Raw genomic sequence first — 144,179 nt, 5'->3', positions numbered from 1 at the left:
ACAGTAGGGAAAATGTTGGATAGCGCAAGGGTAAAAATTACTATTCCCACTTCAGCGAGTACAACAGTAGGGAAAGCGTTAGATAGCGGGAGTGTAAACATTACTATTCCCACTCCAGTGAGTGCAACAGTAGGGAAAGCGTTGGATAGCGAAGGGTTAAAAATTACTATTCCCACTTCAATGAGTGCAACAGTACGAAAAGTAATGATTTAATAATAAAAAAATTAATGATCAATACCAATAAAAAATTAATTACAATTAATTACCAATTAGAAACAATGTAACAATCAATGACTTATAAATACCAATAAATATTATTTATTAAAAGTCAAACATTATACTTATGCATAAAGTTTGTTTGATGCTTTGCAGCTTCTGAAAAAGTCAGCTATAGTCAAATGTGCTATTGTTAGAAGACAAAGTGTCTTGCAGAAACCCTCTTGCTGGCGAAGCAGGTAAGAATGCAGTCCACTGGTTCCAGTGTCCCTACATAAATGTATAACATCTTAAAAGGTTGTTAAAATATTTTATAGATAAATAATTATTATGTTGAATTGTGTGATATTTTTAACATTTAATTATGAATATTTATTTATATTTGAAATAATTTAATTTAACATTATTTCGTATGGGGTTATACTTTAGGTCACTACTACCATCATTTGCTATGGGAGGCTTTTGCAGGACCAATGTGTTGTACTGTGCACTGTGTGGCCATGTGTGCTGCTGATCTTACTCAAACTTTGAGCCAGAGTAATTTACTAATGTTTTGGGCTACTTTTTGGCTGTAGTAACTTTAGAAGCACAGTTTATGAATAGCAATGGGCTTACTCTTTTGTAAGTGGGTGCGCTTCCCTCCTTAAACTCTTCCATAACACTTGCTAAACTCCTCCTTACTCATCCCTAAAAACCTCCTATTTAGTAGTAAGCATACCCCTTTTTCAAGCAACCTCTCGCCCCACCCACATTTACTACTAGGGGGCCGATTACAAAGTCGTTCGGAAACTGTTTTGACTGAATCGGTTCCAGAATCAGGAGAAATAAAATGCAATTCAGTGGAATCCCGTCCAGTTAGATGTTTCTTTTAAAATGGGCAGGCAAACAGAATTGACTATTGGAATGTAGACGAATGGAAAAGAAGGTAGAAGAAAAATCGACCACTGTGAAATAGGTTGCAGTGGGTGGTATTCAGGACAGAACAGTCACTGGACTTGGGACAACAGGGAACCAGGAAAGCACTACAGAATTTACAGCTCTCAAATTCTTCAGAAAATGATGTATGTTCATGCTGGCTGCTTGATACATAGTATCAGGATACTGTGATTACAATAGGGGGCGAGAAGGGTACCTTTCTCTGGTAATGCAGATACAATGGGGCAAATTCCTTCTTCAGCTTCAGATAGTCGGAGAAATAGAGGTGCACCTGAAGCTTTGTCATGAGATTCAAATGATTCTTAAGAGTATCAGCAGTCAGACGGCAAGCTACTTTTAGTAGTCTGTTGGGATGACAAAGACGGTGAAACCTGTTCTAAAATAGCAGACCAACCATTTAAGGGGTAGCTAATTCACTTGCGGCAGAGCGCGAGAAATCTTTGTGTAATTCTAGAAAGGCATTTTCCTTTTCAACTTGAACACCATAAGGAGTACAATACACAATGCAATTCAGTTTGCAAAAAGGATCTCACCCTAAGAGTTAGGGGAGCAGGGACTGAGAATGTAGTACCTGAGTACCTGAGGCAACAGGGCCTTTAGGATTGTACAATGCCCTCTGATTAGAAATTCCAACTGCATCTATCCCTATGCTGGGGAGAGGATGGGGAAGGAAATCCGAAACCATACCAATAAGATAGATGGTGGGTCTAGAGTTGATGATTATACACTGGTTAGGTGGCCCTATTTAATCTACTGTGATTAAGGTATGCAGGGAGCAACCCGCTTCTGTCGTACTGTCCAAGCTGGGAGGGAACTGCTGCAGAGAATGGGGTGGAAAACTGGGATTTTGGGGTTCCTGGGGATTTGTTTTAACACCCCTCCAGCTAATGACACGGGTGTACTGTGGTGCCCAGTACAGGAGCATGGGAGCATTTAGACCAGGGATCATGTGTGTGCAGCAGTGGTGAAAGGAGGTGCAAATACTGAAGATGCTCCTCCTTTTGACTGTCTGGCTCCTTTTTCCCTCTTGTTCTTCCTCTGTTGGGTCGGCTCCCTGGTTTCTTTGGACTTGGCCCTCGTAACTTTTGGACTGGAACTCATGTACGCCCCGCCATTTTGGGACCCATTTCTGTTGTCGCTCTTGCCCTGGGTGTATCTTGCCATGTTGAGATGGTTTCCATCGATACCCACGACCCGGATGCTCCATTTTGTTGATTCTTGTCCTTTCCTTTGGTCCCTTGGATTCCATCCTGCTGACCTTCGGACATTTCACTTACGCTGGACTGCCTTATCTCTTTCTCCCCCTCAGGTCCCCCTCTCTCCTCTCACCAATCTCAGCCTCCAACTCTTCTCCCCCACATACCGCTCTCTACCCCTTTATTTTAATTTTTTATTCTTTTATTATTTCTCTTTTCACTCTGTAAATATGTGATATATACGTGTCCAAGCCGAATCGCTGGTAAAATGGAATCCTGAGAAAATCTACTATTTGTACATATATGTATATAGAGATAACTCTAAAAACTAGTATATGTAGTAGACCTTTGTACTCACTACCATTCCTATGTGATTCTTAGAGTTTATCCATTTGTATCTCTTCATTGAGTGACTTTACAACTTGAACATTTGCAATTTTTTCTATTTGATCTCTTCCCTGTGTAACTTTACAACTTGTACATTTGCAATTTTTTTTCCTGTTTGTATCTTTTATGTAACTCATGTAATCCTAAGTCCTTATGTATCGCAACTGGTTCTTTTGTAAAACGCTCTGACACCTTCGGGTAATGTCCGCGCTATAGAAAATCGCATTAAATAAAATAAATAAATAAAAATAAAATAAACACAAGTAGCAGTTCGACCAGTTCCATCTCAAGTGATATAATTGACCACAGATGAAACTTTGTAAAGTGCATGCATGGGGGCCTTCAAATGCAACACAGACAAATTAAATACATAAACATTAAACAATTTTTAAGAAAGGTAAATAAAATAGTTAAAAATCCTAAATATATTATAAAAGTATATATTAAAATATATCTTGAAAAATAGAAAATATCACATCAATTATTTTGTATTTTAAAATGGAAATAAACAATAGCCCTCAACCACCCCCACATACAAACAAGCATAAAAGCAGTAATAGAATAATTTATGAAAAACAAACAATGAATGTTGATTTAATAGTATTTTTATTTTAATAAAACACTACCCCCTCATTCCCTTATTATACCCAACATCATAAAATGAAAACTATACAATAATAAAAGCATTCAAACATGAAACATAACTCGTAACAATATTTAATTTACACTTTAATAATAACAACAAAGCCCAAATTTCCAGTTCACAATGCTATCCATAAACAAACATACAATAATAATTTGCAAAGACAACCATAAAACTATATATATATATATATATATATATATATATATATATATATTCACTGAAAAAACCATAGGTTATATACCATATATAGTTAGGAATTCGCATTTACAAAACCTTATTTTACTCACACAAAACCATTGAAATTCCATATATAGTTAGTTGCACTAACTATATATCGCGCACCCGCAATCCACTGCTGATGATGTCACATATTACATCATTCATGACATGGTCAGTGATATCACTGATGACATCACTGATGACATCTCAAATGACATCACTGATGACATCTCAAATGACATCACTGATGACATCTCATTTGACATTACTGATCACATCACTGATGATATCATTCATGTGATAATACGATGAACCTCTTCAGACTCTAATATAACCTTAGATACAATCAGTGTAAACAGACACTCACAGACTGTCACTCATCCATGGAGTTACTCACACACCTAGTCAGTCATGCAAAGAATCAATCACACCTCCATTTCCTCAACTATACAGTTATACAAACTTTACTTATTCAAACATATACTAACACATATTTACTCTCTTATACAATCCCTGATACAAGTTCACAATGATCCATACAGCCACTCACACATTCACTGGCTCTTATGCACAGTTATTTATATATGTCAACTCTCACATGTACTGTGTTTTACATATGTACTTACTTTGACATGTAGCACTGAGATATCCATTCACTAACCAATACACTCATGCACACAGTCAACCGCCCATACAGCTGTTTCCACATGCACTTTTGAAACCATACATCTAGTGAATCAACTGCTCACACATCTATGCACAGAGTCATTCACCTCCCAGCCACCCACACACACACTCAGTCTCCCATACAAATACTTGGGCAACCAATCAATAACCCATATAGTTATTCATATAGCTACTTATCAACACATGCAACAGTTTACAGAACAACAGACATAATGATGCACAAATTAAGACAGTTTAGTCACTAACCCATGCACTCAGTGAGACACATTTAATCACTCACTCATACAGTCAGTCATGCACCTACTAAATCCTTCATCCAGACACTTATACATCCACTCATTCTTCAATATGTAAGACATATTTTAACTTTACAGAAACATACAGTCACTGGATGTTGTCATCAGTGATGTCATCAGTGATGTCATTTGAGATGTCATCAGTGATGTCATCAGTGATGTTACTGACCATGTCATGAATGATGTAATATGTGACATCATCAGCAGTGGATTGCGGGTGCGCGATATATAGTTAGTGCAACTAACTATATATGGAATTTCAATGGTTTTGTGTGAGTAAAATAAGGTTTTGTAAATGTGAATTCCTAACTATATATGGTCTATAACCTATGGTTTTTTCAGTGAATTTTCAAGGTTTTGTAAATGCTAATTCCTAACTATATATGGTCTATAACCTATGGTTTTTTCAGTGAATTTTCAAGGTTTTGTAAATGCTAATTCCTAACTATATATGGTCTATAGCCTATGGTTTTTTCAGTGAATATATATATATACATACATATATAAACATATATCATCTGTATATCTATATAAATACAAACATAAATGCATGCATACATATACTTATATGCATACAGATGTATGTTATTTACATGAAAGTTGAAAAAACACTAATAAAAGCAAAGCTAAAAAGCCACCTCATTACAAACAGAATGGCTTTACCTTAAACGAGGGAGAGATCTATTGAATTTTCAATGCTTGTTTACTTTGGTTCCATCAAGAAGGCATTCAGATGTGTCACACATTTGCCATAAATTCTGAATGTTAGCACTCTAGTTGCACATTAGATCACTGTAGTAAAGCTACTGCTCACCAGGGACGTCTGCTGCTGGTATTCAAAGTGCATGTTTCAGTCTGCATGTCAGAATTTTTTTAATGAAATAGAAGAGGATTTGAGAAGTCACTCAAAATGATCCCTAATTTTTCTTTCTGAAGCACTAATCATACTTTCTATGGCAAAATTAACCCCTTCATGTTGTTCCTTTTTAAATTGAGTGTTTTCAGACTTACCACTTCATTCCAATCAAGATGGCTTCTGGTGTGCCATACTTTTGTCATAAGTAAGACTGTTAGCGCTCTAGTAGTTCTTTAGAACACTCTGGGACATTCTGTCATTGGGCTATACTTGGGGTACATCTGGGTGATATTTGGGCTACATTTAGGCTCTTTTGTCTCTGGTGGCCATCTTGGGAGACTGTATGTCAGAATTTTTTAATGAAATTGAAGAGGGTTTGAGAAGTCACTGAAAATGTGCCCTAATTTTTCTTTCTGCAGCACTAATCATAATTCATATGACAAAATATACCCCCTCATTTTGTTCCTTTTTAAATAAATGTTTTAAGAGTTACCACTTTATTCCAATCAAGATGGCTTCAGGTGTGCCATACCTTTGTAATAAGTAGGACTGTTAGCGCTCTAGTTGTTCTTTAGAACACTCTGGGACATTCTGTCATTGGGCTATACTTGGGCTACATCTGGGTGATATTTGGGCTACATTTGGGCTCTTTTGTCTCTGGTGGCCATTTTGGGAGACTGCATGTCAGAATTTTTTAATGAAATAGAAGAGGATTTGAAAAGTCACTCAAAATGTGCCCTAATTTTTCTTTCTGCAGCACTAATAATACCTTCTATTGCATAATATACCCCCTCATTTTGTTCCTTTTTAAATTAAATGTTTTAAGAGTTACCACTTTATTCCCATCACGATGGCTCCAGGTGTGCTATACCTTTGTAATAAGTAGGACTGTTAGCGCTCTAGTTGTTCTTTAGAACACTCTGGGACATTCTGTCATTGGGCTATACTTGGGCTACATCTGGGTGATATTTGGGCTACATTTGGGCTCTTTTGTCTCTGGTGGCCATTTTGGGAGACTGCATGTCAGAATGTTTTAATGAAATAGAAAAGGATTTGAGAAGTCACTCAAAATGTGCCCTAATTTTTCATTCTGCAGCACTAATCATACTTTCTATGGCAAAATATACCCCCTCATGTTGTTTCTTTTTAAATTAAATGTTTTAAGAGTTACCACTTTATTCCAATCAAGATGGCTTCAGGTGTGCCATACCTTTGTAATAAGTAGGACTGTTAGCGCTCTAGTTGTTCTTTAGAACACTCTGGGACATTCTGTCATTGGGCTATACTTGGGCTACATCTGGGTGATATTTGGGCTACATTTGGGCTCTTTTGTCTCTGGTGGCCATTTTGGGAGACTGCATGTCAGAATGTTTTAATGAAATAGAAAAGGATTTGAGAAGTCACTCAAAATGTGCCCTAATTTTTCATTCTGCAGCACTAATCATACTTTCTATGGCAAAATATACCCCCTCATGTTGTTTCTTTTTAAATTAAATGTTTTAAGAGTTACCACTTAATTCCAATCAAGATGGCTTCAGGTGTGCCATACCTTTGTTATAAGTAGGACTGTTAGCGCTCTAGTTGTTCTTTAGAACACTCTAGGAGGCTGCAGTAGAACACAAAGGAATCAACTGACAGTCTCTGTCCTTGTTGGATGTACATGTTTTACTGAGAATGTCAGACTTCATTTTCACATGACTGAGAAAGATAATGTGAATTTACAGAAAATATGCTTTCAGTTTAGCTTATAGATCCCCTTCCAAACCACTGTGGGAAAATCATGAGATATTAGTTTTCTTTCAAACAATATTCATGATATCACAGCAGAAGGTTTTTTCACAGGTAAAATCACCTTAGAACCCACCACAATTCCTAAAACGAGTATGGTACCATCAACAAATGATTTATAATGTAACTAAAGTCCTAAAACCCTCTATTAACTACAATGCTTTTTAATGAGGTGCTATCATGTATATTGGTCCCAAGATGGCTGCCAACACTTCTTGGATGAAGTGCTGACAGCCAATCAGATCAGATGTGTGGTTAGGCTCCGCCCAGATATATATCTTTTTTTGAACCTAAATTACTCAAAATCCACTGGAGCACATATATTGAGACCTAGCAAAGGCACATCGGGCTAACAGTCCCTACAATTTTGCCAAGTTTCGTGCAAATCCATTCAGCCGTTCGAGCTAAAAGTGAGGCCAACCGCCCTATGGAAATTAACATGGGAAAAACACGTTTTGGGACCCCCCTTTTTTCTCGCCCCCCCTTGATGAAACCCCCCCCAAATTGTCAGGGGCTGCTCAGAAACAAAATGTTCCATTTTCCTGAAAATTTCAGCCAATTCCGTCCACAAACGCCAAAGTTATTAGACATAGAATTTTCAAAAATCCTAACTATATATACCTACTGGCGACCGCCAGTAGGTAATATATATATATATATATATACATGCATATATATGTATATATACCTAAAAATAATTAAACATATGAATGAGTAAATAAATAAAAACTAGCATAATTAATACATCAATCAATTATCAATGTTCCTATATTTTATTTGAAAACACCCCACCAATGAACTTCACAGCCAGAATTAAAATCTACTAAATAATGTAAACGTTTGTCAGTCATGTAAACAAATAAATAGCAATAGAACAATACTCAATTAGCATTCATTATTTAATCATTTAAAACAAAACACTATCCACCCAAAGCCCCAAAATACCCACAATCTTAAATTAAAATGTAATACACAATTTAAAAATGTATTCAACTTGTGAACACATAAATAACAAATAAAAAATCAAATCATTCAATGAATACAAAATGACTTAAATGATACTTAAAAGAACACTACCCACCCATGCGACAATAAACCCAAAAACCTCAATTAAAAACTATATACATTTCTATAAAATTATGTAAAAATAATTATAATTCAATTTCACAAAACACAAATAATGAAATAAACACACAGTACAATACAATAAAACAACATGATAATTTATATTTGAGAACACTATATATTAAAAAACAATATACTTACCTTTGATATTTTTGTCCATACTTTTGTGGTCATGAAATTTTGATCACAATAATATAGTCAAATAATACTTTTGAGTCGACATTAGGGGGAACATTATTCTAAGTGTGCAGTAAAAAATAAGTATGGTGCTCGAGTTGTTGTTGGTCCGGTGAGGAAAAGAAAATTAAAGAGACCACAGTATAACACATACAAAAGTTTGGTCATACAATTGTCAAATTATTTGCCTTAAGCTACGATTTACAGTGTATGGTTCTCGATGTATACTACAAAGATTCTAGGCTTAATTTGTAAGATCATTATTATTTTTTGTGCCATTTTTTTATTGTTTTTACCTTTGTCTTCTTGTTTTTGTTGGTGGTGCATTTATTTGTAATTGGTTGTCTACGTTTCATAATAAGTAGAGGAGGTGTGTTATGTCCTGCCTCAGGTGTCTTGGGTCTTGTTTCTGTGTTTTCATGTTCCATTTTCCATATTGTATGCTCCATTTTTAGAGATCCATCGTTTTCTAATGGCTTATGACACTCTTATAATGTTGGGGCACAAAGGAGATGGTTGGTTTCAAACTAAACCTCTTTTGGGGCTGTAGAGAGTGTACTTCTTTATGGAAGGTTTGTATCTGTTAATTCTATATTCTGGAATTGTTAAGGTGCATTTTTCAGTGCACTGCCTCGACTATTCAGTTACTGCCCTAGATACCAAGTTGCGATATGCTTCAATCCGCAAGATAAAAATTAAAGTTGGTGCGCAAAAGGCAGACAAGTTCTAGTTCGCGAGAAATGAATCAAACGCTAACGTTAGCTTGATCAATATTTAATCTCCCACACAAGTTTAGCAGTACAGTACCTTAGTGGTGTGGAGAAAAATTGTCAGGAAAGATTTCTTCATGTAATCCACGAAATTACGAAATATTTCTTTCCCAAAGTCGGTGGGTCTTGAAAACGTCGCCAATAAATGTAGGAAGTGTAATCCAATGTTGTCTTCAAAGTAAGAATCCAAGAACAGTGGTTGTTTGAAAATTGGATTTATTCCATAAGTAGGACCCACGACATGACACATCAAGAGTAGGGCAGTAACTGAATAGTAAAGGCAGTGGACTGAAAGATGCACCTTAACAATTCCAGAATATAGAATTAACAGATACAAACCTTCCATAAAGAAGTACACTCTCTAAAGGGGCTGGCACTGATCATGTATGGTCCAACCTGATTAACCCAGGTTCTATTGCAAATATTCGTCTCATTTAAACACTGATGTTGCCTGCCACCTAATGACACCTCATAACCTCTATAGAGAACGGAGAGCACACAATTGAACCTTTAAGTCATAGAGTTGTGATGGTCCCCTTCAATCTAGTATCCAGCCATGATGCCAATGGGTCCTCAGATCCCTTCGAGCAGCTGAGCCAGCTTAAGTCCCAGACTTGTCAAGAGCTCTGATCCAATAGGGGTTTTCAGGACACAGAACAATGTTCTGGCCAGTCTGCCTGTTCTCCGTTGGATGCCACTCACACTTACTTCCTGGTTCCCTGCTTCTCGCCCCTCACCGCCCCCTTTCGTAAATCTCCAGGTCATTATCCTGTCTATCCCATAGCCAGGCCTTCCAGACAAACAAATATGTATTTTTACCTCAATAAATGTGAATTAAGGCTCTGATGTGAAAGTTTGAAGAAGCACTCTGGTTAACAAGCTAAGTTCTGAGCTTTCATGCAGCCAGATCTCCAGAGAGAAAGCTCTGCCTTACTTTTGGCGTGCCTTGGGTCGCAGACTTGAGATCTGGTCCAAACTCAGACCACTCTTGATCAAGTCATTCTGAGTCTGGGTCATGGTACGGAGGCTGTTAAAAGAAAATGTCAGTACTTTGCATTTGAAATGAGTCTTCAAAATGTATTGATTAAATACGCTGTGATCACAAAACAATTGAGCAGAGGTTTTTCCCGCCTGCTGCCAGGGTGAAGAGTTATATGAAGCAAAGCAGGAAACACATTTAAATAAATCATTGGAAACTTCTAGCATAGGTTAAGTTAAGATATTGTTAAGTTTCGATTGTGTCTAAACATGAATTTTGAAAATTCACACCTCAGGTGCCAAATACAACCCTCATCTCATTGTATGATGAGGGTCTACGCTTATTATATTAGTTTGAGGCCTAGTAAAACCATAGCTGCTCAAGTTCAGATGATTAGAATTAACACATTTTAGTTTTCACGTATCCTTCACCACCTCTTTGAGCAACCCTAGGACTTGTGTGAGCTCTTACCTCGAGGTCAAGTGCTAAAAGGGGTGCTTGGCTCTCAGTTTTTAACCAAATAATAGCCATGACACCATAGATAAAAGACTCTCATCACACAACTAACCCCTGATTGCTCAGGAACGAGGAATGTGCGAAGCTTGCGTAGTTTCCTTTTGAGTAATTATATGAAAGTTCATGAAAAGTATGCAAAATTAAGTATAATGGCGCGAAATGCAAACCCATAATTTAACACTGTGTCTTAGCATGAATGCGTCCTAGTGTCAATTTTAGATACTCTGGCGGAATTAACACCAAAAAATAGTGCAAAAAGTTGCACATGTTCTATAGTTCCCACCATTTGCAGGAAAAAATTACAAGCATCAAGGGTGGTGCAAATTTCCCAAAATTAAATGAATCGCACTGGCGTAATTTAACTTCCTCCCTCCGGGGCCTACCTGGAACTCCCCAAACCAGTCCCAATAAATGCTAGGCAGCACATTTTCAAATTTAGGATATTCAACACCTCCTTCCCATGGACATCAGTTCACCAAAATGGAAGGGGTTTCAGAAGTGCCGTCAGACACCCTGTCACTCTCATTCACATCCCAGGATAACCTCATTTCCACCCTCAAAGAGCTTACCTTTTTGTTGGTGGAAGTCTATGAAAAGGAGAGAGAGCAGACAGAATACCAAACAAACAGAGCTTTTGAGACCGTGTTGCCTTACTTTTTATGCCACTGTCCTGATCTCCAAGATCAGATTTAGCAATGCAAGTGGCAAGCCAGATGTAGCAGCAGCTACCCCACCTACCCCTAGTGTATGTACACCTTTTGTTACTAGCATCATTAGTTAATGAATAAGAATTTCATCTTTCTTGCTTAGGTCACCACTGGTGCTGCTTTTAGTGTAGGCCTTGCTTTGAAGGTAAAAAGACAAGCAGTCCCATCTTAACATTTTACGACAGTAACCTTAACTTAAATGCTGAGATTTAACACAGCCCCTGTTTTAATCCCCACTTTTCTGTTTGCAATAAAAGGTCCTATCTGTTCCCCTGAGATGCTAATGCCTAGGCACCCGAAACATGCTGGTCACAAGTACGGTGAATATAGTATATATGCCGATTATTTGAGTAACCTGGTGTGGAAAAGTGGTTCTGGGTGTAATGTAGCAGGTGTTGCACTCTACCTCACAGCTCTGATATAAAATGAGGGTGTCTTTTCTCAAGCAAGTTGTGAACTTTCTCCTATCTTGATACCACACATACCATGGTCATTTTTTGGTATCAGTACCTTTGCGTTGTCTGTAAGACTGAACAATAAGGGCCGAATTCACAAAGAAGGTCATACATCAGAGCTTGCAGATTTACACCTGCATACGAGTGTAAATGTACAACTTTCTGGGATTTACAAACATTCCCAGTACAAACATGAAAAGCTCCACCAGACTCAGGTTTCCACGCACATTTCGGGAAAGGTTGTGTGACATTCCCAGCAGGGTCCTACTCCTGCTATGCAGAGTTCTCCATGGCGAGGAACTCCACACACGAGGACTAGGACCCCCTGCACAAACACACATTTCTTGTATTTTCTTAAGGGAAAAATATTTTTCTCTCGGAGAAACCCCAATCCCAACACATCCAGCAAATCTAGGGCTGATCCTTTCTGCATCCCACTAGGGAAAGGGAGTTATGCCAGCCCTTGTCCCACGTAACTCTCAGACTCTTTCCGAGATAGAAAGGGGTAGGGAAGAAGTTTGTGAATTCACCAACTTTTAAGACTACCTACACCTTGAAATGACCTCTTTCTACCCCTTGAAGGGGATTTACAGATGGAGAGAACGGCGCACTCATGGCTGAGACCTCCATACACGTAAATGGACTGACTCCAGCCAGGAATCCCTCTGTGACTTCTTTACGGGCATGATTGCGGTCAATTGGATTGTAAATATTGATTTACAAAAGAATTTACCTTATTCTTAGAGTGAGAGGGGACACCCGTTTTAATCCATCTCACTAAATGGAATACATTTTGGAATGTACCATTGAAGCAACACTCTAGCATTGCAGCATGCATGCATGTCTTTCTCCCTGAACTTCTCCTCAGTACCTACCACATTATTCCATGTTTCAAGCACATTGCCATGGTCCATGTGGTTCATCACTTCTTAGGCATCCAGTGTCAGGACTGTGGGGCCAATTTATGAGACCGTTTGCATCGCTCTTGCACCACACAACATGGCGCGACACAACCTCAAGACAGATTTGTGTAGCCACGCAAACCACTGTGCATGGCTCTAAGTGGCTTAAAAAATCTGGAGTAACAAAACACAGTACACATCGCTGCATTACGTTACCCTGCCCTAGGAAGGCGTTCCATGGGCATTGCATGGGTATTCCGTCGCAACCCCCATGATTTCTGGTGCATTCTTAGGTGTACAAAAACTTGGAAACCTGAGAATGTGCTCAAATCTTACACCGTCCCAGTGGAGGCGTAACGAGGAGAGATATCTCTGTTTCTCCTGGTTTCTTCCTCTTTCTATGTGCGCTGCATTTTGCACCACACATAGAAAGAGGAATATGCCGCCCAGGATTGTTTTTGTGCAGGAAGGTGCCTCTTATCTGCATGCAACGCAGGCACCCTTGCACGTGGTACAAGGCTGGCAGCTTTGGCGCTAGGCAGCCAAAAGGGAGTTTGTGCTGGGGAAGGGACAGAAATGCACCGTAGTGTCTTAAATACGGCACATTCCTGCCCTTTCCCTGTCACACAGTGCAGCGCAGCAAGACTTTCTGGGCTGCACTGTGTAACTTCCCCATAAATAGGCCCCTGAATCTCTTCATCTTGACTTGTCTTATGTTTAATGTTGATTAGCTGTCCGGCGTTTTCATTTCAAATGTACATTGTCTGCACAAAAGCTGTGCATTTGTTTTCCGAGTCTCCAAGACTACATGTATGTTTCAGAGCTGTATGGAGCAGTCTATTCGTCTTGCTAGTCATTTACTTCAGGCACCTGGGGACTCCCTCGCAGTTTTCATGTGAATTGTTAATTATCTCCAATAAGATGTTTTTGAGCATTCAAAACGTTTGTCGATTTGCTTTTGCCCTTACTCTTGGGAGGGAGGGAGGGGGGTTCTCATACCCCCCTCCAACTGTCGAGAATGCAGTGCGTGCCATGATTGCCTTCTTAAAGCATAAAATATCCCCAAATATCGGTTTGTACAGTCACTTCTGTCTTGCTTGAGTGAATTGAGACCAGTTGTATTCTGTTGATGTGTGTTGCTGCTTGTCATGAGAGTCTTGTTTCGAATGAAAACAGGACGTGTAGGTTGATGGTGGTTTCTTTGACTGATTTGGATGCTGTGTTCTATGTCTGTCCGTCATGCTTCATGAGTTCTGTTGGTATGCTCTGGCAGAGGTGGTTTACTTATATCTTCAGATCCTGCAGCACTTTCTCTTTCATTCGGTTTGATATACTCCATCTACGTGCATAATAATACCAAGTTACTTTGCTCTGTGAACCCCTCAGTTAGAACCGCTGCTGTGGGTGAATCGCTTCAGTGCCTGCTCAGTTTGTTGGCGTTCTTGGATAGAGAATATTGTACATTACCATGTAGAGCACATTCTACTAGACTGGGTGTGATAAACTTCATCTGCACGTGCAATAACCTCCATTTTTTTGTTTCCCCCATTGGTGTGGCCTGCTGCCATGGATTGACACTGGTGGAGCCCTTTGTTGTACGGAATGGTGGCACCCAGTTTAGATTTAATGAACCCGGAACTATGGTGGCGCTTTGTGTTTCATGCTGAAAGTGGATTGGCTGCACCCAGACACACACGCACTCACGTGCTCCCAGAGGGGTGATTGGGCACCCATGAGTTGAATGAACACAGAGCTGCTCCTTTTGAAGTGACTGTTTAGCAGTTTCTGATCCATAATCCCAAATGCTGCAGAAACGACCAGTAGTTTCAGGATGGGAGTGACTCCTTCAGTCACTACTAGTGTAGTGTACTCAAGAAATATCTGCACTAAGATAATCCTAAAGAAACATCAATACAGCCAACCCCACCAGATATCCAAACTGAGTGGCACGAGGCAGTGAAGTATGAATACTTCATCGCCACTGCGGAGGCGCAGCAGAAGATGGCTAGCCTCTGAGAATGATGGAGGACCACCAGACACACACTTAATAGGGCACATTCTTTCCTGCAGACTGTGGGGGTGCAGGCAAACACTCCAGGTTTACAACGGCGTGGACATCAGCTCAAACAGACCATAACACACAAGGCTACAGGGTGTATTCTTGTCTTCTTGCGTTGCGTTTTTCCATGCTATGAGTTGCTACAAATATTTTATTTTTAGGCTCATGCGTTAATTACGCTCACCATAAAAATATAAATACTAATAACTGTGCTAATAGTATCATTTGGGCTGTTATTATCATCATTGTAATGATTATTATTGTTGTTATTATTGTTATTAACATTATAAATATTAGTACCGTTATTGTTACGGCTAATTCTACCATTAATACGAATAGCACACTATGTCTACACACACACACACACATATTTTATATCATCTGAGTCAGATTTTGTTCAGAATACGTTTCTGGTGATTCTGGAGTTTTTGTTGTGACGCGTGCATTCTGAGGCACAGTTCGGGTTTGCCTTTTGTGGTTCCCGAGAGTTTCCGTAGCTTGACATTCTGTAGTGTGCACGAGGACGCGGGTGCACACCTGCCCTCCCGGAAATGAGGAAGACGGTGTCTTCATCCGGATACCGGCAGTTAAGAAGGCAGCCTGGCACGAATATTAGCTCATTTATTAATGAAATATTGAGAAGAGCACCCAGACACCATATACTCTAAAATCAGCGCCCTGGAAGGAAGACCGTGGACACCGTTACTACTTTGACCCCAATGTTATGAGACCGGTGTAAGGCACAGTAAATGATCTGTGGGTAGTGTATATCAACCTCTTCGGTGTACCTCAGTAAACTTTTTTTTTTTTTGGAGGGGGGGTGGGGGGGGGGTTGAAGTTGGATAGTATAGCAACGCCTAAAAAACTGGAAACTGCTACATTAAGAAAATCACTGTAGCTTCATGTGTTGCATTTTTAGAGTAAACTACTTTCACGGAAAACATTAACGACAGTAGTTGTTAGAGGGGCCAGAAAGAAGTCCTCTATTTTTTCAGTACCTTGGCTAATAAAAGCAGTTCGGGAACGTGCGCGCCTGCACAGACCAATTAAATGATTACATCCTGGACCCACCGTCCGTCGGCAATAAATGAAATAAAATAGGTACAAAATTGGGTATAACAACAAAACCCCCTTTAAAAGATGTTCGAGGGGAACAAATTGGTGGCCAGGCAGTCCAAGATCTTGATGAATGGCACGCAACAGCCAATAGTGATGATGTGCGCACTCGACCGTGTATTACAATCTTTCTCTGCTTGTTTCTAGTTTTAAAAATTGGTTTCACTTTTTCAAGTGTTAAAAATTATTGTGTCTTGATTGAGACACAGCCTAAACGTAGTGGAATCGGGATGCGTTGTTTCATCGATTAATCAATCCTCGTCTTGAAATGAAGTTATCCGTCATCTTCTGTGTTATGGGACGCTGTGTATATTGCGCTTTTACTGCGTAAACTCTGCAGCCTGCTCTGCGTGTTCGATTCCAGCCCGTTCGAAATACTGAGGCCGGCCCTTCGTGTTCGCCTGCCAGTATTCTTGCACAAAAACAATGAAACGTCACAAATTCGATATTTCAAACACAGTCGAAAATATCCAAATTTCTTATAGTTTATAAAAAATTAAACACGCCACAAAGAGGGAAAAAAAACACTCTGTGCTATGAAAATATTGCATGAAACTTGCAGGGATTTTTTTTTTTACAAAACATTCATTGCATAAGCACGTTTTTTCTAATTAAAATCCTGAGGCACAATTGGGTGAGTCTGATGGAGGAAAGTATTAGTTGTGAGGCTACGCCAAGTACACCCCCACACGCTGTTCCGCAGCATTCTTCTAATTCTGATTGGGAGATATAAAAATAACGTTGTTTCGCCGGGTATTTGTCTGGAAAGGGAAACACGAATGATGTTCTAACCCATTCCAAACGAAAAAACAGAGAAAGCAATGAAGGTTTACGGAGGCCGCTGCACATATTAAGCAAACTACGATTTTCCGCCCAGGAACCAAAAGTGGTTCGCGCAGATTGTGTCAGAGGGAACGTAATTGCCCTTACCTACATCACAAGAAAGAACACGCAGGAGAGCGAATTGAAAGTGTAGGAAGGAAAAATCACACACTCTTTCCAAAACAAACAAAAAAGCAAACAAAACTGAAAACATAAACAACAAAAAAGGACAAAATACTTGTATAGTTATCATCACACATGTAGGTAGGTTTTGCGCTTGTTTATATTTTCAAAATCAAAAATGCTTAGTGCCAGTAAAGTTCCTCAATGAAGGGACTGAGGCAATAAACGCGGGCTCTGGTTTGTTCGAAATCCGTCTCTCGTTTTCACGTGCTGCACGTGCAACAATAACGTGACCTAATTGAACGCCGTGTAGAAATTGTTTGTACAATCTTGATAAGAGGACGGATAAAGAAGAACAAGGTGAAAGGGAGTACCGCCGGAGACATACATATACATACATAGCAAACAAAGCACACCTGCAAAAATATAGGGTACATGAAGGAAAACACCTTGCTTCAGTAGTTATTGTCCATCTGCGACACACGTATAATTTTAAAGCATACGCATCACTGTCTTTTCCAGCTTCAAGAAAACTTTTCTCAGCTCGCACATATAAATGTTCATATTTTATCGTGTATGTAATATAGCTCCTATCAAGAGGCTTCAGTGCGCATCGTGAACTGCGAGAGAGGACACAGCATAGAAAACACAAGGAACGCTAGCATGCGGGTTAAATCCATATAGTAACAGTACAATATAGGGACGTACAAATGCGTAAATAGTTTAGTAGGAGGCCAGCAGGTCCCAGGTTAGAGAAATAAGATATATAAATGAATGCACCCACTCCTTGTCTCGCTGCTGCGCGTGCTCCATGTGCTGCACTGGTACACACCTCAATTGGTTTGCTGACATAGTTTCTGTTCGATGCATTGACAGTCTGTGCCTTTGGGATACCGGACTATCGGCCACATGCATCATTGCTGCCGTTTGTGAGTTCTTAATTGCGAAAAGTAAGGAATCACAATTAAGAAATCGCAAATGGTTATGCACCAAGAAATCGCAATTTTTTTGCGATTTCTTTAAATTCCTTAATTGCGAATCACAATTTGCGAGTCGCAATTAAGGAATCCCTTCCCATTCATTCCTATGGGCCTAGAGGGCCATAGGAATGAATGGGAAGTCATTGTCAATTTGCGATTAGCAATTTACGAATCGCAAATTGAGAATGCAATTTCCTTGCTCCTTTTAGGACCCACGGAACCCTTGTGCAGACCCCTGTTCTTGCTTGCGTTAGGGCTCACAGTACTCTTGCTGCAGACCCCTTTCCTTGCTTGTGTTAGGGCCCACGTTCCCTTGCTGCAGACCCATTTCCTTACTTGCGTTAGGGCCCACGGTTCCCTTGCTGCAGACCTCTGTTCTTGCTTGCGTTAGGGCCCATGGTTCCCTTGCTGCAGACCTCTTTCCTTGCTTGCGTTAGGGCCCACAGTTCCCTTGCTGCAGATCCATTTCCTTACTTGCGTTAGGACCCACTGATCCCTTGCTGCAGACCCCTTTCCTTGCTTACGTTAGGGCCCTCGGTTCCCTTGCTGCAGACCCCTTTCCTTGATTGCGTTAGGGCCCATGGTTCCCTTGCTGCAGACCCCTGTCTTTGCTTACGTTAGGGCTCATGGGTCCCTTTCTGCAGACCCCTGTCCTTGCTTGCGTTAGGGCTCACAGTACCCTTTCTGCTGACCCCGTTCCTTGCTTGCGTTAGGGCTCACAGTTCCCTTTCTGCTGACCCCGTTCCTTGCTTGCGTTAGGGCTCACAGTACCCTTTCTGCTGACCCCGTTCCTTGCTTGCGTTAGGGCTCACAGTTCCCTTTCTGCTGACCCCGTTCCTTGCTTGCGTTAGGGCTCACAGTACACTTGCTGCAGACCCCTTTCCTTGCTTGCGTTAGGGCCCATGGTTCACTTGCTGCAGACCCATTCCCTTGCATGCGTTAGGGCTCACAGTACCGTTGCTGCAGACCCCTTTCCTTGCTTTTGTTAGGGCCCACGGTTCCCTTGCTGCAGACCCCTTTCCTTGCGTGCATTAGGGCTCACAGTACCCTTTCTGCAGACCCCTGTCCTTGCTTGCGTTAGGGCCCACGGTACCCTTTCTGCAGACTCATTCCCTTGCTTGCGTTAGGGCTCACGGTTCCCTTGCTGCAGACCCCTGTCCTTGCTTGCCTTAGGGCCCACTGTACCCTTGCTGCGGACCCCTGTCCTTGTTCGTGTTAGGGCCCACAGTACCCTTGCTGCGGACCCCTGTCCTTGCTTGTGTTAGGGCTCAAACTACCCTTGCTGCAGACCCCTGTCCTTGCTTGTGTTAGGGCCCACAGTACCCTTGCTGCAGACCCCTTTCCTTGCTTGCGTTAGGGCTCAAGGTACCCTTCCTGCAGACCCCTGCCCTTGTTTGCGTCGGTACCCAAAGTACCCTTGCTGCAGTCCCCTGTCCTTGCTTGCGTTAGGGCCCGCTGTACCCTTGCTGCAGACCCCTTTGCTTACTTGCGAAGGGCTCACAGTACTCTTGCTGCCGACCCTGGTCCTCGCTCGTGTTAGGGCCCATGGTACCCTTGCTGCAGACACCTGTCCTTGCTTGCTTTAAGGCCCACAGTACCCGTGCTGCAGACCCCTGTCCTTGCTCACGTTAGGGTCCACGGTACCCTTGCTGCAGACCCATTTGCTTGCTTGTGTTAGGGCCACCAGTACCCTTGATGCAGACCCCTGTCCTTGCTTGCTTCAGGGCCCATGGTTCCCTTGCTGCAGACCCCTTTCCTTGCTTGCGTTAGGGCCCATGGTACTCTTGCTTCAGACCCCTTTCCTTGCTTGCGTTAGGGCCCATGGTACTCTTGCTTCAGGCCCCTTTGCTTGCTTGCGTTAGGGCCCAGGGTGCCTTTGCTGCAGACCCCTTTGCTTGCTTGCTTTTGGGCCCATGGTACCCTTGCTGCAGACCCCTTTGCTTGCTTGAGTTAGGGCCCATGGTGCCTTTGCTGCAGACCCCTGTCCTTGCTTGCGTTAGGGCCCAGGGTGCCTTTGCTGCAGACCCCTTTGCTTGCTTGCTTTTGGGCCCATGGTGCCTTTGCTGCAGACCCCTGTCCTTGCTTGCGTTAGGGCCCATGGTACCCTTGCTGCAGACCCCTTTCCTTGCTTGCGTTAGGGCCCATGGTACTCTTGCTTCAGACCCCTTTCCTTGCTTGCGTTAGGGCCCATGGTACTCTTGCTTCAGGCCCCTTTGCTTGCTTGCGTTAGGGCCCAGGGTGCCTTTGCTGCAGACCCCTTTGCTTGCTTGCTTTTGGGCCCATGGTACCCTTGCTGCAGACCCCTTTGCTTGCTTGCGTTAGGGCCCATGGTGCCTTTGCTGCAGACCCCTGTCCTTGCTTGCGTTAGGGCCCAGGGTGCCTTTGCTGCAGACCCCTTTGCTTGCTTGCTTTTGGGCCCATGGTGCCTTTGCTGCAGACCCCTGTCCTTGCTTGCGTTAGGGCCCATGGTACCCTTGCTGCAGACCCTTTTGCTTGCTTGCGTTAGGGCCCATGGCGCCTTTGCTGCAGACCCCTGTCCTTGCTTGCGTTAGGGCCCATGGTGCCCTTGCTGCAGACCCCTTTCCTTGCTTGCGATAGGGCCCATGGTTCCCTTGCTGCAGACCCCTTTGCTTGCTTGCGTTAGGACCCACCGTACTCTTGCTGAAGACCCCTGTCCTTGCTTGCGTTAGGACCCACAGTACCCTTGCTGCAGACCCCTTTCCTTGCTTGCAATAATGCCCATAGTACCCTTGCTGAAGACCCCTTTCCTTGCTCACGTTAGGGTTCACCGTAGCCTTGCTGCAGACCCTGTTCGTTGCGTGCATTAAGGCCCACAGTACCCTTGCTGCAGACCACTTTCCTTGCTTGCCTTAGGGTCCATAGTAGCCTTGCTGCAGACCCTTTTCCTTGCTTGCGTTAAGTTCCACGGTACCCTTGGTGCAGACCCCTGTTTTTGCTTGCATTAGGGCCCACGGTACCCTTTCTAAAGACCCCTTTCCTTGCTCACGTAAGGGCCCACGGTAGCCTTGCTGCAGACCCTGTCCTTACCTGCATTAGGGCCCATGGTACCCTTTCTGAAGACCCCTTTCCTTGCTTGCGCTAAGGCCCACGGTACCCGGGGTGCAGACCCTGTCCTTGCTTTCGTTAGGGCCCACGGTACCCTTTCTAAAGACCCCTTTCCTTGCTCACGTTAGGGCCCACGGTAGCCTTGCTGCAGACCCTGTCCTTGCGTGCATTAGGGCCTATGGTACCCTTTCTGAAGACCCCTTTCCTTGCTTGCGCTAAGGCCCACGGTACCCGGGGTGCAGACCCTGTCCTTGCTTTCGTTAGGGCCCACGGTACCCTTTCTGAAGACCCCGTTCCTTGCTCACGTTAGGGCCCACGGTTCCCTTGCTGCAGACCCCTGTCCTTGCTTGCTTTAGGGCTCACCGTACCCTTGCTGCAGACCCCTTTCCTTGCTCACTTTAGGGCCCATGGTACCCGTGGTGCAGACCCCTGTCCTTGCTTGCGTTAGGGCTTCACAGTACCCTTGCTGCAGACCCCTGTCCTTGCTTGCGTTAGGGCTCACGGTTCCCTTGCTGCAGTCCCTTTTCCTTGCGTGCATTAGGGTCCATGGTACGCCTACCGACAACAGGCTTGATGTTTGGCAGATCTCACAACTTTGTCTTGTGACTGAAATCCCAGCTAGTGGCTGAATGGTCTATGCAGGCACAAATTCTGTTGTGTCAGAAGAGGTGATAGTTCTTCAAATAGTCTTATGGGACCCTTCAAAGATGTCATTCAAGGGATGGTGATAAGTTGAGATGCCTCCTCTGGGGGTAATTTTGTCTTGCTCCAGTTGGGACACAATAATTCTCCTTTATCCCGAAAACACCTGCAGCGTTTATGAATTGCAGCTGCAGCTTCGGAACCAGGGAGGAGATTGAGAAAACCGGAACATCACTTCTGCACGCCAAGTCCCAGAGATCCCCAAACTCCAGCACCTCGGCAATAATCGTGTCTGTGTGTCTATCTGCTTCGGGTTGTACCTCGTGTTTAAAACATTTTTGTTACAGAGTCTGGCTTTGTGTACGTGTCTGTCTTTGGTTTTTACGCTAGAGAGCTGGAGACCTCGGCTAACGATGCACACAGTTCGGTACTGGGTGTGTTGGATCGGCACACCGTTGTTGTGCCTTTAGGGCCTCCGCACTGCTGTAGGCTAAGAAGGGCCTATGGGGATGAAGGAAGCTGCGTGTTTTGTGCAGGCGGCATTCCATAAGCAAGGCTCTGCTATGCAGATATAGGACTAAGAGACTGGAGTTGTCTGTCTGGGGGGCGGGGCGAGTATGCAAAATGTAAACCCAAAACTGAATTATTATAGATTTCCGGTCATTTTTTGTTGTGTGCATTTGCCCATAGGCAGGAGCCAAGGAGTACAATCTTGTTACAATCCCAAGTGACATTTGTAGTTGTGTACGTTTTCCTATCTTCAATTTGCTGATGATTATGTTCTTTTTTTCATTGTGCTGAATATTCAGCGCCGTCATTTGTAAGGATGCTTTGCCCTTGCGTGTGTGCGTTCTTGGAGTGCGCTTAATGAAGACGGTTCTGATTGGCTGCTGACGCACCGACCGCATTCATGCCTGGGCGCGTCCTCCCACCAGCACGGCAGCATTCAGTCAGCTCCCCTCTGACAGGGTGGTCTGTTCTGTGCTGCCCTGGGCAAGAGAGAGTCTGCATTCCCCCTCTCCCCAAACCCCCCACACCCCAGCCGCCTCCAAGGCAGGCTCCATTGAAAAAGCGCAGGCACTGCGTGCATCTCTGTGACGCAGACCCCTCTTTTCCGAGGCAGCGTCAGTGTCTGCAGTGCATTCTTCTGTAACCCACCCAGTCCATCGCTGTCTGTCAACAATATGTGGCGTAGGAATCGGAGCCTCGTTTTTAAAATGTCCGTGCACACGCCGTTTCCGAATGTATCTTGGTTTTGAGTCTAGTTTCCTCGATAAAGGACAGACGGGAGGTGGGCTGCAGTGCCGAGCATCACAGACAAATAGCTGTCCTGTGAACATGTCTTGATTTCTTGTGATGCCTGGCACAGCAGTTCTTTAATAGTATCGTTGGCATAGTGTGAAAAGATGTGCCCAATACTCAATACAGGAACTTTTTTGTAGTACCATGGCAGATGAGAGTTACTGGGCCTCAGTCATAGCAATCTGGGGGCATATTTACAAGCCCTTATCACCACAACAACATCACTTTTCAGGACTTTGTAGTGGCGATATGGGGTTCGCCTTATTCACAAGGTAGCGTTAATTTACTTAATATCGCTTAACGCGGCCTTGTCAATAAGGCCCCTTTTCACGCTATACATAGGGGCCGATTCCGATGTCGGACGGACTCAGATCCGTCCGATATCGGTCAGGAGCCATGACCGACCCACCTGCTGTCGCCGGTTATGGCCTTGCAAGTACGATACGACTGAACCCTGTTCGGTCGCATTCATATGCTTCACAATACAGCGGAATCCATGCCTGCATTGTGTAAAGCAGGGGTGCAGTTCGTCCCTGTACCCCAAGGTGCCTGCCACTGGGTGCATGGATCAACAGAGGGGCACCATAGGTGCCCCAGGCCGCCATTTGGTGGCCTCGCACCCATGGGGGCATTGCTGGGGGCCCCCAGAGACAGTTTCCGACTGCCTTTTTGTGCCGGAAACACCGGCACGAAAAGGCAGTGAAAAACTGCCATCGTACTCCCTCGGTCTTAAAGAGGCGACCAGGGGAGTACTGAAGGATATCCGGATGGCAGACGGGTTCTCCGAGCCCGTCGTAAGCCATCCGGAAATCCGAGTTGGATTCCATTCCGACCGAGCCCATCAGAATGGCTCGGTCAGAAAGGAATCCGGCCAGCACATTCCATGGTTTCGGAGCCCTTCCAACCGGAATCGGCCCCTTAGTGTGAAAGGGGTGGGTAATGGGTGTTGCAGTGGGTGTTCCACCGCAACACCCATTGATTTTGACACTGCATAAACAGACGCTACGAGGAAGCATGTTTAATTTCCCCTCATTTTTGCTGTTTCTGTGTGTGTACCACACATAAACAGCAAAAGGCCATTAACACCTTCAGCGTGGTGCGAATTTTCGCGCTGTGCTGAAGGTTCTAAATAATGGGCGTGGTCGTGACGGAACAGTTCTGTCATGAGCACAGCCCAACCGACGCTCATGACGGAACCGCTCCGTCATGAGCGTCAAAGGGGTTAATTGTTTATATGCAGGAAGGTGAGCCTTCCTGCACATAAACAATCGATTAAAAAAATGACGTTTTGGAACTTCTGTTTGTGCTGCATAAACAGCAAGGATAGAAATTACAAAACGCCATTTAAAGATTTTTTATGTGCAGGGAGGAACACCTTCCTGCACATAAACAATATGCCCGTCAATGCAAACACCATTGCATTATGGTGCAAGCGTGCCTGCGTTGGCGCTAGACTGCTAAATTCTGCACCATTGCAGGGGGAAATGCAGAGCTGAATCATATTGTCGTAAATATGGTTCAGCCCTGCATTTCAGAAGTGGCGAAGCATGGCGTTAAGCCAAGGAGGCTAACCCAGCACTCCGCCACTTCGTAGTAAATTTGCCCCGGAGTGTTTTACCACTGACGCCCATGGGCCACATTGAAAGAAGCAAAGGCAAGCAGTCCTAGGCTTACTAAAGAAAGTGCTTGTCAGAACCCCGGGGCATGCAGCAGTTACTCGACTGAGCCAAGGTGATTGAGGCATTTTAGCCCTGGTGTCCCGGGGCTCACCCTACTATTAATCCCACTCAACTGGGTCAAGCACCCCCTTCTGCACCTGACTCTCATCTGGGTAGTGTACCTTGAGCAGTTAAGGCTCTCTTAGGATAAGTTCAGATACAGATCAGTGAAAACAACTCATAACTCAACAAGCAGGCAGCTCAGCAATAAATCAATATTGAGTCAAATACTTATTTTGTATTATAAGAAGTATTTTTATCGAACTTTACTCGTGCAAATGTAAAAAACATTCAAAAAAGCAATAACACGATCCTCTTGAGCTTGGGGTTCTAGTAGTTGTCAGACCACTCTCTGTCCTCAGCTCTAGTATAACAGGTTTGGTGTTATTCCCCATTCACTGATGGCCGCATCCAGGGAATGTAAACTAACAGGCCGTAATCAAGAGTTTCTCCCTCAAACTCTGCAATTAAGTTTAGTTTTTAGAGTCTTGGGTTTAACAGCACCAATTGTGATATGCCTCCCAGGGCCCAAAGGCCCAGTTCTTGGCTAACCCACTCTGGCAAAAAATACCCTGCAGCAGTGCAGCGCGATCCTGTTCTGGATGGACTAAATTGGGCCGCCTGCAGTCACACTTGGTAGCACCTGGCAGGTGTGGGCTCTCTTTCCCGAGCCACGCTACCTGCGGAGGTCAGATGAGTGAGGTGCTTCTTCTCCAGTCATCACGCGGTAAGTCTTTTCTCCCTTGGTGGTGGGTGGTGGGCGGGTGGTCTCCTTGCTCTAACGGGGTTCTGTGAGGGCAGTCCACAAGATGCGTTTGAGTCCCACCTTGGTCACAACAGTTTCCTGGTGCCGACTGATGACCTGTCCTGAACTGTGTGTCAGGACAGGGCGGGCCTGCTGAGTGGCAACAGGGAGGAGTGGTGGGCAGAGGGCTGCCTGGGCACTGTTTAAAATGTGCATGTTTCTTTGACCGGCTGTCTTGCGATGGCCAGCCAGACATGTGCACTTTAAATCTCACAAACCCAGTTGTCTGGAAAGCTGCTACTCTCCCTGGGACATTTTCAGCCTGGGAACCCCATCCCTTGGGGCCTGGCCTCATTGTAAAAAGGGGGGCCCCCATGCAGGATAAGCATACTATCTAATAGTGGAAATGGAACACATGACCCTTCATCATTTCATAGTAATGCCAGCTGCCGGGACCAGTGTCTGTTTTTTTGGTCTAGTTTCGAAGAGTGCTTGTTTGATGCTCACCCTTGGGAGTCATGTCAGGCCGAGTCCACAGTCCAAGGTGCGAGTTTCTTGGCCTCTCTTGCTACTCCCGGAGTGGGCACTACCCGTGTCTAAAGATTTAGATGGACTGTGGTTGCCTCGCCTTTTCCTCCGTGATCTCATTCTCCTATGGGGCGTGGCCGTTGATCCTGGCAACCAGAGGGATGGTGGTTCAAAGGCGGTACACCCCATAGGGCCGGTCTTTTCGTTGCCCATTCCCAAACCTCCTCAGGGATCCCGAAAAAAAATGTTTTGGAGTCATGTATCACCTTGAGTTCGGCAGGGAATATGAGCTTGTATTGTATATATTTCACAATGGCCAGGTGCTTTTGCTTGACCTCATCTTATGATTTTCTTTGCTATTGGACGGCACTGGTGTAATCATGAAAGATCATAATGGGATTGGAAGCATGAGTGATAGCTCCTATTTGACGAACTTCACAGAGGATCATGTCTTTGTCTCTATAGTTTAGGACATGAGCTATCAGAGGGCTACAGCTTCCCCTCCATCATCCAGGATGTGAGCCACGCTTCAAGGAATTTCTCAAAGTGCAGGAATTCAACTTCTTCGGGGAAGCCGATGAATCGTAGGCTATTCCATCTGGATTGGTTCCCAGCATTTTCCGCACAAGGCTTCAGGTTGGTGGTAGAGACAAAGAGGTTAGATACACAAAACATTTGAGCGTGGCCACCTCATCTTTCTGCGTTGAGACAAGGATTTCCACCTCAGAGACCCTGTCAAGCACATTGCGTAGGTCCTGGCACAGAAGCGCCACATAACCCCCTTTCCTGTTTTGGTCTCCACAGCTTCACCTCAGGATGGAATGACTTGTAGTATAGTACTTAGATCAGTGGAGATGGGTTGCTGCTGTTCCAGGGTGGGTCTGATTGAAGACCAAGTCCTTGTTGAGGCTGCACCCTAAAGTTATTCATCTTTGTTTGGACAGGGGCACTGGGGCCAATGTCTTTGCCCATCGTGCAGAGCACCAGAGAAGATGTGCATTTGAAGAGCTGGGGGACAGGATATTGAGGCCATCCTGTTAGCTTCAACATGGGCATTCTACTTCACGACCGGGTCTCCCCCAGAAGTTATCCTCTCAGTCTCACCTTTGCTCTAATGGTCGCATCATGGTCTCAATATGACATAGGCTGTGTGGCCTTCAATGCAGCCTCCAGCGTTTCACCTCGAGGTGCTGAGTATGTGTTCAAGTCCATTGTGGCGGTGAGGCCTCAGGCCGGGCACTGGGGTGAATGGGCGCAGAATTCAGTCTGTAGGCCTCTCAGTGGAACAGATGGGGGCGACACCCTCCAGGCTCGAGCTGGGCTCAGTGGGGCCACAGTGGGGCCATTCACTGGGTCCTCCACAGCGGCCAGCACCTCCCGCAATGTGAGCTGAAGGAGAATCAGGGAGGTTGCAGCGCTGTGGTCACCTCCCCTGGCCCACCTCCTTAGATGTAGCAACAGGTGGGAAAGGGATGACTTTCAGGCAATGCAAAGCCAGCAGCAGCTGATCCCAGAGGAGTCGAATACCCCTCAGGAACTCAGTGTCCTCTCCCTGGGCTGTGCTAGCTGAGGCAACTCACGCATGTCGCCGTGTCTCTGGCCTAACATCATTTTCATATTATTGATACCATAAAATATGGCATTATCTAAGGATGAATCATCTACAAGGGACTATGTACTCGTTTTTTGACATATTGAAATGCAATGATTCTGTTTAAAAATAATGGGTTTTCATGCGGACGAGATCTGTAATAGAAATTGAGCATTCTGGGAGTAGTAGCACGGGTAACTGACTCTAATACACGAACGATGCCAGGTGCGAGTCATGTTGGGTTAATGGGAGGTACAGCTCAGTTACAGGGGGAGGGGCTTGTGTTTTTTAAGTAGCATGTGGGAGTGTTGTGAACAAAGATTTTTCTGTCGAAAGGAAGTGAGAAGGCTGGAACTGGTTTAGCAGGTACGTGAGGGTTTTAGGCAGGAAGCTAAACAAAGTGTGAACGGGTTTCTGGAACTGCATTGTATATGTTATAAGCAGCGGGGAAGAGAAAGCTTAACAAAGCGGGTGCGGAGTTTAAGAGAAACACAGCCTTTTCTCACACAAATCTGGTGCATGATATACTAATGTAACGGAAGGAAGCTTGTTGTTTTTTAGAGTGGGGACTGACAGAGGATGGATAGAGGTTTGATGTCGAAGTAGAAGGAAGCAGGGGAACCGAGTTTGGGAGGAAGTTTGAGTACATGGAAAGGGTACACCGATGGGGTAAAGGTAATGAGGTTAACGTGCAGGTATTGGGAAGAGACTTAAATAATAATTTGCTCAAAAAGGCATTTTTTAAACGGATTTGAAACATGATGATACCATCATTACGCTCTCAGTTAAATGAGGTTGAGGTCTGTCATTGCGGTACTAATGTCAAAGATGAGAGGCAATTGTTAAAGAGTATGTTAAATTTACAGAGAAAGTGATACACTGTACATATATTAATTGCCGTTTCATTGATTTTTCTAGTTACCCCTGACGAAAGGCCCATGGAGGCCTGAAATGCATTGGGTTGTTCAATGAAACAGCTTTTTATGAAAATTGCATCTATACGTATTCTTGATTGAAGAGGCACGGAGGGCCCATTGAGAGTATGAGAAACACAGAAAATAAGCATTTCCTTACAAGTGGATGAAATGTGTCAGAAAATGAAAAAATGAACGTTGGAGACAAAGTGACGAAAATATATGTACTTGGGATTAAAAATAGTTAAAGAAAAAAGTGGAATAATAGATTTTTGCAACAGCAGCAGTTACAGTGCCGTGGTTTGGGGCACTACCCAGTGCCCTAGCGTTTGGATGGATTATCGAGGGATGGTCAGACAGTCTGCATCAAAGTCCGAGATGTACTAAATTTTAACACAACATAGCCCAGAAACCAAATGTACGGAGCCATGATGCACAAATGGGAAAGCACAGCACCAAGCCATATTTGCTCAGATTGACCTTCTGCTGCTGTCACCCCCCCCCGCACTGGTGCTCAAATTACACACAGTTTGGCACCATGGTGCAGAGGTGAGTGTTCCTTGCCTAGCACAGGAAGCATACCGTTCCAGTATAAATTCTTATGCCTTTACCAACGCAGAAGGATTCCATACATTGATGTGTGCTCTGCACTTATGCACACAGGAAATATGTGTGTGTTGTTTTAGTTTTTTATAGAAATTAAATAATTTCCCCATGTTAATACCTGCTTTAAGGAAGTGTTACTTTTTTATGCAAATCCTGCCCCGGCTTAGTGTCAAAACTTCTATATGTTTGCACAAGTCTGCCCAAGTAACTCTCCTTGTAACCCTCCTTAATACTGAGCTGTGCAAAGCAGTGCAAATTGCTTTTGTATGGAAAATGTAGGCACTTTTCCAGGACAAAATATATTTTGCGCTGGATAATGAATATCAGTGGGTCACTTTGAGTGGGACACAGAGCCTCGGTACATCTGAGCCCCAAGTCGACAAGTGATGCTCGTATTTTCTATACATGTGTGGTCGTCCAACGGATCTAGGGGCATATTATCAAGGGGGTTTATCTCCGCTTTTTTGGCTTTAAAGCCAAGAAAGCGGAGATAAAATTATCTTCCTATTACCTAGCTGCCGCTAACACCAGTTAGCGACAGCTAGTAGGAGATAGCGACCATCTTGGGCCCCACTTTGCATGTCAGTGATATTTATCACTAATGAGATGCAAAGTGGGCGTGCCAAGATGTTAGAGACTGAAAACAGTCGCTAACATCGCTATCTCCTATTACCAACTTTTGGAGATATTCGCGCTAAGCGGGAATATCTCCAAAAGCTAACACCTGCCCTGAGCAGTTCTTAGCCATGTTATCCAATGGGAGATGGATAACATGGCTAAGAGCATTAGCTCGCTAATGCATGAATTTCGCTGACTTTTCAGCGATATTCATGCTTTGCGGCGATTTTTACTGCATTTGCGTTAAACCTTGGTAATACCAAGGTTTATTTGCGGTAAAAATCGCCGCAGCGCTGCGGTAAATTTTTGTCTCTAACCAAGCAATAGCGATAATTATCGCTATTGCTTGGTAATATGCCCCCAAGAGTCTTGTTTTATTTCTCATTTAATGGGAATCAACATATATTTAGATTCTGTTTCCAATCCACTATAATTTTTAATCAAGTATACCAAATTCGAAAAGCATAAACTTGAAACTGTATTATTCACAAACTGAGCCCAATACATGGGTTGAACTGGTGTGTACAGCGAGTCTTTACATTGTTACATCCCCTTGGCCATTGATGCGGGGTTTGAGAGGTCTTCGGAGTGCTTGCATTTTTTGTGAACTTCTTTTCTTCATGGTTGATCTTTAAATGCATGGGAGTAAGTCAGAAATGTTATCTCAACCTGGAATATCCAGAATAATACTTCCACAATTGTGCTTCCAGTAATGGGGAAGTTGTGGTTAAAATATAATAATAGCACGAAGTGAGGACAGGGACGTCAAAAGCCATTGGAAGCCCTGATGGCCAGGCACCGTGCCGCTCTTCAGATGTGCAGTGATCAAGTCTAATTAAGTGATGTTGTTGGTTAATTCAACATAATGCTCCAGGTTGGTGTACTCCGGCTGCTGAAATATGCAACACCCACGTAGCTCTCGCTTTGGAATAGAATGACTCGGTCCACTGCCACACTGCACATGCATTTAGGTTATTCCTCACTCACTTGGCTGTTGTACAATCGGTTTACTCTATATGATGCTAGTCAGGCGGCTGCATCAAGAGCGGAGGCTTAACTCTGTCATAGTCTCAAAGTGTAATTGTACCTGTGTTTCACGTTTACAAACGAGAACATGTGCAAGTAAGTAATCATCTTATCAAAATGTGGCAATGGGCTAAATAAACCATGTCTATAAATCACTGTAAAGGCAGAAGCTCAGAGCAAAATAGTTAGTGCCCATAACCTACACAAAAATATGCTCTTTTATAATCAACACTTTTTTACATCCTCAAATAGACATGTCGCAGAAAGATACATTAGGGTGCATTTTTGGATCCTATCACATGATGCTCATTATGTGTTTGCTTCTATTACATGAAAAACTTTGTCTTTCTTTATCGCTGGTTGTATTCTTGAAATCCAAAATCTACTGATATTAGGTATACCCCTTGAACTTTGGAACATCTATCTATCTGTCTATGTGTCTGTCTGTCCGTCGGGTTAGGGTATCATGCCCCACCGGGTCTCTGACTACAACAAAGCAATCAATCGTTCTGAAGTAGCAATGAAGTTACTCTTTCCATTTTGCGCGGAAACGAATTGTAGTTTTAACCACGATTTACGATTTCACCTGCAGAATGTTGCCAAGATCAGGGCAGTTTTCTTTGCCAAAAGTCTATGATTTGCAATATATCATACAGGCACGGGACACTATTCTGCCTGTATTGGCTACTTTGGTGTCACTCAGATGTATTATTAATCTGCTAGCCATGCAGTATTCATGGTGGCCATATAATTGCAACCGCGAGCCCTCTGTAGTTTTAGAAATTACCACCATCCAACCAGCAAACAGTAAAACATTAGCATATGAAAGATCAACTTTCTGGCCATATAAATCTGCTAAAAAAGATGGCCTCCATTGGGCCATCACTAAATAACCCCAAGAGGGCTACATCTAAAACCTGAACACAACCCTTTCTGATGCTCCTCGTTCTGTGAATCTTTCTAGTAGATAAAAGTGAACCGTATGTACATAAGAACTGTTAAAATGTTGATTAGGGTATTTAACTTCTCAAAATAACTCTGTCAAATCAAATGAGCTCTTTTGTTTGAGGAATGCACCAAAATAATTTCCTGTGTTTTTATTCAAACATCATACTAAAGCAGGGATCGAAGTGTACATTTCTCATCCAATCCAGGGTACACGAGTGTTCTAGAATATTGACAAATCTAATATTTTACAGGTTTTTCAAATACATGATGCGCCATTTTTTCATTTTTTATTGGTTAAGTTATTGTGAATTTTTAAACATGGGAATAAATGAGCTGCCTGCAGAATGGCTGGTATTGTGTCAAGTTTGTTGCAGTCTAATTAAGTCTCCACTAAAAAACAGAGAGCAATAACAGAATTCCAAAGGAATTGTGTCTGGTTCAGAAGTCTCGTTTTTTTGCTCATTCTCAACAAAGCGATGGTTAGGTTACCTGTAACCTCTAGAAGTTGATTTTTCATCGATTCTAATACTGGAGTTTTTCTTCTCACAACTCAATCAACAACTATGTTTTCGTAATATAAGTTTTAATTTCAAAGGAACTTAATTGATTATTGATGAGCAGTTATGTGCATCCATACTACCCCAGAGAAATCTCCCGCTGAAAGACTTCTTCCAACTCATTGCGATTAACCCTTCTCACATATCATCGTTTCCGAGGCTGAAAAATAGCAGCCTTATAGATTTCATTCGTAAACAGGGAAACAGCAACCCACTCTTTAGGGGAATCAGTTGAGGGAATGTGTTAGATAGTTATTTGTCAGTCTTAGATTCCCTTGTAAACATAAATAGTCTTTTATAGAGTGCAAAATCACTTTCTGGATTCCCAGAAGTTGCCTTTCCACTTGTAAAAGGGCATCACTCTCAAGGGCAGGGGGTGGGTGTTCCCGGGCTGGATTACCGGAGACTCAGTGCACACCCACAAATGGATATGTTTATTAGTATTTGCTCTCCAAAGGCTGGACATGTATTACTGACAAGCGCAGAAGTAAATTCCTTTCCAGCTTGGGAAAAGAAAGGGAATAGTCCCAAAACTGGGGTGTGCAGAGTAAGGGATTTCTTGATGGGAAAAAATATTCCAGTTGGGGGGGGGGGGGGAAGCACGGTTTTCACATGCATAAATATACACATGCATATTTGCTCATGAAAAAAGAGTACTTCAGAAATATTTTTCCAGGAGTTATTCGAAGTCTGATGGAAATGCCGGTATATAGTTCCCATGGCTCACACATTCTGACTAATTGATTGTCACCAATACAACAGGATCCACCACTGGTAATGACCAGCAATCTCAGGGAGCTGTGATAAAATGATTCTCATTGGAATTGAATGTATAGAATTGCAAGTACATGCCACATTGATGTCTAAAAGGTTTTTGGTACCAAAAGACAGATATTTATTAAGTCTGGGCAGTGTACTCTGCTTGCAGAGTTTGCAGAGTTTTCCACACTCTGCTTTGCGCAGAGCTCGAGTTTCTTCCTTTGCTCTTGTTCATCAAGGTCAAGTTGGCGAGTGTGAGCGAGGAAAATCCAACTCCTGGCGACATTTTTCCTCATTCGCAAACGTCAACATCAAGTTGATGGGCATGAGCGTGAAAAATGAACCTCCCGGAGAGATTTCGCAACAAGGGTGGTCAGATTTATTATTGCGAGTGGTCGCGTATGCTCTTGACCGCTCACGTTGAGAAACTGTCCATTGGCGTTGAGAAAGCTGCTGCTCAAGTAAAAATCTACTCGAGTGGCAGAAAGGAAGTTTGCACAGTGCGGACCCGCACCTGGCACTGAAAATCACAGAGAACAGCATTTCTCTAATGCACTCCGCTACTTGCAGAACTCCACGTAGCGCGCCAGAGTTTTTTTTACACTTCGCAAACTCCACCCAGGCTTAATATTTATGATGTGAGAATGTGGACAAAAAAATGGCTTTTCATACCAAAGAACATATAGGGCATGATTAATAAACAACATTTTGTGGTATGGTTTGGACTACTACAATACTAATACAAAACGTACTACAAGATGCTATTTAGAAACTGCACATCCAAGGCTGATTCACAATGGTAGATGACACTTGAGTAATTTACACTTTTGAGTAAGTTTACTACATTTTGCTTATTCACAAAAACCGAGAGTAAGTTACTACTAAAAATAAAACATAGTAAGTCCAACACCACACATGGCCAACTACTGGTACTGCATCACCCATAGAAAAAAATGGATGTAGGGAATTAAAATTCAAAACCCATACGAAATAATGTTAAAATTAAATTAAAATATGTAAAACAGTAATATATGTATATATATATTCATTGAAAAAACCATAGGTTTCACACACGTTATAGTTAGGAATTAGCATTTAAAAAACCTTAGAAATTCATTAGTTCAGCTAACTTGCCCGCAATGCACTGCTGATGACGTCACATATAACATCACTCATGACATGGTCAGTGACATCACTCATGACATCACTGATGACATCATCCAGTTAATGTTTTTTTCTGAAATTGAAATATGTTTTCTATATGTGTATCGCAAGGTCGATGGAAGAATACATGGATAAATAAATGTCTCAATGGATGTTTTTTTGTAAAAATGATTGCATAACGGACTTATTTAGTGTATCTTAGTGAATACATGTATTAGCGAGTAATGTTTAAATATGTAAATCTCTGTGTCAGTGTCTCACTTTGTCTATAATTGGCTCCATGGGTTCATGAGTAGCTACATGAGTGTCTATATGGGTTATTAGTTGGCTTTTTGAGTATCAGTATGAGTGTCTGTATGTTTTGTTGGGGAGTATTACTTAGCGCATAGATGCATGAATGAGTGACTCACTGTTTGTATGTGTTTTGAAGACAGCATATATGCAGGACTGTATGGGTGCATGAGTGTGTGTATGGGTGTGTTAATGAGAGATTGACTGTCTCAATAGTATCTTTATGAGTAACTACATATGTTTTAATCTCCTATATATGAGTATTGATGTATATAAGTGATTATATGTGAGAGTGAGATATTGGAAGAGTTCCTGTATAAATAAATATGTGTTTCTGTAAGTCATTGTTTAAGAGAGTAAGTATATGTATGTTTCTGTAAAAGTAAGTGTAGTGCTGTGTATATATCCTGTATATGCAAATAAATGGATGTTTGATAGTTTTTTGCATGTGTGAATATGTGTGTGAGTAAGTCTATGGATGAGTGTCGGTGTGTAACAGGATGTATAAGTGTATGAGTACATATGATGAGTGAGTACATGTATAAGTGACTATATAGAACTGTTGGTGAATGAGTGGATGTGCATGTAGATGGCGGAATTACTCAATAGCTTGTTGGTAAGTGGTATTGGTATCTCCATTTTTAAAAAATGTTTTACTTTCTATTTTCGAAGGTGTGTATCAAAGGTTATATTACGATGTGAGGAGGTCTGCCACTCTTTCACAAGGATGATATCATCAGTGATGTCATCAGTGATGTCATTTGAGATGTCATCAGTGATGTTATGAGTGATGTCACTGCCATGTCATGAGTGATGTTATATGTGATATCATCAGCAGTGCATTGCGGGCACGCGAGTTATAGTTAGCTGAACTAACTATAACTCGGGGAATTTCAATGGGTTTGTATGAGTGTAATGTCCAGCTAACTATAACATGTGTGAAACCTGTGTTTTTTCAGTGAATTTCTAAGGTTTTTAAATGCTAATTCCTAAGTATAACGTGTGTGAAACCTTTGGTTTTTTCAGTGAATTTCTAAGGTTTTCTAAATGCTAATTCCTAACTATAACATGTGTGAAACCTATTGTTTTTACAGTGAATTTCTAAGGTTTTTAAAATGCTAATTCCTAACTATAACGTATGTGAAACCTATGGTTTCTTCAGTGAATATATATATATTGACAAGGTAGCGTTTGGCTGCAGTTGGGCGGCGCGCTTTAGCGCTGATACTTGCTTTTAAAATAACTTCCTAGTATTCTATTTGTTTTCATTTCTGTTGGTATCCCCTGTTTTTAAAACCCTCTTACCTGCACCTTAATTCGTGACCAGCACCGCTACTTCAGCGGGTCCGGTTCCTGGGGTGGGAGCCCATTTCCGGTGCCATCTTGGAGTGGTGTGGGGTCAGTTACAGGCGCCAGTACTCACGTGCGCTCTACTGCGCAGGAGCCAGCTAGGTTCTCCTACTTAAAGCTCCTCCCCCAGCGCAGCGGGGTCGCCTTTCGCTTAGCCTGAGTCATGCCAGAGTCCTGCCCGTCTGCGCCCGTCCGCGCTAAGGACGTGCGGGGCGCTGCGGGTAGGAGGACCGTGTCAGGCAAGGCATTTCTACGTGAGTCGCGATGCTCACTTACTCCAGAGGGAGTCTATGGTCTATTGGTCAGGCCATTCATAGATGTGTGTTACCACCTGTCTATCCTCTCTGTGGTCCTTATCATTGCCCCTGCAATAGGTGGATGCTTGACCCCCGGGTGTCTATTCACCGGAAGGGCACTCCATCCGCCCCCCGGGCTTATGGCTCTGTGCCTACTCTGCGGGTGCTGAATTTGAATGTCAGATCGGTGGCAAAACATCATCAGGCCATTTATGACCTAATTGAGGATGAGTCCCCCGATGTCTTCGTTATTACAGAAACCTGGCTTCAGGACGCGGACGCGGCCATCATCAACTTAGCCTGTCCCCCTGAGTACTCTATGTACACTTTGAATCGACCTACGAGAGGTGGTGGCATAGCCCTTATAGTCAGGTCCTGTTTTACCTGTAAGTGGAGTGGCCTTAACATCGCTGGCTGCGAAAGCGCCTCTTTTAAGATCTTAGTCAGCCCTCAGTTTACGCTCTCTGGGATGGTTGTCTACCGTCCTCCTGGTAGCGATGTAGTGTTCAGAAACACATTTCCTGATGCTGTCAGTACACTAGCTATGGGATGTGCTAACTTTTCCATCTTGGGCGATCTGAACCTGCATTTTGATATTCAGACCAACCCGACGGTGAGCAGTATTCTTGCTGACTTAGAGGCTCTTCAGCTCACCCTACATGGGTATCTCAGCCCACCCATGTAGGGGGACACATTTTGGACCCCTTCTTCACCAATTTGGACGAGGCTAGGGTTATGCCCATCTCCCCTCTAGGGTGGACGGATCATTTTCTGGTGACCATTTGGTACCCTTTGCCTGAGACCCCTCCCAGTCCATCGGTTAGAAGGGTCTCCAGGCGGCACTGGAATAAACTTAGGCTGGACGACCTACACCATCTCCTAGCGGAAGAGCCGCTAGGCCCACTGAATAATGTGGAAACGGGCCATGACCAGTTTTGCACTTGGATTTCCAAGGCATTGGACTCTCTGATTCCCATTGTTTCAAGTAAAGTAAGCGCTAGAGAGTCGAGTCCCTGGTATGATAGTGCGCTACGTGCCTTGAAGGGTATTTGTAGACGGGCGGAAAGAGCGTGGCGGAAGTCTTATGGGGCTGATTTAAAAGCCGCATATGTTGCTTCCGTCAAGACTTACCATTGTGCTATTTGTAGAGCTCGTGCGGCATTCTATGCCTCAGAATTCCGCAACAGCTCGAACCCGTCCAAGACCATATTCAAGGCCGTTAAAGATCTCTTGGCGAAAAGGACTTCCTCTGTGGCTGTGGGGTCCATCTCCCACTGTGAGTCCTTGGCTTCCTTTTTCTTGGAGAAGGTCCAGGCTATCTACCGGGCCTTCCCCAGTACGGGGACTGTCTTGGGAGTCCTAGATGGGGTTCAAGGCCACTCTACCCTTCACTCTTTTCCCCCACTACTCTTGGAGGGGTTTAATAAATTTGCTTCGCAGATTAAATCTGGCTCTCCGTCGGATCCAGTAAGACCCGCTCTTTTTAGAGAACAGTCCTTTTTGGGCCGCCCGGCAGTGTGTTCCCTAGTTAATCTCTCACTGGACTCAGGTGTGGTTCCAACTAAATGGAAGCAGGCGGTGGTTTCTCCAATCATTAAGAAGCCTTCGTTGGACCCCTCGAAACCCGAAAGCTATCGCCCCATTTCATTGCTACCCTGGCCCGCGAAGATTGCGGAGGCTCATGTCAACCTGGCCTTGTCAGAACATCTTGCCCGGACCGATGCCTTAGACCCTACGCAGAATGGTTTTCGGGCTGGGCACAGCATGGAAACGGCCCTTCTTGCCATGGCAGAGCACCTACGAGCGGTGCTGGATGCTGGTCAGACGGCGGCGCTGGTATTATTAGACCTCAGCGCCGCCTTTGACACTGTTTCCCACAGCATTTTGTTGCGCCGGCTAGAGGAGATTGGCGTTGGGGGACAGGCTTAACAGTGGTTCCGCTCCTTCCTCGACAATCGTTCCTTCTGTGTGGCTATCCCTCCCTTCAAGTCCAAATTCCAGCCTCTGGCCATGGGGGTTCCGCAGGGATCCTCGCTGATCCCCACGTTATTCAATCTGTACGTGAGACCGCTGGCTGAGGTCGCTAGGCAGTGGGGCCTGACTTTGGTCTCATATGCCGATGACACTCAGCTGGCGGTTACTCTCAGCGGGGATGCGGAACAAGACGCCCCCAGGTTTCAGAATGGACTGAAGGCGGTGGCCAGCTGGTTGACGGCGAACTGTCTCCAGCTTAATGCCACCAAGACAGAGATTATGATTGTCGGTAAGAGAGTGGAGCTCTGGGGTGACAGATGGTGGCCTTCAGAACTGGGACCGACTCTGACTCCGGTTTCGGAACTAAAAAACCTGGGAGTCTGGCTGGATGCTGGCCTCACCTTCGTCGACCATACCAAGAAAACAGCAGCCTGCTGTTTTGGCGTTCTTCGGGGTTTAAGACCCGTTCTTAAATTTTTCGATGCCCCAACTAGGCAGCTGGTGATTCAGGCTACAGTTATTTCTCGCCTGGATTACGCCAGCTCCCTCCTGGTGGGGGCCAATCAGGCAGAAATTACCCGCCTACAGCGGGTACAAAATGCCGCAGCCAGAGCGATAGTCGGCCTGCCAAAATTCTGTCCTGTTTCCAATGTCCTTCGCTCCTTGCATTGGCTACCAGTGAGAAAGAGAATCCATTTTAAGGTTCTTTGTTTGACTTTTAAAATTTTGAAGGGCATAGGTCCCCAGATTTTGTCTAACCTTTTGTCCTTTTATGTTCCAACACGCGCTCTGCATTCCTTGGGCCAGGCTCTCGCCGTGGTCCCTCGATTCAGGCTTTGTCATGCCGGTGGACGCTCTTTCTGTGTTAAAGCTGCAACCATCTGGAATTCCCTCCCGGTGGAAATTTGTCTGCTGGAGGATCTTATGCTTTTTTGGAAAGCCATTAAACATTTTTGTTTTAGTCTCTCCTTTTAGCTGTCCCTATTCTGTTTTGGCTTCAGTTGTGCTATGTTCTACCTTGTTAGGGCGCCAGGACGCTCCTTTGCTGGAGCAGCTGTGCGCACAATAAATACCTATAACATAACATAACATATAACCCACGCACACAAAGCACTTTACGAACTTGGACCTGAATGCCTCAACACACGACTTTCCTTCTACACCCCCTCCCGCCAGCTACGATCCTCCAACCAAGCCCTTGCTACCATACCTCGCATCAACAAAACCACCATGGGAGGTAGATCCTTCTCGTATCTGGCAGCTAAAACCTGGAACTCACTCCCCTCTCACCTTCGTCTTACTCAGAACCACCTAGCATTCAGAAAGCAATTTAAAACTTGGATATTCGACAAGTAATTCCCCACCCTTCTTCAAGCGCCTTGAGACCCTCTGGGTATGTAGCGCGCTATATAAATCTATTGACTTGACTATAAGTACAGAAGATCTCATACGACTACATAGGCAGACCCATACGTCTGTTACTCAGCAGTAGTGGATCACATTGAGTTCTACACAAACTGCCAAGATACAAATGTTCTCCAACTGTCTGTAATCATGCCTGCACAGTGCATTACTAAACGCACCAGTATCAGAGATGCCACAGCTGCATATGTCTTATGGCTTGAATGTGCTAAGATCATTCCAAATAACACACACAGTATCCAAGATAACCTTGATGTTTCATGCTCTCACTATACACACTAAAGTAGCGAGGCAGTCTACAAATGTAGTATATCAAATTAGTCTCATATGAAGCAAAATACTCACCCCTCTCTAAACAATATTGCAAGTGCGTCTTGTGTGCAAAGCAGAGCAGGAAAACAAAAATGGCATTTAAGCTTCTATTAAACCCATGCTAACTTAACACGGTGTAAGTGCAAGGCTCAGCCCACGACACCTTTCCTTGACCAAAGCACATAATATAAATGTGGGCAAATTACAAACGCAGAGTCCAAGCCTAAAAAGCAGAGTCAAGTTCAATTTTGCGAAAACAATTATTCGATCTTTGATAAAAAGCAGTAACTAAATAATAAAGAATAGGTAGAAAAATGAAAGAGTCTTAATCCAACAGCGTATAAGCACAGTATGTAGCAACAGCTTCAAAGAGGAAGTCATTGTTCTCCTCTGAAAACATTTCAGCCATCCAATTCAATAGAGGGAATGAACATACATGTTCCTGAATGACCGGAGCCTCTGTCACCATCGGAGGAAAACTCGGGTCATCTTCAAAGTAACTGCGTGCCAAGAAGTCATGCGCCGCTGCAAAAACATTTCAACATCCCATTATTCCATGTATCGCTGCTAAGGCCATAATCCCGCCGCCAGAACCGAGCAAATCATGAACCACTAAAGGGCTCATCAGCTGGTCATAATCCGCGTTGGGAGACACCGTACTGCAGGGACACAAATCGAGGGCCCAGTCGAAATCGCAGCTCAGGCAATGAAAGACAGGTTGAACGCATGTGAAAAAGGAGAATCGAAGCGATAATCCATAAGCTGCGCTCAATGTAGCCAGAGGCAGCGCTCTGTAATATCTAAGCATTCATTTGCAGAGCAGCAGCAGCCGGGCCAGAGTGTCGGGTGCTGCAAGATGCGCATCCATATTTAAGTAAACAAATTAATACCAGCACACCGGCAACTAATCTGAGCATTAAGGACAATCCACCAAAGATGCTGGAAAAAATCAAATGAAAAAACACCCACAAGACACCAAATATAGTTTCTACAGAAGTCACAAGGCTATTGCTTATAAATTTAAAAAAGTAAGTTAACCACCTACTCAAGGACACATTAAAAATAGTCTAAATGAACTCCCTAAAATTCAGGGACACGTCTGTATTTAATAAAGCATGCACTTCTGTGTGGGTGTTTGCTACATGAAGGACAAATGTTTCTCTAGCAGATGTAAGAGCGACCTCTTTTTGAGACAATAGCGCTCTTATACTGCTCATTTGGTTGACTCTGCTTTCAAGGTCGGAAACGACAGCCAGATAGAAACATCCTGCTTCCCATGCAGAGGAGTGAACACAACTTTTTTATAGCAACCACACGCTCAGTTACAGTAATCATGTAAGCGATGCCTGCTAACATCGCACAACAATCTGCATTATTTCAAAGAAAATAACTTCCGTTTGCCAGTAAACTGAACGTTGTTATGATAGCAGGTGTCGGAGTGCCTTTCAAAACTCAGGCCAAATTAGCCGCATCTTGATTACAAGAGCCATGCAATTGTAGGTGTCAACAAAGTAAAAAGTGATCTGGTGCTATTGAGCAATCCTCGCCATTTTGACAAACTTCTTTTCCCTTCCTCAAGCACCTATATATAAATGGTAATAACCAACCTTCATGTAGATAACCACTCCCTAAAGATCCATATCTGTCTATAGCATAGTATTTCATACAAACCTCAAACTTAAACAGGCTTAAAAGTAACGTTATGATACCGTGGATAAGCCACACAGCTGAATCGGATTTCCAATGAGTGACCACTTCTTACCATTCTCATAGCATGCCTTGTGCTCCCTTGTGCTCTGATTTGACAGTGAGAGAGTGATCGCACCATAGTTTGTCTGCTAATTATTCTCAGCATACGCTACGAATACGCTTCGAGGTTAGGCGTCGCATCAAAGCTTACGTATGACGTCACGTACTGCGCCTTGTAAGCGAAAGACGCAAATGTTTTTTAATTGTTTAAAACATATATTTATGTATTTAATGAACATACTAATAGAATACATTATGTAGGATACTTATGAAAATAGTTTTTTTAAACTTTCAACAATCGTATATTACTTTTCAAAGCAATTACACAAATCGCGCTGGAACGTCATACCAACCCACATCGTAAGCGTACGCAAAGCCATGAGACTTTAAAAGAAGAGATTTCATTGGTTCATAACACTTCCTATTCCAATTGTTGAAATTCCGTCCCATTTTAATCATTCTACTTTCACTTTCTAAGAAGAAGCATCTCTTCTGAGAATATTGTCAAATAGAAGGAAAATTACCATAATAACCACACGGACACAGAGATAAGAATATGAGCATATAATGTCCCATTGCTAGACTTGCGGCAACTCCTGTGCCCGCCTACGTTCCTAGAATGCAGTGACTGCACGCTCTGGTAAACTAGAGCACGTCGCCACATGAATGTTTAAGGAGCTACAAAGGGACCCCATCCCCCAGGACTCAAACAATAACATTTGGGACCGTGTGGAGAACCCCAATACCCCCCACGGTCCCAGCCATCTCCCTGCGTCGTTCAAAGCCGGCATTGCTTTGTCAGAGAGACCAGTTTATATGCTCCTCTCTCTAACAAAAAGCAATCTTCTTTCCTACTTAAAAAAGACAGCATATTAACTTGCTCTCTCTTTCAAATACAAATGCGGTTTGCTGTACTAAAGTGGGAGCCGCAACGCTCCCGCCCTACCATAGCAAACAGCAGTGTCCCGGGGGTAGGTAACCCGGGACACTGCAGAAGCCGGCCCTGGGAGGTGTCGGACCCCAGGGCCATCAAGAGCTCCAGGAGGGAGGCTGCGCGACCCCCTCCCAACATTAAAAAGCCCCAAAAGATGGTGGTCCCCGTGGCTGGGGGGTCAGTGCCATCACAGACCCCCCAATTTTAAATATTACTGCCCCAGGAAGGTGGCGGTCCCCGGAGCATGTGGGGGGGGGCAGTGAACCCATACTTCAAAATAAAACCTAGAGGGTCAACATTTTTCTACCCTGCCCCCTTTCCTTATTTTTCAACTTTCTTTTACTGTTTTCTTGTGACTCGCTGCAACCGAGGCACAAGATGGCCACCAACGCTTCCAGGTTTTGAGTGTTGACAGACAGTTGACAGCCAATCAGCATACAGCTTGCGCTCGTAATTCAATGGATCTCCGTCTGCGTGTAGAACTCTGTCTCTAGAAATCGCTATGAATTTACTTGTAATTTTCTCAGAAACTACTGAACGGATTTACACCATTTAACAAAACGCGCAATCTGTGAATCAAACTCTACCTCTGTGCCAAATTTGGTGTAATTCCGTTCAGCCGTTCGGGCTGTGGCCTTGGCTAAAGGTCCCTATAGAAAATTGCATGGGGAAAACACGTTTTGGGACCCCCCTTTTTTCTCGGCCCCCACTTGATGAATCACCTTCAAACTTTCAAAGAAGGAGCGGAACCGAGCAGGCCATTTTCTTGGAGAAATTCCCGAAGATTCATCCACTGGCGCCAAAGTTATTCCAAATAGAATGTTGTGGATTTTCTATGGAAAGTAGGTCCTAACTATTACTACCTACTGGCGACCGCCAGTAGGTAATATATCCATATATATATATATATATATATATATATATATACTTTAATATTAAATGTTAATAAAACATAAAAAGAGTACATATTTACTTTTTTAATTATAAAATATTTGAATACCCTAATTTGAATTCAAAAAGTATTATAAAATAATATAAATTAAAATATTGCTGAAGTAATTTTAATTTATTCAATCCTTGCAGATAGTATGAGCTATAGTTACCTTAGGACACATGTTATAGTTACTTGAGACAACTATAACTTATGAATTTCAGTGATTTTGTAAGTTTAAAATGTTACGTTGTCAGTGGAAATTTCACCAAATTGTAACATAACTTTAACCTTTGGTGTTTTATTGCCATATGTGAAGCCAACCCCCTGCTGTGCAGGGCATTTGGCCTGCGGCCTGTCATGCAAGGTCTTCCTGCTGGTCCTGGATCTTCAATGGTTTTTCTAATATCTTATTTTTTTTTATTAACAAAATGACAGAGACAGAGAATTAACAACAGCTGTAGGAGGCATGTTTGGCTGTTGAAATTGTATGAACACAGTTGTTGAATTATTTGCAAGCTATGAGTGTAATAGGATGCCACATCTTCAAAAAAGGCTACTCCATAAATGCGCCATCCGTGTGTTGCATTGTTCTGGGATACACAGCATCTGTGTGTAGGCTTCGCCTGTTGCAGTATTGAGCTTGCAGCTGTTTAAACAATAGATCTGTTTACATGAGCACCTGAGCATGATTTGTGGGCTACACATTTGAGCTTGAACCTTATATTGGTGAGGTTTAGGCAATTGCCATGTTATAATCTCCTGTGGATACTTTTGGCCAGTATGCTCATCAAAACAGTATTTCTAGATGCGAAAACTGTACTTTGCGGTAAACAACATTGATAGGAATTGGTAATGGCTTGGTATGCACATGATTGCTTTGTGTTTGAGACAGTTTGAGACTACAAGCTTATCCAAGAGTTAACTATCAAAATATACAATATGAAATCGTGATTTGCAGTAGAAAACCTTGCAACAAGAGTGGCTTTAAGAGATGGAAGAAGCCGGGGAAGCTGAGGGCTGACTAAGCGTTTTCAGAGGTGGACTTTTTATGAACTCTTATGCTGCTCTTCTCTACACTGCTCTTTACCTTTATCTTTCTTCTTTACCTATACCCTTACTTCACTGTTGCTTGTGATGCTTTCCTTGGATCTTGGTCCACTCTCATACTTTCTCAACTTTGTGATTTACCTGTTCTGCTGTCAGCTCTACTGTTACATAACTTGCCGCTCAGTAGGTCCATCTCAAACCTCAATTAACTAAACTCTTCATAAAGTGACCCAGCGCCTACTGGTATGGTAAAGATACAGAACCTAGGACTTTCATGACCTGGCCTGCCATGGGTTATAAGAGACATTCAGCTGCTGGCCCTGAACTGACGTTTAGCTGAGCAGGTGCCAAAAGCTTTGCCACTGAGGCATGCTAACTTCAAGGTATGGCATTACAGAAATTAGGAGTGAAACTGTTCTATTCTGGTAGACATTATGGCCCACTTTTTAATTTGTTATTACCATATTGACGATCCCAGTATGTAGAAGACGTCAGATCATTGCGGTCAGGTAGTGACTTTTTTTGTGTGTTTGTAGTTCAACGTTTGTTTTGTTGCAAGGATTTTATAATGAGATTCCCAGAAGTGAGTGATATGGAGCCTGTACGTTCATAAAAAAAGAGCAACGAGTACAAATTGTTTGGTTACAGTGTAAATTAAATTGTGTGTCTTGTAAAGCGCACTGCTACCCGCACCGCAGGCCTCGTAGCGCTATAGACCACTGGGGAACCCGTCCTGGCTTTCCCTGTGAGATAGTCCCTCCTGGGAGTCTCCAAGGTGAAACCAGGCATCCCCGGCGTTTGTGAGGGGCCGTTGTGGAGATGAGGCAAGCTTAATGCCCAGGGTTGCCGAGTATGATCCCTGATTAGAGTAGGCACCGAGGCGAGAATTATCAAGTCCGCTGATACTGGTCCAAGACCCTGCCATGTCGGGAATCGAACCCTGGTCCCAGGCCGTTCTCTGCTCTCAGGTCTGCCGCCTCTAACCAGTGAGCCACACCACTCCACTCCAGTGTAGTAACTGACCAAGATAATATGTGAGCTTGAAGGGGTGTTGGCACAGAGACAGCTTCTCACTGGGGTCCTCAGAGCAAGAAGAAGGTGGGTTGGGTGGGTGGCTTGAGTCCATCCCTCCCCCTCCTACCAGTGCGATTCTGAATGCAGCACAGAGCAGTGACTACAATTGAAGGGAACTGCAACAGAGGGAAACGCAAAGCTTCGGTTATATCACATTCTTGCAACTAATTTCATGTTTGGAGCCCGATAAACCTGCCAAACTTTTTTATAAGTGTGCAACAGCCAGGAGCCTTTCCAGAAAGCTTATAGAGAACTCCAGGCTACATGTCATGATTTTGGGATGAGAGATATGAAGGCAGAGCCATGCTTGGCTGGTGGGTAAACGTGCAGAGGAGAGAGAAGGTGGCCACCAAAAAAGGGGTTGGCTCTCAATCAGTAAGGCCGGGCCATATACTAATAAACACCACAAGAAATGCCAAATACTGATCACCATTCCCTCATACTTCTTACAGAGATCACACAAACAAAGTGCAATGATCCACAAAATTGTGCTTTAATTTCTTAATTTAAATTTTTTGTTTTGTTTAGATGCAAATACTTCGAAATTTTAGTTTTGATACATAGAAAGCTTTTTGGGATATTTAAACATACACTTGAATAACAAAAAATTAGTAAATGACGTACAAATCACATTACAAAATACATTACCAACAATAGGAAAAAATGACATACAAAACAATATTCGCTCAGGTTCTGTACAATTTTCAACCTCAGTAATAATCTAATACCCCTGACTACTATCTTGCTAGATAAAGTTTTTAATTAATCTCAGAGGCAGCGGCCAAATATTGACCCTACTGAGCTCACTGTAATCATTTGACAAGGAAAAAACTTGTTTGTGAGCCAAAGTGGTGGCACATAATCTTGAACACTTATTTGGCCAACCAAAAAAACTGTAGCCGCGTTTCGAACCCCAATACGTTTCTTGAAGATTCTCTTCAGGACATAGAACATTTAGAGAGATGCGTCCTTAACAGACACTTAAATGTGATTTCATTCACCATCAACCGTTTCTAGACCAATGGAGACTTCCACCAATGGCAACAATTTTGGGAGAAGGCCCAATCACTGGACTCGCACCTCTTCTTATTTTGAAATCTTTTCCTTTGGTATTATTTAACCGTTTTGCTGAGGTCCAAGTATCAAGCCATGGCATCCATGCTTGCTGGGTTGCGAGAGTGAAGGTGGCATGCCATATGATCCAGAGAGCAGTAGTAACTGAGGTGGAGTGCAGCTCTTGCCCAAAGCTGGAGCATCTTACAATAGACGGCGACCCTCACTGGCTGATCGTCTTCCAACTCCCACCTGATAAGATTCCTCCATTGACTCACCCAATGCCATTGCTTCTGCTGGCAATATTTCTCCATGACAAATTACTGCAAAAGGCAAAATGGCAAAGTTATATTCACTCCCCCTTCAGATGGTCTATGCAGCGCCAATGTGCATAGTTTGTTTTATAGCCCAATTTTTCAAACCCCCTGAAGGTGGCGCTTGGGCATAGGCACATGTCAGTATGGGCACACGCTGTGTCTCCTAGCCACAGGAGTGAGTTATGCAGAAGGCAAATTCTTCATGTAGAACAAGTCAATCGACTCTGAAAAACAGAGGCGGAGAAGGATGAAGGCAGACAGACACAAAGATTGAAGTCTTCATAGTACACAGGTTTGTTTTAGTTATCACCGAGAGACCAGATTCCAGAATCCTGATGCCAATAATATCCAAACCTGTATTCAGGAGGGGGAGAAGTGACCTCTATTTTTTTGACAAAAAGTCTCAATTTGACCAGCAACTGACTAACTACTGACCGGTATTTGAGGTCACTTACACTTGCCTGCCATACATGAGAAAATATGGAGCTCATCCCAATGGCAATGAAAGAAAAACCCAGGAGTGGCTTGAAGTGCCGGCAGCCAGACTCCCTCAGACATGCCACGATCTCTGAAACCCCTCACTGCTTTGTAACATTAATGATTTAATATTTAGGCCACTCACCATTGTCTCAAATCCCTACAATCCTTTTTTTCAGCCCAAAAGGCCCTTTGACTCTACATTACTCTGTGGCTGTATTGTTTTTATTACAAGAATGCATATGCTACAGGCATGCCTGCTAAGCCTATTCCCTGTTTTATGATTGGATCCCTGTTTTCAAGTGGCCATTTCCTGGTGTGCAGAGTACTTACATGTTTTTTTAAAAAAATATTTTTATTCAGTTTTGCTCCCCCCCACAATTTTTCTGTTAAGTCCAGTACATTTTTTACCATTACAAATTTTTTTACCCTCGTACAGATTTGTTTTTACAGAGTTATACAAATGACAAAGTAAAAGTAGAATAAGCATAAAGAGGATAGAACAAATCAAGCACTAATGTAGCCCATACAAATTTCACAAATAAGAGAAAGCAAAGTAGCATACTTTTAGTTCTTTCTGCTCTTCCATTGATCAATGGGAAGCCAGATCCTACCCCCCAAGGCCCTTGCCCTCCTACCTTTTCTATCATATATGGCTCTCTCTAAATTGTATGTGGAAAGTAGTCTTGCTATCCAAATCTGAAACGTCGGTGCTGATTTCTCCTTCCAGGCTTTTGCAACAATTATCCTAAATACTGCTGTAAGCATAAACAGAAATTCTGGATGCATAATATTGTCTCCTATACTTGTACCTAATATTATCAGTTCATCAGTTAATTTAGTTTTTAATCCCAACGATTTTTCCAAAAACTCCTCTATTGCCAATTTTAAAGTATACAGTTGCGGGCATTGTGAAAACATGTGTGTAATGTTAGCACCTGTTGAATTGCAGTGTGGGCAAGTTATTCCTGTGCTTCCCCCCCATTGGGCAATTCTAGCAGGTGTATGATATAATGAATAGACTGTTTTGTAATGTTGGGTTTGTAGTGTGGCTGAACACAGGATGGTTCGGCCAAAGTCTAATGAGGCTTGCAGGGCTTCAGGATGAGCTCTCACTTGTTCCACCCATTTGTTGCTATATCTCTCTCTGTCGTCTGTTTTGTATACCTGTAGCTCTGCATACAACTGCCTAATTGAGCACAATAGACTACTTCCCAGATAATCCATTATCCTACAGCTTGTCATTCCTCCTACTCCCCCCTGTTTTGTATGAAAGTAACTCCTCACTTGTAAGTATTTAAAGAAACTATTCCCAGCTATTTTAAATCTATATTGTATATCTTGGAACAGTAAGAACCCTCCTTTTATATCCAATAAGTCTCCCAGTTTCTTAATCCCGCTTCCGTCCCACTCTTTCATGACTGCATCCCTAAAAATCTCTGCTGGGAGATCATCATTCATGTAGAGCCTCAGATATCTGTTATATCTTCCCAGTCCCAATTTTTTCTTAATTGCCCTCCAAACTTTGTATATTGCGCTCAGAGTCTTAAACCTTGTGTGTTTAAAGTAGGCATAGTCCACAGTTGTTACTAAGGCATTCTCTGCCGCCTTTCCCAAGAGTGCTTCATAGACGTTCGCTGGGCATGCTCTCTCATCCTGCTGATCGCTTCCTCCTAATATCCCTTTAGAGTATTGTAGAGCTGTCGCCCAATAGTAAGTTTTAAAAACAGGTGCCCCCCAGCCTCCCCTTTCTCTTTATAATGTAAAAACACGGTATGCCCTACGTGTCTTCCCCTGTGCCCAAATTAATTTATTCACTGTTGATTCTATTCTGTTGAACCATATGCCTTCAAAGTATAGGGGAATTGCTCTGAACAAATATAAAAATGTTGGAAAAGTAACCATTTTAATAAAATTGATGTGACCCTTAAGTGTCAAGTGTAAGTTATTAACCCTCTCCATGTTTCTTTTGACCTTTTCTAACAATGGTTCCATATTAATCTCCACTAGTTTCTCTAGATCCGCAGTCACCCTGACTCCCAAATACCTTGTTTCTGGAACTACTCTTGTGTCTGCAAATGTTGTGTATCTATTCTGTACTACTTGTGTCTTTCCTCTGTTTATTAGGTACCCTGACACCACGCCGAATTTCCTTGCCTCCTGTTCTATTTCAATCAGTGATCCCTCTGGTGTCGATGTTATAACAGCCACATCGTCTGCATAAGCGAATAATGTGTATTCTTTCTCATGCAGTGTGACTGGAGGGATCTTAATATTTTGTGTAAGTCTTCTTAAAAACGGATCCAAGTATATTGCAAACAATAGAGGTGAAGCTGGGCATCCCTGCCTAGTCCCTCGTCTAATCTGTACCGCATTTGAATAGGATTTATTAATTCTTATCCTAGCAGTGGGATGTTTATAAAGTGCCTGAATTGCAGTTATGTATCCTCTACCTATACCTGCCCACTCCATGGCCTTCCATAAGTATGCCCAGGAGACCCTGTCAAAAGCCTTCTCGGCATCCAGGAAAATAGCCGCGACAGGATCTCCTGAAACCTCCGCTGCGTCTAAGATGGTGATCAGCTGTCTAGTATGTTGGGTAGTCCCTTTGCCGGGTATGAAGCCATGTTGTGTTGGAGAGACCACTCTTTCTATTACCTTACTCAGTCTATTAGCCAGTGATTTGGAGAATATCTTTGCGTCGGCATTTAGCAATGTAATCAGCCTATAGGAGCCTGGTTCTGTTGAAGGTTTGTCTTTTTTCAAGATCACTATTATATCCGCACCTGCCCGGGATTGAGGGACTATTCTGCCCCCCTGTGCCAAACAACAAATTGCCCAGATATCCTTAGCTAACACATCCCAAAAGGTTTTATAGAATTCTACGGGTATCTGGTCTTGTCCAGTTGCTTTGCCGGATGGTAGACTAAATGCCGCATCTCTTATCTCCTGGAGTGTTAATTGCGCATCTAGCTTGTCCCTCTCTTCTGTACTCAACCCATCCTGTGGCCCTTGTAGGAGATATTCCATACTTTCTGCCTCTATATTTCCGTTGTTTATATCTTGTTCATATAGAACCTCGTAGAACCTTCTAAATACCTCCTGTACCTCCTCCACTTTGTTGACAATTGCCCCGGTACTCTCCTTGATTTCTTTTATCTCTCCTGCTGCTAGCGTTTGTCTAGTCCTAACTGCGAGTAAGTGACCGACCCTCTCATTAAATTCGTAGCATTTCTCTTTTTTTGCTAAATAATTCCTTGCTGTTTTCTGTGCCAGTGTAACACCAGTTTCTGCCTTCTGTACTTCCAAAGCCACCAGGATCTGTTCGATGGATTCTTGACTGCCTATTGCATCCACTAGCATCTTTTCTAATCCCACCAGAGTTCTGATCTCCTCTTCCACCTTCTCCTTTTCCTTTTTGCTTCTTACCAGAGTGTAACTTAGTGTCTCTCCCCTCACTCCTGCTTTAAAACTAATCCACACCATGTCTGCTGAAGCTGAATACCTATTCATGTCCCAAAATTGGGTTATCCATTCTTGCATTCTTGTAATATACTCCTATTGGTACTCGCAAATTGCGCATGCAATCTCCCATTCATTCCTAGCTGCTTGTAGGCCCATAGAAATGAATCGGAAGGCATTCCTTAATTGTGACTCGCAATTTGCGAGTCGCAATTAAGGAATGTTTGGGAATCGCTAATTTTATAGCGATTCCTACATGCAAAGGCTTTTGCAATTCGTTAATTGAGATTCCTTGATAATAGCAATTAAGGAATCGCAAAAGCCTACTTTGATGCATGTGCCTGTTAGTTCCTCTCCTATTTCTCATACTTTACTTAATCTTACATTCCCCAACAGTTAGCTATTTTATAAGGTTGTTGTTTATCTGTATATTACTGGAGTTTATGAGGAGCTGTGATTGAGCGTGCAGGCGCTAAGGCTGAATCCAAGCAAAGTGAGTGCCAGTGGGTTGACCTCTCTTTAGAGCACATAGAACAATGTTTATGTATTCCATTTAAAACTGAAATTCTGTGGATGTGTGTGTGAAGGGGATACACAGATGTCAAAATATTTGCGAGGCAAAAGTAATGTATGCTTGGGGGCAGTGAAGTGATAGAGCTGCAAAGAAGTGCATTCAGGGAAGAGTGAAAAGAGGATGTTGAAGAGGAAGAGAGGTTGTTGAAGATGTGCCGATGGGCAAGATATGCAGAGAAAAAGAGAAAAAGAGGACACATCTAACATAAAGGACACATAACTGAAGGCTAAAACTCCTTCCACAGGAATCAATGCTATTTAATTCACAGACTCACTATTTCAGAATTTAAAAATGTTCAATGTTAAATATTTATAACAAATCATTGTTGTTCCTAATTTATTTTAAACAGCTAACACCAGTTGACAAAGCCAATCGTAGTGAAAGGTTTTAGGTGTAGATCAATTGTTATGTCATTTATCTGGAAACAATTACATCTCAGAGAAAAACCAGTAAACCAAAATACTGGTCGGCTGGAAAACCACGAGAATCACAAAAATGTATTTGACATGTTTCTTTAGAAAGAGCCCCTACTTTTTGCATCCCACTCAAAGACCGGTCTGCACATATTTATATATCAATCAATCAATCAAAGCATTTATATAGCGCACTACTCACCCGGAGGGTCTCAAGGCGCTGGGGGGGGGGGGGGGGGGGTCCGCTACTGCTCGAACAGCCAGGTCTTGAGCTGCTTCCTGAAGGCGAGGGGGTCCTGGGTCAGGCGGAGGTGGGTCGGGAGGGAGTTCCAAGTCTTGGCGGCGAGGTAGGAGAAGGACCTACCCCCTGTGGTGGCTCTTCGGATGCGGGGGACGGCGGCGAGGGCGTGGCCGGTCGATCGAAGCTGGCGTTTGGTAGCGTAGAAGTTGAGGCGGCTGTTGAGATATCCTGGACCTTAGTTGTGTAGGGCTTTGTGTGCGTGGGTGAGGAGACGGAAGGGGATTCTCTTGTTGACCGGGAGCCAGCCAGCAGCTGTGGGTGCTTCTCAAACCTGGTGATTATAGCATTTATTTCCAAAGTTAATGCTGCATGCAGTGCAAGACAGTGGGCAAGCATACGTTTTAATGTACAAAAGTTGTAACGCTGTCCAATTTACATATTACATTAACTGCTCAACATATTAATGCAGTAAGATAGGTGGCAGTTTTTAATGTGTTTAATATTTCAAGACTATACTTTCCTACTGCTTCATAAGCCTTGCTTTATTGATACATTCATTTGCTTTGAAATGTACCATGTGGCAATCTTTTTTTCATTTCTTTCTTGGGAGAGGGATTCCCCCTGGACCCCAGGTTTTTCCATTAAACCAGTTCACGTTGCTAGTTATATAAAAGTCATGCCCGACGTTTATGCCCTACCACTTTCAAATTTCACCAGCCACCACTGCCTTTCCTCCAGTCCAAATAAGATGGCATTGAATGAATCAATGATCTCGGGTACAAAGAAGTCTACTTCACAAAAATCACTGCTGTATTGTAATCCACTTTGTAGGCTTTGCTGGGACCTCCTTTGTAGTCCTCTGGAGGACAAAACAATCATTTAAGAAAGCTCTGGATCGCTCACCTGCACCTCCAAGCGAATTACTCAAAACCTTACTTTAGTTCTAAAGGCAGGAGTGAGTTGATTTTCTCTTCAACCAAGCTCTGTGCGGTCAAAACAGGAAGTTCCACCCCCTCTAAGTCCTAGGTTCCACCCCTCTAAGTCATAGGTTCCACCATCAAACATTGAAAGCAGCATGGTAAAGAAGCCTCGCATCCTGCCTGTGACCTAAGATATGAAAATGTCCGGAAGTGGCAGCAATGCACCCTCACCCTAAAGAAAGAGAACTGACTGATCCCGCTTTAATAAGCCGCCTTTTTTAAGCACAGTATTTGCTCATACAATAGAGAAAAATCAAACACCAGGAATCGGCTTTATGTCACTGTCTTTTAAATTAAACACGTTGCACGGAGGGTCGTCTTCTGCATCACAATGTAGACGAAATCCTGTCTTCCATCCACTTAATCCGCTGGCGGCCAATAACTGCCCCTGTTTTGTTTGCGCAGGGTGGCAACTCCTTGCAGATCCCGAAGACATTTACATTTTTCCTATTTGTCTTATGAATGACTGATTGAGGTGGCAACTGTTTCTCTCCCTCCTGTCCCCCATTAAGGAAGTAGCAGCGCATTAAATTCTTCTCTCGGAGCCAAGGCAGCCCAGCAATTGGGGGCAGAGCACACCTTCCATAATGCTCCCCTCTCCATATTTACAAATTAAACAGATGAACAAACGAGAGGAGGGGCATGCAGGCACAAATGGAAGGCTGGTTGTCATGGCAGCAGTCAAAAGGTTCTCAGCATTTTGAAGGCTGATGGAATAGTGGAAGGTATTTTTGGTCATGTGACCCTCTGAGCCTTCATGGACAAAAGGCTTAGGATACAGAGGTTGCTAAATATATACATTTACATATGCCAAATGCGCCATCTTTTCATCAACATTCGTTCTCCTGCGACGTGCCTTTGCCAAAAATACATTTTCACGACTGACAGGTTTTCTTTTCATGAAAGCACGCAAGATCCTTTGCACTGCTATTTATTTATTGAATGCGATCATGAAATTCCTCTCCAAATTATGTAAAAAAATGAAGCAAAACAATAGCCATGAAGTACGTCTTTTAGTGTTGTTGTATCAGTGTGGTTTATTGCACAAGCCATTTTCTGATTTCGTTTGAAAATGATGTTTGGAGCAAAGTTGCATTGAAAGCATGTCAAATCAGAAACATTATTCATTCTGAACAACAAAAATAAAACCATGCGCATCCCGAATGTGAAATCATATGATATACCCGAGTTATCTAGCAGTAAACAAAGCAAACGCTGGTGTGCCATGAAACAACAGTGTGATGCTGACCAACAGAACCATGTCAAGTAAGGTCTGTGAATGTGGCTAGCTGATACCTGGCAAGCTAGAAGCAAACTATGGACCCTGCTGGGGACAGAAAGATAGAAGGCCCAGCCTACAGTTTGTATCTTCACATGCCTTTAATTAAATTTGCTTTAAAGCACTGAGTGCGTATAGTAGGGGCAAACATTCTGGTCATATGATAGCTCTTTTCCAATTAAACACTGATCATTTTTCACCAGAATCAGAAATACACATTGAGGACTGTATGTCATAGATGTGAAGCTTAAGTGCGCTCATGAGGTGCACTTACGGCCCAAAGGCATAATAATTAATTTATAAAAACATTTTTCTGCATTGTACTTAATAGCATAAGACCGAGCTACTTTGGCCTAGCAAGTAATGTCGATTTGATGTTCTTTTACTTTAAACAAATATTTGCCCTCTGTGCCCTATCAAGAGAAATAGGGCGAGAGAAACAGACGCACAGGGGCCTATAGATAGATTGAGGGATACAGAGTCATATGGATAGCTACGTGGACAGATAAAAACATGGGTCACACGGTATAGATACAGATGACTAGTAGCAGGTGACTAGCCCTAAGCGTGGGCGGAAAATCCGTTCCGCTCGCGGATTTTGCGGATTTTCGGGAAATCCGCAATCCGCGAGATTTGCGGATTTCCCGCAAAATCCGCAAATTCGCACGCAGCGGATTTTTTTGGCGGCGCGCGGCGTTGGTGATACAATTTTTGCGGCGCGCGGCGTTTATCATCGTTTGCCGAGTTGTTTTTTTCGATAGTTTGCGAGTGCTGCGCCATTTTGGATCTTGCTGTGTGATCCCGCGGGAATTGGCGAGCGCGATTACGTCATCGCGGCTTGCCAGCGATAGTTTGTCAACGCGAGTACGACGAGATCACGTCTCGCGGTACTTCGCAATTGCGAGATTTGAGATGCGGCGCGCGAAAATATAAATTTGCAATTCTGCACAAGAAATCCACCAGCAAGCAGCATAAACCTTCTAGAAATGATGATTTTTATGTGAATAACTCCTTAGTTTGACATTTGCCTGCACTTTTTTAGCGAGGAGTCCATTTTGGGGAGGGGGGCAGGGGGGTGGGAGGAAGGAAGTGCCCCATAGTCTTCAACTTCCTGTTCCTGTTCAGCAGGCTCCTCCCAGTGCTTTGTCCATCTCCTGGTCACTTTTCATTCGGATGTGGACCTGGAAGGATTACCTTTTGTGGATGCTGCTGGATCTTTGGATTTGAGGCCTTTTTGACTTTCTTTGGATCACTGTTGGATTAGAAATTTTACAAGTAAGTTTGTTTGGGGCATTACAGTTGCTGCAACTAAAATTTTGGGATTTTCGATTTTTGGGCTGTTTTGGGGCCTTTTCCCAGGGGTACTCAGTGGTGGGTGGACTGATTCTTTCTGTGGGTTGTCTTGAATTTAAACATCATGGAGGCCATAGATGAATTGGGATTGTGCTGATTTTTCTGTGTTTTTCGATTTTTTTTTTTTTTTAAATTTTGTGTTTTTCGATTTTTGACCTGTTGTTGGGGCCTTGACCAGGGGTAGTGAGTGGTGCATGGGCCTAGTCTTTCTGTGGGCTGTCTTGAATTTAAACATCATGGAGGCCATGGATGGAATGGGATTGTGCTGATTTTGCAGTGTTTTTCGATTTTTGGGGGTGTTCATGGGGAGGGACATGCCATGTGGCTGGTGGCCATTTTGAGTGCAGCTACAGGCACTGGCCATGTGCTGGCAGGCAAGTGGCCATTTTGAATGCAGGCTTTGTTGTTAGGCCTCCAACCATTTTGCCTACTTTTCAACCTTTATTTATGCCAGGGGTAGTGAGTCTTGCATGGGCCTAGTATTTCTGTGGGTTGTCTTGAATTTAAACATCATGGAGGCCATGGATGGAATGGGATTGTGCTGATTTTGCAGTGTTTTTCGATTTTTGGGGGTGTTCATGGGGAGGGACATGCCATGTGGCTGGTGGCCATTTTGAGTGCAGCTACAGGCACTGGCCATGTGCTGGCAGGCAAGTGGCCATTTTGAATGCAGGCTTTGTTGTTAGGCCTCCAACCATTTTGCCTACTTTTCAACCTTTATTTATGCCAGGGGTAGTGAGTCTTGCATGGGCCTAGTATTTCTGTGGGTTGTCTTGAATTTAAACATCATGGAGGCCATAGATGAATTGGGATTGTGCTGATTTTTCTGTGTTTTTCGATTTTTTTTTTTTGTAAAATTTTGTGTTTTTCGATTTTTGACCTGTTGTTGGGGCCTTTTCACCAGGGGTATTTGAGTCTAGCATGGGCCTAGTCTTTCTGTGGGCTGTCTTGAATTTAAACATCATGGAGGCCATGGATGGAATAGGATTGTGCTGATTTTGCAGTGTTTTTCGATTTTTGGGCCTGTACTTGTGGCCTTTTCACCAGGGGTATTTGAGTCTAGCATGGGCCTAGTCTTTCTGTGGGCTGTCTTGAATTTAAACATCATGGAGGCCATGGATGGAATAGGATTGTGCAGATTTTGCAGTGTTTTTCGATTTTTGGGCCTGTACTTGTGGCCTTTTCACCAGGGGTATTTGAGTCTAGCATGGGCCTAGTCTTTCTGTGGGCTGTCTTGAATTTAAACATCATGGAGGCCATGGATGGAATAGGATTGTGCTGATTTTGCAGTGTTTTTCGATTTTTGGGCCTGTACTTGTGGCCTTTTCACCAGGGGTATTTGAGTCTAGCATGGGCCTAGTCTTTCTGTGGGCTGTCTTGAATTTAAACATCATGGAGGCCATGGATGGAATAGGATTGTGCTGATTTTGCAGTGTTTTTCGATTTTTGGGGGTGTTCATGGGGAGGGACATGCCATGTGGCTGGTGGCCATTTTGAGTGCAGCTACAGGCACTGGCCATGTGCTGGCAGGCAAGTGGCCATTTTGAATGCAGGCTTTGTTGTTAGGCCTCCAACCATTTTGCCTACTTTTCAACCTTTATTTATGCCAGGGGTAGTGAGTCTTGCATGGGCCTAGTATTTCTGTGGGTTGTCTTGAATTTAAACATCATGGAGGCCATAGATGAATTGGGATTGTGCTGATTTTTCTGTGTTTTTCGATTTTTTTTTTTTGTAAAATTTTGTGTTTTTCGATTTTTGACCTGTTGTTGGGGCCTTTTCACCAGGGGTATTTGAGTCTAGCATGGGCCTAGTCTTTCTGTGGGCTGTCTTGAATTTAAACATCATGGAGGCCATGGATGGAATAGGATTGTGCTGATTTTGCAGTGTTTTTCGATTTTTGGGCCTGTACTTGTGGCCTTTTCACCAGGGGTATTTGAGTCTAGCATGGGCCTAGTCTTTCTGTGGGCTGTCTTGAATTTAAACATCATGGAGGCCATGGATGGAATAGGATTGTGCAGATTTTGCAGTGTTTTTCGATTTTTGGGCCTGTACTTGTGGCCTTTTCACCAGGGGTATTTGAGTCTAGCATGGGCCTAGTCTTTCTGTGGGCTGTCTTGAATTTAAACATCATGGAGGCCATGGATGGAATAGGATTGTGCTGATTTTGCAGTGTTTTTCGATTTTTGGGCCTGTACTTGTGGCCTTTTCACCAGGGGTATTTGAGTCTAGCATGGGCCTAGTCTTTCTGTGGGCTGTCTTGAATTTAAACATCATGGAGGCCATGGATTGAATGGGATTGTGCTGATTTTGCAGTGTTTTTCGATTTTTGGGGGTGTTCATGGGGAGGGACATGCCATGTGGCTGGTGGCCATTTTGAGTGCAGCTACAGGCACTGGCCATGTGCTGGCAGGCAAGTGGCCATTTTGAATGCAGGCTTTGTTGTTAGGCCTCCAACCATTTTGCCTACTTTTCAACCTTTATTTATGCCCAGGGGTAGTGAGTCTTGCATGGGCCTAGTATTTCTGTGTGTTGTCTTGAATTTAAACATCATGGAGGCCATGGATTGAATGGGATTGTGCTGATTTTGCAGTGTTTTTCGATTTTTGGGTGTGTTCATGGGGAGGGACATGCCATGTGGCTGGTGGCCATTTTGAGTGCAGCTACAGGCACTGGCCATGTGCTTGGCAGGCAAGTGGCCATTTTGAATGCAGGCTTTGTTGTTAGGCCTCCAACCATTTTGCCTACTTTTCAACCTTTATTTATGCCCAGGGGTAGTGAGTCTTGCATGGGCCTAGTCTTTCTGTGGGTTGTCTTGAATTTAAACATTATGGAGGGCATGGATGGATTGGGATTGTGCTGATTTTGCAGTGTTTTTCGATTTTTTTGTGCTCTATAACTGAACTGATGTTCCTCTGTCTTCCATTTTTTTTAGGTGCACAAGACTCAAGAGAACCACCAGTGCCAGGAAGAAGTCCTGCAGCGGTGTGTGTGTGCAGCATAACGTCACGCGACGTCACGTCTGGCCTCAGACAACTCTACAATTCGTGCAACTGCGGCCTGCTGTCTGACCTGCTCTGAAGAAGATGGCCCCAAAGAAAGTTCTCCGTAGCTCCTCTAGCAAGAAAGTTGCTAGTAAGGAGCAGAAGAAGCAAGTTACCAAGGAGGCTGGTGTGCCACCCGCCACTTTTTTTGGGAGCAAAAAAAAAAGTACGCCTGCAGCAGCAGGATCTGCTGGGGACCAACCTGAGAGCAGCACCCCTGCTCCATTGGGTTCAGTGCCTCCACCACCACGCCAACTTAAGTCAAAGCCCTTGAGTGCTTCAGAGGCAGTCAGTGTACTTCTCCAATCACCATCGACCAGTGATGTTGGCTCATCGCAAGAAAGTAGCAGCAATGTCCCTGAATCAACACAGGTTGTTGTAACTCATCTGACAAGTGTTGAACAACCACAGCCGCAACAACAACACCATGTGCAAGTACACGCCCAAGTACATGTGGAAGGAGAGGCAGCAAAAGGAGATGCGCAAGCAAAGGTGCATGGACGTTCACAAGTGCCCACAATAGTTGTTCCTCCCGAAGTAGGGGCACATTTGGAAATCGACAATGAAGCTGAGGTATCATTGGAAGCCACTCCTCCTGATGATCATTCATTGTCTTCCACATCCCTAGCAAGGAAAAGATCAAGGGGGGTGTCTACATCTTCTTCAAGCCCACCTCGTTCTGGTGCAAGTGATCTGTCTTGGGAACCACCACAACTGCGGTCTGACAGTGAGGCAGAGGCACACCATGATCTGCCACCGGTACCTAAGCGTAAAAGGAAGGTCGTCCAAAAACTCAAACCTATGGAGTGTGATGAGGCTCAACAAGAAGTGACAGATACTGCTGGTGATGAAGCCTCTCACGATGACGACGAGCCAGTCATCACAAAGGTCACTGCAGCCCCACCGGGCATGCAGCAAAGAGACATTTTGACCCTATCCCGAGAAGCTGCTGAGCGTGATGATGATGTCGGCGAGGAGGCAATGGAAATGGAATCATTAGATTTGGAGTTAAGTAGTACACCAAAACCTACCGCTTCCATATTTCTTCGCAAGAAGGTACCCACCTCGTCCTCGACCTCAATTCGTGGTGGTGAAAGTGCAAAACGTACTGAAGTTCGGCAATCCACATCCTCCACTTCATCTGTCATTAGCAGCAGGACCACCACCACCAGTATCGCCGCCTCCTCCGGCCCCCGAAGACATTTCAAGTCTCCAGTTTGGGACTTCTTTAGTGTTTGCCCAAAAAAGGAAAACGTAGCCATTTGTAGCCTTTGTAAGCTTCGATTTAGTCGTGGTAAGCTTGGTTCTAACTATGGTACCGGAGGCCAGAGAGGTCATCTTGAGAGAAGGCACCCTGTCGAATGGTTTCCGCACCTAGAGGCGGTCAAGAAAGCCGGAATTGCACGTAATGAAAACGTTGATTTGTCATCTGCTGATGACGAGGAGGTAGAAGACGATTCAAACACTTCACTTACACCCAGTTCCCATGTCAGCAGCACACCCCATGGGAGCCACACTAAGAGTGTGGGAGAGAGTGAGACATCAATGCGGAAAAGTTCATCAGCGAGCGTAACTGGGTCGAAGAGATCATCATCATCCCGTAAATCATTGGTCCAGGGCAACATTAAAAAGATGTTGTTTACAGAAGCGCAATATGAACGCAACCACCCAATGACCCGTCTGTATAACACTAAGCTGGCTAAAATGCTAGCTCTGGACCTTCTCCCTTTTTCTTTTGTAGAAGGGGTTGGTTTTCTAGAATTAGTGACAGCGCTCTGCCCTAAATGGAAGGTTCCTAGCCGGTTCTATTTTGCCCGAGTTGCGGTTCCAGCACTACATGAAGATGTTCTGAAGGTGATTGGGGCAGCTTTGCAGAAGAGTGCTGTTCACACTATACATCTGACAACAGACATGTGGACCAGTGGCGCAGGCGCTGATTACATGTGCATCACTGCACACTGGGTCTCTTTTTCAGGGGCTAAAGCAAAGCTAAACTCAGGTGTTGACACTAACATTGTTTTTAAAGGTGCTCGGAAACATGCAACACTAGCCATGTTTGGTTTGGAGAAACGTCACACAGCAGAAAACATTTTGGATGTCTTTAACACAAAGGTCCTTAACTGTCTGTCCCCACTAAAACGCAAGGTTGGTTATGTTTCCACAGACAATGGCTCCAATATAGTTAAGGCCATGAGGGACGGTTACTATTTCAGAGTGCCGTGTTTGGCGCACTGTATAAACCTGGTTGTCCAAAAATTCTTGGGTAATAAACGCAGTGCAGCGTACAGTGTATTGGAGAACTGCCGAAAAATTTGCAAGCATTTCAGGCATTCTTTTAAGGCCCGCAAGCAGCTGAGGAGCATGCTATATCAAAGTCAAATGCCAGTGAAAGCACTCATCCAGGAGGTGGTAACACGTTGGAACTCAACCTTCTACATGCTTGAGCGTCTGTATGAGCAGTATACGCAACTCGATCAATATTTCTTGAAAGAGGGTATAGAGGAGCTGAGGATGGGTGGGCCGCAATGGAACATAGTTGAAAGCCTAACACGCATGCTTCGTCCTTTTGAGGTCTTCACACGTGCAGTCAGCAAGGAGGACTCTAATTTGGGAAAAGCTATCCCATTGTTGTACATGCTGGAGGACCAACTGAAGGAGGTGTGTTCTGTGTTTCGAAAAGATGACAAAAAGAAAGACTCTTTGCTTCTGGCTGAGAAATTATTAGAGCTCCTACAAGGTGATGAACGTCTTCAAAAGATCCACTCAGAACAGCATTACATTTGTGCTACTATTCTGGATCCACGCTACAAAAAGGCGCTGGCAGGCAGAGCATTCTTTCCTTTTGCTGATGAAGATGTTACAAAGTACAAACGTTGGCTAGCCTTGTCAACCAAGAAGTTTGAAACAGAACGGCTGGAAATTGAAGGAAATGGCAGTACATCAGCAGGCCATCCCCAGTCAAAACAATCCACTTCTGCACCTGTGGCTGTGGCACAAGTGACCTCTCAGCCGTTAAAGACACCGGCAACCGCATCATCTGCACGAAAGACAGCAGAAACATTGGAGGCTGAAGAGGATTGGCTAGCTCTGCGTGGGTTTGGTTCTCAAAAGGTCAGAGGCACAGCAAGAGCTACGCAAAGTGGAGGAACCTTGGAGGAGGACCTTGAGTCGATGGTGAAGGACTATCTGAATGACTCCACAGAGGTCTATGTTAATTCTGACCCATTGGCGTATTGGCATGGGAAAAAAGAATTGTGGCCACAGCTCACCAACCTGGCTTTAAACTACTTGTCTTGCCCACTCGCAAGTGTGTCTTCTGAACGGGTTTTCAGTGCGGCTGGTGGGATTGTAACTCCCAAACGGAGCCGCCTCTCGCCCAAAAATGTGGAGAGGTTAACAATGATCAAGATGAATCAGCACCTCATACCACCAGATATAAGAGTACGAGAGAGCGTGCCGGATGAAGAGGAGGTGGCCAGCACCATAGATGAGGGAATTTCTACTCTGTCAGGTGGCACTGACCTCACCCGGGCTGAATTCGCAGAGTATGATGACGAAGCCTTATTCTTATTCCTGGACCGTGATTCCGACTTCGAGCCCTGAAAATGAGACAACGAATCAATAACTTTCTTTTTCATCCTTATTCACTTTTATTCCTGTGTGTCTGTCTTTCTTTGTTGTGCACAGTTAATATAATTCAAACTTTAATCAGATAATCACAAAGACAAGCCCATCAGCAGAACTGTCTTCACTTGTTTGCTAATTTATTTGAAGGTGCCGCAGTCTGCATTCCTCAGGTTCACAAGTTCAGAAGAACATGCTCCTCTATCCTCCTCCTCCAGACTCCTATTTCCATCAAAGCAGAGGGCTGGTTTACGCCCAATGAAGAAAGACTCAGCACTTGTGGGGGTGTTGTTCTACCTCTTTGCAGGTGAGTTGACGGGTCTGGGGCCATTGCTGGGAAGCACTAAAAGTGGTTTGTGCCAAATCCGAGGCGGAAATTTTTTTGTGTTTTTGATGACTTGCTTGCCTTTGAGGTGCTCTTAGGGGGGGTTCCGTCTGTTTGTGGGTGAGTTTCATGGTCTGAGAGCATTGCTGGGACACTCTAATCTTGATTGCATTTGCTTTTCAGGAAATCCGTCGTGCCAACCCCGACTTATGGCCTAGCTACGCAGCGCGTTTGGACCGAAGGCCCAGAAATATTGCAAGTATGAGAGTTTGCTTTTGGCCTGTTTGGGGGTGTTATACTTCTTGGCGGGTGGGTTGCCGGGTCTTGGGGCATTCCTGGGAAGGTCTAATACCGGGTAGAAGTGGTTGGGACTAAATCCAGGCCGATTTTTTTTTGGGCTATTTCTGACATTTTGCTCTATGTAGCGTTTTCGGGGGCCTGTTTGGGGGGCTTCCTGGTGTTTCTGGGTGAGTTTCGTGGTCTGGGAGCACTGCTGGGACACTCTAATCTTGATTGCATTTGCTTTTCAGGAAATCCGTCGTGCCAACCCCGACTTATGGCCTAGCTACGCAGCGCGTTTGGACCGAAGGCCCAGAAATATTGCAAGTATGAGATTTTGCTTTTGGCCTGTTTGGGGGTGTTATGCTTCTTGGCGGGTGGGTTGCCGGGTCTTGGGGCATTCCTGGGAAGGTCTAATACCGGGTAGAAGTGGTTGGGACTAAATCCAGGCCGATTTTTTTTTTGGGCTATTTCTGACATTTTGCTCTATGTAGCGTTTTCGGGGGCCTGTTTGGGGGGCTTCCTGGTGTTTCTGGGTGAGTTTCGTGGTCTGGGAGCACTGCTGGCTATATCTACTTTACTTTGCAAGAGGTTTGAAGCAAATCCATGGTGGCAGAGGGGACTTAGGGCCTAGCTGCAGAGCGCGCGCGGAGTGATTTGGGAAATTTGTGAAAAATTGACTAAGTCCCCATTTTTGTACTTTTGCTCTTTGGCTGTTTGGGGGTCTTCTACTCGTTTTCTCCTGGGTTGACGGCTCTGGGGCCATTGCTGGGAAGCTCTAATACCGGATAAAAGTGTTTTGGACCAAATCCCAGGCGGAAAATTTTTTGTGTTTTTGATGACTTGCTTGCCTTTGAGGTGCTCTTAGGGGGGGTTCCGTCTGTTTGTGGGTGAGTTTCGTGGTCTGGGAGCATTGCTGGGACACTCTAATCTTGATTGCATTTGCTTTTCAGGAAATCCGTCGTGCCAACCCCGACTTATGGCCCAGCTACGCAGCGCGTTTGGACCGAAGGCCCAGAAATATTGCAAGTATGAGAGTTTGCTTTTGGCCTGTTTGGGGGTGTTATACTTCTTGGCGGGTGGGTTGCCGGGTCTTGGGGCATTCCTGGGAAGGTCTAATACCGGGTAGAAGTGGTTGGGACTAAATCCAGGCCGATTTTTTTTTGGGCTATTTCTGACATTTTGCTCTATGTAGCGTTTTCGGGGGCCTGTTTGGGGGGCTTCCTGGTGTTTCTGGGTGAGTTTCGTGGTCTGGGAGCACTGCTGGGACACTCTAATCTTGATTGCATTTGCTTTTCAGGAAATCCGTCGTGCCAACCCCGACTTATGGCCTAGCTACGCAGCGCGTGTGGACCGAAGGCCCAGAAATATTGCAAGTATGAGAGTTTGCTTTTGGCCTGTTTGGGGGTGTTATACTTCTTGGCGGGTGGGTTGCCGGGTCTTGGGGCATTCCTGGGAAGGTCTAATACCGGGTAGAAGTGGTTGGGACTAAATCCAGGCCGATTTTTTTTGGGGCTATTTCTGACATTTTGCTCTATGTAGCGTTTTCGGGGGCCTGTTTGGGGGGCTTCCTGGTGTTTCTGGGTGAGTTTCGTGGTCTGGGAGCACTGCTGGGACACTCTAATCTTGATTGCATTTGCTTTTCAGGAAATCCGTCGTGCCAACCCCGACTTATGGCCTAGCTACGCAGCGCGTTTGGACCGAAGGCCCAGAAATATTGCAAGTATGAGATTTTGCTTTTGGCCTGTTTGGGGGTGTTATGCTTCTTGGCGGGTGGGTTGCCGGGTCTTGGGGCATTCCTGGGAAGGTCTAATACCGGGTAGAAGTGGTTGGGACTAAATCCAGGCCGATTTTTTTTTGGGCTATTTCTGACATTTTGCTCTATGTAGCGTTTTCGGGGGCCTGTTTGGGGGGCTTCCTGGTGTTTCTGGGTGAGTTTCGTGGTCTGGGAGCACTGCTGGCTATATCTACTTTACTTTGCAAGAGGTTTGAAGCAAATCCATGGTGGCAGAGGGGACTTAGGGCCTAGCTGCAGAGCGCGCGCGGAGTGATTTGGGAAATTTGTGAAAAATTGACTAAGTCCCCATTTTTGTACTTTTGCTCTTTGGCTGTTTGGGGGTCTTCTACTCGTTTTCTCCTGGGTTGACGGCTCTGGGGCCATTGCTGGGAAGCTCTAATACCGGATAAAAGTGTTTTGGACCAAATCCCAGGCGGAAAATTTTTTGTGTTTTTGATGACTTGCTTGCCTTTGAGGTGCTCTTAGGGGGGGTTCCGTCTGTTTGTGGGTGAGTTTCGTGGTCTGGGAGCATTGCTGGGACACTCTAATCTTGATTGCATTTGCTTTTCAGGAAATCCGTCGTGCCAACCCCGACTTATGGCCCAGCTACGCAGCGCGTTTGGACCGAAGGCCCAGAAATATTGCAAGTATGAGAGTTTGCTTTTGGCCTGTTTGGGGGTGTTATACTTCTTGGCGGGTGGGTTGCCGGGTCTTGGGGCATTCCTGGGAAGGTCTAATACCGGGTAGAAGTGGTTGGGACTAAATCCAGGCCGATTTTTTTTTGGGCTATTTCTGACATTTTGCTCTATGTAGCGTTTTCGGGGGCCTGTTTGGGGGGCTTCCTGGTGTTTCTGGGTGAGTTTCGTGGTCTGGGAGCACTGCTGGGACACTCTAATCTTGATTGCATTTGCTTTTCAGGAAATCCGTCGTGCCAACCCCCGACTTATGGCCTAGCTACGCAGCGCGTTTGGACCGAAGGCCCAGAAATATTGCAAGTATGAGATTTTGCTTTTGGCCTGTTTGGGGGTGTTATGCTTCTTGGCGGGTGGGTTGCCGGGTCTTGGGGCATTCCTGGGAAGGTCTAATACCGGGTAGAAGTGGTTGGGACAAAATCCGCGCGGAAAAGCCTTTAGTTTTGGCACTTTTTGTAACTTAGGGTTCGTTAGGGTTAGCCCTAGCAGCAGGATTGCATGTGTATCGGGGTGTTCTAGATTTTTCAAACTGAGTTCTGGGGTCTTAGAGCACTCGTGAGAATGTGTAATTTTGGTTGCAAGTCATTTGAAGAAAATCCATGGTGGGAAAGGGGGGATTTGGCATAGTTAAAGAAAGCCTTTGCCACTATTCTTAACTTAGGGTTCGTTAGGGTTAGCAGTATTTCTATTGCATGTGTTTGAGTGGGGGGGATTTCGAGTCTTGGAGCGATGCTGGCTATGGCTACTTTTGCTTGGTTGCTTGCAAGTGGTTTGAATGCAATCCACGGGGGGTAATGGGTAATTAGGGTACTTCGGCCTACTTTTACTTTCAAAGTAAGTTTTGTCTCCAGTTTTCTGCTAGGCCTCGTTTTTTGGGTGGGAGCACTGCTAGGAAGATCTATTTTTGTTCTAAAACACAGTTTACAGTACACCTAGCTTGAGGGGCAAGATCCGCTACATTAATTTGCCCATACTTATTTATCCTTCAAAAGGTGACTCAGAGTACGCACTTTCAAAAACATTGTACTGTCTGTCTACTAGGAAAAACAAATTGTGACTTTTTGCACTCCACAGCCTACATACCTTATATTTATTTATCAGTGGTGTTGTAATATTATATCACTTCCTGTTTTTCGTTGAATAATTACAGGCCGGGTTTCAGTCTCTGCAATGGGGAAAAAAGGATGGAGTCAGGCTTCACAGTAGCGAGCCACAATTCAGCATCAGGCAGGCAGTGGACAGGGTGTCTTCTGGTGACCAACATCGGTGGACGAAGCGTCGGCTGCAATGGAGGAGTGCCGCTAATAGGAGGATTTTTTTTCTGCGGGCAACTTACTTACGACTTCCAACAGGACCACTACAACCACATAGATACAGTATCCCTTGCCTTTTTCTCTGACTGTGACTGCATTTCTTTGCTCTCTCTCGGCTTCTACATTGATCCCTTAACACATCACTTAGTCCACTCCGCTATCTGCACCACACATAGTCATTTGTAAGTGCTCCTACGTAATTCGCAAGTCGCAGCACGCCCCAGGCCGTAGAGGACTGGGATGGCCCCAATGATGAAGCATGTCACCAAGGGGCAACCCTGGTGAGTGAGGGGACACCTAGAAAAAAAGCAATTTCTCCTTTTCTATCTACTATACCTTCTGTCAGGTTACGCAGCCCCTAAGCGCCTACCGTACTATGAAACTACATTTCCCATGAGTAGGCGGGAGACTTGCAGACTATTTAGTGAGACTATATGAGAGTACCCTTGTATGTTAGGACATCACTTCACTGATGCCTGTCTTGTCTTCTCTTACAGGTATCCTTTCCCTGCTGACCCTACCTTTACCCATCCCACATTTTTTATTTTAGTTTGTTATTTTTCTCCCTCGCCTAATGCCTCGAACACCCTGTGTTTACACTTCTGGGTGTTGGTGACATTTGGAGGTGGAACCATATTTGCATCGACTGGATCACGGGGAGTAAACGTGACACCTTCCAGACCAACCCCATTGAGTGTTGTTGTGAATGGATTTATAGTGACCAGCAAGGCTCTCGGGTATCTGGCTACAGAGACCTTATGTTGAATATAGTTATCAATAATTCCACACAGGCCCTGTACTGTCGCATTCTTTCTTTCCACAGTTGTCGATGATATATTCTTACTCTGCTTGACAAAGAACCATTGCTAATGTGAAAGAACTTCAACCGAATTAGTAGTTATACTTTACCATTTGTTAGGCTACAATGTGGCACTGCTCTACTGTACTTCTGTCACCTGCTATATTCTCAGTTGTACCGTTGAATTGCTCAGGAGGACAAACCAGATTTCATTTTCTTTTTTTTCATAGGCATGCAACTGCCACTGTGTCACACCACTAGTACCACCGCTATGAGGAAATTTTATCCGACCAAGATTGCCAACGTTATTCGGTGTTTCCCGTGGAGCCAGCCCTGGGCCTAGCCCTACTTTCAAACACAAATTACAGGTAAGATAAGCGTTTGGTGGTTTGGGGGTATAATGGAGTATTAGTACGAGAGACGAGAGACTGAAGGTAGTACTACTAAAGTCCTAGGACTCTTGGATTCACTTCACTTAGTCTGTGAGAGGCACTTAGTGTTGAAAACATTTGGGCATTTACACTTAAAGGAAGAAAATGGAACTAAACTTTCAGGAAAACAGTCAACGTTAAACCCCCACCCACCAGGCAAGCAGTAAAAAACAGGTATGCTCAGATAAAGTTTGAAAAAGTATATTTATATCCCTAACAAAATAATCTCCCGCAAGACCCTCCCTAACCCCAACGATTGTCCTTCAAAAGTCCCCAAAAACCCAACTCCCAATTCCCACCCCCCAAAAGTCTCTAAAAAAGGGGCAAGGGACACTATGGGTGGATGCTGTTAACTTTTTGGGCCAGGGCATCATGCTCCTCGCGGAGCAAGGCGAGCTCCTGCTGAAGGCGGGACACCATCAGGGTAGTGCGGCGCAGGCGTGCCTTCACTGCCTTGCAGGTGCAAAGCCTGTGAGAAGCAGCTGTTGGCCTTGCTGCTCGGCGGTGGCGTTTGCCTTTGGCAGCCCGGCTCAGTCTCGGTGGACCACTGTGCTGGGTGGCAGCCGGTGGGGCCACGGAGGCCGATGCAGACGACGTTGTCGTTGTTGTCGACCGCACACTTTCCTCGTCCTCCAGGGCCACCAGCCGCCGATATTCCGCAACAGTGGCCTCGATTCTCCGTTGCCGGGCCGCTCTAGCCAGCTCCTTCCTCCTTGTTCGTTTGGAAGGAGAACCTATATGAAGAAAGAAAGACATAGTCTGTAACCAATGCTCTTTAAGATTAACTCAATCATTCAGCAGAAATGTGTGCTGCAGTACAACTAGCAACTTGCAAGCGCATTACATAACTATTGAGGCCAGTATCTATCTAACCTCACACTTCTTCATCCTTGCTCTAACATTAGTGGGAGTTTAAGGAACAAATTCTATGAGCACTGTGGACTTCCATTGGAGTCGACTATGAAAGTACACCAGTCTTATTCTTCTTCTTGTCTCTTGTTTTGGAAAATTGGTACGTTATTTTCTGCAAGCCGGCATAATGCCAGCGCGGTAAACTTGCACCCGAGAAAAAGAGACGCACGCCATGAGGAGTGACCTAGACTTGCGTTGCCGTTGCGTTACTGTACCCGTCCAGTACATGCAGGTGGTGAATCTCTTACTTTTCTATTACGGGTGGCACTGAGAATACTCTGTTACAACTCAAGGGCTACTGCTTAATTAATTTAACTTTCACCCTACAGTGGAAATGAGTACTAGAAATGGAAAATTGAAGAAGATAAATAATCTGATTATCTATCACTTCACATGGGATGTTTTTGCTTATATATGGGATGACTTTAGGTGCTTTGCTTTTTATTGAGTGACAGGCAGTGATACATCCACACATGAATGACTGAGTACTACTAAACTTATTAAGAGAGGTAGGGAGTGGCCACCATAATAACCGGATCTATGCAGTGCTTGCAATACAAACTACTGCTACTATTTATGGTAGTATTTGGACAAAATTAAAAGTTCTTTTCCTTGCCTTTCCTACACTGGAACGGACGTGCGGGTGCAGTCTGTTACATGCTCTTCAAAGTTACACTTAGTTCATCCACTGACCATCTACTCTCTCTAGATCATGGGTACTCACAAACTTTCTCTCAGGGGCTACATTTACAGTGTAGTTTGGGGCCGAGGGCCGCACTGGTGGGGGCGGAGTCAGAGGGGGCGGGGCTAAAGCAAAACGATAACTTGTGACCATGAGGTTGCACACAGGTCCCTGCAGCAGATGCCCTCATCCACTGAGCCACCAGACCCAGCATTTACATACATCTCTCTCCCTCCTGCTGTCCCTCCTGCCCTCCCTCCATCTCTCTCTCCCTCCTGCCCTCCCTCTCCCTCTGTCATCTCACTGTGTGTGTGTCTATCTGTGTCAGCCTTCAGCCCGGGTTGAGACCGCTTCCTCAACGCGCACACACAGACAACAACACCAAAGTACTTAACAGGTCTTTAAAAGACCATTAACATATTATTGAGGCTTTGTTTGTTTTAGCGCCCCTGCTTCTCCACCCTGACAATCACTGCTTGCCCGGCCCCACAGAGCAGAGGCTTTGTTCTATTTCACCTCTTTGTGGCCTTGCATCTCCACTCTGCTCTGTGGGGGCCGGGGGAGCAGTGATTGTCAGAGTGGAGATGCAGGGGCGCTAACAGGTGAAATACAAAAAAGCCTCTGCTCTGTGGGGGCCGGGGGAGCAGTGATTGTCTGCAAGGTCTGCGCACCGCCAAGGAAGGCTTGCCGGGCCACCACCGGCCCGCGGGCCGTACTATGAGTACCCCTGCTCTAGATACACATATGCTATCTAAGAGTCAGATAGTAGCATGATCCAGGTATATGGACACATACAGTTTCTGTGTCACCCACCCAGGCTGTTGTCCTTCCACCCATCATTGCTTCATCATTCACCCAGCCATGCATCTCATATTCTTGCCTTCCCAGCTAGTCTTCAATCTCAATAAGTAAGGAATATATAAGAGCTTACCTCTGGCCGCCACCACCGTCTCAACTCTCACAGCCGCCGCCGCCGCCTCCTCCCCTGATGAACTGCCCTCCGCCTCCGTGTCGAGCACCACCACCACACTGGCCCCGCCACCAGATGTTCCACCTACAAAGTACATTTAAGAATCTTAGAATAAAGCACTCACTAGTCACTAGTATTTGGTCTAGGAATGAAGACATGTGAAAACAATGTAATTTGTGACTGTCTACGTTAAAGTTAAAAAAAATGTCCCTTTTTCCAGGGAAGGTTGTCTTGCTGCACTTTTGGCACAACTGATGAAGGCTGATTTTTTAACACGCACCATTTTTCTCCACACAGACAGAAGATGGACTTCTAACAACAAGATCAAGTTGAAACCAGGTGAGAGCTCGGCTCGACCACAAGAAATGTCTTCAATTAATCGTCAGCACTAACCACTTTCCCATTATCAGTTAAACGTTTAGTTTTATTATGACTTCATTTTAATAAATGTGTTTACTTTTAATAAAGCTTTTAAATTTAAATACAATCTGTGTTTTTTGGTCCTCCAGACTAGAGTGACTGAGCGAAAGGTTTTGCAATTTTTGCAAGCATGAGTCCAGATAGAACACTTCAAAAGACATTATGGACAATCCCAGAGGACTGCACTAAGTTGATAGAGCTATTGCTGACTAGAATCATGGGAGATTCGCCAACCGTGCAATCTTAGTTAGCTACACAGACAGACTAATAAGAATAATCTAGTAATACCACAGGGAGTCATAGTAGAGGCAGGATAAGAATTTAGATACAGTCTACAAGAAGAGCAAAGACAATTTTGAAAAAATTCAAATGAGGAACGCTAGGAAAAATAGGTACTAGTCTAAAATGAAAACTTACTGGGGCCAGCAGAGGAGCCCTCGCCTGCCCGATCCTGGCCCTGTTGAACAGCATCCGCCGCCTGCTGCTCCTGTGTCCTCCTCTCGCCCCTGGGGGGAGCTGACGTACAACATGAAAGAAAGAACAGAAAACATGGATGATTGTTGCTTGTCAATGTCAACCAAATCAAACATTTCAAAAGAACAATAACAAAATATTTCCGCGAAATTATATTGATTATGGTTACTTTTTATTTATTTGCGGACCTGTGACTTCGAAAGTCACGTAACTCACTAAACAAAGTACTGAAACGTTCACCTAGGACTGGCAGGCAGCAGTCCGCAGGCAAGACGCAAAGTGACAGACAAACTCCATTGTGATTTCAGTCAGATCAGTGACAACACTAACAGTTGCCTGCTACATTACCAGTCATTTAAATAGTCAAACTATCAATCCACCGCCACTATTTTTCTTATTGTCAGGGTTACAAAGGAAGGGGCAGATTTAAGCCCTTGCGGCTCTTTTGCGCCGTTCTTGCGTGACTTTTGTGACGCAGCAGCTAAACAAAAAAGGGCGCCATGGTGCGGCGTATAATATTATAACAACGTGACGCATTTGGGAGATGCATCCCGTTATAAAGCCCTGCGCCATCAGGGGGCGTTCCGGCGCAAGGGAGGGCATTCCTGCGCTGGAACACATCCTAATAGTGGCTGAGGGAAATCTACAAAATATCAATCAGTCACCTTTAGGACAATGATGCGTCACACAAACCCTGCACCTGCTTGAAGCAGACGTACGGCTTGACCCAGCATTGGGGAGATAGGGTACCCCAGAGCATTGATGGAGCTGCGCCATCGTTGCGACGCAACTCCAGCAGTAAAGCTTCGGTGACGTTTTGGGCCCATGGGGCGCCGCATTGCAAATACGGCGCACCATGTTTGGTGGTGGTAGCGGGCCGCACAATTAATGGCGCATCCCTGCTACTTTGCAGGGATGCGACGGTAATTGCAATTCTGCCCCTTAGGGGCATACTTACTTACGCGTTCTGGCGCATCTCCAGAGATGCGCCAGATCAAATGCGTCACGCAAAACTACCCTTGCGACACGGCAGATGTGCCTCATTTACAATGCGGCGCGCCCTGGCGCAAGGGTAGGCACTTGCGTGACGCATCTCGTCACGTAAGAGCGGCGCATCGCTGGAGTCACGTCGCCAACGCAATGCAACTCCAGTAATGCTCAGGGCCACCCAATACTTTACATGCTGTGTCAGTCCTTTCGCCTGCTTCGAGCAGACATAAGGAATTGAATTGACGTAGCAGCGTCGCAGAAGTGCCTGCGTTAAATCTTGTAGATTTCACGCAGGCAATTTTGCGAGGCGCACAGCCGCTGGACCGCCCACCCTGCGTACTAGGAACGCACCCATTGTGGTGCAGGCCCATGGCTTTATAACGTGACGCATCTCCCTAGATGCGTCATGCTGTAAATGACTTGCAGGGATGCGGCACGTTTACGCCGCTGTTGCGTCACGCAAGGCAACGTAAACGTGGCGCAAGGGGCTTGTAAATGTAATCTGCCCCCTAGTGTCTAGCATTACGCAGTTCTGTTAAGTACACTCATACATAATAGTTACTCAGGCCAATGAGACCACGAAATAGAAAACAAATAAGCATAGTAGCAACCCCACTGAGAAGGAGAGCAGTGCACCTGAAATGCACAGAAGATTTTGAAATATAATTTAACTACAATGTAATCGTCATCAGCGGCATTATTGGCTTGCTCCATGTAAAAAACAAATATTTGCAATACAACAACACAGAGCAGGAGAAAACATCATAGTAGTGAGTGATTAAATGCCAATGGCTACTACTACTCACCAAGCCCGGGGATCTCCAAGCCGAGCTGGTCCAGCAGGTCGCGCTCGCGGTCCAGGAGGTCCGTCCAGCGATGGGTGACCTGGCTGTAGGTGCGCTGGACCCCGTAGAGGTGGGATATGGCCCAGCACACCTTCTCCCACCGCTTCCGGCGCTCCCGCATGTTGTAGCCGCCGGCCGCGATCCTGCCGCCTCCCGCGATGGTCCTGGGCAGGCGGCGCTGGACGAAGTAGACCAGCGCGCCCACTTCCTCCGGGCTGAATATCTCCCGGCGCGTCACCTGCTCCCCCCTCGATCTCACGCCTGCTGTCCTGCCACTGGGTCCAGCACTACTCCCCGCCGCCGCTGCGGCCCTCAAGTGCCTGGGCAGCTTCACGGCGCCTGGCTTGACCATGGTCTGGGCAGGTAAGGTAGGAAGAAGTAGAAAATTAAGAAAGAATAGGATAGGGAAGAAGAAAAGAAAAGAGTTTACAAAAGTAGTTTAAAAGTAAAGAAAAATAGCAGAAAAGACAAAAATATACAGCTAGGAAAAGAGAGGGATAGATAAGAAGCAAAATCGTAAAAAAAAACTGAAAACAAGCAAAGGATGGGAAAGATATCAAGAGGATTAAACACCATGCCCAGACACAGGAAATGAATGAAAAACAAGATGGCCGGCGCCCGTTTCCGAGCGCGAAAGTCAGTTCGCGCGAGATTTTCCTCGCGATCTCGTGCGAACCTCTAGATTTCCCGCGCGATCTCGTGCGAACCTCTACTCGCAATGCGCTTACTGCGCGAGATTATACATAGCGGGCGGAAACGGAAATACGTCACGCAAACAAAATGGCCGCGCCCGTACTCGACCTTGGGGTAAATTCGCGTGTTGCGCTGCAAGCGGCTCGCGAATACTGCAAAAAAACTCGCGAAACAACAAGCCGCAAAAAAATAAAATGCTCATTCGCACGAATTGGCGGCTTCCGCGGTCGGTTTCGCACGACGCCGCGCCCCGCGAATAGCGCGAAAAAAACCGCAAAACGATTTCAGCAAAAGCAAAAGCAATGAGCAGGTGCAAAAGGTCAACCTCATGATTTGTAACGATTCTTTGTATTGCTTCCTGAGGGGGCCCTCCAGAATTCGGTTGCCTGCTTGCAACTATTGTGTGACCCTGCTCTGACCTTAACTGTATGCCACAAAGGTCCTGATTTACAGCTAAAGGAGCAGACAAGCAGGTGCCAGGCTGGAACTTTAAATTCTTTCAGTGACACATTAATTAGCCCCTAATTCATTATTGTCAGTTGGGGCAGGGCAGGTGTTGTAACTAATTTTGCAACAATGAAAGCACTTAGCAAGTGCAAAAGATCACTAATCAGGGCGCACTAAGGAAGCAGGTGCCAGCTAAAAAAATATTCTGTGACACATTAATCAGCCCCAAATTAATTCAGGTCACTTGAGGCAGGGAAGGTGTGCTTTGCTTTGCCGAAAATAATGTACACTGGACAACCAGAGGGTGTGGTGATGAAACAGAGGGTGGCATGGGTGGGCCAGAGGGTGGCATGAGTAGTCAGAGAGTGGCAGTGGTGACAGAGAGTGGCAGTGATGAAGAAGAGTGTCCCAAACAGGCTGGACATGTAGAAACAACAAGTTCGCAAAACTTGCGACCCGACAGGTAAGTTCGCAAATTGCGAAATTGTAAAAACCCTCGCGAACTGGCAGAAACACGGGCGAACACAAAAAAAAATAAAAATCCGCAAATTCGCGGGAATTCGCGGATTTTGCGGATTGCGAATCCGCAAATCCGCAAAATTCGCGAACGCGAGATCCGCAAAATTCGCCCATGCTTAACTAGCCCTGGACATGAGTCAACCTTGGCTTTTTGTTCTTGAGGGCGACCTGAGTTTATAGGATGAAACACGATCTAAAAGATATGCATGTCCACAAGGTTGCTTGGCACAGAATATTTCAGGGAAGTCCTCGCAGGCCTAGACAACATCACTACCAATAGGGAGGTTGTACAGCTGGACCTTCTATCGAATTGGTCTTTATTCACCCAAGGTCACTCCTTTCACAATGCATTATCCCAATTCATGCTCTTAAAAGATTGCCCATTGTTTATAACTTAACCAATTTCTATTAGCCACACAAATACAGTCTTTCCTCCGTTTTCACATTTCTGTTTCACATCTCTACAGTGATCTAGATGACGTGCAGCACTTTATGAAACTTCTAAATAAATATGTAAATAAATACATATTTATTAGCATGGATTCCACTAACATGCGCTTGAATTCCTGGGTTTCAACTCTCTGGAGAATGCTCTTTATGCACAATATGAGTAGAGACACCAGGACGAGTTAGATGTAATGAGATTTATTATCTCATTTTTTGTAAAATCCAGTTTTAAACCGGGGATCTAGATTTGTACTAGCAGCCAGCTCAAGAGCTATGGGTCTCTGATTCTTTGAAAGGCCAATAGCTTTCCATGAGTGCTTTACATTCAACTCCCCAGCTGTTTTAGGCTGCTGAAATGTGTAAATTCACTGTGGGCTGATCCACTGAGCCACCGCATCCTGCCCTGAGCAATTCGGCCTCTGGATGGATATTTCCTTCAATCTACCATTTTACAACAACATGTTTAGCTCTTTCATGGGGGAAATACATGAGTATACCATGTTTATTTAGATTAAAAAACATATATGTTTATTTCTGCAAAGCATATGAATGTCTGAGCATGTAAATATTACCAATTGTATACATGTCTTACTCTACATGCTCTCTCTCTAGTTACAACTTTCCAAAGGACTTCTCATCAACCTACCCATACATCAATCCTGATATCAACCATTCTAGTGGCCTGACAAACTCCTCAGGCATGATTGAGGGCTGGTAATGATTGCTCTTCCATCACTCTATGATCAGCCCAGGAGACCATACATTATGGCGGTGTGTATAATTCCCATCTGTATGTAGCTCACTGCTGCCCCTGGGTTGGCCCCTTAGACCCTAAACCATGATCTAATTGTAAATGACCTTTTCCTATGCTTTGCTCCCTGCCATTCATGGGGGAAATTTCAGGCATATTTTAGAGCTGGTCGCAAAATGATTGACCATCTATTACTCGGCGAGGAGCCCTCAAAACATACATTATGGCTGGTTGTGTAGCACCTTTCCCATAGTTTCTCCATACCACTCCAGGGAGAAGTCCTCAGCGTACATCATGGCTGGTTTCATAACGTCCATTGCAGTGGGTTGGTGAATGCCATTCCTGGGTGGTCTCTACACCTTACACCACAGTCAGTAAAAGTTGCTTCCTCCCAAGTGCATTAGCTTTCACCTCCAGGCACTTCATTTGTTCCCTATTCAATATGGTAAACTGTATTCTGCAGATCCCTTCGGAAAGAGATCCACATGAATGATACTTTCCTCCTACACTCACTCGTGTGTGTGTGTGTGGAGGCGTACTCCTACTGTGCACAATAAGCAATCTCTGTCATTTGCGACAACACCTAACAATTACCATAGAGGATACACTGCACACACACAATTTCTAATCATCCACTGACTAACATCTAAGGGTTCCAGGTCCTTTCTCTCACTCCTTTCTCACTTAAATTCACACCTAGGAGTAGCAGCAAACAAAATAACAGCACAAATCAGGTCCTCATGCACAACTTCAAAAAGAGAGGTGTGAAAAATGCACGTAATTCTCTTTCGCGTAAAAAAGTGAAATGTCAGATAAATTGTGCCATAAACAGCAGCATATTTTGTGCAATGTGGTATAACTTCAGGACTTTGTGTAATAAGCAAAATAAAAAAATGCCAACATTTTCTGAATTATGCTAGCATAATTTAAATTTTGCCTGGGTTTAGTAAAAAAACCACCAATATATGAAACTCGATAGACACAAACCTTTCCACCCAAAGCACTCTTACAGAACAGCATATTCTTTCACAAATGCACTTTGGCACCTCATCAGAGGTTTACATTGTTTAAACTTTGTATGAATGCAATTGTAATGAAATAATACTTTTACAGCATTTATCCTTCCACCAATGCATTTACCGTTGCTCAAATGCTGTAAAGCACAGTTTTGCGATAGAGTGGGACTGTTAGATCGTAGGTTGAACTAGTTTTGAAGTGAAACACAATTATCGGTAATGTTTGAGGCAGATATACTAATGGAGGAAGACGGGAGGGCTCCAGCACCAATAGCCATTTTAAGATGTCAGTCCAAATCGTCCAAATCTGTAATTATGGGGAAATCTGTACATATTTTTTTAATTTGTGTGGCAGAACAAGGTACAAATGCTTTGTCATAAATTAAATACATCTACCTAATCAAGGGGAAAGCGTACATTGAAAAAGCCTAATTAGCAAACTTAATGAAACAAATTACATTAAACTTAATTTCCAGTAATTTATTTTCAGCCTTTCACCCTTTTTGTTTGATTAGTGCTTCAGCACCCTCTCTCCCTGTGCCTCATAGCGATAGAGTGATGAATCCTAAAGCCAGACACGTACCAAAGCTATAATTCTCTTGCTACTCCTGTCCTTACCTTCTTCAATACAACTTCATCTCAGATAATATTTCCTAGGCCCAGTTTTCCACTTTTCTGGATAACAGGTGTGCTTTTTTTCCTTCAACGCACTCACTCCTTACTGAATCCCAGAATTGTCATCCTTTAAACCCCTGTCTTTTAAAGGTCTCACAAATATCTTCAACTCCCTCAAACCCCCACCTATGAAGACAATGACATACCCTGCATATTTCAGCAAAGCCCTATCTGGAAAAGCTCTCTCACCCCTACTCACCATATTCAACACCTCCATCACTCAAGTCATCATCTTTTAAGCTTCCAAAACAGACCACAGCCTTCCACTTTTGATACAAACCACACTAGGCCCTGATAACCTCACTTACTATAGGCTCATCATTCATCTACCCGTCATTGGCAAGATCACTGAAAAAGAAATCATTGCACAACTTCGAGACCCTGTCAATGACAGCCATCTCCTGCACGGCTATCAATCTGACTTCAGGTCTCTCTGTATTATGGAGACCGCTACCTTATAAATCACAGATGTTGCCACCTTACCATGGATATAGATGATCCCTGCCTCCAGATACTACTGGGCCCCTAGGCTGCCTTCGGCTCCATTGATCAACCCCTCCTCATCCACTTTCTGAAATCTCAAATCAAAGTGCCTCTCTGGATATCTTCCAATCTCCCTAACTCAATCTAGTTCTTGCACGTATGTGCCTCCAGGTCCCAGAAAATCTCAATAACCTGTGCAGTTTCACAATTTTCCATCTTGTCCCCGGTATCTTTAACCTCTAAATGGACCCTCTTGAGACACTACTCACAAATACCAACATCAAAACTCAACAATACACAGATGGCAGACAACTATATTTCAAAGACTCCTCTTCTATAGCCATCAAATGCCTAAAACAGTCCTTGCATCTCATCCAGGCCTCGACGTCCAGAACCTACCTGAAGCTTGAACCTCCAATCAAAATTCCTGCTTTTCAACAAGAAAAGCAAGCAACAACTAGTTCTTACCTGGTTCAACAGCATGACGGGGATGGATCCCAATGTCAGCTTTCACCCAGTGCCAAATCACTGTGCACTGAACTCACCCTCAAGGATGCACCGCCAAGACACCAAGGTGGCATGACAAGAGCTCTATTGCAGAATGTTAAACCATTCTTACAGAAAGTGACTGCAGAACTTCTCTTCATACCCTCATACTCTTGCATCTGGATGGTAGCAATTTGCTCTTCCTTCATGGCCGACTAAAGTTCACACAGAACCCCTAGAAGGTCATCCTACTGCTGCAGCATGTTTTATCAAGAGCCTGAAGAACTATGACCACATCACGATCACCCTGAGGGAACTCCTCTGGTTCCTCTTGCCAGCAACACCATCTGAATCATCCACAGAGCCAGCATAACTCACAACCCTGGCTAGTTAACTCACTAGCTCCCCTTTTCCAGTGGCTCTTGCCATACCAGGACACCGTCAGACTGGAGGAGAAGATGTGCAAAAAAGAAAAAAACAAGAAAATGTACCTTCTTCATCTCCACTCCCAGAACCTAGAACAATGTCCCCATAGCCATTAGGGCTCCCACAACCATGCTCTAATGAAGGAAAGCGATGAAGACACATCTATTTAAAATCTACTACTGGACCTCAGACGAATGTCTTTTATTGTCTTGTGTTGGTTTCATTTAGTTGTTTCCATCATATCTGTGTCATGAAGTTGCGTAGTTAAGATTATTAATATATCCCCATACACTTCAGGTAATTGCGAAGGAACTCGTGGAAAGGGGCTAATGTCTGAATTCCCAAAGAGCTGTAATGCAGAATTAAGCTCCATGGTTTTCCATGTAATACATTCTGTCAGTGTGTAATCTAGCAAATTCTTTACGTGAGGTGATTACTCGCAGTATTTTTAACCCTAAAATCATTTAAACTAATTGTAAACCTCAAGGAATATAACCTTTAGATATTCAGGGTAAAAGAGTGTGAAGTGGCATACAATATCAAAAATGCTGCCCTGTGAATGCAGTTTATCATCATATACTGCAATAATGGTTCACCATTATCTTCATTAGAGTTTTTCATCCCAAGAATACCTGACACGGCTAAGTATTTTGGGACTGTTTAATGCGCCCACGCATTTAGGTATCTGCTTCACCTTAATAGACTAACGTATATGCTTCAACTTAATAGAGTAACTTTCACTGTTTACCTATTGCTTTTTGTTGTCAGTTTTATTTCCTTTAGCTTACCTTTAAATGCACAGATGCTCTTGCTCCTTATTATTCTACAAGTTAGTCACTTTATAAATGTTCACACTGCATCCTTAAATGTATCTGACTAGGCCCTCTTACCGACTCATTAACGATTATTCTTGCTCATGGCCAGGAGCGATACAAAGTTTCTCTACTCCAAGGGAAGAAATGTTTTTTGTTGCTTCCTTGTTCCTGATAATTGTCAAAATAGAATGCAGAGGCATTTTGGCACCCCGTCCGGTGGCAGGCTAAGCCACGGTCTGCTGCAGCATTGCACTAAAACTGGAACTAACCCTGGCCACTAAATTCTAGAATTGATGGCCCTTACTAAATACTGGTTGGCCTTTCTGTTAAATAGAAAAGAGATTTAAAACTCCCATTCTTTCAGTTGCCTTTTAATTCACAACAATGCATTATGCATAAAAATGCCTTCAATTTATGTGCATTAGATTGTACTGCCTACCCAAAACTGTGTCAATCAATTGAACAAAATGCATTTATAACAGAATAACAAATGTATGACAAGAAAACAATCACAGTGAAACAGCATTTGACGGAATTCAAATGCATTATCAACACTGTTATGAAAAACTTTAACGAATGGAACAATATAAATAAAGAAGAACCGATTTCTCTTTGCACTCTTGCTAATTTTAGCTTCACCATCATTAGCATGGTTGATAGTTTTGTGAAACGTAGATAAGTGAATAATAAAATATTTAGATGATGTTAGCGTGATACTTTTATCAATTAGTTCAAATAATGTATTGCCTCTAACCCTACTACCTTGATCTCTCTTCAGGTGACATCACATATTATGTCAGATATAAAGTCATGACTGTCATTTAAAAAAACAAATCACTTTAACACAGAGAACTAAGGGCCTCATTTAGAGCTTGGCTGATGCTGGACTTCCGACAAAAAGGGCTGGATGTCCTGCCAACCCTTTTTAAAGAGCAAAGAGGCATTGTGCACTCCAAGGGACCAATTCACAAAGGCATATATGAATATGAGTAGAAGTATTACAGGAGGACTCTTTTATGTACTTTTACCTGGCTTTGTGAATAGACCCAGAAACGTGAACTCTCTATTAGTGAAAGTGCAAAGAGGGTATAGGCCTTTCTATTTATACTAGATATACATGAATATGACCTAAATGCTCCGTCGTATTCTTGATTTAGTTATTTTGGGGTGGATTCCCAAAGGCTACAGGAGTACTCTTTTATATACTTGTGATACATTTGTGGATTGGTCCCTACATAGGGTATGCATGATAAATGTCACTTTTTGGCAGATAACCTGCAACCATTAAACTTTAACCCCTTCGCCACAGGGCTAATTCCCCCCGCGACGCAGGTTGAATTGGTCTTAACTAATTGGGACTTAAAAATACAAGCTATTTAGACATACTTCTACAAAGGAGATTGTTCGAAATTTGTGGCAAATTGTGCAATTTAAACTAGGGGTGTGCAGAATTTTCAGAGTTGCAATGCATGGAATTACGCAAAGCTGCATACAAACTCCATGAGATTCCGCAGAGTTCCAGGTGCAGATTTCGGCATGTCAAGCTGATTTTTAGTGCTGGGAGATTCTTCTGCACTGCAAAATCAGTGCGAACTGCACCACATGGCGTGCCATAAGACACTGCTTCTTTGCTGCTGCTTGAGTAGATATTCTACTCGAGCGGCATCTTTGTCACCACGAACGGTCATGATCTGCCGCGACCAACCACATTGAGAAATCTTGCTGGGTGCCATTCTAGCACCCTAAAATCACTCTAGGAGATACAAGTTCTTGCTCTGCTTACCAACTTCACATTGGTGAAAAAGTGCCGCCATACGGCGGCTGGCGTAGTTTGGCCAGAACTCCCGCTTTCAAGAGGAATGACTGGTCTGAAAGACAGCAGCGATGTGTGGAAATTTATAACATTTGAAAAACACAATTTTTGATAAACATGACTAATCATCACTGCGCCTCCACTGAACCTAATTTGTTGCTCACCCCCATAAACTATTGTAAAAAGACCTAATACCTCACCTTAATGCCCTCTCTGCCCTCCTATGACCTATGTTGTTCCTCCAAACCTTAATCTATCTTCTGCACTGGGCACACAGTGAAAGGTTACAATTAGGAGGGGGCACATGAGAGGTCAGCCTTTAGCTATTGCAGGAGGCTGAGCAGTTTCCTGCCTTAATTGAGCACTTTTTGATCTACCTTAGCATCACTAACAGTATACCATAATTTACAAAACACTGTCACTATCTGATTCTTATGTCACCCAAAAACCCACTTCCCTACCATCATCCCTCGTGCCACCAACTGCATCTCTTTTTCTTCATCCTACCTGTTGTAAGATGCCTATGGTCGGTTACCTATAACTCGGTGTTGCCTATCCAGTGAATTACTAATGTCTTGGGCAACACCTGATTCACCAACAGGTATGCTTTCTTATGTTCCAATTCTCTATACATTGCCTGAGACTGGCACTTAGAATACACTATAAGTCATTTCCTGTAGAATGACCCTCTCTGCAGTCCTTGCAAACCTTCCTGGTAGCCCCCACAAAGCGCAAACTGATTACTACATTGTACATGGCTGTGCAGGATGATACTGAATGGTGTGAAGATCATAGCTGAGCTCGGTGGAACACTAGGCTAGACCCCCATTGACACTATTAGAATGGGAGCTTGTTTGCGAAATACCTGGCAGACTAACCCCAAATGGAAATCTTAGAATAATCCACTTAAAATGTGTTCACCAAATCTACCACACACCTCTTAAATTACATAAAATAGGCCTTCATGACAGCAGTAATTGCAAACGATGGGGTCGCCCTGATGCAGATTTTTGGCACCTAGCGTGGCAATGTGATCTTGTCATGAAATACTGGGAAGAAGTGATATAGTGTCTCAGTACCATGTTCAATGTACTCTTTCAATGTACACCTTTGATGTGCTTGCTGTGTTTTGTGCCGCAGGTTAAGGGCACAGTGGGGAATGTTTTAAGAATTGCTCTGTTATTGGCAAAAAGACGAATAGAACTAACCTGTGAGAGCCCCACGGACTGAACATTGGATAAAGGATATGATATATTGTAGAGAAAATCTTGAACTCTATGCAGATGGACTCCCGTCATTGTTCAAGCCCAGAGACATTTGGGAGCTGTTGAGGCAGTACCTGGTAACGAAAGCCCGAAGCGATCCCATATCTGATGGCTAAAAGTTATCATTATGCAACATGGGTTCCCTGCTTTGCGATTCTGCTGTAGTATGTGGTGTTCAATATATGCATACAAAATTGCGGTATGTGCAATCAATTTGGTTTGTTGTTTTTTGATTGTTCAATGATCAATGCGTCGCCCTGCGAGGCGACACTGTGATTTATCCTTTCTTGAAATTGAATAAAAAGATGTTTTGTTTTTTAAAGTCTCCTTTCTTATTGTCTCTACTTTTCGCCTGTTTTCTCTCTCTCACTTTGTGGATTTATATGATCTTATCACAGTTTAAAAACCTATGCAAATAAGCAATGTATCATTTTAAGACAGAGACAACAACTGAAGTAACTTAGTTTTAAAAGTATAAGTTAACAATTTCTTTATTTTGAATCACTAATATGTTTCTCTCTTTTCCTCTTTGTGTCTCTCTGAGTATCTCTCGTATCAACTTAAAATGTCTCTTGTTCTTTGAAACTTTCTCTTTGTCTCTATCTAAAGGCTTCTTTCAGTCTCTCCCTTTCTCTCTCTCAATTTCTCTATCAGTGCCTCCTTCTCTAGATCTCTCTTGAGTTCTCCATGTTTGCATGCGCATAGTGACAGTGTAGAGAACAATAGGGATTCAGGAGACTCTGAATATCAATTTGCAACCTCTGCTGCCCTTCTTTCTATCATCCTCCATGAAATAGTCCCAAATTCCGTGTCATAAAGTGCATCGTCCTCTTTTCCCAGAGCAGCAAGCCCTTACGTATCCCTCTGAGTCCCTCCTGTGCGCCTTATCCTAAATCCACTTAACACTTCTTCTTCCTTTATCCATCTCCCCTTAGCAAGTGGCCTGCTCATACTTCCTCTTTCAAATTTGCCACAGAGATTTTCCTCCTCCTTTTCAACTTAGCCATTCTCATCCTTTCGCTGGCCGCATACTTTAATCTTACTCGCTTTCCAACTTCAACTACAGTCCCTTCTACTCGTTTCTCTTCTGACCTTCCTCCAACCTTGTTCTCCACTGGAAAATATTGTTGCTCTCTTCATCATTCTAACATGTTCCCTTCTCCGCTGTCCTTTACCACACTGCATTGCAAGACCTACTACAAACAATGCTGGTAAAGGTGATTTATTTGGCGAGGTGCAAGTGGTATTTACATCAAACGCAAATTGCACAAAGTCAGAAACTCAACCACCTAACTGTAGGGAATGATTGCTACTAGATGGCCACCATGTTTGCTGCCACCAAGCCTTTAACAGCTGCTTTTTATTTGGTGAGACTCGTGGACCACAGAGTGTGTAATTGATCTGGCTTCTTCTTTGGCAATGCTTTTCCAAAAGCATAGAATTGGAATGTTTTTAAAGTGACAAATGGCACACATTTTAATGCAGTGGTTTTCAAACTTTTGCAGCGTTACCCTTGAGTTACAAATATTTTGTTACTACCTGACATAACCTGCTAAGATGTTTAACAATTAACATTAATTACTTCTGTGATTAGAAGTTTCACATTTGAAATTTAGGGTAATTGATTGGACAAAAATCAAATACAAACATTATATTGTCTGGTATCTTATCTAACTTCTCCCTCCAAACAAGTAAAAGGATTTCCAAAAGCACCAGCAAGGCCGGGATGCAAACGCCAGTGACATTCATGGAACCTTTGTTTTCATTTCATAAATATATAAGGTTGCTTACTAAAGCAGATTTGGCAGAGAGCAAAAAGGTGATGGACAGAATGCTTGAATTTTGTAAGTCACTTGTAATTACTTGGTCCATGTTCCAGTCCATTGATTTTGTGTTTTGCCCACTGTGCTGTAGCAGGGTTTCCGTTCTCCCACAGAACTGTGCACAGAGATCTAGAACCTGGGTGAGCTAGGGTGACCCAAAACTCACCTTAGTATCAGAAATCCCCTTACCGAGCTAGCTACAGTGTCTCATTGGTTCTCATAAACTCCCAATGACTTAGACAATCCAGAACATGAACTTAGGGTACCTTAGGTATCGTGGAACACATGAACACTCTTTCGTTTATATAATCATTGCAAACCAAAACTGGGAGTCAAAGAACACACGTGCAAGTTTGAAATGTTTATTTTTCAATGCAAGGTTCTCAAACGCAGTATCTTATATAATACCAACATACATATTATAAAAATCAGAGTTATCAGCATAGTCACTAATCCATAGTAAGCAAATGGTGATAGCATATTATGATGCAAAAACCTATAGAAATCTGTATCACCTATATTTCGCGCACCCTATTTAGCATACTATATTATATCTAAGAAGGTCTCATTTGGGTTTTTAGCAGGGCGGGCCCATACCTCTAATGGTCAGTAGGAGCAGATCACATCAACAGCTACCGGCTCTCTGCATGCGAAGCATCAAGTGTGTTGATTCATTCCCTGTAACTCTATCTTAAACCCGCGTAGAGCCCAATGTTGGCAGCAACATTATTTGTGTTATGTCTAATGTGGTGCGAGGATCAGGCCTTCAGCAACCTTGTGTTAGGTTATTCTTAGAGGGTGCAGTTCTCAGTGTGCAGACAGTTGTACCAAGTGTACCAAGCACGACTGATATCAGAGCAATAAAATATTATTCTCAAATAAATCACACCTTTCGTCTAGGTTGAAAGCTACAATAACAATTAGGTGTCGTGTGCAAACTGAAGCCCAAGGAAAATATGGTGTTTAAACATTTAATAAACTCATGCTAACTTAACACAATATATAGAAACGCAGTAACCATATGACAGTGCCATCTCAGATAGGAACAAGAAGTATGCATATCACCCTTGGTCCTGCTGAGATGGGAATAGCCTAATAATAATAATAATAATAAAAACACTTATAAAGCGCTTGGTTACACTTATGACAGTGTGTCCCCGCGCTAAGAAATGCTGCAGTATACCAAGAGGCCGAGGTCAGGAGCCCACGCGGGTAACAGGGGTACAAAACCAATATTACTTTGGGAAAAGGTATGTTTTAAGTTTGAGCCTGAATCTTGTTTCAGAGGGCTCCATGCGTAGATCTAGTGGGAGATTGTTCCAGTGCTTACTTGCAAGAAAGCGAAAGGAGCTACCTCCCATCCTGGTCTTACGTACGCGAGGGAGCTTAAACAGCATCGCTCCCGCGGATCTAAGGTTCCTGGTGGGGCGGTGAATAGTCAGCAGGTTGCGTAGGTAACTGGGTCCTTTTCCTTGGGCAATACGATGGGCAAAGCATAGAGCTTTAAACTTAACACGTTCCTCAATAGGGAGCCAGTGGAGTTTTCGTAGTGCTGTTTTACCGGAGGCCCTGCGGGGGAGATTCAATACCATGCGGGCCGCGGCATTTTGGACACACTGTAATTGATGTAGACATTTACGGCTTAGTCCTAAAAAAAGGGCATTGCCGTAATCCAGGTGAGGAGTAACCAGGGCATGGATGAGTGTCTTCCTGGCGCTGATGGGGAGAAGATCTAAGACTTTCCGGAGAGTTTTTAAAATACCGAAACATTTACCCGTAACTTTACTGATTTGTTGCTTAAAGGAAAGCTCCGCATCAAGCCATATTCCTAAGTTTTTCACAAGGTTAGCGGGTTGGGGAAGCGTGCCCAGTTCTGAGGCCTAGGCTAAACTAGCCTAGGCTAAACTAGCAGGTCAGAAACCGTAGGAAGGAGAACAGAAGTAACTCTAACCCAGTTTCAGTCTATTTGGTCCTCAGCAGTAAGGTACAACTTTAGTACTGTAGCACATTGAACATAGGACCCAGGTCTGGGTACACCCAATGCTCTTTGAGTGTCACACTGAAGAAAGCAAACCATTGGAAGTTGGAATGCTTGAGTTAATCTCAGCCACTGGTAATTACTTAAAGCATTTTCATCCATTGTTTTTGCCCACTATGTGACCTCAGACAGGAAACAGTGATATTCAAATCAGCCTTGGTCCTGCTCCAATTTTGCATCACTGCTAACGACGTATGATGCCCTTAACTAAACCATGTTCATGTTATCAATCCCAGAAAGAATAAAGTTTGAAACACCCTTAATGGAATTCAACATTTCTGCAGGTTGTGTTTAGATGTCTACAGATTGGCACAGTAATGGTACCTATTACTGCTGATATCCAGTTGCAAATAATAATGTGCATTCAACAGAATGGAGCATTCTTTTACTCTTGATGTCAAAAAGAAATATATCCTTTGTGTACTTTATATTTAATTAATGTTGCACAATATTGTTGTCTTTCCAGCACCAATAAAATATGAGACAAGATGCTATTAAAATGTATGTTATACTTTAATATCTTAGGCTAACTTTATAGACTTAAGGAAGGCAAACATCTTCTTGCCAAAACGTGTCTATCTTTTTAACTGCCATTTGATTCCATGCCATTCTAGCTCTTTGGTTAGAGTGAACGAGTTGCTGGGTACACCGGCTGTTATACGTAGGTGGGTGCGGGATGAAATAATTGCAGCTTGACCCATTTCATCTGTTCATTTTGCATAGCGAGTCACAACTTTATTATGGAAAGAAATAATTGTTATATAATGATAACATGGATTTGTATTTCGATTGTCAAAGCAATAAAGACACACGCAGGACTGTTAAGGCTCAACTGTCCTCGCATAAATACCTTGTCGTAGTGGCTAAAGGTCAAGCCAGCAGCTTTAGCCCAAGCAGTGTAGCCGAGGGACCCTGGGCGAGGGGCTCCGCCCAACTGTAGTTACGGAAGTTAAGGAAGAGGTGTGGCGCCGCGGCCAGGGCGACTGACTCCGGAATCTGGGGATCATGGTTCGATCCCTGGTGCCGGCGGCAGATTAGCCCAGCACCATGTGACTCTGGGCAATAGCTTGCTTACGCTTCCTGATGGCCCCCAGCGCCTAGAGACCCTCATGGGTGATTGTTTGCGCTTTACAAATGTGGATTTTTATTACCTGCCTATGTGCGTTCATGCCTGCAGTTACCAGTGCACATTTATAAACAAACATAGAAAGTATTGATTTCATAAATAAACCAAATTGCTCTCCTTTTTTATTGTATCAGAATTGTTTTTCAAATCTACCAAAGCAATGAATAATTTTCACAAAATAGTCTAAAAACAGAAAAACATTTTGTTCATAAATAAAATATGCAGTAGTAAAAAGCAAAAAAACAAAAATGAAGTACCATAAACACTGTTTTGGACTTTGATAAGATTAATAATACAACAAAAACAGAAAATGCGTATTCACAAGAAATAAAGAAATATATATACATTCAGGACTCAAATCTCTAGAGTACACATTCAACTTACTTCAGCCCTAACTGTAAGTATGACAAAAAGCCCTGACCTAATATTTCACTCTCCAATTGCATCTCATATTCATTCTTGGAAACATCTTAAGGGTTTAGTCTCTGGTTCATATACCATTCTGATTGATTCTTCATTTTCTATTGAAACTTACGGTCATGGTGGTCCACACTTTTGAATATAGGTTTTACAGATGAGGAGTGGGACAATAGCCTAGGCAGTTGTAATAAAGAACTAAGGGACTCTCGCCTTAAATTCAATAATTCCAAAATACTACATCCTTGGCATTGGTCCCCGTCTAAGTTACACTCTAATAAGCTAAGTCCTGACTCTCTTTGCTGGCGATGTGGGTCTTCAGATTGTGATATTGTTCATCTATAGTGGGAATATCCGAATTTTCGTAAATTTTGGCTTGAGATTGAAAGTCATTTGAAAGCGCATTATTTTATTAATGTCTCTCTTTCAGATCTTTTGCTGCTGTTAAATGATATTACAAAATTGCCACCCATTCCCGCTCCTGCCTTTAGGTGGCTCACTACCACTCTTCCTTAGCAAAAATTAACATTTTAAAATTTTGGAGGTCCAATGTTAATCCGACTATTTATTCTTGGGTTGAATATATGGTCGATGTGGCTAATTTTGAGCAAACTATTTATAAATTGAATGATAATTTGGTTCATTTCAGCCATGTATGAGGTCCTTTTATAAATTAATGCTGATTTTGATTCCACTCCTTTTACACTTCGTAAAGTTCAGGGATGACTGTACCCTGCCTGCTCTCAGGTCCTTACACCACACCCAAACAAGGCCATTTTGACTCAGGGCGCTTTGTTCAGCAGAAGCAAGCCCCCCCTCTAACAGCTCTCATTGAGCTGTGGCTGGGAGTGCTGCAATTAGCTATAGAGCCGCTCTCCTGGCAAACACTGGGCCGGGGATTATTGTAAAATCATTTCTATTTTCCAGGCCAGTAAGCCCCAGTCTGCGCATGATGTGTTAGCATGAGAATGGAAGCAGGGCCTGTGAACTTCCCCGACCTCGTGACCTCGCTCCCCAGACGTGAATAGCAGCACTTTCGGTCCTCCCAGACTCTGCAGCGGGCCCGGGCTCCGGCTAAATTCCTAATCATGGTAATTTAATATATTGTAAACCCCTGGCTGCTTTATTTTAGCGGCTCTATAGTTTGTTTTAGGCATTCACTGGCTCTCACCCCGTCATTAAAGTTCCTCTATTGAGGAATATAGGGCCCTGCTATGAGACTACACGCCTCTTTTCATCTTCTAAGTAAGCCGTGCTTGCCCGTAATTAGAATGGTCTTCTCAGCCAGTGAGTCCTTTCAGGAGTACTTAGGAGCTCGCCGCGGCTGCGTATTCCCAAACTATACACTCCACGTCCAAAGCAAATATCTCGGGGTTCACGAAACCCCGGCCCTTGTTCTGTGGGGGCTGCGAAACCCAGACAAAAAAGAGGAGAACGCAACCTCGCATTCCAGCAAGTCTGATAAAAAATAAAAAACACCCGCACACAAATTGAAAACGTCATGTTGATCGGTCACGTGGGCTGCGTAGAACAAAGCAGTCTAGCGGCATGCAGATTAGCAGCGGCCTACGCGGATCCACGGAGGCTCGCGAGCAGGGCGGACATTTTGTGAACGGGTCCTTTTCATGCTGCCAGACCAGATGCTCTGTCCAGACAAACAAGTGGTGTCGATGCTTTTCACACAAAACGCGAAGCCCACCAGTTGGAAAGGTTTACTTTACGGCTAGAGGGCAGCAGTTTATCTTCCACGTCGCCACCTCATCGTCTGCTTATCTGGCAACTGATGTAAGCAAAGAAGTAAATGCAACTGTTTGACATCTATGTGATGAACAGCATGGCAAACTGTAACTTCAAATGCATGTCAGGGTCGTGAATGTGGAAGGCATTCCCATGCATCAGGGTGCTAAAGTGTTTCAGCACCACCTCAGGGGCAGGGAGCACTAACGGAATGCTATTGCAATATAATAAAATACATATATATTTTTACAAGCACAGACAATGCAGCATGTCTATGTCAGTCATAACTGTGGCATTCTACCAAGTGGGCGTTGCATATTGTACTTCACTTGTGCTGACACTGACATTCTACTAGCCAGTATTCATCGGTTGAGTTTCTCCAAAAACATAAACACATGTATTGGAATCTGCCACCTATGATCTCCTATTTAAAATTACTGTTATGTAATATTGGACTCAAAGGTAAACAATCAAATACGACCACACGGTTTCATTTACATCTTGTAACTTGACATGGGCTTTCAGCGTTAAGGTTTCTGTCTGCTGGTTCTTATTCCTGTAAACCCTTTCCAACTGGCAAGAATTGACAATTCCATGTGTGCGCCCAACCGGGTGTCACTTCAGGCCCATCAATGATCATTCCTGTCACCAATGCTTTCAATCTGTTATGGAGTCATTGGAAGATCATATAGGAATAATGGGTGTCTCTCCATCACCCCCCAAATGACTCCTGGCTGTCAGTAAGATGTCCTCAAGAAATGCCGCAGAGTAACACAGTAAGCACTTTAAGAGATTTGGAGCTTGGATGGGACGCTGCTTTAATACTAAGCTCTCCCATCTTGGGCATCATCAACACCTCCCTACTCACAGGTATCTACTCATCCATAAAAAAATAGTCATATTTGCCATTCCTCTAATAGATGAGTCACAGTCCAGATGATCACTATATTTTCTGGACATGACTTGCTTTTACTTACTATGGAAATTCTTCAGAGGGGAGTAACTCACTCACATTAGGAACATCTTGGTCTCCCCAACACTCTACAACAACAGCAATTTGTGTTTTCCCTGTGTAGCACGGAGACTGCCGCAACTACGTAGCAGATGGCATTTTATAACAGTGAACAATATCTCTTAGTGCTGTTTGATACTGTCATCCTCCAGGTCATATCCAAAACTCTCCATTTACACTCGCATCGCCAATGCAGTCTTAAAATATTTGACCTCATCCCTCTCTGGCCCCAACAATCTATACAGGTGGAAACTTCCAGTTCCCTGCCCCTTTCTGTCACTTGCGAGATTCAGCCCTCTCAATGACGTCTGGCTTACAAAGGAACCAGCAAGAATACCACTCATTCAACAAAAGAATGTTATCCAGTGATATGCTAACAATAGTCACATTTACCTCACAGTGTTGGTTAATAACATCCTTATAACCAGACCCTCAAAACTCAGGGCATGTCTACCCAATTATAACTGTGTGTTTTTATTAACATAGGAGGAACCCTCAAGCTCCTAAAGCAGGAGTGGCTCAACAATAAGATCCACCCATCTGTCCTTCTGTCCGTCCATCCATCCATCCTTCCTCGCTTCTGTTATTCTTTCACTGTTCACTTTCCTTGCTCCTCCCTTCCTATTTACAAAGGTTCAACCTTCATACTAGTGATCAAATGTAGCTGACTTCAGCATTATAACATAGCTTTGGATGAGATAATATTAAATATATGTAATTTGAAAGCTGTAGTCTAACTTTATATTATCATATTACATTGATATAAAAAGCTGTTTTTCTTTGAAAAAACAAAGAGTGATTTTTACATTTTGAGACTCAGGCAACTTCGGTCCTGAGGCATATCTAAAGTTCTAACTAATAGGGTAAGGGCACTTGCACAAAAAGTGTTCCTTCCAGCATGGCAGGAGCACTTTGGGTGAAATTGTAATACCCGGTTGCATTTCACTGCAACAAATTCCATATTTATGCGGCCATGCCAGGCCACGCAGGGTGGCTTTGCGTCGCCTCCTAGATATGATTGAGAGGCCTGTGCCACCAAAGCGTCAAAAACAGGCCACTTGTACATGAGGGCATGAGTCTTTGATCCAGCGCACCGAGAAGATGTGAAGCGATCTAAGAATACCTGGTCTGGGTTGGCCTCTCGTTGGCTTCCAGCAGCAAGCAGCATCTTAGCGCTGAATCCAAGAATGTAGATTATATGAAAACATAAAAGTGGTGGTCCAAAGCTCAGACATTTGTAAAGAGAATCAATAACTAACGATAGCCAGAGCTACCACTGATTTTCTATTATACCTATTTGTTTATTGCACCTAATGCAACAAAAAGGCATCATCTTAATGTTGTACAAAGAGTTTTTACAGAAAGCATGTAGCACTCTTAAAAGTATAAAAATGCATTTAGCTGGCTTGCCCCTGTCAATTGTTTTTATGGAAATTGGCCGAAACATGTTAGGTTAAGGCAACAGTATCGCTATTAGTTCTGCGTACCACGAGCAGTATCTCTTTTATTTCCGCACCAGACTGTCACGGAGGCAGCTCAAATTGAAAGAGAGCTTGTAGGTAACACAAAGTAACGTGCATGCACCACCACTCCTGATTCATTCTAGAAAATTGTGCGTGTAGGGTTAACCCGTTGAAAATATCTAGTGACACTGCAATGAAGAACCAATGAAGGGTCCCCCCTCCCCTCCAAGAACGACTTTGCATTTACTAGATTCATTTGTTCTTTATCTAACGCAATTCATAAAGCGCCGCGTGCTCCAGGTAGGATTCTGGGCGCTGGCTGGGGGCTGCGTTCAGAGTTACATGTCCGGCTCCAACAGACGCGGGAAGAGATGAAACTGCGTTCTTTAAACAACAGCAATAAAGTATCCAGTACTGGAATGTACAGTTGAGTGGTTTGCCAGAACAGGACTTGTTCTCGATTGTATGATTCATGGAAGTCTACAACGTACTTACGTAAATGAGGAAAGCCGCTTGGTTTGGGGAAGAGTGCGGGAAGAAGGGCTGGTATGCCAGAGGTATTTGAATCTCTCGGCGGTAAATGCTGTCATCGGCCTTCTGCACTAACTAACTGGCACATGGTTAGATGGTACCACAGCAGGGCATCATTTAATGTGATTTTCATCTTGCGAGTGTCATTTCAATACCTAACATTTTGCAATTTGCATAACTATAAAATACGTAAACTATCGCAGCCATATTTCATTGCCTACATGTTTCCATTCGTGCTTTGAGCATATATCATTGCCAGAATGCCTCAAAATGGCCGAAACACCACGCTGACACCATCAGTTTATCTGATGAGGTAATATCATTAAGTTTAATGACCACCGGCGCAAACGTGTTTACATGATATAGCCGTATGTGGGGGGAGGCGAGGCTCTCACCCAGACGATGCGAAGGTACTTTGGGTGGGTGCTGAAAGGCCTTTTGGCATCAGAGTGCATGCCGGGATAGCGCTGGATGAATGGCCATCGCACCAGTCATCCATTCAACAACTGCCTTCAGCTAATCAAAGGACTTGAATTAAAAGAAACTGCAAACGATAAACACAGACACGACGCTATGAGGCACAACGGCAAGAAAGGGGCAGAAACAGGGGCATGAAAAGAACGTCGCAATGTGCTTTGTAATTGTAATTCACTGTCGTGCCAGCATTCGTGTCTCTTGATCTAAGAACAATATTTGCATGCGTTTACATACTAACAATGTTCAAACATATGAGTATAAATAGATCCACGAGTATCTGTGTTCATCATTCATGGATTTTATGTCAGATTTTACGTCTTCAAGCTGATCGTATGATAACATTGTAATTTATTACAGTGCTACCAAATACTGTTACATAAATAAAGGAAGCATGTTTGCATGTTTATAGATATATTTCCTTACATGTATTTTCATCTATACATCTACACTTAACACGTACACAAATAACACATACGTGTTCATTCTTTCATTGGTTAAATCAAGGTAACAGGATATATTCTTTCTCCCAAAATTGCCTTTTGCTAGGATAATTTTACTTAAATTATTTTTGTGATGTTCCTAAAAATACACCTATCAACTCCAAATGTATGCCTTATAGGTGTGTCTTACAAAAGACCACGATTCACATAAAAATTCTAAAACAGAAAATAAGCCACTTTAGAGGCTTACTTTCACCCTCTACTTATGAACCGCGTTTTGATTGGTCAAGTTCCTCTAAACCATTATTTTGTTACCTCACATTTGCTAAGGAACATCTAAAAGACTTTCGAAGGAATGCCAGCACAAAGCAGCGACAATACTACTTTTTGAACAACCTAATATCACACAATTTCCTTGGTGGAACAAAGAACTGAGAGGTTTTCCTTTCTTGTTTTGAAGTGGACCCAATCTTTTTTAATTTGAAATCTGTTGTTTTAAAAGGAGAACTTTCCAGTAAATCTGAAATTTCCTGTGATGTAAGCAAGGTTGTGTTTTAGCACCTCTCCTATTTAAATTTTTTATGAATAATTCAAGTCCTTATTTATGTCTAATAGACCATCACCACCCTACTTTGTGTCAAAGAAGCATTTGTGACGGCTCACACTCCAAAAGCCCAGTATCTGTTAACCACCTCTTTTTTCCAGTTTATGGCTGATTAAAATTTACTTACCAATTTCACAAAACTATATATTTTGGAATGAGGCCCCAAACAATTCTGAGGTTCCTCTCTGGAAGTGAGCAATAGGCACTTAGAAATAACTACCCGTTTTTTGGATCTTGGAATTACATTTCACTCATCTGGGGCCTGGGGGCCTAACATTACGCACTGCAGGTTAAAGCTTTCTAGAGCAGTGGGGTCTCTTTCTAGCGCCCCTCACTTCCCTGGGTGGTGTCCACTCTTACTGCTTTACAAATCTATAGAACTCAATGTGTACCTGAGTTACAGAGGATTGTATTAAAGCTAGGCCATTACTTTTCTTGATTTCCATATGATAGACCGGGGAAGTAATATTGAACCAAGCCATCTTCAAAGATTGTTTAGCATGCGATCAATCAATCAATCAAAGCATTTATATAGTGCACTACTCAACCAGAGGGTCTCAAGGCGCTAGGGGAGGGGGGTCCGCTACTGCTCGAACAGCCAGGTCTTGAGTTGCTTCCTGAAGGCGAGGTGGTCCTGGGTCAGGCGGAGGTGGGTCGGGAGGGAGTTCCATGTCTTGGCGGCGAGGTAGGAGAAGGACCGTCCCCCTGTGGTGGCTCTTCGGATTCGGGGGACGGCGGCGAGGGCGTGGCCGGTCGATCGAAGCTGGCGTTTGGGAGCGTAGAAGTTGAGGCGGCTGTTGAGGTATCCTGGGCCTTGGTTGTGTAGGGCTTTGTGTGCGTGGGTGAGGAGTCGGAAGGTGATTCTCTTGTTGACCGGGAGCCAGTGCAGGTCTCTCAGGTATCCGGAGATGTGGCTGCGACGGGGGATGTCCAGGATGAGTCGTGCTGAGGTGTTCTGGATCCGCTGGAGTCTCTTCTGGAGTTTGGCGGTGGTTCCGGCGTAGAGGGAGTTGCCGTAGTCCAGACGGCTGGTGACGAGGGCCTGGGTGACCGTCTTCCTGGTCTCGGTGGGGATCCACCGGAAGATCTTACGTAGCATGCGCAGGATGTTGAAGCACGACAAGGAGACGGCTTTGACTTGTCTGGTCATGGAGAGGGAGGAGTCCAGGATGAAGCCCAGGTTGCGTGCGTGGTCTGTTGGTTTGGGTGCGCTGCCTAGGGCGGGGGGCCACCAGGAGTCGTCCCAGGCGGAGGGTGAGGATCCCAGGATGAGGACTTCCGTCTTGTCCGAGTTCAGCTTCAGGCGGCTGTTCTTCATCCATTCGGCTACCTCTTTCATCCCTTCGTGAAGGTTTGCTCTGGCGGTGGCGGGGTCGTTGGTGAGGGAGAGAATCAGCTGGGTGTCGTCGGCGTAGGAGATGATGTTGAGGTTGTGCTGGCGTGCGATGTCTGCGAGGGGGCTCATGTAGACGTTGAAGAGGGTTGGACTGAGCGAGGAGCCTTGAGGGACGCCGCAGATGACTTCGGTGGCCTCAGATCTGAACGGGGGGAGGCGGACTCTCTGTGTCCTTCCGGCGAGGAAGGAGATGATCCACTCCAGTGCCTTTTCCTGAATTCCGACGTTGCTGAGTCGCTGCACTAGTGTTCGTGGCAGACAGTGTTGAAGGCCGCGGAGAGGTCTAGGAGGATGAGGGCTGCTGTTTCTCCGTTGTCAAGCAGTGCTCGGATGTCATCGGTGGCTGCGATCAGGGCGGTCTCGGTGCTGTGGTTGGCCCTGAAGCCAGACTGCGAGAGGTGGAGGGATCCGTTCGTCTCGAGGAAGGCGGCCAGCTGCTTGTTGACGGTCTTCTCGATGACTTTTGCAGGAAACGGGAGCAGCGAGATGGGGCGGTAGTTCTTGAGGTCGGTGGGGTCGGCTGATGGCTTCTTTAGTAGAGCACTGAGTTCGGCGTGTTTCCAGCTCTCCGGGAAGGTAGCGGTGTCGAAGGAGGTGTTGATGATGTCCCGCAGGTGGGGTGCGATGACAGCGTCGGCCTTGTTGAAGACGTGGTGAGGGCAGGGGTCAGTAGGAGATCCGGAGTGGATGGAGTTCATCGTGCGGACGGTGTCTTCGGTGCTGATCGGGGTCCAGGCGCGGAGGGTGGTGGTGGGGGGCGGTGGTTCGGTCGTGGCGAGCATCGATTGAGTGCTGAAGCTGTTGTGTATATCCGCGATCTTGTTGTGGAAGTAGGAGGCGAGGGAGTTGCAGAGGTCTTGCGAAGGGGTGATGTCGTTGTTTCCGGCGTTGGGGTTGGAGAGCTCTTTAACGATGTTGAAGAGTTCCTTGCTGTTGTGTGCGTTGTTGTCCAGTCGTTCCTTGAATGCGTTTTTTTTGGTGGCGTGGATGAGTTGGTGGTGTTTTCGGGTGGCGAGCTTGAGGGCAGTAATGTTGTCCGGTGTTAGGTCTCTGCGCCAGGTTCTCTCAAGGGCTCGGCAGTTCTTCTTGGAGCTCTTGAGTTCGTTGGTAAACCATGGGGCTTTCTTGCTACCGGGTCTGCTAGGCGGGGTCTTCGGAGGGGCGAGGTCGTCTGCGCAGTTGCTGATCCGCTTCGCGAGGTTGGTGGCCGCCTGGCTTGGGTTTGTTGCGCTGGTGGGAGGGTTCATGCTCAGGGAGGTCGCGAGCTGGTCGGCTGTGATCTTGTTCCAGCTTCTGCGTGCAACCTGTTGCTGGTGGTGGTGGATCGTGGTCCTTCTGAAGCTGAAGTGGACGCAGCTGTGGTCCGTCCAGTGGAGTCCGGTGGCGTGGCTGAAGGCGATGTCCTTGCTGGATGAGAACACGGGGTCGAGTGTGTGTCCGGCGTAGTGGGTGGAGGTGGTCACCAGCTGCTTGAGACCGAGGTTGGCAAGGTTGTCCAGCAGGGTGGTGGTGTTGCGGTCGTTGTTGTTCTCCAGGTGGAAGTTGAGGTCCCCGAGGAGGATGTAGTCAGCGGAGAGGAGGGCGTGCGGGCTGATGAAGTCGGCGATGTCTTCGCTGAATTGTGTGCGTGGTCCCGGGGGTCTGTAGATGAGGGTGCCTCTGAGGGTGGTCTTGGGGTTGATGTGGACCTGGAAGTGCAGGTGCTCGGCGGGTGCGAGGGTGTTGTCGGTGTTGGTCGTGATGCGGATGGTGTTCCTGTGGATGATGGCGATGGCTCCTCCGGTCTGGTTGATGCGGTCCCTTCGGATGATCTTGTAGTCATCTGGGATGGCGATGGCGATGTCGGGCGCTGAAGAGGCGTTCATCCAGGTTTCCGTGAGGAAGGCGACGTCTGGTGAAGTTGTGTCGAGCAGGTTCCAGAGCTCGACGGCGTGTCTGTGGATGGAGCTGGTGTTGAGCAGGATGCATTTCAGGTGGCTGCTGCTGTTCCACGGCTTGGTCTTGGTCGGTGTTGGAGTAGTGCAGGTCCGGATGCAGGTGAACTTGCAGGAGTTGCAGCAGAAGGGTCCGTGGGTGCGTCTCGGGGTGGCTCGGGAGCATCCCGGGATTCGGCCGGTGTTGAGTGCGTTGAGGGTGGCGGCGTCGTATGTCCTGTGGGTGGGCTGGGGTCTGCGAGGGCCAGGGGTCCTGGCACTGGGCGCGGTCCAGGCTCAGACGGGCGCAGACGGGCTTACCTTTGGCGCACCTTCGGCGCTCCCGCTGCGCGCGTCTGCTGCGCAGTCACTCTCGGGGCGTCATAAGAAGGGGGTTGTGAGGGCGTGTCAGCTGGGCGGCGGGAGCGGCTTGGCCAATGGGCCGGTGGTGGGCAGGGCCTGTGGCGAGCAGCGGCGAGAAACTGGCGAGCGGGCGGCTCTGCTATGGCTGGGCCGCTCGGGGGACCAGGGGCCGTCGGCGGTGGAAAAATGCGGCAAGGGTGGCTGGCAGGAGCAAGGCTGGCTGGCAGGAGGCGGCAGGAGGAGCAATGGGGTGACCCGGCCTGGTGAGAGGCGAAGCGGTCACTCGATTTGTCACTGCGATAAGGGCCTTAGCATTCCTTGGTCTGCATACAAAAAAGAAAGCATTTTTTTAGTTAGGGAGCCTCATCGTTTTGATGAGCCAAGAGCTAGCAGGAAGACTGAGAACACGCTTGTGAATTGCTTACTGCTAAACTGAGTGTGTGCACAAATGTCCGTGTTGGAACTCAAAAAAATCCTGAGTAGTAGCTTACTTGTACCTGAGGTCCATGTGCACTACAGGGCAATACTTGATTAACACACAAAGCCATTGGGAAAACTCCCTACTGTTCCTTTTAAAGGCTGGCACATTTATTCACTTGCTTTGCTTCCCATTGGGGCCCATAAAAGATGCTATTGCCGGTTCCTGCCTGTGCAACGGTGTGTCCACGCAATCACTGCTGCATTTTTTCTTCTTTTGTAAATTCTATTTAAAGTACACCAACATTTTTTCAATTCTGCTTATCAATATTGGAAATCTAGGGCAGTGCAGTCCAGCTCAGCATTATCTCCAATTGCTGGGGGGGGCACAGAATGCTTCATTTATGTAGGCTCTGTTTTTGTAACCTGTTGCTTGCTCACGCAGCCTGTGCACTTTGAATGATTAGATGAACTATTCTTCTGGTCAATTTTGGGTTATATATACTTTTTATAAACATTTTTTGTTGATCTATAGCATTGTTTTAATAACACTGTGCATTAGATTATTCTCTGTGTTCATTTACTTTGTTTCCTATTGGGGAACTTCAAAGTTGCTACTGCCTGCCTTTGCCCATATGATGGTGAATGCTGATTTTGAATAGACTCCTTTTTTATACTAACCACCTGTTTACGAAGCATTAAGCACTTTCAGTGAGTTAATATGAATTATTCTCTCGGAAAGTTATGTTTTTGTTCTCCCCTCAATGTAACTTTTTATTATTCTTACCATTGTTTTAATAATATAGCATATCAAAGTATTTCTTGCAAAAAAAATTGAAGTAGGCTTTCATCGGGTTGTATGTACTTTTATTGTCGTTTTTTGCTACTGAATAAAAGATTTTTGATTGATTGATTGATTGATTGTTGCCTTCACATTTGTTAAGGAACGTATTCAAGATTGTCGAAGGAACGTCAGCAAAAAGCGGAGACATTTCTATCTCACACATTTTCCTTGGTAGAACAAAAAATTAAAAGGTTTTCTTTTTTTAAGTGGGTTAATTTTTTTAATGTTTTAGGAAAATTACTGATGTATTATGTATAGAATGATGAGCTGCATGCCCACTCACTTTTGCCTCCATCCCCTCTCGTCTGTCATGGAGCCTAGGGTGGAGATGCACTAAAAATAGGGAGCACCTCTGACAGGGTAGCAATAATTACGTCCTTGGCCAAGCTTACCTCCCACTCTCTTCACAACACCACCAGTCACTTCTTGCTGGCAGAGAGGATTCTTTTAAACAAAATGGAACGTTGTCAGCTCACCTGGCCAGACTATGACTGGGGAGTGGGTTTGGAAATTGCTTATTTCCTGGCCCCTGGAATAAGAAAGAAGAAGCAATGTATGCAAGGTCACTCAATGTGTGTGTTGACTTACCTCTCCCATGACATTCTCTACATTCACACCGATCCCTCCACCATTCCACCAGGGAAACGCGCTCACTCACAAATGCACTTACAAATATTGCACCAGAAAAATCCTTTAACTTCCTAACAATGTATAATCTACTATGACTGTGCATGTATTGCCAATGATGCAAAGTCTACAGGTCGAAGGGCTCTGGATGTATGTAAGAAAACAATCTATTTAAAGATGACCGACCTTGCCAGTGCTGTCTGACAGATTTAAGTTGCTCTAGGCTGCAGGAAGAGTTTACCTTACAAGGGAATGTACTGTCTATGTTCATATCAAGTTCAATATGCCTATGTGAAAAGGGTGGCATGTATTTGTAAGATGTCTATTTTCCAGCATACACGTTTAGTTGGTGTTAACCCCCACACAGTTCCTCCTTCAGAAGTACATCTTGATATATACTGTGATGTTGTGTTGTTTGCTGTAGTAGAGTGTAAAGTATGGGATGCCACTTCCACGATCCAAATGGCATAGTCTCTGGTGTGAGGTCAGGCTCTTGGTGCCTGTTTGCGAATAGACGGTGCAAAAGGGGGTGGTAATGGACGGAGCATCTGAACCAATCAAACACTCACACCCAGTCAAAAGATCTGGGTTTAATCCATCACCGTTCTTTAGCCCACTCTACCACCCCAGTTCAGACATGGCTATATGCAAATCAGTCTGACCCTGTGCCTCATGGGAACAGTCCAGCCCGAACTGCCAAGCCATGCCTTCCCTGGACCGGAAACAAGCTTCCGAGGACCAGTTTCTGGCATTCCAGCCGTCTTCAGCTGGCTTGCTTGAATCCAGTGGCAAAGTGAGCAAGGGACTCACGTCTGAGCATACCCTTAGATCGAACAAAACTAAGACGAACAAAGGCATTGAAGGCGAGAAGAAAAGGAGAGACAAATCATCTCAGAGCAGAAAAAAAAGTGCTACGAAGTGATCATAGGAAAAAAATATGGGAACTTCGGAGAAAGAAAATTGAGGCAGAGTGGCTGAAAATATTTAATATGCTCATAGAAAAGGGCCAGTCTCGACTTTGGAGATACATCACTAAACTAAGCCACAATGACCAAAGTAACGAAAATGGGGTGGCAACAGTGGTGTGGGTCAAATATGCACAGCAATTGTACACAACAGATCTGGAAAGGAAGGTTAAGCAAGAACAACAAAATCAACCAGACAAAGAAGAAGAGACAAGTGCTTAACTATCAACACAAAAGAGATAATCAACCTGATCAAGAAATTGAGGTCAGATAGTGCACCGGGCCCCAATGGAGTGCCATCGGCAGTATTCAAAGTGGCACACGGATTCTGGGCAGACCAGCTAACCCCTCTCTTCAAGCATGCCTTCAAAACGGCCTCCATTCCATCATCGTGGAAAGGTTCAATTCTATTTCCTATATATAAAAAAGGAGACCGCACAAAACCTGAAAATTATCGGCTAGTTGCCCTGTTAGATATCGAGGCAAAGGCATATGCTAGAGTGTTGCTGAAGGAACTGGAAAGCTGGGCAGAAGAGAACAACATCCTTCCTTTTTTCCAAACAGGATTTAGACCACAATGTTCCACAGTAGACAACATCATAGCACTGGGATATCTGTCCAGACGGGCGATCCAGCCCGCTCAACCTCCTTTGTTTTGCTGTTTTGTAGACTATAGTGCAGCATTCGACCGGGAAGACCGTGGCACACTATGGAGAAAACTTACCAATTGGGGTATACCACAAAAGCTACTAAAGGCAATAAGATGACTATATGATGGGACCTGGGTAAGGATCAAGACTAGTCAAACATCACTGATCATCAAGGTCCACACCAACAGCGGGCTTAAACAAGGGTGCGTTCTTGCACCTCTCCTTTTCAACATCTATACATCCGACCTGGGTCAAGCACTGGAGGGGGCAAATTTAGTCATCCCGAAGATGGGGAACGTGAGGCTGCAAATTCTTCAATACGCCGACGATCTTGTAATTTTGGATCATACCAGGATTGGCTTGCAGAAAGCCTTAGATGCGCTACATAGCTTTAATCAAAAGAACAACCTGCTGGTATACCAGGACAAGACCAAAATCCTTATCTTTGGAAAGTACCATCGAAAACAGACAGCTCAATGGCGCCTAGGGGATCAGCAAATTAGATCTTGCAAAAATTACAACTACTTGGGTCTCAGGTTCACGGAAGGGGCAAAAACAACTGCTCATTTGAAACATCTAAGAAATAAAGGCGCTGGGATCATTTGCAGCTTGAGAAATCTCAATCGAAAATTACATAGCCCATCCACGGAACCCATCTTGAAAGTTCTAAAAGCAAAGACAGTGCCCTCAATTAATTACGGCCACCTAACCTTTCCCGGCGCCTTTGACAACTTCTACATGAGCTTTCAATCTTCCATATATAAGAAAGTGCTGGCAATCCCACGACAGGCCAGGAGAGCCAGAGTAAGGCTGGAGCTGGGGCTTTCTCGCCCAGACATTCTTGCCTGGGGGATAACATTAAATACTACATCAGCACTTTGAGAGCTCCAGCAACAGCCTTGAAAGCACAAATTAAAACAATCTTTGAAGAAAATGGTTCACCAAGGCAAGTACAATTGACAGGAGATATTCAATCGCTAGAAATAGAGGAGCAAAACCTGGTCAATATTAATATTTCAATTGCAGCATGGAAAAAAGCAGTGGACAGACAGGTGAAACACATTTCATTAGCGGGAGATCTGGAAAGCCTGCATCACCATCCAAATCTTTCCACACTGGATGCCTCTTACAAAGTGGGAAAAGCACAGCCTTATTTTTAGCAAGCACTATCAGTTCAAGCTCGCAATAAGATCACTTATATGAGGCTCCTGGCATTACCCATTGTGGAGTTTAATCAAAGTTGGGCCCATGCGGACAAATTAGTAGCATGCAGAAGTTGTGACTACCATCAGGAACCTTGGTATCATTTGCTGTGTTGCTGCCCAAAGCTAGCCAGTGAGAGGCATCGCTTGGTCATCCCAATCTGCAGAGCTCAGGGCCTCCAGCGATGCAGCGAAATCTCGGACTTGTGTTTTTCGTCCACAGAAAGTCAAATAGCAGCACGGCTGGGGAAATTTACAGACCTAATCCGTGCAGGACTGCCCACAAATGCTGAGCCACAGAAATAAATCTGTAGGACTTACCCCTCCCTGTCTCAAAAACGAACGCCCTTTGTTCTAAAACTGTATTACTAGAATATGATTCTGTAACACATTTTTTAGGTCAAATTAGACTGTGGCAACAATCAGGAGTTTTAACCTATTTGGTTTTTAGATAATTATTTTTAGAATGTTAGCATATTGTAATGATTTTAATTAATCGAACAATAAAAGTTTTTTCACGTTTTTTCACTCACACCCAGTCAAAAGATCTGGGTTTAATCCATCACCGTTCTTTAGCCCACTCTGCCACCCCAGTTCAGACATGGCTATATGCAAATCAGTCGGACCCTGTGCCTCATGGGAACAGTCCAGCCCGAACTGCCAAGCCATGCCTTCCCTGGACCGGAAACAAGCTTCCGAGGACCGGTTTCTGGCATTCCAGCCGTCTTCAGCCCGGCTTGCTTGAATCCAGTGGCAAAGTGAGCAATTGACAGATGCTCCGTCCATCACCACCCCCTTTTGTACCATGTTTGCAAATAGAAGCAGGTGCCCAGGATGCTTGAACTCCAAGTGGTTGAGGGTCAATGTCTACACGAAGAACCAGGGAAGGTACCATAGAGACACCAGCAACACTCTCCAAATGTCCCTCCAACCGCCTCCACTTTTACCTCATTGCATAATTAAATCACATAGTACATACTGGCCTTAATTGATAACTTATCTACTTGTTGTTTTTCCAATCATACACCACCCACTTAAAATCTGCTTTGGTGCCTGACCATGGCTTTTTTCAGGAGCCTTTGATTCTTTTACTTTGAAATTTCTCTTGCTCTTTTCTCAAACCATACCCCCTTTTCACCAGCATGCTATAACGTTAAAGCCCAGGCCTTTTATAAAGTTGAGCCTGGGCAGCGCATGTGCTGCTCTGCGAGCCATGCTGTATTAGAGAATGCACTTTAAGCCCTGACCACTCTTCGTCCATATTTGTCATTGGCTTGTGTCATTGTCCTTCGTAAATGCTGGCTTCTGATTCGTTATTAGGCTTGCTAGTCCTTCTTTAGTACCACCTTGTCTTCATTTGTAACCTCCTCTGAGGACTGGCGCATTTACTTCAGTTGTTACATGGTACCTCTTCTTTAGTCAGTAAGCACTATTTTCTTTAATGAGTTTCTCTTACTGCAGGAGGGCAGGGGGTCCCTCATGCGCAGTTGTGACCACCGGCTTGTTTGTTTAATTCGTAGCAAAAGGGGAGCTCTTCAGGGGCCATGGGAGACAGAAGGGGCAACTCAGTGATGCCTTCAAGCATTTGGAATGCAATAGGTCTCACATTTGCAAGAGTTTAAGCTATTGGCATTGTAAATGACAATGCCTTTTATTTATGTTTTAAAACCCAAAACATAACTAATAAGTATTGTCACTTACAATGGCAATATCTCAAACTTGCAAAAATGCGAGACCTATTGCGTTGGAGATGGTTGTTCATATTTGGGTATGAGCTTCCAAGGATCCAGGGAATAACTGTCAAATGTGTATGAATCACAAAACAAGAGAACCTAACTTGTTCTAAACACAGTACATCAAACCCACCAAGGTTCTGTTCTGTGCGGATTGATCACAATTTGACTCATTGCAGAATACACTGCCATTCGTTATTGGGAACTGTCTAGGGAGAAAAGCAGTTGCTTCCTGTAATACGCAGACAGCACAGCGTTGATTGGTAATGGCAATACCCCATGTCTGCAAGGCATCTATACACATATAGAAACTGAAAACATTGTAGTAGTTTTTAGTTTAGACGAGAGTGAGGGGATATATAGATTAAAAAATAATACAGGTTCTAGGCCTAATGTAGAGTTTGGTGGACAGGGTCCTGCGGCAATGGAGTAACCTGCCCACCAAGCCCTCAATCTGCCTGCCTCGTTTAGAGGTAAGTGGATCTTAAATGTTCTGTTGATGGAGCTCCCTTAGGTTCAGTTGACAGAATACTTCCTCCGAGGGACTGACCGAGTTGGGACAGTTGGAGGAAGGACATTACACCAAATGTCCTATTTAGGGTGGATGGTGTAATGTCTTTTTTTCCTGTCTGCGAGGGACAGGAAAAAACAATATTGATCCCCAAGCCCTGGAAGAAATCTCCCAGGATATGGGGTCATTAGACTTTCCTTTATGAGAAACAAACTCCTTTTTTGGCAGTTTGCTGCTAAAAAACAAAAATTTTTTGGGGGATGGCATCAAAACTTATGGCAGCCTTTCACCAAACCTTTAGTATATTGAAAGGAACCACTGTGGCAACAGTTCCTTTCAATGTAAAGCGATGACCACTGCATTGATGGTTTTCTCTAAACTTGGTGGTTGGAGAACCGTCGGGATGTCAGAGGTATTGTCCTCTGCTATCCAGAGAGACGCTACTCCATCCATCAAATTCTAAATCAGGCCCCCTGTCTGAAAATGCCCTTGAATAAGGGGTTGGCAACCAGTGACACGATAATATATCATGCCTATTGTAGGGGCTATAACTCTCTTGCTGACAGATTGTTTCTACTTTTATGGTTTTGCATCTGATCTTATGATTACTATAATATGGAATTTTCAAATCCTTTCCTATTTTTTGTTTTTCAGGGCAAACATGTCATCACTTAAAAGAAAAATGTGACTAGGGCAAGTGTACTATGTGGCCCCTGGCTTTCTGCAGTGACACCAACCCATGAAACATATTTCTCAAAAAGGTAGGCTTGTGTCAAACTGTGCTGAATTTACAGCTAAAGAAAAATGCCTCAAAGAGAAGCTTGATTCTCAGATATCAGAGGCACATTTTTAAATAACTCAATCTAAGAGATTTCCAGGTTGTGGAAAGGCTTTGAGTTTGTTTTCACTGCAAAATATGCAACATTTTACTCAATATATTGTTTTACTTGTAATCAAATACATAGCAACAGTGTCATTGTCTGTATCTGTTTTTGTCACCTATGAATAAAGGAAGCCTTTGGAACTTACATATCCTCATGTCCCCAATATTTTTTCTGGCCTTAATGAAGTACAGCGAGGGGAACTGTTGGTATTCCATAAATCAGTTGCTAATATTTTTCCTCACTGTAGAAAGAAAAATGGTACAGGCAGCAGCTAACCCCATGGTGTTTGTAATCAACCGCCAACGACAAGTACAGCTCTGTTCGCAGGGATGCAGCTGTTACCTTAAGATCTTGTTTGTATAAATGTACTCACCAGTATGAGATTGAAATACGTTCATTCAACCTTATGGCTTTTAAGTAAATGTATGGTGCTCTGGGTAGGTTTGTGCATATGTGTGTGATCACACAAGTGTGTATTAGTCATCGTAGAGTCAGACATATACAGTGTCCCTTTCATCCTCTTCATCATGTCTGTAATCTTTTAGTCATCAACGGGGCTATGGGAGGGATTCTCGAGATATTATGTTTCTGTGTGTTTCTCTTGGGCCATTTTAGCTTGAAGTTCTAATCTTTATTCCCATTTAAAGTCTTTTCATCCAGGTTGGGATGGAATTTGAGCAGAGAGGAACAAAGTGATGTCTGCTGGAACTTTACTAGCTTCTCTTCATTTCCTGTCTTTTTGACACATGGGAGAGGGTCATTTTTCAATGGTGTCGTAATGGGCTTATGATTTGCAGCCCCCATTTAATCAAAGATGCTGAGTTGTGGGAAGACAAACTGACCTCTCCTGTTAGGGACAATGTAATGGCTCTTTAAGGGCATTTGTTTGTAACCTATAGATACTGAAAGAAGAAACTCCATCAGAGCCGAAAGGGTAGAGAGGGGCTCCTGGCGGGGATACGTCCTCCCAAGTCAAACTCAATATCACTGTAAGTACCCCAATTAAATCAAAGAATGGTTTGGGAAAAAAGGGGGGAGACAAAAGAAGCACACTGGGGGGCAGCCACTTGATAGTGGGAAAGGATGCCAATCCTATTTGTTATATAACCCTCACACACTCTAGTAGTGTCATGCTTCCTCATCGGGTTCACCCTAACTCCTAAAGACCAGGTTGGGCTCAACCGTACTTCAGGGAGCACATAAAATAATGAGGTCAGGGGGTTTGAAGATTAAAACTCCTCCTGCGGTTCCAGGTATCCCTTTATTAATGGAACCGTAGGGGATATTAAAAGTAGACAAAAATTTATGTGGGTCTTTCAGGAGGTGATGGTCCAATGACCATCACCTCCTGTCTTATTCTTTTAAGTGCTCCCTGAAATAAAGTTGAGCCCACCCTGACCTTTAGGAGACATTGTGAACCCGATGATGAAGCATGACACTACTAGAGTGTGTGAGGGTTATATAACAAAAAGGATCTGCATCCTTTCCCACTATTAAGTGGCTTACCCCCGGTGTGCTTCTTTTGTCTCCCCCCCTCATTAAGGGCATTACCTGGTGAAATCCATATTCCAAATTCCAGTGTTTTACTCTATCTGAACTGTAGTGACGTAGTATTGTCTCAGAGGCCCTTTCCTGTTGCCACTTAGATTACTGTGATTGGCCAGTGAGGATGGAGGACATTTTTTCACACCTTAGGAAACTTTGGTGTCTTCTTTTTATGTAAAAACACATAACCAAGAAATAGATTCAATTAGTCAAACTTAATCTCCATTGAAAATCCAAATGAATCCATTTGCATTTCAAGTTTTCTTAATGCTTATTTTTAAAGAAGCAAATCAGCCTACAATGTTCATTCTTTCTATTAAAGCTAATGTATTTCAGCGCTTATAGCACCTTCCTCAGGGAATGCCATTTACATGAATTGATATTTGATTTACGCCTGGAAACCAACTGAAACCAAACACTGAATCTCAAAAACTCTTTAAATTTCGCAAAAGACTGTACTTAACTTTTTTAAGAGCAATAGTTCCAGATATGGGAAATAGCAACCTGTAACAGATGCATTAAAATGAGTATTTTGATCTGTTGTATCGTGCTGCATGTGTTGAGATACATTGCAACACTTTCTAGTTGGAGTGTTTGTGTTATGTCTTCTTTTTTGGCTATTTTCCATTGCCCTTGTGTATATGTACAGTTCCTATATTGTTGTAATAGGTTTTCTAATTCAGTTTCATAGTTCTTCAATTAATATCGCTCTTTGATACATAATACCCAAATCTTTGGTATCCTGTCTATAATTTCTCATGAGTTAAAGCTAGTCATATTCAAATTATGGGTTCTTTAGATGCTGGAGATAAATTCTCCCTCACCTATTCCCAGATTATAATAATAATCAAAGCAAGGTGTCCAGTACTTAAAGTGAATTGTAATTTAGATGTACTTAATTAGTGGTCTAAACAATTAAATGAATCCTTCTTTTATTACCACAAAAAATTCTAACAATATCATCAATTTATTCCTTGTACCACATGAATCCCCATTGTTATCTTTCCTAGTCAGGCATACATTTAATTTCAAAGGTATTTATTTAAATGTTTATGTATGGTGGTATTGCATGTGAACCCATGTCCATTCTGGTAAGAAGAAAACAATATTTTATATTACAGTGAAATAAATGTTACAACACAAATTGTGTATTTTCTGTAGCAAAATGTTTTATTTGCTCTCAATTCCTCATCCTAAAGTAATATCCCCTCAATTACCTCCATTCTCTCTCCCCATGGTATAGAGGCTTATAGGCATAGAACATCTAAATCAAATAAATAAATATAAGTATATAGATTTGCAACATCTGAGGTTAGTTTTGTATCTGACATAAGAAATCACTGGTATCTCCCAGGAAAGTCTCCAATCTATCTATCAATAATTTCAAGAATCTGTCCATATGATTCGTAGGTGGCTGATGGACTGAGTTAACATTATGCAGCCAAGATGTTGATTCAACACTGGTGTATTTCGTACAGTAAAAATATCGATACTTTTTGGTGTACTTTCATCAGAAATTGTCATGTTTCTCTAGAGACCATTGATTTCACTGGGCTCTTTTCAATATATTCTCTGTGACTTTAACTAATTCTAGTTTTTGCTCATGGGTCAGTTCCAAATATGTATTTGCATCATGCGTCATGTAATTGTTGTGTACCTCTTACTCACTGCCTATCACCTTGAATTCAGAATCCTTTTTAGATGTGTGAAGATAATATGGTAATTTACAATACTCTGTTCCATGAAGTCATTTGTGCAGTTCTCTACCTTAGAAGAAAACCTACTTTTGAGGTTCACGCCAATACATTACTTTTCTAAATCCCCTATTGTCGGATGGTAACTGCAAGACAAATGTTCGTAGTTTTAATTTTCTCATGAACCTAATCACAGCATTTTTTGTTTATATTATAGTTGTCTTAGTTGCATGTACAAAAATGATACTTATTTTTCAGACATTATGTTGGTCTTTATAACTAAACTAGTGTCCCGGCACTCATATGGTATTGTTAAATAGTTGTTATTAATCCAGACAACTATAATATGATTCACAATAGTCAAAATAACACTTGCCACAGAGATAGGTTGTTCAAAAAGCATTGTATATTTGTTTTCAAAAACTGGTATTTACAAGAATTCAAAATGGACTATTGACTTTACTTTCTTGATGCATCAAAGTAGGATCAAAAATGAGGATATATTATGTCAGAATTATGCAACAGTCATGATCCTGGACTTGTAACTGATTTCCTCATTTTCTTGAGCCGCACACTCGACAGCCGACACGTGTTTCGTCTCGACAAGTGACTTTCTCAAGGCTTACAATTATTTGTTCAAAAGAGGGAAGGGAACGCACATAAATGTTGCCAAAGTTCCCATATTTATATTATTCTCCCAACGAACAGTGCTCTGAGTGAAATTGGTCATAAGATTATGTATAAATAAAAGAAGTAGATATTTTGGAAAGATTTCTTTTTGTGCACAATCCCGTATTTCGAGAACAATGTTGCCGATTAGTGGGTACCTCCTATCCGGAATATCCAATCTTAATTTTGGTATCTCCAGTAAATAAGACACCACTGGTATCCTGTATATTTAGGCAAAGACTGAGGCCTCCCACTCGTACCACGATCCTTAATATATCTACCAAATTTTTTGGGGTAAGTAGAATTATTTTTCTTCAAATGAATAGAACTTGTTTTGCTAGACCCTCCCAAATACGTCTTTTGGGGGAGTGTGGAGAGCGTAGCGTGTTCGATTTTGGCTATAGTCGGCCCTCTCTATACGTCAACGGATCGTAAATGGCAGCGTATCGTCCTTGGCTCCTTCCGTGGTTGCATGTACAAAAGTGATACTTATTTTTCAGACATTATGTTCGTCTTTAGTGAGCCAGTAATTTAAGCCATTTTATAACATGTTCTCTCCATAATGTTTGGCCTTTTTGCTATGAAACTGTGTCCAAGGGACCATCACACATTGAATATACATAATATAGCTCTTCATTAAAACTTCAACCACTAACTCTTCTCCGCCAGCTGTCACAGATGGAACTCTTTTATAGTGAAATCATAGAATTCCATCTGAGACCTAACAAGTAAGGAGTTAGAGAAGGAACAATTTACTATTCATCTTCCCTTTATAAAAAATAAAGCATAGCATACAATTTTTGAAAACAATTGTAAAAATATAACAAACAACAATGTACCCTGTACATGTTATATCAAAATAATCAAAAAACCATACACATACTAGATATACCCCAAAAAATGTAACTGTTTGAAAAAATGCTTTAAATATAAAGTTTTTTTTCATACTCATACAATGTTGATTTTGGTTATCTTTTCTTCTTGAATCAGAATATTTTCTATATGACTATGTTTTGCCGTTATAGTTGTACCACATTCAGATGTTTTACTTGAGACCTGAGTAGAACAAGGGTGTTCTTGTTTATCTCTTAAAACAACTCCGCTCATGTTCTAGATGCAACCATTACTGGTTTGATCACATTTTTATATAGCTTACCAACTTTTCTTGGTTTGGTAAGCTTTGACCAATCTTTTGATCCTACAGGTACATGTATCTTGACCTAATCACCAAACTTCACACTAAAATCCTTCACACTATCAAAGGTTTCCTTTCTCTTAATTTCCATATGGCAGACCAGGGAAGCAGCATTTAATCAAGACATTATCAAAGATTGTTTAGCATGTGATAAGGGCCTTAGCGTTCCTTGGTTTGCAAACACGTAATCACCAACCTTCACACTAAAATCCTTCACACTTTTTCTGTTTTCAAAGGTTTCCTTTCTCTGAATAGATTTGCTCTCTTCCTCGACCCTCCAACCATCTGACACTGTAACATTGATCCATTCTTTTAACTAATTCATCTAAGCAGGAAGAAGCTGTGAATGTGGTCTTGTAACCCAGAATAATTCAAAAGTGTTTTTCTCTGAGGTAGAATAGGAAGCACGTCTGTAAGCTACTTATCTTTCTTGAAGAACCCTCTTCCAAGCCATCTTATTCATCCTTGCTAATTGTATTGCACATCCTGTTGGAATGTTCTATCATACCATTGGACTAGGGATCACACTTCTCTGAATGATACCAAAGGGTCCTAGAAGCTCTTCCAACTCTTTTGGGCACAATTGAACACCATTATCTGACAGTACATGCTTTGGGAAACCTTTTTCTAGAAATCTGATGGCAGAAGCATACAAAATGTGACAGACACACATCACATCAAGCCAACTTGAGAACATGTCCACGGACAACATGAGATAAAGCGTTCACCGGTGTGACAAAGTGACCATCACACATTGAATACAAATAAGATAGAACCTTATTACAAGTAAGGTGGCAGAGAAGGAACAATGCACTTCTCACATAAAGATCGATTATGGATAAACTGAGCATACTAAAACTGAATGTGAGGGAGATGTGAACAGTCAGGCAAAAACATGCAGTGCAAAAATGCATACGGCGATAGGGGGGAAGGTAGCGTTACTTAAAGAAACTCACATGGCTAGAGGTGAGGAGGGCCGCCTATCAAAACGCTGGTGGTGGAAATGTTTTAGCACCACTTATTCTAGGTTTGCAGGAAGGGGGCTCTTCTGGGTCCAACCAGGAGTTGTGTTTAGGCCCACATCCGAGGGCCTAACGGAAGTCACTAATGGGCGATACGTGCTGGTGGAGGGCCAACTGGATGGGAAGCTGCTGTTGTTGGGGCGTATCTATTGCCCAAACATGGCACAGCCATCGTTCTTGGCAAGCCTGCTCCTGGTTCTTACCCGCTGGTCGCACATCCCATGCATTCTTGGGGGAGATGTTAGTTGCATCCTAAATCTGCACATGGACAGGTCACAACCCCCACTACTGACATCATCAGTTGGAACACTTGCCACTTGCTTTTCGCTATGGCTTACTCATTGGTCCCTTTCATGACAGCAGGTGGGTCCTGCACATTGGGACTCAAAAGTATTCTCATTACTCCTCTCCCCGTGAATTGCATGTGCCGATATACTGCATCCTCAGTCACTCCACTCTCTAACCACTGGTCGCCGGAGCTGAATACCTGGGGAAAACTTTTTCAAACCAAAACCAACTACAGGTTCATATTGAGTGGGGAATGGCGGGTCCCTTGGTCCCCACATGGCACCTTCAGGCGTCCATGTTAGAAGACCAGGTCTTAATGAGGAAACAAGAGAGGCTATTGTGCATTATTTCGAGGTTAACTATGCATCAACCACCTCCAGACTACTTAAGTGGGAGGCACTCAAGGTGGTCATCAAAGGACAATGCATTTGGGCGGTGGTGGGGCTAGGGCGGTTCTGCACAGAGACCTGGTGTAAACTGTGGTGTTCCTGGGGCTGCTAGAAGTATCGGCCAGCTTGAACCCTGCTGAGCGGCGTGCCCTAACAGAGGCCCTGGAGCCCCATACATGCTTAATAGAGCAGCTTAGCTGCCAAGTTTTTAAGGCCTACCAAGCCAAAATGCACACGGAGAGTGCTAAATTAGTTTAACTGGTGGTGTGGCGTCTGCCCAGTGCAATGCCTGTGATCCGCATCGTACCGCTCACACAATCATGGCTGTAGTGGACATCCAATCAGCATTTGTAACACATCATACAGCATTATATGCCCCTCCCCCCATTGATCGGCAGGCACACATCAATGACTTTCACTGTGAAATAGTGCTGCCCACTTTGGTCTCCCTAGATAGGGATACCTTGAATGCCCCCTCATGCTCCGAGAAATCTGGGGGGCGCTCAGAGGCACTGCCACACAGAAGACACCGGGCCTAGAGCGATAGCCTGTCGAGGTCTACAAAGCATATGAGCCCGTGTTGGCCCCCAAACAGTTAGAGATGTATCAGGCTGTACTCACAGAGGGCTGTCCCTGACAATCATTCTGAGAATCACTATTAGTATTCTTGCCCAAACCTGACAGGGCCCCATTCGAATTAATATTTTATAGTCCGTTGTCCATGCTGGGAACGGATTGTAAAATACTCTGTAAGATTATAGTGGTCCTTCTGTTAGAACATGTGACATACCTGTTCCACCATGACCAAAATAGTTTCCTCCCTGGAAGGTCCACCACCCTCTATGTCTGATGCCTCCATAGAGTCATGGAGCAAGCGCCAGCCCAGTGGCTGTATGTGAAGTGCCTAGTATTAGATCTGGAAAAGGCGTTTGACACAGTGGTTGGGATTACATTTTTGCCGTCCTGGACTCAACAGGTAATACTGGCCTGCTGCAGCGCCTCATTGTCTTCTATATACAGCACCCACAGCCTAAGAGAACATTTGGCAACTCATTTCACCCTTGTTTGCTGTAAGTACAGGCACACGTCAGGGTTGCCTCCTTTTATCGCTCTTATTCGCGGTGAGAAGTGGGGGATCCCCATGGCTGAGAATGTGCACGCAGTTTCGCTTTATGCAGATGACTTACTCATTTACAATCAAGCAGCAGCGACCCATGGTGGGAGTGCTGCTGGGCCGTGACGTGGGGCCGGGGAGGGCGAGAGTGGGAGGTATTAAACTCCAGAATACGACCGCACAGAGGTAAGTACACAAATACATTTTAAAACAATTGTTGCGTGCGCTGCATCGCATTTGGCGATGCAGTGCGCGCGACAAACGTAATTTATTTATTTGTTTGTATACTTACCTCTGTGCGGCCGTATTCTGGAGTTTACTACCCTCCACCCCGCATCACCACCCGGCAGCACTCCCAACACGGGCCGCTACTGCAATCAAGACATCTAGGATGTGCTAACTGAGGTATTGGAGACTCTCAAGGACTTTCGCAAAGCCTCAGAACTGGGGGTGAACTGGGCCCAGTCGTGTGCCTTCCCACTACGAGCAGGTTGTCCTCTACAGCAACTAATCGTGGACACACAATTTTTAAAATGGGAGCCTAGTATGTCCCGATACCTAGGGATCCGAAATGTACCATGACACACAAGATATTATTGATGGGAAACTTACTAGAGCCATAGCCTCCCTGCACCCCCAGATGAATTTCTGGAGCACCCTACCTCTCGCAGTTCAAGGGAGAATATCATTGTCGAAGATGATGATGCTCCCTTACTTCCTGTTCTTCTTTCATAACCTTCCAGTTCATCCCCACGGTCCACCTCCTTGTCCCTACATGCCAGACTGGGTACCGTTATATGGAACAGGGGGAGGAGATGAGTGGCATTAAGGAAGTTACAGCTGCCTGTAGATAAGGAACAGCTAGGGGCACCCAACTTTGAACACTACTATCTGTCGGTATAGCTGCAGTGGCCTGCAAGATGATTGGCAGGCGCCGGGCTGAAGAGCTAGCTTCACCGGATGTGAACCGAAAACAAGCCATGGTTGGTGGTGTACTACCCCCACAGCACAGGCTACCAGGGGGGACACCAAGTTGCTGCGCATAGCCTGTGAAAGTTACCATAGGAGGCTATGAATTATACCAAGAATCACACCTTACTCCCCAGAAATCAGGCTGAATTTTATAGCTTCCTTTTGCGAGACACTTGGGCAGGAAGGAGTGGCAACATGGAGTGAGGCCTGAGCGGAGATACTGGGGGCACTGTTTCAAGACAGCGCTTTCATCCCCTTTTGTAATATTTGTAATATTTTCTCAACTGTAGGAGGAGTACGACCTGCCAGCAGAACAATTCTTAGCAAATGGTAAGCTTTTGGTAGAGCGGGGAGGTTGTGGGGTATTATGGACTCGGAACCGGAGCAACATCCACTTATGCACACCCTCCACACCATGGGAAATGGAAGGAGGCTAATCACCTGGTTCGCACGGGCATTGGTACACTGTAGGATGTTGGCTTAGTATATGGTGCACACTTACTTAAGTGATGCACCTTGCACTAATCCAGACAGCCCTTATGGTGATTTTGCTGGTCTTAGACAGCTTTCAAAAGCGCTCTAAGTGGTAGCTGTGGAGAGCAGTGAAGGAGTGCTAAGCAGTTTGTTTTACGAGATCTAATCATGTAGTGTAGGTTAAACGAAAAAGAAGCACCCTGTATATTTATAAAAATATGCATAGTTATAACACAACCCTCGCTAACACATTGGTATATATCTCCTGCTCGGATATATAAACAGATACTTCAATTGCAATTAGGCAAGTAAGCACAATACACAGTGGTTTCCAGGGGGACCCAAACCATATATAAAAAAAGTGGAATGTGAACTGTGACCCAAGTTGGGACTTGGACCAGGAGACTCTGAAGAGCTGGGGGCAGTAGGAACCACCTTATGAAAGTAACCAGGGACCCCACAGAGGCTCTGTGCAGAGTGGAAACACAGCCGTGTACTCCATAGCAGTCAACTGGAAAGTCGCATTGCCATTTTAAAGAAGAAGGATCCTTCCCAGTAGGCCCTGAAGAAACCCTGTGGAAGACAGAAGGTTGGAGAGTCACCATACCTGTGGATACCTCATGAACAAGGATACCTAGCCCAAGGAAGCTGGGTGCATAGATGCAAAGTGACGTCAGAAACCGCCGTAGACCACAATGGAGCTCTTCAGTAAAGATACAGCTTGCGAAGACTGTGCAAGAGTACGGTGGAATCCAAGGGTGGATTCCTGAAAAGAAGAACATGCCACTCAGAGGTGACCAAGAGGCCCTGAAGAGCAATGCCCACCGATGACTGGAGGTTCAAAGAAGTTTACAGTGACCTTGCCACTGCAGCTGTGAGGACCAGGCAATGCTGATGAAGACCAGGAGCCATGCACAAGCTGTCCCACTTTGGAAGTGTGGAACCAGGGGCCGGTCTCTGGCTGGAGCACCAACAAGCAGGAGAGTCAGAGCAGACCCCAAGCAAGAAGGGGAGCTCACTGAAGCAGAAGACCCTTGAGAGGGCCCACAGGCCAAGGGCACAGGAGTCGCAAGAGGACCTCAAGCAGCTCACCAATGATGAAGCCTCACGGTGCAGAGGATGTGGTGAGGTTGCTGTTCTTGGCAGAAAGAGATGCTGTAGGCTGGAGCTTCTTGTTGCCCGAAGATCTCTGGAGTGAAGAGCCAACAAGTCTTGGTAGTAGCAAGTCCATGCGGTGCACTGGAGTTTCGGTCCCAGCGGTTCTGATGAGGGATACTGGCCTCAAGATTGCAAAGAGGACACTCCAGGCCTTGAGGGAGTTGCAGAACCACCACATGTGTTGCTGAACCTTTCGAATTTCGGTGGTGCCAGGAGCAGCAGATTGGTGAGCTTTGTTGCGGTGCCTGCAGATGCAGGGGAGTTACTCCTTCCCTCAAGGGAGATTACTTAGGGTGTCCTTGATGCCCATAGGCTCATGTCTGGGGTCGGCTGCAGCACTAGCTTGCTGTCAGACCCTGGAAGGCTGTTACGGGGAGTACTGGGGGCTTCCAGGAGGAGCCCCCAGTGCAAGGAATCATACCTCCAACAATGGTAACAGTGTTGGGGTATGATTCCAAAATGTTTGATACCAAACATGCCCAGGTACGGCATAGCCACTATATAGTCATCACATAATGACAGATGCCACAATATATATCAAAATTGCTGTCTGCATTTACAAAGCCTGGATAATCGACCCTGGAGTTTGAAGGGTGTCCTGCGCATGCAGGGGCCCACACACGTATAACCCAGCACCTTACTTTCAGGATCAAAAGGCCTGCCTTTGGGGTGACTTATAGGTTTTAAGTGTAATGACATCATATATAAGAATTCTATGATGTGACTGCGCACTACTGATTTTTTGAAAAAAAAGGTGTAATTTAGTTTGTGTTCCTCAGGTTTACTCCCTGGGCTGGAGTAGATACTGAAATCAATAAGGGTTGCACCTACACAGGTTGTGTGAGTGTCTCCTGGGGCACAGGAGTGTGCGATATATCTGCTAATTAGCAGATATGTTGCACACTCCTGTGCCCCAGGAGACACTCGCACAATCTGTGTAGGTGCAACCCTTATTGATCTCATATATAAGAAAACATATATTTCTTCATAAGTAGTGCTAAGACCAGCTTGCACAGGCTGCAATCACAAGACTGTAGTCGCAGCTTGAGTGGTCTCTCATGGGTGGCACAATACATGCTGCAGCCCGTGGGAGACCCCTGGTGTACCTATGCCCTGGGTATTTCAGTACCATATACTAGGAACGTATAAGGGTACACCAGTAGCCAATTGTGGAGGTATAGAAGTACTTACCATGTCAAATTTAGGGAGGAAGCACTAAAACCAAGAGTCAAGTCAAGAAACCATAACCATGAAAGCAGATCATAATTTCCTACACAGACATACCACTTGACTCTTTGCAGGCGACACATCAGTGTTGGGAAATGGATATAGGCTGGGATCTAATGGGCAACAAATGGAGGAAAGCTCTGCACGATCAGAGGAAAGTATCTCAGATTGTGAAATTCCATTACATTCAACATAACATTCTTCACTGGGGCTACCTCACTCCCGCAAAACTGCATAACATGTTAGATCCTCCCCTCTAGGTATTCAATACCACGCACCACATGCAGATATATCGCACAAATTCTGGAGCTGCACGGTGGCCAGGGACCTTTGGCAGGGGGTTGCAGGAGCAATGGTGGAGGTGATAGGTCACAAGGGGTTCCTAACTACAGAAAGGGTGCTGCTGGGTGCATTCATATGGAAAAAAACACATGTGGCGACCACCCAATTCCTCAACCTGGCTCTCCGAATAGCATGGTGTTCCATAGCCATGAAATGGAAGGTATACAACCTCCTGACCTTGCGCCATTGGTGAGCAGCAATGCTGAAGTGGGGTAAGGCTGAAGCTGTGGCACTGCGGAGAGAAGAGGTTAGGGGGCTACACAAGATACCAATTGCTGCCTGTTGGGATGGTCTACTTAATGATCTCCAGACATTCAGAGAATCACCTGCAGAGTAGACAGGGGAGGTCTCCCTGGTTCCTTCCCCTGCCCCAGTTTGGCCGCTGCTCAATATGCCCCTTCAACTGGAAGGCCTTTGGACTAGGATCACACTCCCCGGGAAACCTGACGGTCTACTGCCATAAGTGATGGGGGTTTTTTTGGGGGGGGGGGGTGATGCACACATCGCCACATCATACAGTACAATAACCAGTAAGGAGTGTGGAAAGAGGCTCATGTGTACTATTTATTTTGCAAAATTAGGAATGTGGATCAAATGTGTGAATGGCCTTAAACAACACCCTAAACCAAGTCCCTCTGCGTCCCACAAACTCCATGATTCCAGCTCCATCATGCCCAGGAAAATGTGGAGACTTCAGCCTTCAGGCATCCAGCCAACCTGCCCATAATTGACACGACATAGCCTTTAGCCATGCCCAGGAGGCTGTGGTCACATACTATGGTCTTAGGCCGTGTCCTGCACAAAGACATCTTCTGCCTTTTTTGGGAAGAAGGGTTGCCCTTCTTGAGAATCATGCTTGCCAACCATGGTGATAAAGATTTTTTTTTAAATGATGTGAATAACGTTTTATGAACTTTCGAACCAAGTCACAAACCAAGAAGTGGCTAATGCAAAACCAATTCATGTATGTATTAGGAAATGGCTTTTTCCACCTGTGTAGACTGTGTTTTGGCCCCCACTGGTGCTGTGGCCTGCTGTCCTCACCCCTGCCTGGCCCCACAATTGTATTTTCAAATCGGGGCCCTTGAGCGAAAAGACGGCTTAATTAGGTGGGCGAGCCAGCTCATGAACTTCACATCTTAATTTTGAATATTTTTCCGGTGCTCAAAGCACTTTTCACACTTATGAGATATGACCCGGGATTCTCTGGAGTTCGTATGTGATCAGTTTTCCTGCCACATAGACCTAGACTTTTTTTTTTTTACATCCAGGGAGGAAAATCGTGGACTGCAAATAGACGATGCGATTAAAATGTTTCAGCCCGTCATATTTGAGCTTTTGAGTAAAATATACATTTGTGATTTGTTTCAGGAACCAAATTGTCAATTTGTCAATGTGTCATTAACATGTTTTATTTCGTCTATGTAAAAAAAAAAATGATTTACACCAAAACCGCTTAAGTGGAAATTTGTCAAAGGGTATTTGAAGTGTACTTGAACAAGGATCCTAAACAGAATTTAAATTAGCGCTGTACATTTGGGATGTGCCCAAAACGTGCACGTATCCTCAAAGGGTCACATATACACGCATGTACGTATTTTCGTAAACATTCATGCGGATTTGTCAAGGGCTACAGTATTAAAGAAAAACACACATTTTGCAATGTAAGTGCAACTAATGGCACGCATTAGTTGATCCTGCTGAAGAAGTAAGGTGTATGTGGAACAAGTGCAGGAGCTTCAGGAAAGCGTCGAATATCTAGAGATATCATGCCACAAATCAATTATTAGGAGAATGGGAGCGTGTCTTGAATTTGGTTAGTTTTGACATTACTTCCAAAAGACATATTAATCAATGCTTTGTGTTTCTCTTGTTTTTGTCTTTGAGGTTGCTATCTTTTTTAAAGTATAGTTATAAAAGTGTTCTTTCTTTACCATATTTTGGAAACTCCTTTTCTTTTGTATGCACGTGCTGAAGTGATGTAAATGTGATGAACAGAACACACCCCTAGCTCTATCACGTGTCTATTCAATAGTTTATGGCAGGCACAGGGGAAGAATACAGTTCTAAATGATACAGCAGCATTCCCTCCCCCTGTCTTGATGCATGCACACAACCCTACCCAGTGTCTTGTTGGTGCATTCAATCCAGTCTGCGTGTGTTGATGTGTGCACGTGTGTTGATGTGTGCACGCCATCGTCTTAGTACAAGGGGAGGGTTTGGAATATATAAATAGCAAATTGAAGATGCCAAAGTAGAGCCCCGTGGACAGACAGCTATACTTAGAGACAAATCTACTGCAAAGTCAAGTTACACGAATAAACAATATGTTAGGGTACAAAATTATTATTTCATTCCACCTCACTCGCATCAATTAGGGGTAGGCGTGAGTAGCAGGTGCTAGCCTTGATTTGCCCTTTGATACCCAAATACAGGCAATGCTACCACTGGTCCTGAGGGTGGTGAAGGCCGCAGCAGGATCAGAAAGTATTCACGGCTCTAGGAGTTTTATTTGCTTTCTGTTTTTCCCACTCTTTGCCCGTTCCCTGGCCCTTCATAAGCAAATAAGAGGATGTGAGGAAAAGCTAGAACCAAGGGTGAGCACAGGGATATTTTTTGATCGTCTGATTGGGTGTGATATTATTTCAATTACTGCTGATATTTTGGATAATCATCATTCTGTGTGTCTATAAAGTTCAGCATACGCTTGTTGAGGCTGGAATAGAGCAAAGGCAACTGCGCTTTCTACCATAATGGAAATAAGGGGGGGGGGGTGTTCTTCTGCTGCATTGGGGAAGAAAACATCTTATCAGCCAACACCCTTGGTTATTTCGAAAATAAGCTCACCATCTCAGATGGTTCGGGCACACCTGCACCCATGACACCATCAGACTGCAGACTAAGATTGTACAAAAATAAATAATAATAAAACTATGCAGTCGGCCTTTTCCATCTATGCATCTCCATATCCATTAGGAGCACGCCAACAGTGCTTCAGTTTAGGAAAGAGATGAAGACTCACCTTGTTAAGGAACACTACATCACAATCCATTACCCCCAGGTCCCTCCGTCCTCGACACCTTGATATTTGATATTTATTGACACTTGTAGAGCGCGGCTATCGTTCCGGAAGGAGCATCTTGGCTGAAGGAAAATCCAGGTCTTCAAGAGTTTCCTGAACTGGCTTTCCGAGGGGACGTGCCTAAGGTTAAAGGGGAGACTGTTCCATGCCTTCGATGCTAGGAATGAAAAAGTTTTTCCCCCTTTTGTTTTTAGTTTTATTCTAGGTACTACAATCAAGTTTGCTTCGGCTGACCTCTAACAGCGCATAATAAACATGTGGAGATGTCCATCTCCCGACAGAAAAAAACAACAAGAGGCATGCTGGGACACTAATACTGCCCCTCCCCCCGGGAGTACATAAGCAGTACTTACCCAGCAGACCTCCTGTTTTTTTTTTCTGTCTGTCGACAGAGTTGATGGTGTGCTGGTGCTGCTCCTGCTGGGATTGAGTGGCGGTGCTTCTTTTCTCCCCCCCGCCCTGCTGCCTGGCTGTGTGGGCGTGGGGTTCCCTGGACTGCCTCCTGGCCTGCCGGGCTTGCTTGGAGTCAGTCTTTCTCTGGAGCCGGTGCTTTGCTGTGTGACCCTGCACCTGCCGGCCCTTTGTGGCTGGTGCTGGAGTTCCCGGTTGCTTCCGGGTCGCGGGCTGGGCTTCCCGAGCCTGGCCGGGGAGCCCTGCCTTGCTGGATGGGCTCCTGATGGACTTCTGCTCGGCGGTGCTGTGGGGGCCTTGTTCCTGGGGTTGGCCCCCACTCCTGGTGAGTCCCGATTTCGGGATCCCTTTTTTCTTCTGCCTGGCGCTCTTGTCCTGTTTTCTTTCTTTTTCAGGGGCCCGGCGCTGGCTGCAGCAGGCTCCTTGCCTCGCTTCTTGGGCTCTCAGTTCGCTGCACTTCTCTTCCTGCCCCGGAGGGCGGGGGGGGGGGGCTGCGGGGTCCCCCGCTCTGCCTCTGGTGTCAGCTGCGGTGTTTGCGATTCTTACTCTGGGAGTCTCGTTCCAAGACGGTGATTTCTCATTGAAACAGTGACGTACTTGGCATGTGGATGTCTGTGTTGATTTACTGTCCTCACTTGCGAGAGTGCCCTGCATTCAGTTCAATGCGCTACCTGAACGTGCTTTGACTTTGTGGATTGTTGACGCCCACAGGCCTATTAAGGCTTCCCACACAGCGCAGGTGGCAGCGCTGGTATGTTTCCTGTTGCTGGCATGCGGGGGCCTCTGCTGTCTGGTTCGGGGGCCGCCTCTGGTGTCCTCTGCTTCATTCCTGTCATCTCGATGTAGGGATTGTGCCTGGGATCCGGGGCTGTGTTTCTTCATTCCCTGTGGATCCATGGGAGCTGTGTGGGGGACGTTCCTTTTTTTTGGGGTCTGATGACTCAGTGGACTGATGCTTCCACTGCTGGGTCCTGTGTTGGGTTCTTGGTCTCAGGTTCAATTCCCAGCGGCTCCGCTCGGCCTTTCGTCCATCTGTGTTCGATGTGCTGGGCCATTACCTGTTCCCTGCCCAGTTGGCTGTTCTTTTCCCCGCCTTGCAGATGTGCTCGTGTTTTTCACTTTCTGTCTGTGTGGTTGGAGATTGCTGAGTGTTTGTGCCTGTTCCCTCGGTTTGGTGTCCTTGGGTAACATGATGCATTTGTTTTTCGGCGCCTAGTTACCCGGTGCTGGAGTGAACGTGTGCTTTCCACATGCATTTGTTTTGGTGCAATGTTGTTTCTACATTTTTCTGGCGTGCTGTAGTCTTGTGCGCTGGGTGCCCTGTTTCTTTACTGCAGTGTCTCGTGGGGTCTGTGGTGTATGTCTTGTTTTTTCCCTCCATGTTGCGGTGGGGGCCTTGTTGAGCTGATTGCCCCCCGCTCTGGTTGTTTTCACCCCCTTTTTTCTTCTCGGTGGACCCTGTTGGCCTGCTGGTGTCTGTCCTGGAGTGGTGACGGGCGGACCTTCTGTTCCATGCCTTGTTCCTGCGTCGGGTGCCTCCTGGGGGTGCCGAGGTTTGTGCTGGGGCCTCTTGATTGGGGTGCCTGTGTTCATGCTGTGCTTCGTCCCTTCTTCCTTAGGGGTGTCCTGCTGCCTCTGGGTGCCCCGCGCTGCTTGCTTCCTGTCTGGAATGGATGGCGGATGCTTCTGTGTGCCTTTGGTCGCTCGGACGTCCTGGTGCTCTCTGGGGCTCCCAGTCCGCGCCCTCCCCACCTGTGATGCGGGGGTGTCTGGTTGGTGCTGGGCGGTCGGGCGCTGTGGTTCCTGTGCTCCTCTTCTTGGCCTGTGTGGTTCGGATTTCTGTTCCGGGCCTGCTGCCTTGCCGCTTGCCCCGGCTCTCGTCTGTTTCTGGGTTGGGGCTTGCCGGGGTCTTCTCCCTTTTGGTGCACTTCGGGTGGTACCCCTGCTCTTGGCCGCTCGTGCCTGTGATTTCCTTTCGGGCTCTGTTGAGGGGTTTCCTCTCCAGTGAGTTGTTTGCTGGTTCCCTGTGCTGTTGGCTTTCGCTCTTCTGTTTGTGGTCTGCCTGGGGTTGGCGTGGGTTCCTGTCGCCTCTGTGATGGCTGGTTCCTTTTCGCTGCTCTGCTTTTGCTTGCTCCTGGGGTTCCCTGTGTTGTTGGGGTTTTTCCTGCGTGCTTGCTTGCGCCTTGCTCTCTTCTGCATGGCGTTCCTCTCTTCTTCGGCGACGGCCTGTGAGGGGTGCGTTCTGTTCCCCCTCTTCTTCGGGCTGCCTGCCCCACCTGGTGGTGAGCCGGTGTTCCGGCTCCTCGGAACGCTGCGGGGGTGTGGTGCCTCTGCTCTGCTTGGGTGTCCTGGTTCTTCGCTTCCTGGCCTCTGTGTGGTTGGTCGCCTTTGGGGCTCCTGGTTCCTGGTCCTGTTCCTCCCGTCCCTAGGGCTGTGCCTGGTTCCGTTCCTGGTGCTTGCCTGTGTCTTGCCGGGGGCTCTTTGGGGTGGTCTGTCCCCTCTGCCCGCGATTGGGTGGCTTGTGCTGCCTTGGGCGCGGCTGTTCTGATTCGGCCCTGCCTGCTCCTGTCCTCGTCTGTTCCCTGCTTGGTGCCTGTTTGTGGTGCCTGCCTGGGTCTTCCTGTTGGTGTGGGCTTCCCTTGCTCCCGCTTGGGGCTACTGGTGTTGTCCGGGGGCTTTTCTGTGTACTTGGCCTGGATGCTTCTGCGCTGGCTCCCCCTGGGCTGGCTTTTGGCTGTCTGCCCCTCCTGTTTCTGCCGGGGTGCCTGACGGGTTTGTTCCTGTTTGGGGCCTCCGGGCTGCTGCCGGTTCCTGTCATGCCTCCTGTTCTCCGGGTTGGTGTGCTGTCCCCGTGCTCCGCTGTCTGCTCTGTGTTGGCTTGGTCAGGCCGGGTTGGTCCCTGCCTGGTCTTCTGGGGCTGCTGGGGGCGTTTGGCTTCCAGGTCCGTCTCCTGTTGGGGTTGTTTGCTCCCTGTGTTGTTCTGGTCTCGTCTGGTTCCCTTGGTGGGTGCCTGGCTGAGGTTTTGGCTGGGGCGTGCCGCTCCTGCTTGTTGGGATCCTTTTTGGGCTCTGCTTCCCTGCTGGTGTCTCTTTGGGTCCTGGCGGGGTGTTGTGCGTTGGGTTCGCTTCCTGGTGGTTCCTTCTGGCCCTTCTCCTGCTGTTGGTTCTCTTCCCGGGCTTGTTTTCCCGGTGTTGTGAGCCTGTGTGGGGTTCTGTGGCTACAGTTCTGCCGGCTTCTTGCTGGTTGTGTGTGGTTTCGGGCTGTGCCTTCTGGGTTTTCGGGCTGTGCTGTCCCTTTTTGGCCTGCTCTGGGGGTTTGTTGCCGGCCTTTCCGGGTTGTTTCCTGGTTCTGTGGTCCTGGCGTTGCTCCTTCCTCCCTTGCTTTCCCGGGCTTTATTCCCGGTGTGGGCCTGTTTGGTTGCCCCTCCTTCTGTGGTTGGGGTGCTGTTCTGTGGTGCTCGTGCCTCTGCGGGTCCCTTCCTCCTGGCTGCGGGTTGTCTGTGGTTTCCTGCTGCTTGGTCCTCTGCTCTTCTTCTGGAGTTTGCTTGGGCCTGCTGTTCCTCCTGCGTGGTCGGGTTGCTTGGCTCTGGTCCTGGCTTCCCGGTTCTGTTGGGGTTTGTTGGCCTCTTTTGCGGTTTGCTTGGCTCCTCTCCGGCATTGCTGGGTTGGGGCCTTGTGTTTGTGGTCTGGGTGCTGTGCTCCCTGGACTTTCTTTTCCCGCTGCTCCTGTCCTTGCTGATTGCCTGGCCTGGGTGTGGGGTTCCTGTGTCTTTTGGGCACCTTCTTTGTGCTGCCCTCTGTGCCTCGTTGGCCGGCTGCTGGGGTTTCCCGGTTGCTCTGTGCTCCCCTCCTGCCTTGTGTTCCTTCCCTTTGGGGTTGGGGTTTTCTGGGCTTGAGGTCGGTTTCTTTGTTCCCGACCTGGTTGTGTTTTCTTTGTTGCTGGTTTCCGGTCTTGTTGGCCTCTCCTTGTTTGGTGGGCTTTCGGCTGGGTTCTGGGGTTCCGTCCTGTCCCTGTCTTTGGGTCAGGTTATCGGTCCTGTTCGGCTCCTGAATGCTTGTTGCCTCCTGGGCCTCCTCGGGGGGGTTTCCTCCTCGGTTCTCTTGGGCTCGAGTCCTTTCTTTTCCGGCTTTGGTCGTGTTTTCTGACCTGTGCTTCTCCTTCCTTTTTGGGCTGGGTGCTTGTGCCTGCGCTCTGTTGGCCGTTCCTTCTTTGGCTTCTTCCGGGTTGTCTCGTCTTCCTGGTGGGTCTGCCTGGCCCTGTGTGTCCTTCCTACTGGTTCTGGCCTGGACGGTCTTCTCCGGTGGTTTTTTTTTGGCTGGTCTTGGTGTCCTGGTCCTGGTCCCGGTGCCGGTTGCCTGTTTTTCGGGTTGGCGGCCTCCTTTCTTTGGAGCCCTGGCCTTGTTTCTTTCTCCCCGGTCCTTGTCCCTGCTGTCTTGTTCGGGGTTGCGGGCCGGGTGTTGCCTGCGGTCTTCCTTTCCTCCTTCTCGGTGCTCCCTTGGGTGGCTGCGTTGTTGTGGTTTCCTGGGTGTGCTTTTTCGTGCGGAAGGCCGGGTTTCTGCTTTGGTATTCTCCACATGTTTATTATGAAGGTGTCGAGGACGGAGGGACCTGGGGGTAATGTCCTATTACATATGGTAATCTTCATTACTCCGGGTCCCGTAGTCCTCGACACCTTCATACGCCCCTCCCTCCCTCCCGGGCGGCCGGCCTTCCTGTCTGGGCTTGTTAGTACAGGAGGTCTGCTGGGTAAGTACTGCTTATGTACTCCCGGGGGGAGGGGCAGTATTAGTGTCCCAGCATGCCTCTTGTTGTTTTTTTCTGTCGGGAGATGGACATCTCCACATGTTTATTATGAAGGTGTCGAGGACTACGGGACCCGGAGTAATGAAGATTACCATATGTAATAGGACATTACCGATCACAATCCAGCTACCTCTTCCATCACTCGTCACTGACTTTATAGTTGTCTCTGACCCTGTACAACCATCCACTTCTTTTTCGACTAGGTTTGCACTATGGAACTACCAGGTGGATGGTACTTCTGGATTGAGTGTTAACATATGCTTTACCGCCTAACAGAATCACAAAAATGTATATATATATATATATTGCCACCTCTTCCCCCCAGCATGCAGAGGGATTGAACACACTTGAGACTCCAGGTGAGTGTACAGTTCCTTTTATTCAGGCGTTTTGCATGACGCGTTTCGTTTTGTGAAAAACTTCCTCAGATGCCACCCAGGAAAATGCAAGTGCTTGTGCCGCCCTCTTAACAACAGGATGCCTCGCTCCGATTGGTTAGGCATCCCAGGTGCGTGAGCATGGGGAGAAGGGCAAACCCAGGACTGGATTCACGCAGAGCAGACACCCAGCGTCAGTATATATATATATATATGTTGGATTTGGGCCTCTTTTTGCAGGTTCACCCCTAGACTGTTTGCCGTTAGGCTCTGGCATGGTGGTAGTGATTTTAGGCCTCTTCGCACTTTAGCACTGTGGCTCAATGTAAAGTGTGTGCGCTCTCTGAGTGTGTGTAGTGAGATTGGGCTGCCCTCCTATAGGAATGCCGGGGTATATGTGTGCCCATGGTAGTTCCTGATGTGTGGGGAGTGCAGGGGTGAGTTTGGTGTGTGCGAACTCGTGAGATTAAATGCTACGCGATGATGTGCGCAGATTTAATGTGTCTAATGTGGAAGTGCCACTTTTAGAAGTTGGCATGTCTGTGCAGAAATGTGAATTGACTGTCTGGCTTATGATTGGCTGGAGCTGGCTGGTGTGCCTGGCTCCAGTAGTCAGGATGGGTCTGCCCCGGTGGTGAATGGAGAGATCTGCATGTTGATGGGAGGGAGGAGTGCACCTGGGACTTGAATAGGGCTGGGCCTTACCTCACAATGCTGGCTCCACCCCCTGTGGTGTGTCTGATGGCCCTGGCCTGTCTTGTGAATAGAGAGGGGAACTGAGCAAAACAAAGTCCTCCAGAACCAGTTGCATCTGGTTCGCCCCTTTCCCGCACCTTTGTAGACAAAGGATTTATGTGTATAAAAAGGGGCTGTGACCACATGAAAAATGTTCTAATCTTGGACTGGAATGTGCCAGGGGCGTGCTGCTGCTGGGGCTCAGGGAACGACTTGCCTCCCTGGGCCCTGCCCAGCACCTGGATGCCTGGAGGACTTCTCTTTGAACCCCCTTTGCCTGGCCTGGAAGGGCTAGAAGGCTTTCGCTGGCTAGGAGCTGTATGGGCTCCCTCTAATTGTCCCTGGACTGGGATCACCGCGCTTAGGAGAGTGCTGGACTGCTACCCCTATGAGCTCCTTCTATTTATCCCTGAAGAGCACTGTGGCTATGACCTGCTGGGATAGGGTGTTATTTTTTATTGCACAGCTCTTCCCTTATTGCCCCCATGCGCCTCTCTTCGCAGCCTGCTGGATGGTCGCCTATTTTCTGATATTCTCATTGCAGGTGCCCACCCTGCAATATGCCCGCATATGTTGATTGCCCAGTGTGCAGGTGCCCACTCTGCGTCTTCGTTCTTACTTTATAGCTAACGGGGTGCCCACCCCACTTATTGGAGTCTAGTGTGGGTGCCCACCCCGCCCCTACCATTGTCTTTGAACTCGAGGGAGCCTACCCCTCATTTGCACACAGAGGAAGAAAACCGCCGCCGCGGCCCCGAGCAGCCGCTGATGCCATTCTGGGGCCGCGCTGGAATTGGTCCCAGCCGACCGAGCCTCCGGTGGCATCACAGAGGTGCCGCACAGGGATTGGCCCATCAGTGAGGGCTTCCCCACGCTTGGAGGCTGTGCTGAAGAGACCAGCGCCAAGTGGGGACGACGCGGGGCTCCCATGATGGAGGGAGAGCACCGCAAGCGCCACCGAGAACAGCTGGGAAGCGGAGGGGGCTCGGGGCACACTGACAATGCCTGCCCCCACCGCGAGTAGCGAGGGAGAGCCCGCAGGCGCCAGTCATCGGAGAGCAGCCCCCGCATAGCCGGTGAGTGCGGGCTGAGGGGGCATCAGTATTCCTAGAGCCAGATGGCTCCCAAGAGGCCACTGTTTATTGAAAGTTCCCATGAGAGGCTTGGGACATAGTTATTTTGAGGGCCTATTTCATTCTTAATGTGCCAGCGCGCTCCACCTTCTGGGGGTAGATTCCCCGTTTGGGATTACGGGCGCAGGAGTAGTTCTGGGGCCAGAGTGCTCCCAGAGACATGTTTTATTTTTAGAGCCCCATGGCTCCAACGTTGGGCATAATTTATTCTGAGGGCCAGTGACGGCCCATGCCGCAGTTTTGACTTTACAGCTGCCCAACAATTAGTGGGCAGCTGCACAGTTTAGGATTCTTTATTCTCGGGGACCTTCTTTAAAACCCAGGAGTGAGACGCACTCCTTCACGCCTACCTTGTCCTGCACAGCTGCGCAGCACTTAGTGCCAGCTGCAACGTTTAGGCCTTTAATTTTAGACTCCCATTCGCCCTGCAAGTAGTGGGCAGCTGCCACGTTTAGGTTTGCGCCAAGTGCGCCCCCGTGACTGTTGCTGTGTAGGCAGCAGCCCTGACTTTGGACTGAGGGCATTTGAGCCCCTTAGAGGTGGCCAGTTGGCCCAGGGGACTTTAGGTTTTGTAAGACGCAAGGCCCTAATGTAATGTGTATAGGTGCTAGGGAATGTGATGTTTATAATATGTGTTATGCACCCTGATGTATGCTTATGGATGTGCTTTTAATGCTTGTTCGGTTTTACCTACTGTCCGAGATTTTATTTTGATTCCCTACGGTGGTCTAGATTTGATTTATTCCCTATTCAGGTTATGTTATTAAGTTTATGTTCTAATGCAAGGTATGTCTAGGAGATGGTGGTCTACTACTAGAGTTGGGCTTAGGAGGATGGCGCAGAATAGAGTTCTAGCCGTATGTGATACTGTGCCTGTTATGATCTAGGTTGCAGGTTGGCGCTGAGTATTGAGTCTGCCAGTGATTACTGGTTGTGTTATGAGAGTATGATGTGTACTTCTTTGTATGATGTTTTACCAAGTGCTAATTATGACAGTGGTCCACGCGGCCCTGTCATGTGTAAATAATCCCTGTAAATATTGCCCGTGCCAGTTGGCACAGTGTATATTGTGTGATTACCATCTAATGTGTTTATTATAATGCAAAGGCTATTTTTATGTATAACCTTGTGTGGACTTCCTTTTGTGGTGTGCCTAGTATGTTGTTACTGTGGGTGTTGTGCAGATGCTTTACACATCGCCACCAGTATAAGCCTGACTGCTTGTGGCAAGCTACCAAGGGGGTGAGCAGAGGTTATCTTTGGCGTGTAACTCTCTTTCCCTGACTAGAATGGTGGTCTCTGCCTGGCTTTGGCGCAAGCCTCAGCCAACCAGAGATCCCCATTTCTAATATCGGTTGTCAGCGGTGAGGATAGGACTTGCGTTTGCTCAATACCGCAGCAACAACTGGCTGCACTTCAAGCTCCGCATTTTAGATAGTCACATGTTTAGAGATTAGTGTCTGTAAGGTTGTTCTAAATGCCATTTTTGTTGAAATGAGTCTTATGTTGCAATATGAGTTGGGTGTCCTGCCAAGGACAGAAACCAGAGAATCTGGAGGAGTGACTGCCCTTGTGCGGACTGTTATTTCTTCGGTTGGCCTGATGCTGAAGGAGTGACTGCCCATGTGCAGACTGTCATTTATGGGGTTGGCCTACAGTGCAAGCTGTAGGAGGGAGTGCCCCTGTGCTGTCTGTGTTGGCCTGACACTGAAAGAGTGACTGCCCTTGTACTGTCTGCTATTTATTGGGTTGGCCTACAGTGGTAACTTAATTGGCATGGAGTAACTAGCTCAGGTGGGTAGATTATCCCCTAAGTGCAGTTTGTTAATTTAGTTTCTGGTATTCCCAGTAGGGTGGGATCCAGTGGTGGCAGCAATTTGCAATCCAGTGCAAGAAGTCCCATTCCCAGTTCCCAGAGTATGGTACCTGGTTGCCAGTGAGGGGTACAGATTGTGTTTTAGGGGCAGTAAGATGCTCTCTCACCAGTATTGGGGGGAGTGTGGATGAATGTTGTATTGCACTGGACAATTGGATGTTAAATGGTGTTAAAGGGCTCTTCAGTCTGTGTTGTCAGAGAGAGCCTGGCAGATGAATGTTCTTCAGAATAATACCAACACCTGTTGGAGGGTGTACGTTCTCTTTGAATCTGTGAAGCTTTTATGGGGGAGTGACCCTAGAAGAGTGGTGCAGGTATCTTCATGCCCTCGCGGCTGGAGATGGTTCAGTGAGAGCCTGGCAAGTGAATGTTTTTCAGAATAGTACCAACACCTGTTGGAGGGTGTAAATTCTCTTTGAGTCTTGGAAGCTTGTATAGGGAAGTGACCCTAGAAGAGGGGTGCAGGTGTCTTCACGCCCTCGCGGCTGGAGATGGTTCAGAGTAGCCCAGATAGGTACCCTTATTGTGAGAAGGTTGTGTGGCCTCACGCCCGAACTCGCTTGTGGCGTGAGGCCCGGGTCGTATTCAGAACCCCAACTTTAGTCTCCAGGACTGGTTGGTTCGATGAGGGAACACCAGGTAGGGAGCCTAGTCTGTCCTGTTGAACTGTTCTTCGAGGTGGTTCTTCCTGTTTTGGTGAGTTGGGTTTGTCTGTAGTCAGACCTCCACTAGTTTTGGTGTCTAGCAGTGCCACTCCGAGGTGGAGGGTGCAAAGGTCCAGTTGGAGGGGTGAGAGGGGGAAAGAGTCCCCCCGTGAAAAAACCATTGGGTCAGAGGCCAGCCGGAAGGGCTGAACCTCATAGGAGTGACCATGGGGACGCCACGTCTGTCCCGAGGCATCTTCACGCACTGTCAAAGGGACAGGAGGTCGTGAGCTCTGCGCCAGGCAGACTGTCATACAACACATTAGTCAGGTATCACCCTCGGAGGGGTAGATGTACTCCCAGGAAGTCCTGGTTCTCCGGGCAATTGTGAAGTAGTAACCCCCTGAATGCAGGTGGGGGTCCCATGTTGAGAAGTGAGAGGGGGAAGGAGTCCCCAGTGGGAACCAGTAGGCTAGGGGTCAGCCAGAAGAGCTGGGTCGCCAATGATTGGCCGTGGTGGGGCCACTTCTGTCCTGGGAGGCATGCACTATCAGTTGGACAGGAGGTTGTGAGTTCTGAGCCAGGCAGACTGTCACATGACACATTAGTTATGTGTCTCCGTCGTGAAGTCCTGGGTCTCCAGGCATCTGACCAAAGGGTACGTCCCAGTAGCCAGTGTTTCCAGATCAGGATGTCAGGGCAGCTATAGTCAGTGCCCTGGCTGGTTTGCCTTCTAGGGGTACCCCTAAGAGCAGGTGGGGCCCATCTTAAGTGAAGAGACTCTGTTCTACAGTGGGAGGGTAGAGGACTCTGGAAGGGGTGCAGAGGGAGGGAGTCCTCGCCTCTGACCCCGGTGCAGCCGGTGAATGTAGATCCCAGGTGGTAGACCAGTTGATGGCGAGAGGTCCTGATCTGGTGGGAGAGTTGTGTTCTGGTGGGTGCTTCCCCTGGGAGGGTGCGGAACCCCAGAAGTAGAGGTAGGGTGGGGTATTCTTGCCCATGACCTCTGGTCAGCCTGAAGGTGCAGACCCTAGGCTGAAGGATCAGTGGTAGTTTGGAACTGCACTGAGAGGGAGGGTGGAGGATGGCAATTGTATGCCAGGGGGTACTGCCCCCCACTCTATGGTGTGGCAAGGACCAGTGGTATCTGGGTGGCCTAGGACCTGGTCCTGGCCGTGGATAACTGGGCAGTACCAGTGGGGTAGCCTAGTTGAGCCCCACATTTTTTCCTATCTTATTTATGTATTTATCTTTTTGAAGGAACAATGTGAGGTCAGAGTGGCGTAGAACCGGATGGTGTCCCTGCAGTGCGGGCCCGCGTCTGTGTTGTATCGACCCAAGCAGGGAAGCCCATCATGGTGGTGATTGGTCTACCGTGCATTTTGACTGGAAGGGGGTTGTGTTGGACTTGGGCCTTTTTTTGCAGGTTCACCCCTAGACTGTTTGCCTTTAGCCTCTGGCATGTTGGTAGTGATTTTAGGCCTCTGCGCACTTGAGCACTGTGGCCCAATGTAAAGTGCGTGCGCTCTCTGAATGTGCGTAGTGAGATTGGCCTGCCCTCCCATAGGAATGCATGGGGGTTATGTGTGTTCATGGTAGTTCCTGATGTGTGGGGAGTGCAGGGGTGAGTTTGGTACGTGCAAACTCGTGAGATTACATGCTACGCGATGATGTGCCCGGATTTAATGTGTCTAGTGTGGAAGTACCACTTTTAGAAGTTGGCATGTCTGTGCAGTAAATGTGAATTGACTGTCTGGCTTGTGATTGGCTGGAGCTGGCTGGTGTGCCTGGCTCCAGGAGTCAGGATGGGTCTGCCCCGGTGGTGAATGGAGAGATCTGCATTTTGATGGGAGGGAGGAGTGCACCTGGGACCTGAATAGGGCTGTGCCTTGCCTCACAATGCTGGCTCCACCCCCGGTGGTGTGTCTGATGGCCCTGGCCTGTCTTGTGTATAGAGAGGGGATCTGAGCAAAACAAAGTGCTCCATAACCAGTTGCATCTGGTTCGCCCCTTTCCTGCACCTTTGTAGACAAATAATTTCTGTGTATAAAAAGGGGCTGTGACCCCATGAAAATTGTTCTTGTCTTGGATTGGAATCTGCCAGGGGCGTGCTGCTGCTGGGGCTCAGGGGAAGGCTTGCCTCCCTGGGCCCTGCCCCTGGATGCCTGGAGAACTTCTCTTTGGACCCCTTTTGCCTAGCCTGGTAGGGCTGGAAGGCTTGCCCTGGCTAGGAGCTGTATGGGCTCCTTCTCCTTGTCCCTGAACTGGGATCACCGAGCTTTGGGGACTGCTGGACTGCTACCCCTATGAGCTCCTTCTATTTATCCCTTAAGAGCGCTGTGGCTGTGACCTGCTGGGGTAGCGCTTTATTTTTTATTGCATAGCTCTTCCCTTATTTCCCCCAAGTGCCTCTCTTCGCAGCCTGCTGCATGGCCGCCTATTTTCTGCCCACCCTGCATTATGCCCGCGTATGTTGATTGCCCAGTGCGCAGGTGCCCACCCTGCTTCTTCGTTCTTACTTTATGGCTAATGCGGGTGCCCACCCCGCTTATTGGAGTCTAGTGCGGCTGCCCACCCTACCCCTACCGTTGTCTTTGTAGTCGAGGGAGCCTACCCCTCATTTGCACACAGAGGAAGAAAACCGCGGCCGCGGCCCGGAGCAGCCGCTAACGTCATTCTGGGGCCGTACTGGGATTGGTCCCAGCCGGCTGAGCATCTGGCAGCGTCACAGATGTGCCACACAGTGATTGGCCCATCAGTGAGGGCTTCCCTACACTTGGAGGCCGTGCTGAAGAGACCAGCGCCAGTCAGGGACGATGCCGGGATCCCATGATGGAGGGAGAGCCCCGCAAGCACCACCAAGAAAAGCTGGGAAGCGGAGGGGGCTCGGAGCACACTACCGGTGCCTGCCCCCACCGTGATTAACGAGGGAGGGCCCCGCAGGCGCCAGTTGTCGGAGAGCAGCCCCCGCATAGCCAGTGAGTGCGACCTGAGGGGGCATCAGTATTCCTAGAACCAGATGGCACCCACAAGGCCACCGTTTATTGAAAGTCCCCGTGAGGTGCTTGGGGCATAGTTATTTTAAGGGCCTATTTCATTCTTAATGTGCCAGCGCGCTCCACCTTATGGGGGTAGATTCCCCCTTTGTGATTACGGGCGCAGGAATAGTTCCGGGGCCAGAGTGCTCCCAGAGACATGTTTTATTTTTAGAGCCCCATGGCTCCAACGTTGGGCACAATTTATTCTGAGGGCCAGTGACGGCCCATGCCGCAGTTTTGACTTTACAGCTGCCCAACAATTAGTGCACAGCTGCACCGTTCAAATGAGAGATGTCATCAGTGATGTCATCAGTGATGTCACTGACCATGTCATGAATGATGTAATATGTGACATCATTAGCAGTGGATTGCAGGCGCGCAACGAGGAATTTCAATGGTTTTGTATGAGTAAAATGTCCAGCTAACTATAACTGGTGTGAAACCTATGTTTTTTTCACTGAATTTCAAAGGTTTTTTAAATGCTAATTCCTAACTATAACGAGTGTGAAACATAAGGGGCCTTATTTACGAGCCCCTTGCGCCTCCGGAAAGTCACTTTTTGTGACGTTCCGGTGGCGCAGAAGACTGAGTGATATTTATCAGGCAGGACTAAGCCACTTTTTGTGGCGTAATCCTGCCTGATAAATATCAGTCCCTTTAACGCAGTGTCCTGCGTTAAAGGGGCGTGCAATGGGTGTTGATGGGGGCGTTCCCAGCAGCATCCATGGACTTGAGTAATTTAAAGCATCCTCAAAGTCAGTCTTTAAAAAATTCCAAAGTATAGGACATGATAATCCAAATGTTTCTCAAGAAAAGTCATAAACTGTGTCCGTGGGTCATATCTGCGCAAACGCCGATATTCCGAACGATTGAAAATGACTTTTCTTGAGAAACATTTGGATTTGGATTATCATGTTCTATACTTCCATCCGAGTGGGATGGGTATGCTCAGACGTGAGTCCCATGCTCTCCACACCACTGGAGTCAAGCTATCCTAGCTGAAGACGGCTGATAGCCAGAAACCGGTCCTAGGATGCTTGATGTCGGTCCAGGAAAGACATGGCTTGGACTGTTCCCATGAGGCACAGGGTCAAGGCTGATTTGCATATGGCCATGTCTGAACTGGGGTGGTCTGGAGAGCAAAAAACAATGGATTTAGGCCCAGATCTCTGTACTGGGGTGAATGTATGACATTGTTCTGCATTCTGTCCATCAACTGTGGTTTTTGCAATTATAGTTAGGTCCGCAACATTCCATTGGGAATAACTTTGGCGCCGGTTGTTGAATATGTATATATAAAAAAATATATATATATGTATGTATGTATATGTATATGTATGTATATGTATATATATTTATATGGAGAAACGGATTCACTGCAACTCCGTTTTCACGATCCAGCCGGCACACGTGCAACGAGGTTAGAACGTTCAGGGGAACCAGAGGAGAATCGGCATTTGAATCTGTGCCAAGACTCCAAATTAGTAAACCCTGCACTTTACCAGTATATTAAGCCACGGCCATGCAACACTCACCCAAGCCTACAGCATGATGGAAATTGTAGTTGTGGGAGAACTACAGGAAAGTTGTACTCAATTGACCATTGGTCAGCGGACTTCCGCCAATGGCAGTGACTCTGGTGATTCAAAGGCGGGGGAGGAGTGACTCTTGGCTACACAGCAGCATCTGAGGAAGGCCGTCAAGGCTGAAATGCATTATGCAAACGCTGTTTAAATTAAAGATTCTTCAAAGTTATCCCCCAAGTGGCCTCTACCTGTTTTCTGTTGGAGTGGGTGTCTGTGGATATTTTCGCGTCGGCCAGAGACGCGTGAGAGGTCCTGTTCTGCAAAGAGGCCAGAGCTTCACTAGCATCCGCTGCGTGCAGCTTGTCGTTGGTTCAAGGGATTGAATAGACTCCGGTCCGCCCCGAAGCACACGCCTGTACCCTGGACGGCTGCGGGATGCAGCATATCATTGATATGGAGAAACGGATTCACTGCAACTCCGTTTTCACGATCCAGCCGGCACACGTGCAACGAGGTTAGAACGTCAAGGGGGACCAGAGGAGAATCGGCGATTGAATCTGTGCCAAGACTCCAGATTACTAAACCCTGCACTTTACCAGTATATTAAGCCACGGCCATGCAACACTCACCCAAGCCTACAGCATGATGGGAATTGTAGTTGTGGGAGAACCACAGGAAATTTGTACTCAATTGACCATTGGTCAGCGGACTTCCGCCAATGGCAGTGACTCTGGTGATTCAAAGGCGGGGGAGGAGTGACTCTTGGCTACACAGCAGCATCATATATATATTGATATATAGATACAGGTGAAAGGCACCTTCTGTCCACACAAGAACAGATAACTTGCAACGACCTCAAGGCCAATGCGCAATGTACATATACATATCTGGCCGAAACGCGTAGGTCGTTTTTTCTCGTGTTGCACTGGTTGCACTTTGCAACTTATATGAAAAGAAAACAATGCGAAAAACAAGAAAATAAAAAAGACTTCCTAAGGAGCTACAACCTGCCATGATCTCGTTGTGTGGAGTACCGCCTTTCTGTGTCCCCTGGTGATGGCGGTGGAACAAACGTGAGGGTAACATGGGATACTGATTTCCCATATATATATATATATATATATATATATATATATATATATATATATATATATATATATATATATATACAGTATGCACAGCAAACTGGTTAAGGCCAGTCCTGAGCTGGGTTGCGGCTGGGCCTGGCTAAGCAGGAGAGGCTTTTTCAAATGCTCCTCATGCCAGGCATGCAAATTTGGGCAAAATACTACACATTATGATACTCCATTTTCGCACACAAAAACTGCTATTAAAGGCAATTTCAACTGCCGCACGGAGTTTGCTGTATATGTCCTGACGTGCACTTGTGGACTGTGCTATGTTGGCAGCACGAAGTCGCAGGTGCACGTCAGGATACTGCAGCATCTCCGCACTATTGTCAACAATGACGCAGCCTATCCCGTGGCACGCCATTTGCTTAAAATACTTTGTCATCGATGCAGTGCCCCCACTAAGAAGGGGTGGGGATCGGGAAAAAATACTCAGGAAGATGGAATATATATATATTTATTTATTTATATATATATATGGTTAGTGATGTCACTGACCATGTCATGAATGATGTCATATGTGACATCATCACCAGTGGATTGCGGGCGCGAGAGTTACAGTTAGTACAACTAACTAACTATAACGGAGGAATTTCAATGGTTTTGTATGAGTTAAATATCCAGCTAACTATAACGCCCCTGAAACCTATGGTTTTTCAATGAATTTCTGATGTTTTTTAAAGGATTATTCCTAACTTTAACCTGCATGAAACCTATGGTTTTTTCAGTGAATTTCAAAGGTTTTTTAAAGGATAATTTCTACCTATAACCTGCTTGAAACCTATGGTTTTTTCTGTGAATTTCAAAGATTTTTTAAATGATAATTCTAATTCTAATTAGGGCTCCCTGTTTTATGGTATTTATTTTTTTATCATTTCCCTCTGTATTTATCCATATTTATGTAATTTTATCTGTATATATCTGTATATATTTTTGTTGCAAGCAAAAAAAGACATTGCAGCTAGTATTTTTCCACTTTTATTTAAATAGACAGTGCATTGGTTGTTATAGGTTTAGCTATATGTATATATGCGCCAAAAAGGTTTCATGCAACATCCACCCAAAAACTTTTCTGTTAGATCAAAACAGTAACTCACATATGAGAAATGGGAGTGGTGTCAAAAAGATTACTTGCAATAATATTAGTGATCTGATGCTGTGTTAAAATATTGAAAACACTGTCACTAGCCATTTTTATTAAATCTAAACACATTTAGAATTTAGACAAGTGAATCGGGGCACTTTCAGTGACCTGGCCAAAGACAACAGCAATCTCTCAATTCAGAAAAAAAGGCCCTTGCATTAGTCCTTCCAGGCTCTATTTCCCTTAAAATCCTGAAGCATGAAGCCTAACATATCCAACAACAGCCACGTGAGCTGGCAGCTTTTGATTCACATTTTTTAAAACTAAGTCCTTCGCTAATGCAAAACCCTTTTTCCATAAGTTAAGTAGTCTCTGCTTTGAAGACATTGGGCGTGTATCACTTCCCTTTTTTTACTTTATACGGCCCGTAGCATTTGAACAATTTACTTTAATGCTGTAATCCCACACAGTGTAGCTGCAGCCACAGTTCTTTCTCACACAGTGGAGAAAAAAAACAAGTTAACTTGAAAAGGGGCTTACAGATATGCCCCAGCTGTCTCTGTCTTCATGCTGCACCAAGTCACGGAAGAAAGTTTCAATTTAAGGCCTGAAAGTGAATGCAACCTAATTTTCTGAATGTGTTTATTCTGCCGGTCTATCTGACCTCTTTGGGTCACACATTTCTGCCAGTCTTAGCTCCAAGTATTCCCGCTGCTAACAACGCCCCCGCCTCCTCAAATGTTAACACCTCCAGTAGTGCAAACAGTGAAATACAGATCCAGCCCCACCCTTTGATTAACCTGCGACCTAAAACTCACTGGGGTGCAGGCTCAGTGCTGGAGAGGTCAAAGGAACAGGAGAAGGAATTTCCCGCACCTAGCAGAGAGTGATTAATGGCCCAGCAGGTGCTAATGAGGGCAGCCATACACGGCAATCAGAAAGAGGGTTGTGGCAGTCAACCCTGGCCGGAGCAGGGATTGCCAAACAATTCTCGGGCTCAGAGAATCTAATTTAGTTGTATTTTTTCGCTTCTATTTATTAATACAGACGAAAAAAAAAATATTTTTCCGTCTGTATTTATATGTATAAATCCGTATAAACGGAAAACTGGAAGCCTTAATTATAATGTTCACCAATTCCCCATATTTTCAACAAGATGCCAAATCTGCAATGCTAACTAAAAAAACAGGCAATAGTTCCACTTACTACTAACAAACTAACATTAACATTTAACTAGTGTAAGGATGTCGACTATGTACTGCGTGAATTACATCCAACTCGCTCCCATATTTAAAGAGGAATATGTGATAGAGGTACTAATTATACACTTCCGACACCCAACAAAATCACAATACCCAGCGCCACCACCAGTACAACCACCCCTCCTGAACCCTCCCCTTTTACTACCTCATAGGCAGCGCAAAACAAGACAAAGGACCTTCCCAAAATAATATATACCCTCAACAGTACAGTAACTCAATGTTTAGAGATGTGGCAACCAACTATGTATAAGGGAGGGAACTCGCACATCATGACCACTTGACTCCTCGATACAGGCCCATCGCGAACTCAGCGCCACAACACCGCAGACTTATGTCTGTCTCGACTACTGCCTTCGATCTACACTGCGGACAGCAGGGTTCACAACTTGAATTCAGATTTGGATCTACACTACGGACAGCATTGAAGTTAGCCTTGATTTATGTAAGGCAGAGACAATTCTACTCTATGTCTTCAGACTTTGTTAAAATAAGTGATAAAGATTCTTCGTCTATCTGTGCTGACTTCTGCCTTCGATCTACAGTGCGGTCAATAGAGTTTACAACTTGATACCAATGGCGCATCAGAACTACAGACAACATTGAATTCAGTCTCGATTTATTTAAGGCAGAGACAATTGTACTATGTCCTCAGATTTTGTTAAAGTATGTCACAAAAAAGCATTCCGTGATATCTGTTTAAACTACTGCCTTCCATCTACACTGCTGACAGCAGGGTTCACAACTTGACTTCAGCTTTGGATCTACACTACGGACAGCATTGAATCAAAACTTGCTTTATTTAAGGTAGAGACAATTGTACTCTATGTCTTCCAGTTTTGTAAAAGGATGTGGCAAAAAGCATTAGTCTATACCTGCTGACTACTGCCTTTCAACTACACTGCTGACAGCAGGGTTCACAACTTGAATTCACCTTTGCATCTACACTACGGAGAGCATTGAATTAAGCCTTTCTTTCTTTAATACAGAGACAATTGTACTATATGCCTTCGGATTTGGTTAAAGGATGTGACAAAAGGCATTCCTCGATGTCTGTGTCAACTACTGCCTTCGATCTACACTGCGGACAGCAGGGTTCACAACCTGAATTCAGACAATAATCATTTGTCGATATCTGTGCTGACTACTGCTTTCCATCTACAGTGCGGACAGTAGAGTTCACATCTTGAATTCAGCTTTGCATGTACACTACGGACAGTAAGGAATTGAACCTTGATTTATTTAATGCACAGACAATTGTACTGTATGTGTTCTGATTTTGTTAAAATAAGTGACAAAAATCATTCGGCGATATCTCTGCTGACTACTGCCTTCGATCTACAGTGTGGACATCAGGGTTCACAACTTGAATTCAGCTTTGAATCTATACTACGAACAGCACAAAATTTTGCCTTGATTTTTTGAAGGTAGAGATAATTGTACGTAATGTCCTCAGATTGTGTTAAAAGATACGACAAAAAAAATTATTGATGTCAGTGATGACTACTGCCTTCGATCTACATTGTGTGGGCTCACGATTCAGGTAGAATGGTGATTGTACATGACTCATTCCAGTAGACAAGAGACATTATACCACTGCGACCCCCCCCGAACCACGAATCATCTCAGGGTGCGCACAGGCTGAGTTCTTTTGGTACCACTAACTCACTGCACCACAAGCCATTTCCCCATAGCCTTATTAAGGCAGAATTCACTAGGCAAAAAACATTGCTCCCAGTGCAGCCCCACTGCACTACGCATTATCGCAAGATACGTACAAGCTCAGTGCCAAAGATACTACTAACTCAGTGCACCATAAATCATCGCAAAGAAGAGTGAACTGTTTTATGTCACAGTGAGACATACTGTCCCTTTTAAATGGGATTCATGCAGAATCCAATCGACAAAACAAATTACTCCAATTACTGTGCCCCCAGACCACGCATCGTCGCAGGATACGTACACTCTAAGCGCCAAAGGTACTAGTAACTCAGTGCACGAAAAATCATTGTCACGTGGCGCTACTAAGACTGAATTCACAAGACAAAAACATTATTATCAGTACAGCCTACCCGGAACACGCATCATTGCAGGCTCCACAGAACCTTGTTGTTACAGGTACCACTAACTCAGTGCAAACCAAACTAAGTATAACACCTATCAAACCTATACAATATCTCTTTAGTATGCTTCTTTCAAAAACTTCTTTTATATCACTTATAGATTTAGTTGAATAATAAAATTCACCCTGCAAGTGCAAAGACACACAATGTCAGTCTGCACTGCGGGCAGCACAGGTCACAATTTGAACTATAATGTCCCTGAAACATACATATTTCCACAATGTATTCCATACATTTTCTATCTTTCATCTCAATCATGATTACAGATGATGCAGTCCACTCTAAGATCTACACTGCGTAAAGCAGGGTTTACAACTTGGATTCAGCTTTACATCTAAACTATAAACAGTTGGGAATTCAGCCTTGATTTACTTAATGCAGAGACAATTATACTGTATGTATTCAGATTTTGTTGAAATACTTGAAAAAAAGCATTCTTCTATAACTGTGCTGAGTACTGGCTTCGATGTACACTGTGGACAGTAGGGTTGACAACTTGAATTCAACTTTGTATCTACACTACAGACAGTAGGGAATATAGCATTGATTTATTAAAGGCACAGACAAAAAATACTCTTGTGGCACTGCTAGAATGCGCAAGCACCTTTAATCCCTGCATCCTGTGAACTATGTTCACAAAGAATGTAGAACACAGCGCCAAAATGTACCTCCACCACCAGCAATACCAAGTACCTCTGGGGCATCACCTTCAACATCGCCACCAGACATACGTCCCCATTTTGAAAAAGTTAGAATGCACTATGTAAAATGCAATTGTTTAATTTGGTATAGGGAGCTATAAGTAGACCTAGTTTGCAGAGCAATTGATAACCATCGATGGTAGTTTTTTTTCCCCCTCAAAGTTCATGCAGTCCAGTATGCAACAGTCAATGTATGGAGTACAGACCGCTCGAACCATGCATCATCGCAGAGTGAGCACACGCTGAGCACCAGACGTACCTCCAACTAATCATCACGTGGCCTTATTAAGGCAAAGTTCAGTTGCCAAAAGACATTCTTACCAGTGTGGTCTGCCTGATCAACGCATCATCACAGGCTCCACACAAACCGATCCTACCTTAGTGCACCACAACTCATGAACCCTTTACAATAGAATCTTCTGTGTATTATTTCACATCTAGTGCTCCTACCTTTGTACAGCAGAAGTCATAAACCGTTTATGATTGAATATCTGTGTATGATATCATGATTACTATTCTACTTGTTACCAAGAGCAACGTAATTAAATGGAGTAGAGCACACGTGCCAGTACCCACTTCACCTATCTATCTGTATCTGTGTATTTATTATGTTTGTAAAATGCTGCTCCTGCGCCTTACCACATTATATAGTGCTGTAAACAGCGTATGCAACCATCTTACCTCAGCCAGTAACAAAAACTTTGATTATATAACTTTCTCTCACACATTCTACAATACGAACGTACAAACTGGATCATTACAATGCTGCAAACAAAGTGTATAGTAAATTTATAAGTGTGTGTTATTGCTCGATTTTTTTTTTTTTTTTTTTAGAATATTTCTACAGCGCGAAGTGATATCAGAAATTTACATGAGCACCATATTTACAGTATATTGTCAGGCATGCATAGATTATGTAATTTCTCTACAATAACAGGATGTGGACGCGACTCCGATCCTCGAAAACTGATTTCCAGCAGCAAGTTCGACAGTATACCCAAATGACCACATACGTATATATATTAGCTGCCCTTCATGTGCCAAAAACTGCAACCTAAGCTTTCATAGCCCTGTATTACTACAGCTACAACACTCCACTGAATGTACAACAAACATTCATATTCTCAAAAATGCGTCATGTGCACCATCTTTTATATGTGCAATTATGGATGAATATAGGGTCAGTGATACCCCGTACCTTCCATGTTGGCCATGTTGTGGGACTTTACAGAAAGAATGACACATTTGTGTTTAAGACCCGGGTGACAGCAGCACTACAACACGGACACCCGAATCAGTTGATTTCTCATATAGATCACGACGGAACCATGTCCATAGCTCCAAAGTCATCGTTCACAGCCTCGCACAGCACTGGCATACGTCAGTCCGGCCCACTCCGCTTACGCTTCCAGGAAAATACAACAACGCTAAGTGGCCCAGATTTCCATTGTAGTGATTTCTTAGTTCCAGGTCTAGTTGTCAGAACGGCACACACACTCCCTCATGGCTGGTATACACCCACACCACACCCATCCAGCACATGCGTCACAAGACACGAGACCCTACCAATAAAAAAGACGGGGCGCACATGCTTTATGCCATTTTAGAGTTGCTCCCATCGCAAACGCTGTGATGGCCTGTCCTGGTGGTTCGGATGCCTCATGTAGGCCCGAATTACAAAACAGGGGGCCCACCACCACGTGCGTGGCCTCTTTGGTCAGTAGTTAGAGGTACCGCAAGGACTGAGCGGGTGAGGAACCTGCGATGATGATGGGTGCATGAGTTTGTCCTTTGCCATAGTGATATCAAGACTCCACACCAAATTTGAGACTTATTGGTGGCAGAGCAGGACAGCATGATGTAGAACGTACCCTGTCCACGAAAAGGTGAGCAGTGAGGCCTGGGTGAGCA

This window comes from Lissotriton vulgaris, chromosome 2_1, assembly GCF_964263255.1.
Source record: "Lissotriton vulgaris chromosome 2_1, aLisVul1.2, whole genome shotgun sequence".
Lineage (NCBI taxonomy): Eukaryota > Metazoa > Chordata > Amphibia > Caudata > Salamandridae > Lissotriton > Lissotriton vulgaris.
The sequence above is the reverse complement of the archived record's forward strand: the minus strand, read 5'-3'. Positions refer to the sequence as shown.